General features: G+C 36.8%; 1 protein-coding gene across 1 annotated transcript; it reads left to right on the top strand.

Moving 5' to 3' along the window:
• The first annotated feature begins 64,869 nt into the window (after window positions 1-64,869).
• Window positions 64,870-105,841, top strand: tars1 (threonyl-tRNA synthetase 1). Its single transcript, XM_039758601.1, has 19 exons — window positions 64,870-65,059; window positions 74,282-74,359; window positions 77,333-77,523; window positions 78,578-78,701; window positions 79,952-80,073; window positions 80,728-80,845; window positions 80,933-80,997; window positions 84,415-84,493; window positions 86,359-86,505; window positions 90,694-90,792; window positions 92,259-92,425; window positions 92,836-92,998; window positions 93,594-93,731; window positions 93,989-94,066; window positions 94,726-94,826; window positions 97,876-97,980; window positions 100,242-100,314; window positions 101,713-101,827; window positions 104,834-105,841. The coding sequence occupies exons 1-19, from the start codon at window positions 65,006-65,008 to the stop codon at window positions 104,980-104,982; spliced, it is 2,166 nt and encodes a 721-aa protein (XP_039614535.1). The 5' UTR covers window positions 64,870-65,005; the 3' UTR covers window positions 104,983-105,841.
• Window positions 105,842-144,179: the final 38,338 nt, after the last annotated feature.

The raw sequence follows: 144,179 nt of genomic DNA, 5'->3' as shown, positions 1-144,179 counted from the left end.
GTGCACGATTGAGGCATTGCGCCCTGGAGCCATATAAGAACGAGCCGGCACAAAGAGGAGGGGGACAGAAAGGAAAGAGGAAAAAGAAACTGAAAGAAAGGCTTGGAGAGCGAGATGGCAGCATTGGGGGTGAAAGAAAGTGGGTGAGCCAGCCAGCCAGCTGTAAAAGAGAGGTCTGCAAGGTCAAGGGTCCTGAATGGAGCAAAGGATTAGTACTCAATGGATGCATCGTGCTTACTGAATTGAAGAGCGGGTATGATCGTGGAGGATTCCGCCCTAGGGATCTGAGGGACAACTATGAGTGTGAGAAAGAAGACGGGAGGACAACTGACTCAGAGCGGTCTGGGAGACGCCGTCGGAGGCAGCCAATATGTGGGCCAGTAGTGTGAGGACCGCAGCAGTTGACGTCTCTCCTGCTGAGCATGCCTTGGGTGAGCTGGAGAGACTTGTAAGGAGCTGTGCTTGGAGGTGTGATCCCAATGACTGCGGCAGGATTTTAGTCACGTTTTAGCCTTATTTCAAACATCTGGATTTCACCTTTTTTGTATGCATTATTTGACATTTTGATGCACTGCACTTTGATTTGGACACTGTTTTCATTTTGTTTTGTTTGTTTTTGTAATGAAAGCACTTCTGCACTTTTGAACCTTTCCCCTTGCTTAGTTTTGATGTCCTCATTGTCCAGCTCATCCAGCTACATTACCAATGATGTCAGGTTCAAGAACTCCCAAAAAGGAAGAGGGAGTATGAAGAAAGAACCTGCATTGTCACACCCAACCACTAACAATTGTGATAATTTCACCAAGGGGGAACCAAAGCCCCCAACAATGTTGTGATAATTGTGGTTGATTCACAAAGACACATACTGGGGGAAAAGTGGGTCATGACACCAAAGTGTTGAGAAACACTGCACATGTGGATCACTGCCTACTTTTTCTTCTCTTTCTTTGCATATGTGAAACAATGACATTTATATTTATCCAACTAATTCAATTCGCATAGTAATAAAGTATTTTATACTGTTTTGGAACCTGAGGCAGATCTTCAGAATTATTAAAAACATCAGTAAAATGTTGATTGAGACAGCTTATTTCAATTAAATAGTAAATCATGTAATGAAAGACATTGATGGAAATTATGGGGAAGTAATTTTAAGATGGAATCCACTTCAACCAAAGGACAGCTGGGCTCTGGAAAAATCTTGTAATTTAACAATGTTAAAAACTTATCTGGATGAGATATTGGGACAACTTAGCTATTAGCTAACCAAGCAAGCCTGATGGACTAAAGCTCCCCTTCTTTGATTCCTCAATTTGGTGACTGGTTCATAATTCTTAAAGAAAACATTTGCATTTGGAATATCTATATATATAATTCACTAAGGCAAGACAACCATGGAAAGCACGCCGGAAGGGGCGTGGATTCACTAAGCCGCCGACAAGTGAGACACCTATGGCGCACGCAGGAAGGAGCCACGCCCACCAACACCAAGACCTTTGGATACGATGACAACTCGCTGGGCCACGGCCACCAACTCGGACGCGACGACACAGAAAAAATGGCGTCATTTATATTCGTCTGTTGTAGAGGCCACATGCAGTGCAGGTCAGGTTAATGTCATGTGTATGTCATACACCTCCGAGCTACATTGACTGTTCATAGAGGCATGTTTCTCGCGGAGGTGAATCGCCATATGCAGCGTGTGAAATGGTTTGTGAGGGGTATCCCATGGGATCCTTAAAACAATCCTTTACAACTGAGGTTAAAGCACAATGAAGTAAGCAGTCTTTAAAAACTGACTTTTCGGTTAAGACGCACGACCACGTGCACCATAGCAAACTGTTTTGCATGCTACATACAGCTATTCGCATCCGCGACAAACATGTGTCTTCTTAGATGCTCCTGCAGGAACACGGAAGACGTTTTCCTGCCCACCAACACTCCTTTTTCACTGGCCGGCATCTACCCTCGCTCTCTAGGCATTCACACTGCCTGCCCATTTGCCCGGACGCAAAAACTCACCGACCACCCAGTTAGTCCCTTTCGTCTGTGGTAAGAGTCCACATGCACGTCTGAGCCACGCGGCATTTGTTATGCCACGGGTTCACTATTGTGTTGTATTTTGCTTTCTCCAGAGTTCCATCTTTTCATTCACTTACTGTTGTATTCTCACACCAACCCGTTTTAGACATCCATGTCTTTCCAGAAGTGTTTACAATTCAATAAATAATTATGCATGAGATTGGCCGTGTGTCTACCCAGCGCAGAGAGGCGTGGGTAAGCCGTTGAACCCCATTTGGGCTGCAAGCCGTGGAATTTCCTCTAAGTGTGACTCATATGCTCCCACTCATTACGTCCCTACCCTTTGTACACACCCCCCTCCCACCTCGCTACTACCGTGGTCGGGTATCTTAGTGGATTATATATAGAAAAGCAGCCAAAACCAAGGAGTATCCCATGGGGTCCTTAAAATATTCCTTTACAACTGAGGTTGAAACACAATGAAGTGAGCAGTCTTTAAAAACCGAGTTTTCGGTTACAACGCACGACCGCATGCACCATAGCAAACTGTTTTACACGCTACATACAGCAATTCGCATCCGCGACAAACATGCGTCTGTCTTCTTAGATACTCCTGTGCTTTGTTCACACCCCCCTCCCACCTCGCTACTACCGTGGTTGGGTGTCTTGGTGGATTATATATAGAAAGGCAGACAAAACCGCACAGAGCAATGAAAAGTCTAGAGTTCCAACTTTTCATTCACTTCTGTTGTATCCTCAAACCCTCCCTTTTTAGACAACTGTGTCTTTCCAGAAGTGTTCAACCATCAATAAATAATTATGCGGCGTTTGTTATGCCGCAGGTTCACTATTGTGTTGTATTTTGCTCTCTCCAGAGTTCCATCTTTTAATTCGCTTGTATTCTCACACTAACCCATTTAGACAACCGTGTCTTTCCAGAAGTGTTTAGCATTCAATAAATAATTATGCATGACATTGAGCGTGTGTCTACCCGGTGCAGAGAGGCGTGGGTAAGCCGTTGAACCCCATTTGGGCTGCAAGCCGTGGAATTCCCTCTAAGCGTGACTCATACGCTCCCACTCATTACGTCCCTACCCTTTGTACACACCCCCCTCCCACCTCGCTACTACCGTGGTCGGGTATCTTAGTGGATTATATATAGAAAAGCAGCCAAAACCAAGGAGTATCCCATGGGGTCCTTAAAATATTCCTTTACAACTGAGGTTGAAACACAATTAAGTGAACAGTCTTTAAAAAACGAGTTTTCGGTTACGACGCATGACCGCGTGCTCCATAGCAAACTGTTTTACACGCTACATACAGCAATTTGCATCCGCGACAAACATGCGTCTGTCATCTTAGATGCTCCTGTGCTTTGTTCACACCCCCCTCCCACCTCGCTACTACCGTGGTTGGGTGTCTTGGTGGATTATATATAGAAAGGCAGACAAAACCGCACAGAGCAATGAAAAGTCTAGAGTTCCAACTTTTCATTCACTTTCTGTTGTATCCTCAAACCCTCCCTTTTTAGACAACTGTGTCTTTCCAGAAGTGTTCAACCATCAATAAATAATTATGCAGCGTTTGTTATGCCACGGGTTCACTATTGTGTTGTATTTTGCTCTCTCCAGAGTTCCATCTTTTCATTCGCTTGTATTCTCACACCTACCCATTTAGACAACCGTGTCTTTCCAGAAGTGTTTAGCATTCAATAAATAATTATGCATGACATTGAGCGTGTGTCTACCTGGCGCAGAGAGGCGTGGGTAAGCCGTTGAACCCCATTCGGACTGCAAACCGTGGAATTCCCACTAAGTGCGACTCCTACACTCCCACTGGTTGCGTCCCAACCCTTTGTGCACACCCCCCTCCCACCTCGCTACTACCTTGGTCGGGTGTCTTGGTCGATTATATATAGGAAAGCAGCCAAAAACCACACAGAGCAATGAAACGTCTACGTCAGTCACAGGCACATCTGGACTTTGTAAAGACGACGACTTAAGTGACGAGTTGGAAGTGGGCACATGAGCGGGCAGTGCATACTGAACGAGAAATCAGCAGACTAGCATGACGGACGGAGCTGAATGGACGTCCTTCTCCTCTCCTTCCGTTCCACACTCCGCGCCGTGCACCCCCATCCCTCCGTCTGGCAGGAGAAGGTGCGAGGACGGTCCGCCAGTTTTTAGTCACGGATGATTGTGTGTTGGTTCGTTCCGTGCATTGTTACAATGTTGCTTTTCTTGCTGATTTATTACATTACCGATTTTTCAAATGTTAATTTTCTCCCTGTGCTTAAAAATCATTAAAAAACCGGCCCGATTATGCGGCGTATGGTACGCCACAGGTTGGCTAGTGTATGATAATAGGTAGTTTTTTATGAGCTCTTCAGATTCTTTGCTTTATAGAATAGGGATGAAATTAATTTGTTTCATTATTTGCACTCTCTTTCAGCATAACACAAAAATACAAACCTGTAGATTAAAACACATGTTAAATGTGAATAATGCAGACTAAAAAAAAAAATAGCATTCGCTTCAGAAAAGTTAAATTACCAATGAGTAGGGGAAGCTGAATTCTGTTAAGCAGTGTAAGATTGCAAATAAGTTTCCAAATGCAAGTCATTGAAGCATTCTAAATGAAGCAAAAGTATCGTGAAAATGCTAATGCACTGTGAAATTTATGTAATAACCTTAATATTTTCCACAAGTTGATGACGGCCGTCACACATGGCAATGGACTCTTTAAAGGAAATTCTAGCACCAAAGATAGAAGAACTTAAAAAACTGTTAAAGAATGATGGCATGGGAATTTTGCTCTGATCTGGTCAGCAAAAAAAGGCAATTTGGGAAACTCCTTCACTGTAAAGAATGTGTGTATTGTGAGCATTTCAGAAGAGCAGGGTACAATATTGAGACAGCCTTCATGTGCACATTTTTTACAAAAAATATATGAAGATAATTTGAAGAAAAGCACCAATGGGGAATACCCTAATACCAGGTGAAAAACAGATTTTGTTGTAGGATGTAATCAGCCTCAAATGATTTTGCTTCACTTTGCAGGAAGAATACAATCCACTGGTTGGTTACCTGCCCATAGTATTTTTTTAATGCATTCTTTTTCATGATTTTTACAATTGTAAATCAATTGTCTTTTCTCTGAACAAGCATAGATTTGTTTTAAGGCCTGTAAGGCCACTATTTTCTGAACACAAACCCAAAATAAAGTCAAGGAGGCCAAAGTACATTAGGAAGGAAAGGAAATTGACCCAAAATGTAGAATAACACATATTACAGATTATTAGAGATATAGTGGAAAAATATGGGAAAGGTCTGTTATTATTATTATTATCATTTATTGAATAAATTAAATAACAAACCTAAAGCCTACCTGAGCTGTTAGGTTTGTACTGTGTATATCACAATCGACACCTAAACACATGCCCATTATCTCCTTCACACTTGTTGAAACTTGCCTACAATAAACCTCCCAACAATGGCAATTGGGAAATCGGGCGAAAATTGGCTAAAACTCCAGGATCTAACTCTGCCTTTTTTAGACAGGGATGCACCGCAGCAAGTTTAAAAAATGAGGGCACAACCCCCACACTAATAGAATCATTGATAATGGCTAGTAAAGATGGGCCCAAAACATCAAAGGCTTCCACTATGAGGTGGTGGTACAATATCAAGATATATACAATATATCAAGGGGATTGGGAGCTGGTTTAAGGGTGTCAATAGTTCTTTTTAGCTGTGAAAGTGAGACAGGATCAAAAGATTCAAATACAATACCATGATTAACAGTAGGAAGTTCATAGTCAGTTGGAACAATGCCACCACGAATTTTATCAATTTTACTGACAAAGAATGAAAGAAGTTGCTCACAGGAAAGAACAGTGCTATTTAATCCCATCACAGAATGAGGGTGAATCGAAGCATTAATTGAAGTAAATAAGACCCTAGGATTCTTAGAATGACAGGAAACTAAATCAGCGAAGAAATCATGTTTAGCTTTCTTAACTGCAACCTGGATGTTGAAAAGAGAAGTTCTAAAAATCTGTTTGGAAACGCCGTACCGCAGTTCGACAGGCGCAGTGCAGCGATCACGTAGTTTCATTTAGCCAGGGAGCAGGTCTTCCATTATTACAGCGTATCTTGAGCGGAGCAATTGAGTCTAATACCGTTTAACAAGAAGAATTAAATTCTAAGACAGAGTCATCGATACAGTCATATTGGACATGCACATCAAGACTAGAGAATATGGTTTTAAAATCGGATATAATAGAAGAATTTAAAAAGCAAGAGCATCATGAAGCACAATTAGTAGTAGGGGCATCTACAGTAATATTCACATCCATCATTATAGAAAAGTGATCAGTAAAAGAAACATTGCATAAATCAATATTATTAGCTGAAATATCACATGTAAGAACGAGATCAAGGGTGTGACCAAGAGAGTAAGTTGGCATATTAATATGCTGGATAAAATCAAATGATTCCAATAATGATAAAAAGTCATTAACCAAAGGTTTCGATTGACAACAAACTTGAATGTTAAAATCACCAACAATAAATACTTTGTCATGGGAGAGGGTGATATCAGCCAGGAGATCAGAGAATTCAGAAATGATTATATCATTAATTACAGGAGGTCTATAAACCACAGCAAACAATAAAGAAGGGGAGCTGCACATTTTGAAAAGTTGCAGTTCGAAGCTACTAAACAGACCCTTTGTAAAGCTCAGACACAAGAACATACTTTTAAAAACAGTGGCAATGCCCCCACCACGATGAGTCAGACGAGGAGAGTTTAAAAATTAATAACCTGATGGTACCAAGTCAGTAAAACATTAAGAGTCATCATTTACAATCCAGCTCTTAGTGATGAAAAAGAAATCCAGATTATTTGAGAAAATCTTGGAGAATAAAAGTTTTATTAGACATTGGTCTCACATTCAAGAGAGCAGCCTTGATAGAAATAGAAGATCTCGCTGCGGGATGAGCACGGGTGAGCGCACGAAGATTAGTGGCGTTTACTCCTCGAGAGCACACCGAGGAAGAGTAATGCCGCCTTGAAATGGAGAAATTAAATCCGGTGTCCAGCGCCCATGATCCAGGGATGGAGTGATGTGCAGGAGAAGATGGGTCGTAGGCAACTTGCAGGCATCGGGAAACCAAGCTCTGGGACTTAAGTCGGAGTTGTTTAACAGTAATGCCGGCTTTTTTTCCACATCGGCGGTGGGTGCGTTTGAAGTCAGAAGACGAATAAAACAAAGGTGGAGGATCACTTAATATCCCAACAGGAGATGAAAACTGAGAGGAAAGCAAGCAAGAAAATATGTTAAGTAAAGAATCACGATCGTAGGACAGTGCTCGTTGAGATAAACTAATACAAAAAAACAAAGATAAAACATAGATTAGTCGGCGCCATTTTACTACCATGTGGGGGATGTGTTGCCATTCCTAAGCCAATAGAATCATTCGAATAGCTGAAGGAGGAGCATACACCCTTCCCCTCTGTGGCAAATGTGGGGAGGTGAGCCATTTCACTTCGACTTTTGTGCGCTTCTGTAAGTCAATCGACTGAAGCTGGGTGAAAAATGAGAGGTATTGTTTTACTGCCAGGGCATCTCGAAAGATTACACAGCCCACCATATCCTGTGATACTGGGGAGGGACTGGACATAAAGTAAATGCTGAGAAGCCCAAACCACTCTGTCTAAAACAATGGACCTTTTAATAGATGGTGAGAACCAATCTCAAGCTATCTCCACACCATGCTGTCAGTTGAACGAAGTGCGGGGTCATGTGGCTACCCAGTATGACGTGAGTGATGTAACTCCGACTCAAACGGACATCTCTATAGAGATGGACATCGAGCCAACACTGATCATTGCTCCACCCACAGCGGTCACCCTGGACACACTGTTAGATTTACATTTTCAATTTCTGTAAACACCACCCTCTTTTAAAAGAGAACACTGAAAGAATAATTCCTTAAAATTTGCCAAGAATAAGGAATGACGGACAACAAACATTTTATTCAATACCAACAGGTCCGTACTATATGGGTAATAATGATTTATTATATTGTGTAGCAAAGCATGAGGGTGAGGTGAGGTTCTCGCTGTTAGTCCCGCAAATTTACCAACGGCAGGTTTGTGACCAAAGGAACGAGTAAGGAAGGAACCATGGAAGGACAGGGACCATAATCCCTACTCCAGATAGCCTCTTTCTTTCTTTGCTCATAAAATGACCCTTAATTTCAGCATGGATTTAACACCCAAATGACGCCAAGAGCTTGAAGCAGCGATCTTGTCTGTCCCAGGAAGTGGCTAATGAACAACCCGGAAGGACCTCTCTCATTCTGCATGACATCATCACAGAGCCAGGAGTTGTCATCTGATAATGCCTGTGCTGCCAAAGCGAGCAGAAATGGAGCTTGACATCAGGAGAATGCTAAATATTGGTGTAGCAACGTTTTAGTATCTGGTCCCAAAATTGGATGACAGTAGGCACTTCTGCAATGACCTTTGCCAACTTAATCAAGTCTCCCAATTTGATGCTTACCTGATGCTGCAAATGGATGAGCTCCTTGAGCAACTCGGGAAAGCTCAATATCTGACCACTCTTGACATGACAAAAGCGTATAGGCATATTTCTTTAACAGAATCCGCAAAGGAGAAGACCGTGTTTAGCACACCTAGTGTCCGATGGCATTATCATGTTCTCCTATTTAGATTGCACAAGGCACCAGCAACTTTCCAGCGTCTTTTGGATAGAGTATTACGCCTCCACAATACCTGTTTTGCCACCTACCTGGATGGCGTTGTCATTTACTATGACAACTTGGAGGAACACATACAGTGGGTGCACATGGTGCTTCTGGAACCAAAGCCATTCTCCAGAAGAAGAAATGTCAAAGAAATATTTCTTTGGGTTGACGGAGGCCAAATATTTAGGCTATTTTTTTGGGCTGAGGTACACTGTGACCACAATGCACCAAAGTTGATGCCATCATGAAATGACTCCACCCAAAGACCAAGAGACAAGTCCTGGGTTTGGCAGGGTAGTTCTGCTGGTTTGTTTCCCATTTTGGCGTCTTTGATAGATCTTACAAAGAAGCAAGCCCCTAATACGGTGGTATGTGGTGCTAAAAGTGGCACCGCATTCACTGTGTCCTAGTGCCTTTCTCTCATCCACTCTCTGCAGACAGGTTGATTGACAACTACAACACCTCTGATGTCACTCCAGTATTTGTCCACCTGGACCAACCTCTTCGTGTCAGAAAGGCCCAAAACCAGAACATCTGCCATCTTGGGAATTCTGTTTTGAACTTGTGTCTGCAGAGACGACCCCTCAATAATTGTGTTTTTTTTTCTTTTTTCTTTATCGTTGTCCTCTCTTTCTGTTACAGGCTACATACAGACTGTTTTATCCTCAGATTTTAAGTTATTTTTTGGATTACTTTATTGATATTAACCTTCACATGGATGCTGTTTTTAATCTGGGATTATTTTTTATGTATCTAGGAAGAAACCTTTACTGCACTTTGAATTTGTTGAATATTGTTTCGATAATAAAAGCACTGAGCACTTCTGATGCACTTACTTTTGCTGTTATGTGTCCTCATTTTCCAGTGCATTCTTGGTCTATGACTATCGATGTCCTGGATTTAAGAGGGTTATTTAAAACTGCTGGCAACCCAGGCATTACATGCCATCCTTTAGTGATTTCAAGTAATTGTTAAAAAAATTTACTCCTTAGTACCTCTAATTTAGGGAAAGACAAATCAGAGGATACATTTAATGACAGATACAAGTCACTTTTACATACATTTCCTAAAATTATGAAATTATGCAAATGTAAGATCAGAGAAGGTTACCTAGTTGCAAAAAGATCCTTATGTGTCTATCCATTCATACATTCATTCACAAACTGACTGGGTGCTTCCTACTATGGTTGGATAATGTCTGATAGCTAATGTGACATTTAAAATTAATTGGCAATTATATATCTCATGATTGTTTTCATAGTTCTGTGTTTATCTATCATGTCTTACTTGCAATTACAAGACTCATTATTTTTGTAAAGGTCGTTAGTAATATTTTACTGGGAAGTAAATAAATTTTGTCATATTACAGAGCAAATTGGTTGTCAGTGGGATAATTCATCTGTTATCTTTCTTTTTATACAAACAAGCACAGGTCAAACAAAATGGGTGGGAGACTAAGGAGGCACTTTGCTGTGAAAGGATTCACTTACCCACACACAATCACACAGGAGCCAGTTTAGAATTCCTAGTTAACCTACCTGCAAGTTTTGGGGAATGTGGGAGAAAAACTCGACTACCCAAAGAAAAACCCTTACAGACGGAGGAAAAACTGGCAAGCTCCATATTGACAATGTCTGAGCATGGAATTTAAACCTAGGATGCTGAATCTGTGAAGTGACAGTTCTACTGTCTATGTCAACATGCTGCTTAAAATAAATGCTAATACTTAAAAAATACTTATTTCTGATTATTGTTGCATTGATTTCTAAGCTCAACTGTTTTAGATTGCAGTCTTCTTGCTGTTGCTCTCTCAGTAAGTGTGTTTCTGATCTTCAGTCAATCGTGGCAGAGCATTTCATCCACCTGTAATGGTCCCTACTTTTATGACAGATCACTTCTATCCTTATCATGATCAAAACATAGACAGAACATTATTGTTTTATAAATATACAACAATGTCTGTTGTTGTACCAGTGGAATAAAGGTCTTTGTAAAAATCTTTATTTACCAGGACAGTTCACACATCTTGGATAACATGTCAAAGACCACAAAGTAAATAGCACTCAAATAATACTTTATCCTATCTTATCCTGTCTTATCTTCAACTGCAATTGAAACTACTAGGTGTCCTGCTAGGAGTTGTTGATTTTATGCATCTAAATATCCTCTTATTGCTGAAAACTAACAAGTTTTCATGATTGGCTATCATACTACTAGAAAAGAGAAATTTGACTAAAATCTTTAGATTAATCTTAAGAGTAGCAAGTGAAAAGATGAAAACAGATTAAGTGAAAAACAGTAATGAGGGTAAGTAAAAGTATATTTTTTGTTTTCAAAAAGTAACAACAAAGTATCATGGCCAAAAACTACTCTGAAAAATAATATTTTTCTGCATATTTATAAATAACAGAAGTATTTACCAGTTGTTTCCAAGACATTTAGTTAAAATATATTAGACATTGTGAAGATATGGGCATTACTACCATACTTCTCTCCTGGTTTTAGTCGTTCCAATCCAATAGGCAGTAGTTGATGTTCCAGAGATTTCTGGATTGATAATTGATTATTGGATCATATTTATTTTCTTCTTTTATCTCTTATGATTTTATTCTCATCCAAAATTATCCATTAAGAGGATATTATTGCACAGTTAATACTAAAAATTAAATCTACACAAAACTTTCTACTACCTCATGTCACTGTCATTGTCTAAATTAAGTCAATACTTGGAAAACAAAAAAAAAAATCACAAAGCCAAGTGGTGCCTCTCATTGCCACTTCAGCTGCCCTCAGGAAAGATGAACCTCTCACTTTCTGCTTGTCTGTTTTCTCCACATTTATACCACTGAAGTGAGAAATTATGGTTGCATTCAGGGCTGGCTATACCATTTAAGTGAGCTATGGGTTTGCAGGGGACAGCAATCAGTGGTTTGGGTGCAACGTTTTCACTTTTGCCTAGGGCAGCAAAAAAGCAAGAGCCAGCACCAATGCCATAATACATCTCACCCTTTCCTTTAAATCTTGTATTATGCACATTTTTGAAACAGCACCTTTTACTTGAAAATATTTGGTCACAGAATGTCACTGCCAGTCAGAAAGACAGAGTTGACAAGATGATGAAACATAATTAAAATACAGAGGGAGTTGTTATCAAAAACACAATCAAATAGGCATCTGAGCCAAAATTAGATACAAGGAAAAGATACTGTTTAAAGAGCTTGTAACTGGAAAACAAAATGTCAAAGGGGGTTTCAGGATGTATCCACAAACTTGAACAAGAAAGGATATGCAGGGCCAGTTTAGCTATTGTTCTGGTGATAATGTCATGTAGCATGACTTCCTGGAACACGCCACCTAACAGCAGTGAGTAGCGTTATAACAACTATTATCCCATTTCAATAAAAACATAACAAGAAAAAAAAATAATAAGTCTTTAACCAATATATACATATACTAGCTGTGTAAGCCCATCCTGTAAAAAGCCCAGGCTCCTAGAAACCATGGATTCTGGCACTTCAATCAATCATTTGCATCCGTTGTACATTAGCGGCTAAGCGAGGTTCTCTTTCCTTGGCAGTTTCGTGTTGCCCACGTGCTCGCCTCTGTTGTCTATCAGCGGCTAAGCAAATTTCTCTCTCCTCAGAGGTTTCGTTTTGCCAATGTTCTTGCCTTGCTTGTCTGTTAATGGCTAAGCGAGTTTATCTTTTCTTGGCACTTTCACTTTGATGACAGGGTTGCTTTCTTTGAACTTCATGCTGTAGCCTCTAACTTCTGGGCCGGACAGACAGAAACATACACTTCCACATGTAGACGTTTATATATAAGATATATGTTTATAGAAAATTCAAGTAAAATTAATTCTATATACTTCCAAACTATAATAAAAAATATCATGTAATAGAGAGAAATGAAAAAAATCAGAAAACAAAATAAATAAGTTAAAATAGCAGATACAGCATATACTGGTATTTCTGATGCACACAGTGCTTCTGATACTCTTATCCATGCCTTTTTATAACTGAACTATTGCAACACTGTTCTTGTAAGTTTTTCAGCCTGGTGAATGAATAAGTTACAGTAAGTACATAAATTTGCTTCTGCAAGACCACTTCTCTTTATCTGCAGCAAAGTCAGCTGATACATTGTTCCTGTGATTCACCACCAGAAAACTTGTTTATTACAAGGTCCCCATATTTTTTTTTAGAATCCCTCAGTGTTTTGGCTCATCTTGTAAAATTAAGCCCTGTAATAAGTGAATTTCAGGGTACATTCGCTTACATTGGTCCATTGTTAACAGGCAACCTAACCTGCACAGCTCGGGAAAAGCAAAAAAACAAAAAACAGAGTGCTCCAAAAACCCCCATGGGGACATGAGAATATGCACACTCCACACAAACACTGGCTGGGCTTGGACTGAAAACCACTCTGCCGGAAAGCAAAATAAAACTCATGCAGTTTCACAGAAATTGTCAAAAATTCTCACAGGCAAATTTCATCAGAAATATGTAATTTAAATTAGTTGTAATGTGCATAAAATTCATGCAGATTTGAAATATCCAACATTATAAATACTTCTTTTTAGCTTCAAAAATGTTGAGAAACCTGGTGGAAATTCATGTAAACACAGGGATTTGTGCAAATGTCACAGAGACAATGACTAGGACATCACTTGAATCCAGTACCTCATAACTGCCACCACCCTTCAGTCAGTCATGCAATTTTTATTCTCTACAGCCATATTAACAACATGTGTTATTATAAAGTGCTTTACAAATTAAATTACACTATGGGCTGAGCATCACTTGCTTTGCATCTATACACATGGACATCTAAATATTCAAGAGAAAAATGATCCAATGGGGGCAAATACACTTATACTTTGTACAGCTATAGTAATTAAATTGCTAATGACTTTGATTGGTATATTTGATTAATATTCTCAGTTGCTGTTTTAAACCCATACTACTGTATACCTTATTTGTAGAAGCCTGTACACATTATGGTTGTTAAATTTAAATATTTAGGATAGCATACAATTGCCCTGTTTTTAAATAAATACTACTATAGCACACATTTTTCTTAAAATTATTCTTGGATTTCTTTGTTTGTTTCTGCTTCGGTGGGCTCCATTTTAATGTAACATTTCACCATGAAAAATAAAAAAAAGTAAAATTTCAGCATAAGGCATATTTTTAATGGTCTTGGTCATGGTAGCTGAAGAATCCTGTCTGCCAAAAGCAGTTTGTGATACGCATTACATTAGTATGCTTTGTGAGTTGCATTTCTATCTTGTAAGCTGCAGATTAATCAAATGCCCTTTGCTTTGTGCAGTGCTCTTCTTGGTGCTCACAATTTGTGGAATAATATCGCCCAGAGGAATGACATTGGCACGGTCTTTTGCATTGTACACATGCCTGTGATAGAGAAGATAATTTCCTTGTTCTGCTCAAGCTGTTACTTGCCTTTAAAATTACTTTTTTGAAAGATTTCAGAAACTTTGCATGAATGAAAGCTTTAACCAAAGCTACCTTCCTGCTGATGTCATTTCAAAACATATATCTGTTTTAGATTCTTCTTAAATGTTAGCAGATGTATTTTGCATTTTATTAATAAACAAACAGTGTAACTATTCTTTCTGTTTAATTATGCCACCTTTAATTTTATCCAGTATAATAAGCAATATTAAATAAAAAATAAATCACTTGGTCAAGTAATATAGTTTTTTTTTATCAGTTATGGATGGAATCAAGAAAAATATTGTGTTCCTGTAATGTTTTATTTAATTTTTTGTGAAACATTCTGTTGAAACTACAATAATACATTTTATTTATGTAGCACCTTTTCCTTGCTCAAGATGCTTAAAACAAAAATGATGCAGTTTCTGCATAGAACAACAAATAAATAGGGAATACACAAAAGCATTAAATATAATAAAAGAAAGAATAAACAAGAATATGATACTAAATTCAATACTAAAAGAAAAGAAAAGAAAATCACATAATTTATGATATAACACAAACACAAATTACCCTGAGCATCTGGATAGAGGGGTAAATTGAAGTTAGGGTAAGATAAAAGCCTTCCTATAGAGAAGTTGTTTCTAAAAGAATGGATGGAGTCAGATGATCTAATTAATTTCGGGATGTCATTCCAAAGTCTGGGTGCTATGGAGCTGAAGGCCCAGTCACCCATAGAGTGCAGGTTAGTGTGAGGCACAACAAGCTTGTCAGAATCAGAGGACCTTAGTAGGCGAAAAAGAGCCTAGCGATGACAAAGGTCACTGATGTAGCCTGGTGCAAGGCCATTTAAAACTTTGTAGGTTATTAACAGTAGTTTACTCAATCCTGAAAGACACAGGGAGACAGTGAAGGCGAAACAGGATCGATGTGATGTGCTCTCTGTTGCTGGTTCGTATTAAGGACTGTTTCAGCAATGTTTTGAATGAACTGGAGATGTGATATAAGATCTGAAGGGGCACCTGCTAGTAGGGAGTTATAATAATTGATGCAGGATGCAATAAAAACATGGACATGTTTCTCAGCATTAGAAGAGGAGAGGAAAGAGCGAACATGGGATAAGTTACTGAGATGGAAATAAGAAAGTTTCTTAATGTGGTTTATGTGGGTGGAGGCGTAAGAAAGGGAGGAATCAAAAATGACACCAAGATTCCTTGCATTAGAAAAAGGTCTGATGACAAGAGTGACTGAAAAGGAGCTCATTTTCTTAAATTGCACCTTAGTGCCAATCTGCACTAGTTTACTGTTGTTGCAATTTAATTTTAACGTGTTATGCTCCATCAAGGTATTAATTTCACTGAGGAAAGTTAGTAGCTGAGAAAGCTTTGATGAAGCTTTGATTTTAAAGGAAACAGAGTTAAGTATCATCTGCATAAGATGCTAACCCAGGCCAAAGCTACGAATAATATGGCCAAGGGCACTGACCTGGGTCTGCTGTTAACAAGACAAACTCTTGCCTATCAGTCAGAAAGGACTTAAACCACTGGAGGGCAATGCCAGAGATACCCAGAATGTTCTGCATTCTGGATAGTAGAATATAATGTTCTGGATAGTAGAATGTAATGTCTGACAGTGTGAAAAGCTGTATTATGATCTAACAGAATTAATATACTGGTTTGTCCAGAGTCTGCTGCCATAAGCAAATCATTGGTTACTCGAAGAAGGGGAGTTTCACAGCAGTGTGGCACTCTGAAACCAGACTGGTAGGGTTCTATCAAATTATCAGAAGTTAAATAATTGGTGAGTTGGGAGGCTACAACACACTCAAAAACTTTTGACAGAAAAGGTAAGCGAGAAATATGCTGAAAACTGTTAAAATTTTCGGCATCAAGACCAGACTTTGGGTTACAGAAGTGATTTTAAAAGTGGCTGGCACAAAGCTAGTGTCAAAGGATGTATTTATTATTGTTGTAACAGTCAGAATTATAGCATGAATGCAAGATTTAAGAAGTGTGGTAGGAATGAGGTCCAGTACACAGGTAGTTGGCCTCATCTTACAAAGCAGGCCATTAACAAATGCAGATATGACTGGTAAACATTTAGTAAACAAGCTGGATGGAGTGGGAAGACACAGAAAGATATAAATGGATGATGTTTTATGTTAGTTGAATTATTTAGATCTTTAATTTTATTCAGAAAAAGTGGAGGAATTTTAACTGGCTTCATTAGAGGAGGTAATTGAGCTAGATGCAGGTTGAAGAAGTTTATTAACTACACAGAACAAAACCCTCGGGTTATGATGGACACTTTCTATTATTCTGCCATAATGCGTGTTCTTGGCTGCAGTTAGTGCATTCCTGTAAGATCTTTGAAGGTAAGAGAAAACCTGAATGTGCAGGGTGAGGTCAGTCTTACAACGAACAGTGAAACCAATCTATTTTTAATGAATGATAGAAAGAGTGTTATCAACTATTATTAGACATTGCAACGTAAAGATACAAGACAGGCTGAGATTCCAGAGGAGATTCTGAAGGTGTCACATAAAATGGCATGCTGTTGACCGTGACTCTTACACCATGTAATATGGTCATTCATCAAATTGGTCTTCAGACTACACAAGGGAATGTCCACTTTGACACCAGTGTTACTGTAGATTTTGATGAAAGTTTAGACAAGGTGTAAGTGCCTGAGAAAAAGAACGGGCATCCTGGCAGGGACAGACGATAATGTCTTACCTGGATGGGGGGCCAGAATGGAAAAACAGATGATTTTGGTGGCTAGAAGAAGAAACGACTTCTTGCCTGGCCAGACTCATATAAATGGTGGTCCAGTAAAAGTCAGAAGCTGGAGCAGTTATTTCCTCCATACGACAAATGGCAGTGGTCTTTCCATAGCATCCCAGGGAATTGGAATCCAGAAGTGCAACCCTGTCGGGGTCTCTGGGTGCCATTAGATGGCATTGTTGTGGGAGGACTTCCCTGGTTTCCATATGACCTGGAAGTATTTTCAAGAGGACAGACTGTGGCACTGGAAGCATTCCCGGGTCCAGCTTCAAAGGATCTCACCTCCTCACATCATGAAGTCTGAGTTGGGAGGCAGCAGGCAACACTCTTAGCAGAAGGAAGGGGTAAGAATTTAATTGTATAGTGTATTGTGACTGATCTTTGCACAGGTGATTATTGGAAGGGTGATTTGGATAAATATCTCTTATTTAAACCCAGAAACATGTTCGGTATGCTTGTTTCTGAGGTTTGGGGCTCAGTGGTGCCCCCTTTTTATTACAAAGGGTGGAGTAAAACCAGAATTAGTGATCATCTTGTGAGTCAGCAAAATCTGAGCTAAGGACAAAGTGGACAGGTACAGGACTCTCCTGGACTCTGCTGGCATCTCCTATTATATAACCTTTCCCATAGCCCATTTAGACACAGTCAAAAGAACATTCTCGACAAATTGTAAGGAATTAGTCAGTTGATACCCACAGAAGGTACCAGTGGATTTGGTGGTTCATTAACATCATATTTGGCCCTGAGAAGGACAGGTTCTTCATTCAGGGTTCTTGTAGGATTTCCCTGCATTGGAAAAATATGTTTTGGAAACATAGAAGTTATATATCTTTTAAGCACATTCCCAAAATGACATCAATTCACATTTCTGTCTTTAAGAAACATTACTTAAATATATAATGTATATTTTCCAACACATTTTTAACTAAATGAGCATTAGCATTTTTAGCAGTTATTAAATAACATATTAAAACAAACTATAAACTTTCCAGTAGGCTTGCAAATGAAAAGAAGGAGAAAATAAAGTAGTGGGGACCTGCTGGTTACCTGTTTAATCCAAACAAAAGATCAGAGAAAATAAAATAAAAGTACCAAATCAGTTATTGCAAACCTTGTGTGTCCTTTAGTGTCTCTTCTTCTTTGTATGGAAACGATGTGCCCTTGGGAATCAAAATTCACTTGGAGATAATGAATTTGCATTAATAACATTTTCATCATTTTGAGAAACTGTCCACTTTACTAGCGGAAAGAAGGCCAGGTAGGAGAGAAGAGGGGAGGAGAAGAGCAGCTGCCTTTTATTAGCACTTTTTCAGAAAGAGTTCTCAGTTCAGTCTAGTTGGTGCTTTGTTGCACTAATGAAGCATTTAGTTCAGTTGCCTTCTGATACTTCTGTAAAGTGAAAGTTGTGAAAATTAATACTTTTAGAGGAGACATTGACACATACATGGAGCTTGCTGTCTGTTTAGCTGTTGAGCACTTTCAAAGGAGCTCTGTCCCCTGCAAGAAAACATTCTTTTCATTTTATATAATCTGTTACTAAGAACTGGACCATTTAGAGAGTCTTGCTGATACAAAGTCTGCTAAAGCCACCCAGATTATGTAATTTATTTGTATTGCTTAATTTGCTGCTATTGGTTTTGATGCAGATAAATATAATTTAACTTAAAGCTTATACTCATTGTATCTGTCTGAATTGCTACTAGCAAGCCAAGATGTTAAGATTTGTCATTCCTGGTCTAACTTAAGGGCTCAAAAAGAAGCCTTTGAGAACTCCTCTATTAGTGTTAAACTGAGTTGTAAAGTAGTTAAAGTAAAATATACAGTAGATCAGGTCAGTGAAGCAGCCTGCTGATATAAATCCTTAGGGTTGAATATATGGGGTACAATACAGAAAGACAGGTTAGAGCTTACAGTAAGAAAGATCACAGACAAGACATGAAGTGTTGGCCACCCGGAGGCAAACCCGGTATAACTGAAAAGAACACGCCATTTTTAAAAACTGTTAAAAACCCATAATTTAATGTGCCTTTTTCTACAGCTACATTTCAGTTGTATTCCTAATAGACTATATGGGTATAAAATTACCATATTCACCAGGGATCCACAATATGTACTAAGCTCCACTATTTTCTATTGTCTTTTCTGGTTCTTTTGTGGTGGCGATTTGCACCACCACCACCACCTGATCAAACCAGTATGCCTCCCCCTGAGATGATGGAATGAAGGCAGGTGTCTCTGCTGTCCACGAGACCAGCATGAAGACAAAGAGGACTGATTTTGGAACATTTATGTCAGGTAGAATTTATGCTATATAGGCGGGGCTGACGGTCTTTTGGCCTTGGATCCCCTGCAGATTTTGGTTTTTTTTTTTTACTCCAGTCTAACTGGGGTTTCTTTATTTTTATTTTTTTCTGTCCCCCCAGCCAGCTGACTTTGTCTTGTTTTGTTGTTACTTATTCTTTTAATATCACTGCCTAATCTTAATTGTTTTTCTTTTCTTGTAACTTTCTCTTTATCTTCTTATAAAGCACTTTGAGCTACATTGTTGTATAAAAATGTGCTATATAAATAAATGTTGTTGTTGTTGGTTTCACAAACATGTTGCGTCCTGACAGACATGAGTCTAACTGTTGACTTCTTCAATATGACAAATGTTACAGTAATGTGCACTTCCGGCAGGAAGAGGTGTGTTCAGGTGAATGCACAATGGAAGTGACATCAAAGTTGGTAAAGCTGTCGATCTTCCATCTGCAGAGGGAGGACGAGAATAAATATTACAAATCAGTGAATCCTGTGTCCCAGTGGGGGATTATCATCACTTGAGGCCTTAAGCTGTCCCCAATGTGCAAACGCATGGCATTGGTTTTGATGTTTCTTCCTATTCCTCAATAGGGAAAGAGCATATGAGGTTAGCTGGTGCCTTAAGTGTTAGGTGCATCTGATACTGTACTCAAACACCAATCCAGGGTTGGTTCCAGCTCTGAGCCTTATCCTGTTGAAATAGCTCTCTGTTACCTTGTACTGGAAAAAGTAATTGGAATGATGGATGAACTTTGAGTCATTAATTTTTCTTACATGAGGCTTTCATTACATACTGTCTAAGCTGAAATGAATTAGTGTTGTTGTTCAAGGTCTGTAAGTCTGCCAACACAAGATTAAATGAATCTAAATACAGAACACAATATTTTATAAATTTTTCCAAATCCAATTATGTGTCCCATGCAAACACTAATGTCCTCAGACATTCCAAACTGGTTCATGTTAGGTTAGCTGCTGTCTGATAAAGTGGAGTCCCATCCAGAGTTAGCTACTGCATTACACCCAGTCTTGCCTATAAATGTGCTCCCTCTGAGAGTGCAAATATTGCAATTAACAGAGAAGATTTACAGAACAGATAGATACATATCAAAAATTTTAATGCTGTACAAAAGTTCAAAGCCCCATCTTCAGACATATTACCGTTTACTCAAAACCATCACGATTTTGAATTTCAACAGAGACTGTCCAAACATGGTGAACATTAACTTCAGCTAAAACTTAGCAACTTATTCCTTGGTATAATTCATAAAGCAGCATAGGGTTTCATAACCACAAGGCAGGCATGCAGGGCACAATAAGATGACATGAAAATGATATAATGCTTGGAGATTAAAGCATTTTTTCAGTAGACTGAAGTAGGCAAGTATACTTAGAGTGAGAATTTTAAAAAAGAGCATTACATATAATGGACACTAGAGGTGAGATTAATTTTATATGCCCTTCAGGGATCAAAAACTACAGCGGATGATGTCAGAAATACAGATACTGTAAAAGTCAGTTGCAGCAGCTGATTTCAGGCAGCTCCATCACATCTCTGTCACAAGATAAATTAAAATTAAATTAAATAAATTATTTGAAAAATACTGATAAATTACTTATCTTATTAGCACTACTGCCAGACTTAAGAAAATGTAAATGTGCTTTAGATCCTGAGAAGCATGTAATATATATCTGTTAGGTAAAGCAATGTCCGTTCACCCACCTATCCATTATCAAACCTGCTTATCCCATCACCCAGAACTGGCAGGAACCATCACTGTATAGGGCACCAAGGAAACAACATTTTGGCAAAAAATATTGAGCAGTGGTATCTAATGTATAAAGCTTAATGTTTTTGTACAATGTGCAAAAGAGCACCGTTGACCCACTCTCTAACAATTTTTACAAAGATTCCCCATTTCTACTGGGGAAAACTGTAGGTTGTTTTTTTTCCAAAGTTTAGTTGGTGTCCCCACCTAAGGCCACGCTGGGTATCTCTGCTTGTGTTTATCTGGTATGCAGATCAAACACCAATGAATATCATTTAATCGGATTTTGCACAGATCCTGCATTAGTACAGGGGAACACCACAGGACCTGACTGTTTAATCCTGAAATGTAATTGGAGTCCCCACCCCAGGTTACCCTGCTAGTTTATCATAAAGCAAAGATGTAACAACCACAATTTTTTTTTTCTCTGAAAACTTAATGCTTCTTATCAATCATATTCGTGTTACTTAGACCTGCATGTGTTGAGCCTGCATGTTAACTAGGATGTCTTCCTTGTATTCATTATTTGGTAGGCAGAACAGGATTGTGGGCCTAAAATTGGACTCTACTGAAGATCTGTATACATCAAGGGTTAGAAAACGAATCATCTCTTTGTTATTATTATCATGTTACCAGTCACTAAAAGCAAGGACTACTAAACACATAAATATTGTCTTTTTTACTGTAGTCACTTTTGTTAAATCCAGTCTTTGATTCATGTTTGTTTCTTTCTGACCTGAAAATTATTTTTCCTACATTAAAACTTAGAAGTGTTATTATTTACACTCTTGTCTTACTGATCCAGCATCCTGTGCTTGAATTCTGTAGCCAGTTGTTGTCTGTATGAAGTTTGCCATACTAACAATGTTAGCAAGGGCTTTCCTCCCATATTCCCAAACAGGATCAAATTAGGTGATTCCACCTTGGCCTTGTATGTGTGTGTGTGTGTGTGTGTGTGTGTTGTGTGTATGTGTGTGTGAGTAGGTCCTGCAATGGACAGATGACTCCATCCAAAAATGTTGCCTGATTTGTGCTCAGTGCCTCTGGAATTTGATCCACCCTCACCATGACCCTGAATTGGATTGAGCTGATGTGAGAATATATGTGGTGTTTCATTAATCTGCTGTACTTTGTCCTGTCATGTCGGTGTGGAGTTTGCATTTCTTTTTGTGTTACTATGGGTTTTCTCCTGAAACTCTTTTTTACTTTATATTACTGATTTTATTTATTTAGGTTATTTGGTAGTTTTGCGTTTGGCCTTTAAAAGTGAGTGTACAATGCATTGGACTTAATTTTTGTGTGTGTGTAGTTCTTGTCTTGAGCTCAGTGCTGTAGGGGTTATCCATGATCCTAGATAGATAAAATGGATTAAAAATTTGTGAATGGTCAAATTAATTTTATTTTTTATTTAAAACAGAAAATGACAGTATCTAAAAGTCATTTATAGATAAGACAAATGCAGGTTTTGTGTGTCTGTTATAATAGTTAATTCATTCAATCTGAATAGAAATTTTGAGGCATTTTCTTCTGAAAATGTTTTGATCTTCTCACCAAGTTATTTCATGATGTTAAAAGTGCTGAGAATCTTGTATTTAGTTTTGGCTTTTTGATAGTCCAATGAAAAAAAATATGGCACTGATTGCCTTTGACAGGCCTGTGGGTTAAAAGTCAGGATATAGGTATCTGTTTTAAAACAGGCTAATGTGGAAAGAAGAGAACTAATGTATGTAAATCTTTGTTTCAAATGCTTAGATTTTATTTAAAGAAGGTTGTCACAGGCTGAAGACCAGCTGGAGCCTGCAGGAGGAATAAAAACATCTTCAAGACAGCTTGTTAGAATGGTGAATTTTTGTGCATTAATTTGCAAGTGATGTGATTATGTTAAATATTAAACCTTACATGTCAGATTATAAATTGATTATTAAAGTCCTGAGGTTTAGGCATGAAATTGCTATGTCTTCCTTGCAAACTGAACTAATAAGTCTACATATAAATCAAAATAAGTGTTTGCCTGCAAACTGTTTTAGATTTTTTTTAAACATTTTTATAAGGTTTGTAACACTGTACAATGGCCGAGTAAGAAAGTGAGCAGATTACTTAAACAATGAGGCAAAAGTGTTAACATGATACTTGAATCTTCATCCATCCATTTGCACATTCTCCTTATCTTTTAGGGTCAAGGGTAGATGGAAAATATCCTTGCAGCATCAGAAAATAAGGCAGGGACCAATCTATACTTCATGTACCTTATGCATACATTTAAGTTTTAGTACTTTATTGCATTTATAATTGTAACCTGAATGTAGTGATGAGTGCTATAGAAGAATACATTCAACTCATCCTGGACCCAGTCTATTGCAGGCCACACATTAATTTACAAACACACTGATATTCACTCACAAAGGGCCAATTGATATAACCCATCCAAAGTACCACGTAGGAAAATGACACAGAGACACAGGAGAGAAAGTACACATTCTACAAAGACAGGCTTAGGATTGCAACCCAGCTTCCTGAAGCCATTATGTCAATCTCAGACCTTCCTAATATTTGATAATTGAGATGCGGTACATCTAGACATAAAGCGTCTGTAATATCAATGAGAGGTGAAAGGGCTATACAGTTTTATACCTTTTGTTTTGTCATTGTAATGCTCTGCTTTTCCAGCAAATTTGGTTTCTAGTTGACACCCATATGTTTGGTAATTATGCCAATAAAAATTTAATTTGGCTATCCTGACAGTACAATAAACCTTACTGCATGACAAAGCTTTTTTATAAAAAAACCAGCCCAGTACTCCTAAGTACCATAGAGACTGCCTGTGGCAGCAGTTAGTTTCACCATAAGAGTGATTTTATGTTTAATATACTGTACCTCATTGTTCAATTATCTGTCATTTTTATTTCTTCTCCTATTTTGCATTGAGGAAAATTCATAAGGTTTACTTTTAGAGGTATTAGCACTGTGCACTAACAGCTCTTAATTTATATCCCTGCCCATTTATGAGTTTTCATGTTACTATGCAGTCTTACTGCAACTGTCAGGTCCATTCTGTAGGAATTCTGTTTTTCTTTGATTATCTGAAAGCTGTATCAGTTGAGTGAACTGCTGAATCGAAACTGACCCTCTTTGAATGAGTATCCTTTAATGTACAGACACTCCTTTATCAATAGTTTGTTCCCAATTTGTGTCAGACACTGATGAGACCAAACTGATTAATGATACAGCTCATACTCTGTGATGGAGGATTAATCCAAAATACAAATTATTGTTATTGTCCTAAGAACACACACTTAGAAGTACTTTGGAAGCACCACATCTCTAACAGTACAACAGGCACATGTTGAATGAATTTCCTACATCCTGAAGACTACCTGGAATTTCTGATTATGTGTGAAGAATATTTTATACTAGGAAATGTTTAGCCTCAAAAATAGTAATTGCTTTATCAAGACTGACATAATAAGGTAGTACAGGAACTTGCAAACAAATGGTACTACATGTGTGGCAGTTGAGTATTTCTGTTTAACATTACACATTTCTAGGACTTGAAGTACAATGTCTGTTAAGGTGAAAATTCACAGAGGTCAATAAAATCTGCCTCAAAGAAAGGAATAAACTTGAAGGGAACTGAATATTTACAAGCTCTTATTTAGAATCACATCATACATTTGAAGAATAATTTAGCTTTCATTTCTAATGTGTGCCTAGCCTCTTAAGTTCAGTCCTGTGGTAACTGTATAATCCGCCCCTTCTTTCATTTATATTTACTGTTGACTTCCTTCTGCTCCCAAGATGAATAAAGCTTGAGGCACACTATTAATAAAATGTGTTGCTTGGGCTCCTCTTTTATGTTTAATATTGTAATTATATCTTTCCAACCTCATTATGAAGGACATGCATGCTGAACTTACATAAATTACATTTGTTGTTTTGTGCAGCATAACTTTATTAAGTCCTGCTTTTTGTTGCAATTTTAGTTGCTTTTTACCTGGATTATATTTTTTTCTCATTTTTATTTTTGGAATAAACTAGGCCTTCTTGTATGACTGTTACCATGGTCTGGTGAAGGGGTTGTATACATTAATTATAATTAGAGTCCTGTAGTTTAGAACTTTTGACATCCTAGTAGAAGGAACCTCTACCAATACAGTCAACGTGAAGAGTTCTTAGTAAAACTTGACAGTTCTTAATATATCTAATCAATTTTGCCTGGATGTAGGATATCAGAACTCACACTTGCAGTCCAGCATGGGGAAAGTATCCAGCTGTCAGTCTCTTCTAGATGCATAGAGGAAAATTTGGACAGTTGATTTTGTGTGTATAAACATAATAATTCTTTCAGAAACTTTGGGTCTGATGTTTGAAACTGCCACTACCTATTAGGCCTGTTCCCTTCGCTGACAGTGCTCTATCCAGATATTAATGTCTTTCAACATATACTTTGGCACAATTGAGCAGGTCTGACCTTGTCCCACCTACAAGCCTGTTTTGACAATAGCTGTCCATTGTTATCCAAGCCCGAAGTTTTATGTGTTTTTTGGTGGTTGTAGTTCATTTTTATCATTTTTGGAGATTCTGTACATTTTTAATTTTCCCTTGGGGGCAAATAAAGTATCTATCTATCTATCTATCTATCTATCTATCTATCTATCTATCTATCTATCTATCTATCTATCTATCTATCTACAACAACAACAACATTTATTTATATAGCACATTTTCTTACAAATAATGTAGCTCAAAGTGCTTTACATGATGAAGAAAGAGAAAAAAGATAAAATAAGTAAGAATCAAAATTAGGGAACAGTAATTAACATAGAATAAAAGTAAAGTCTGATGGCCAGGGAGGACAGAAAAAACAAAAAAAAAAAACTCCAGATGGCTGTAGAAAAAAATAAAATCTGCATAAATGACCTCACAATCAGCCTTAATTGTATTCAGGGTTCTCATGGAAGAACTCGATGATGACGGTCATGGGGACTTCTGGCCTTTAATCCGTCAATGTAGGGACATCACGGCACTTTGATTAGGTGATGGTGGCGTAGATCGCCACCACAGAAAAGTGGAAAAAGAACAGAAGAGAAAATAAGGATTAGTATGGATTTTAGAGCCACCATGAATAATAATGATAATTAATTGAATATACAGAGCATCAGGATTAAACTAAAATGAAGCTATGAGAAGGCCATGTTAAAGTAATGTGTTTTCAGCAGTGTTTTAAAATGCTCCACTGCATTAGCCTGGTGAATTCCTATTGGCAGGCTATTCCAAATTTTAGGTGCATAACAGTAGAAGGCAGCCTCACCACTTCTTTTAAGTTTAGCTCTTGGAATTCTAAGCAGGCACTCATTTGAAGATCTAAGGTTACGATTTGGAGTGTAAGACATTCCAAAATATAAGAGTGAGATTATTTAAGGTTTTGTAAACCATAAGGAGTATTTTAAAGTCAATTCTAAATGACACAGTTAACCAATGTAGTGACGTCAAAACTGGGGAAATGTTTTGGATTTTCTTTTCCTAGTTAAGATTGTAGCAGCTGCATTGTGCAGTAGTTGCAGTCAATTGATTTCTTTTTTGGGTAGTCCTGAGAGGAGTGCGTTACAGTAATCTAGTCAACTGAAAACAAAAGCGTGGACTAATTTCTCAGTATTTTGCAATGTTATATGAGGTGTAACTTTGCTGTATTTCTTAAGTGAAAAAATGCTGTCCTAGTGATCTGATTAATATGTGATTTAAAATCTATCTATCTATCTATCTATCTATCTATCTATCTATCTATCTATCTATCTATCTATCTATCTATCTATCTATCTAAAGACATCTTTCAAAAGAAAATAACTCAAAGTAAAACTAATGTCTAGCTCACCACCTTTATCCACATTCTTCTCATTACTCTTTGTTATAAATAAAAGAAGTTATAAATAAGAGAAGTGCATCCCCTCCTATCCATACTCTGACTGCTTAAGAGTTCTGAGATGGACCCTCCACTGCCAATATTGAAGACAACCTCTGCTGTCTAACTTCTCCTTCTCATCACTCCCCTGAGATAACTTCACCCAATCCAAAGAATGCTTCACTCAACTTCTTCCAATTCCTACTTAGTCTGTTATATGCACTATAACCCTGAAAGGAAGCCTAAAAAATTTGTACCCACACTTGCATGTATGTAAAAAATGAAGGATGCTACAAATACCAATTGCTCTCTGGCAAGTAATAATTTTTTTGTCATCTCACTTGGGCCCTTTTCTTAAAAAGAAATGGTTTCACTAACTTTTCGTCTGGTATTTGCAGCATGGGTCCTTGCACTTGGATGCCTCCACATGACCTGACTGAGGTCGAGTGGAGCAGCAGTCCTCCACTCACACCCATTGCTGTACTCTGATCATACTCATTTGCACAGCTGCCTCACTGTTTCTCACTCTTCTGGAGTCCTCCTAGCACCACCTTTCAACTACTCAAGGTAAGCACCCTTGTGTAACTATTTACACCAACCTCTTAAATCGATAAATACACACCCGATACACAGATTGTACACACATACAGGTAAACACTGTCACCATAGCACAACTTACTTCAAGTGTATTATTCACTTTAAATTCTAATAAAAATCAATTCTTCACAATGAGTCAAAGATAAATTTACAGCATGGTGCAGTCAATACTTAAAAGTTTATTCAAAGGAATCAATGATATACTTTAAAAAAATCTTGTGTCTCTAATAATTATCCTCAAGTAAATTAATTCAGTTACAGCAAATGTGGCTGGATGAATACTGTGGCATCAGTTACTCCCTTGTTTCCAGCCCTCACTCCTTTTTCAAGATTTCAGACATCCCGTTGAGGCCTGCCTACAATCTCTAACTTCAAGCCATGCTTCTTTACAGACAGTAGTATCATCATTATTGACAATCGTGTTATCTTTGTTTATTTTTTTGAGTTCCTAATTTTTTGTTTAAGACCTTATATTTATTTTCTTAGGTTTTGTTTCATGCCATTTGTAGTTTTACTTTCATTTTGTGTTTTAGTTTTGTTATATTTATGGCTATATTTCTTGCTCCCATAATGTAATTTTCTTTTTTAGTGGGTTCTGCCATTGTGTGTCTCCGTTATTAAGATATGGATGGCTGCTGCTAGGGACATGCCTATAGAAGTTGCATCAAGTTGCATTAGTGCGGTACTATTTATGTCAGCATAGCGAGTCAAAACCTTATCCAGTTTTGTGGATTCAATTTAGAAATATTGTTGTGTACTTTAATTAATGCTATTCTGATTCTGGACTTTTTCAGGCTTGTTTTGATTTTGAGTTTAATTTGAGCACTGGGTTCAGAGGCACAATCATTGACTTCCTGATTTAGAATTATGATTTGCTTTGACTTTACTTTCATTTCCTGGTCCCGTTTCCCATACCTGTGTTCCCTACAAATTTCCCGACAGCACAATCTTATATATTCTGGCAGTACAATCACAAATACTGCATGATTTGACTTAAGCATATTTACAACCAATCTTTTATGTTGTTCCCATTAGTAATCTACTTTTGGACTTTTGACATTTTGTCAGATTTTTCGACTATAATTTTGTACCCTCCTTTTGCATTGGTGTTTGCTTTTATTCAGTTTTGTCTATCTCAACATTCTAATTCTACAATTATTCTTTGTTTTTATTCACATCTCAGGTGCAAGATGGGGTATTCCTCTTTCTGAGCTCTATACTAAAGTCCAGAAGATAGTACAAGAAGAGATTCTCAAATCGACTAAGGAATTGCAGTACTCAAAGAGCAGTACCTGAATGAGTAGGTTTCCAGCTCCCCACAAAGTCTGAAAGTTGACAAGGACGAATCTAGAAAGGCTTGCAGTAAAATAATCATTAAAAACGCCTGCTACATTTATTTGGCTGACACATTTATCCAAAGTGACTTACAACATTTGAGATACAATTGGTTACATTTCTTTTGTTTTTCCAATTACAACACAGGCATGTGAAGTGACTTGCTCAGGGTCACAAAGTGTCAATGGTGGGATTTGAACCCAAAACCTGTGTTTAAAGTCCAAAGCCTTAACACTACACCATACCTATTTGATTCAATGAGGTAAGTATATATAGTAGTTACCATGTCATAATTTTTGACTGAATGGATTTCTTCTAAGGACTCCAAATTGCCATGCATAAATGTGCTGTTTTGATTATGTTGATCAAATTAATATCCAATCCAGACTTTACCACCCTAGATAAATGCTACTTGTCTGCATTTTTAAGCCTTTCACCCTGACATGGTGTTATTAGCAAATTGAGGATCTGACAGATTTTTTTTCTGCTTTTTCCAAATACTTAACTACTTTCACCTGTACAATTGTTTTGATTCCAGATTCAGTGAAAAATGTTTCCTTTAAGGAAGAGCAATAGTAATTGATGAAATGTCATATGATCAGACGAACAGGAGAGGTTAGCTCTGCTGCTTCACATCTCTAGGGTTTAACGCCTATTTCTGTTAAGTATCACCGACATCTTGTGTGTATATTCATTTCTCCTTAAATCCCTCTTTCTTTGATATTTTCAAGATGTTTCTATCTTTAAATAGTGAAGAGTACTGTTTCATGTGGGCACATTGAAAACTGTTGTGTTGATTCTTGGGATTTTAAATTCTTCCACCAACTCATTATTAGACTAGTTATGTCACATTTGTGACAATTTATAGACAATCAGCTGCATCATTTTATGCTGTGGTACCTTTCCAATTAAAAGATGGAAAATTTAACAGACATGTTTGAGCCAGGGTGTGTTCCCTGGCTTATGTTTATTTTCCTTTTCAGTGTCTATTTTGTTCATTGTAAAGATTTTTTTTTCTGTTTATTGTATTCATGTGTTTTTTGTTACTATTATTCTGCTTCTTTGTTTATTTACTTACTATGTACGTATCATGTGTTCATTTTGTGACTGGTGTTCTTTAGACTGGCTTTTAAGCAAATAATTTTTAACCTTTGTATGCTTCTTTTTGTAATTTAAAATAAAGTTTATTTATGACAAATTTGCTTGTCCTTCCCAGATATAAGTTGTTATAGTTACTCTCCTTAGAAGGGCATTTTTTTGGTATATTCTTGGAACAGTAGAGTATTTGGGTCAGGCTGCCTATTTAGATTAGGTTTTTCTGGGCAGGCTAGAGAGGGATCTGGCATGTTTTATGGGTCTTTTACAGTCCTCACGCCATGTTTGCTATAAGAGTGCATTCGATTCATGGCAGACTGTCCCTTTTTAATTTGGTGGCAGCTCCTTAAACTGGCTGTTTATGTTTGAGTTGCATGCCAAAATAGCCTAACATCTACTGCTGTTAGTTTCTGACTTGGACCTTAAGTTGCCAGGATAACATTTAGCTCTCCATGAGTCTGAAATTAAAAAAGTGAATTTAAAAAATGAATGGATGGAGAGACAATGAAAATTGCCAATAATTCTGCAACACATTATTCAGGAGGGACACAAATGAAACAGTGTTGTCCTATTAATCAATAGAGATCACAATGCTTCCTCTCTCAGAGTCATTTCTATTGATTAATAGGATGACATGTTACAGCCAGACTGCTCAAATGGTTTTAAACTTTAATGCTATATTTGCTTAACTTGGTCTGTTACGTTATATTTTTACATTTCATACAATGTTACATCTGCCTTATTTAGCTTTATATTTCTATCAAATCTTAGTCATAGCCCTGTTGCAACCCAAAACCAAAATATAATTATTTTTGTGAAATTAAGGTTCAATGATACTTAAATGGCTAATTAGTTAGTACTGGTACCCATCAAAGTTGAAACAGCATGACAGATCCTACATAATAAATGCTACAATATTACAGGTATTTTTCTTTCAACATCTTCTTCTTTGAATTACTTTTTAATGAAGTCAGGAAAAAATTATTATGAATATAATGATTTTTCAAAATGAGTTTTCACACAATTATACCTTATCTCCATTCCTTATCAAACTGTAGACTATGAGCACAGGAAAGAAAAGCGTAACATTTCAATTTGCACAGAAACATCCTTAAGATGTCTTTTGTGTGATACTGCATGGAGGTCCACAGTGAGACAAATCCAATAAAAACAATACAGTGCTTCTTTATTTTCCACATTTTTCATGCAGATTAGAAATTTAAATCTCCAGCCATCTTCGAAGAACAGAATAATATTCTCTCTCGCCCATAGGCAGTTTCTCCCACTCAAGGTGATTTGCATTCTTTATACTGAGGGTGACTGACAGTGTCTTTTCGCTCATATTTTGACCAGTGTTACCAATGAATTTTTACAAAATGTGAGCCTCTGCAGACAGAGCATTGGGTCAAAAGTAATAATACTTTATGTATTCAGGGCAATGGATGCAAAAAAGCCAACAATATAATTTAAATTTCAGTCTGTATTTCATGCATTTTTAGATTTCATAGCTTCCTATCAGGATGCAACAGAATAGGACATGATATTAGAATTGAGAATAAAAATTTGTTCATCATCTTTGGTAGAGTCATGCTGTGTGGTTTAATAGTCAAATGGAAGCCATGAAAAGCTGCACATCCTGGCTCAGTCATGGGAGCTTGTGACTTTAATCCAAACAGAAAGCTCACATCCTCTCTATTTCATTTGAGTAATGCTTTTCCTGTCCTTAATTGTACCACATTTTTCTCATTTTGTCAGTTCTGCTTTTTGAAACTTTTGATTTACTCTTATGCATCACTTTAGTTTAATGTCGGTTTTTGCTATTTACTACTGTAAATTGTTAAATAAAAAAAACTCAAATTATCTAACCATTGCCTAAACTTACTTTGTCCATTGCAAGGTTGTGTAATGACTTGGCAGGAAAACAGAAGAGCTGAATTTGAGAGCAAACCAGGAGAAGTGGCAAAAGACAAAAACAAAAGAAAATAAAAATAAACCGTAGCAACTGTAACCCAGACGAGAGACAAAATCAAAGTCAAAAAAACAGGAAATAAGCCATAATCAGGCAATACAAGAAAAGAAAGCACATAATATCTAAATGAATATAAGGAATTTTATCCACAGATCAGTTTAGATGCCTAGCTGAAGGCTGAACTTTTATGCCGGTTGTTGATTAAGTCAAGGTCACGAACTCAGAGACCCCACCCCCTAGAGATGTGGGACATGACCCTGACAATGGTATGTAAATGGCTTCTGTTAAAGAAACATGTTTACGAAGCATCTATTTACAGCCTAAATCATGACAGGTTGCAGGGAATTAGAGCCTATCCAGATGCTTTGATCGTACAGCAGGAACCAAATTTGAATGGAATTCATCATGCACAATTTAGAAGGATTTAAAAATCATTAACACACACATGTTTGGGAACAAAGTGGGGCACTCAGAAAAAAAATGTGTTTGCAGATTCTACCACTATAAGGTCAAGTGGGGAATCTGAACCCTATACCCTAGAGTGGTATGGTAAGTGTTTTAGACCTGTGCCAACACGTTACCAATGAAAAAAATATACACTCATCCATCCATTACTCAACCTTGTTACTCCAGTCCAGTGTGCCATGGCCTAGAGCTTATGGTGGTAATAGAAATGAGCAAACCATGTGGAGTTCACCTCACTGTGAGTATGGCAAAATCACAGACGTGGTTGAAAACATTGCAGAACATCACAAAACAAATTGAAGTCAGTTGAGAAGGAGGCCTATAATGGTCCAATGGTGTTTTAAATGTCCCTGAAGGCTAGGGAAGTGTCTGCCAAATTTGTTGGAGCAATTATTGTGGAAATAAATGTGATCTGAACCAAGAGGCAGCACTGCTAATAACTGTACTACCATACTTCAGACAACAAAAATCACAAACTGAATGATAACTACAAACAAAATATAACAAATGTCAACAAACAAGCAATGAGTAAAAAAAAATATGTATATGTACAGTATATGTTTACATACATATCATTGCACTCACAGAGTTCCAGTCTTGGGTAAAACATCAGCCATGAAAGGAAGTGAAGGTTTATTTTATTGTTTGAAGTCCTGGTACTGGGTGGTGCTCGAATTTTTTTTTTGTTTCTAATCTCAATGCAGTTTGCTGTACTCTGCATATGTGACAATATTATGACTAATAGTGATGAGCAAACTCCACAGTATTTGCTTCACCACGAGATGGTAGAATTCATGGAAGTGTTTGTGAATATTGCCAAATGCATTGAAGTCAATTGAGAAGGACTAACTCTTATACTGACATAGAACTCGAAGATCGACCTGAACATTTGGCAACAAACAAAGATAACTCGTTATTTATGCTTTATATGTTTTATAAAAATAAAAAATTGAGAATATGCATTATTTACTTATCTATTTTACCACTAAGTTCCACACAGTCTGTATGGCAAATAATCAGCATTATATACCTGCTGGGCGGTCCCATCTAATGTTGGCTGTTACAGGCTTGGGGGATGTCACGCTGGGGTGCTGGGGAAAAAAATTCTCTTAAACTGGTCAAATATCAGCAAATAATTCAATGAACAAGGGCAAATGCAGCATATTCACTTTGAATAACACTTTGGTAAAATTCGCTGATCAACTCTAACTACTAATACTACTACTGCTGCTCTTAATACAGTACATATTCTCAGCATACATTTCATCAATTATCTAAGAATTTACTATAATGATGATGTTTTAACAGCAAACAAAATGCTTAACTATGCTTTCCGTAATCCCTATCAACTTCATAGTAATTGTTAGATTTTTCTTTTTATTGCCAACAAAGAAATTTAAGAGGGCACACTTGTATAGATCATCTTTTGGACCAAATAACAAATATTCACTACAGAATTAAGATTTTTCCTTGTGCAATGTTATTTTTGCCCAATAAGAAGGCAGCTAGGTTTATTAATTTGTGAGTGTTATTGTTACTTACGCATTTAAAATACAAATCAAACCAAACTGCTATGTTTATCATTCTTTTTTAGTATTGTATCATTGGTTAACTGAGCATTTCAAACTGCTTAGAAACCACATATACTGTAAACACTCAACTTAATTCCTGTCCACAAAGCCATCCCTTTTTTTGGTGTTCTGTAGTTTAATAATTTCACCTTCTTCTGTTGACCAAAATTCAAGGTTGACAGGTCAGAACTCTGAGAAGAGAACCTGGGTAGGCAAGCGGGAATGTTGTAGGTAAATGGTTTCTGAGGGCTGTACCCCAGCAAGAACACATAATCTATGGCACATTTAGCCTGTGCTAGTCACGCCTGGTGGAGTAGCTGCATTTATTTAATTGATGCTTTGCTTCCTTTACATTCGGTTCACATTAAGGTGATACAATTACAAACCTTCTGATGTTACTAAAGAGTTAATGATTTTTACATATCATTTTAGACATTTTCTATCGTTGAAGTAAAGCTGATTTTATATTTATTTTTATTTAAGTGAACATTTTACTGTAGTGGATATTTCAGCCATCTCATGGATTCCACCTCCAGGTTCCACAACTGTTTACTGTCTGCCTGGAATTTTTAACATTATGTTAATATTTTACAAATCACATCATTATGTATGGAAAGTCATGTTTTCTTTTATTTTTGTTTTTATCTTTGTACTTCATTACTCTCTATTATTTCAAAATTACTTGCTGTGTTCTCAATTTTCCTTGAAACTATTTGCATTTACCTAATGTTTTCATTGGTGAAAACCTCAAAAAAAAAAAAAGATTTAAGTGTATTTGCCTGTGAACATGCACACATTCACATACACTCAAAGAGGACAATATCAGTGTCTTTCAACCGCAGGAAGAAACTGGTGTGCTAATGGAACCCCCAAAATCAAGAAAATCCATTTCCCCAAATACTGCACAAAATGCGAAATAAGATTGTAAGGGGAGTCCTTAAATCTTTTCCAAAGTTTGCCTTGTTGGACATCCTAAGACTTTGCGGGATCCCCCCGAAGTTGCTGGATGTCAAGGCTGGTTTATACACTAGTACTGTCAGTTGTGACACTATGGCCACGTGGCGCTATTCCCTGAAGGTGATCTGCTTGAAGGATCCTCATTGTTGAAGACCCTAGCAGCTGGACCAGGCCAAGGGGATGCCCATATGACACATGGCTGCAGCAGATAGATGGTCATTTCTGGAGGGTGGGACTGAAGCGTGTATCTGGCTGGGGGCTCCAAGATCCCGAGTTCTTTCATCGTGTGGTGGATGCGGCAACGTGCTGTACTAGTGCATGCTCCCCAACCTTACCTGAATTAACACATTTAAATTTTTTCATAATATTATTGTTTATTAATAATTTGGTATTAATCCATATGATAAAAATGCTTATTCTGATTACTTGGTTGAATATCAAAGGATCTGAAAATACAGTCAAGTATTTGGACAGTGACACAATTTTCATAATTTTGGCTCTGTATTCCACCACAATGGATTTGAAATAAGCAATCATTATGTGACTGAAGTGTAGACTTTCAGCTTTAATTTAAGGGGTTTAACAAAAATATTTTATGAGTTGTTTAGAAAAGACAAACATTTTTATAAATGGTCCCATTATTTTCAGGAGCTCATAAGTATTTGGATAAATTGTATGAGGAAGTCGGGAGTGGCAGAGAAGTACGTAAGAGTTGTACAGGATATGTATGAGGGAAGTGTGACAGTGGTGAGGTCTGTGGTAGGAGTGACGGATGCATTCAAGTTGGAGGTGGGATAACATCAGGGATCGGCTCTGAGCACTTTCTTATTTGCAATGGTGATTGACAGGTTGACAGATGAGATTAGACAGGAGTCCCCATGGACTATGATGTTTTGCTGATGACATTGTGATCTGTAGCGATAGTAGGGAGCAGGTTGAGGAGACCCTGCAGAGTTGGAGATATGCTCTAGAGAGGAGAGGAATGAAGGTCAGTAGGAACAAGTTAGAATACATGTGTGTAAATGAGAGGGAGGTCAGTGGAATGGTGAGGATGCAGGGAGTAGAGTTGGCGAAGTTGGATGAGTTTAAATACTAGGGATCAACAGTACAGAGTAAAAGGGATTGTGGAAGAGAGGTGAAAAAGAGAGGGCAGGCAGGGTGGAATGGGTGGAGAAGAGTGTCAGCAGTAATTTGTGACAGATGGGTATCAGCATGAGTGAAAGGGAAGGTCTACAGGACCGTAGTAAAACCAGCTATGTTACAGTATATGGGTTGGAGTTGGTGGCACTGACCAGAAAGCAGGAGACAGAGCTGGAGGTGGCAGAGTTAAAGATGCTAAGATTTGCATTGGGTTTGACGAGGATGGATAGGATTAGAAATGAGTACGATAGAGGGTCAGCTCAAGTCAGAGAGGCGAGATTGCGTTAGTTTTGACATGTGCAGAGGAGAGATGCTGGATATATTGGGAGAAGGATGCTAAGGACAGAGCTTTTTTCAATGATTTAGCATTTAGGTCTGGTCAATGAACGTGCTTGTCTTTGGGATTGAGGAAGAAAATGGAAGTACATGCAAGGAACCCATATGGAAACAGGGGAAAAATACAAACTCTATGCAGGTAGTAACAAAGTTGAGATGCCAGGACTCCAGAAATAGCAGGGCTAATCACTGTACCAACTAAACCTATTCAAAATTTACAAATTATTATTTTTAATAAAAAGAAAAGTCTAAAACAAACTGAACTTACACTTCTGCTTCAACACAAAGTCACCTACAGCTCATATAAATCTGTTCGATGCTGCAAAATAAAATTTCTGTTGATCTCACTGTTTTTTCAGTTTCAACACTACTTTGCTAGTTGGAATAAATTTTTATCTATCCAGTCCAAGGGTGACTAAGCTGAAAGGTGTGTTGTCGTACATATTCCTAACAACAACTTCTTATTACGTATCATGAGATAAAGGAGCATATCTCAGCTACATTGGCTTGGATATCAGTCAAAAAAGAGAAAACTCAAACATGAACGTATATTGAACCAACGTAAGGTTGTAAGTTAACCTCTAACCAAATGGTCTTATGAAAGACTATGTTGTGCCCAGAAAAAAAAACCTAAATATGGAAAGAACATGCAAGTATGTGCTCCAGACATATAGACTTATCTTGCTCAATTGGAAGAACCCCAGCCCACCTCCTTTATGTCACTGGGCAGCAGATGTTCGATACTATTTGAAACTGGAAAAAAATCTAATTCTTACTTAGGGAATCTTTTCAAAGCTTTTTTAATATATGGTAGGATCTAGTCAATAACATTTTAGAATAAGCTTCTATATCAGGAAAAAGAATACTCTTTCTTCCTTGCTGCTTTTAAAGAATTGCTCTTTTTCTTGGGTGGGGGTTGAATTTTGGCTTGTTAAGTCTGACATGATTGTATGGAATGTTATTTGACTCAAATTAAAACCAATAAAAATCTAATAATAAAAAAGATAAGTCTAAAACAAATTGAACTTCTGCTTTAGCACAAATTAAATTTCATACTCCTCTTATATAAAATGTAAACTGTGGTAGTTTAACATTCTGCTTTTTTTTTCTAGCGAAAGTCATGTTTGGACTATTTTTCCAAATTTACAAAAAAGTAAAATATTTGGGTCACTTTGAGGACTTTTATGCAACTTTTTAATTATTCTTCAGTATGGCATTATTCTGCATTCATTTATTGTAGATGAAAGATGTAATTGACAATTTTGTAAAATTTCTGCAATATTTTTTTCTTTTCTTCATGAGCAAATATCAAGTGCTTTCATCGTGTCACTTTGAGCATTCACTTTTGTTAAGTCAAATAATTGAGCTTAAAGAACTGTAACAGTTAATATGAGTTACTGCATAAAAGACCATTAAGTAGGCTTAGCTGGTGATTATAAACTGGCCCAGTGTGACATAGGTACACAAATGTGCACTCTGGCAGACCTCGTGTCCTGTGCAGGATTTGTCCCTGCCTTACAACTGATGTTGCTGGGGGAATCTTTGGCTTCCAATGACACTAAGTAAGAAAATATAGGTTCATAAAATGAATGAATACATACTGTAACTTAATAGTTGGATAGGCAGCATAGGTAACACAGTGTTATCAGCTGAAACCAATTTTATTCTGACTCAACACACAATAAATTAAAAAAAAAAAAAAAACTGGTTAATGTGATGCGTAATGTGGACAGTCTCCATGTTCTAGTTTGGTTCCTGAATTACATTCAATAGTGTCAGGATAGGCTCAGAGGCCCTGTGTTACTGAACTGGATTATAAATGATGAAAATGGAAGAATGTATAAATGAATGAACAAAATAATCCTCTAATTGTGACTAGATTTCTGAGAATAATGTATATAATATGTTTTTACAATGCAGTTTAATGCATTTTAAGCCAAAGCAAAACTGATTTGAAAATTAGGCAATACACACAAAAATAAGGTCCTGGAGTAGAAATTGCTTGCAGACTTCATCTTATTTATTTGTATGATTATTTATTTGCTGTTTATTCTTTGGGCAAAACACAATAAAAGCAGCCCATTTCTTTTAAAATGAAGTGTGTAATTGCAATATGTCCGGGCCCACTACTACCAGCAGTAGGTGGTGTAATTACATTTCAAATCTAAATGAGATTATAATTTGTCAGTGAAATAAACATCAGTTTTTAAAGATTTCAAATGTGCAAAGAGCAAAATGCCTTTGGCAATATATTTCAGAATCATATTACTGTGGTACAGAGCCTCTGCATGACAAATAAAGGATTAAATAAATGCAGAAAACTATCACAATCCAGGTAGCTTCAGTCACCTATAGCTCATATAAATCTGTGTGATGCTGCAAAGTAAAATTTCTGTTGATCTCACTGTTTTTTCTGTGTAAACACTACTTGACTAGTTGGAATCAATTTTTATCTATGCAGTCCATGGGTGACTCCATTGAAAGGAGTGCGATAATGCATTTTCCAACCCTCTCTTCCTATTACAGTATTATGAGATGTAGAAGCATATCTCAGCTGCATTGTGCTCATTGCATGAGTATGAAACAACATTGGCTTGGATACCAGACCATAACAGAGTACATTCAAACATGAACCCATATTGAGCCAATGTGAGGTTGTCAGTTAACCTCTAACCAAATTGTCTTATGAAAGAATATGTTGTACCCAGACAAAAACTACCAAAATATCGAGAAAACATGTAAGTATGTCCTCCAGACAGATAGTTCAGGTCATTGGAGCAACTCCACAGGACAAACAATCAATCAGTCAAGAAATGGATCAATCAATCATCATTTTGTCCTGAGGTCCTTTCAAAGGAAACAAGAATATAAAAATTCTGAGGCAATGGGATATATTTAAGAATCAATTCAGCAGACAGTACGGAAAAGTCTGCATCAGTGCAAGAGATTACAAAGAAATTGTTTAAAGGGTAACTATTAAAAATGCTTGAAATACAACGTTTCATGGCAAAAATGTAAAATTATCAATTAATATTTATTACAGGGTACTATACAGACAATGCAGATTAACAATGTAATATTAACCTAATGAAAGATATCAGAGTTTATTCTATAAACACAGACACAAGGTAGGAGGAAACACTGGAAGGGAGGCCAATCCATCACAGGGCCACTCACACACATACTCAAATAACAAGACCAATTTTTAGAATTATAAGTTAACCTAGCATTAACATATTTGGAAAATAAAGGGAAAACTGTAGCACCTACAAAATAATTCATACACATATGAGAAGAATGTTCAAACTCCACATAGACATCTACTGGGTGCGTGATTTAAAAATTGACCTCTAGATCTGTAAGGCAGTAGTGCTAAACACTGGACCACACACAAAATTAAATACCACATCAAACCTGTAAATTGATGAATATATTAAAAAAATGCACTACTGGCAGATACTCTGAACATCTTAGGAGTATACTTGATAAATGTTTAAAAAGTAAATATAATTCAGATTAGAGCACCCATTACTGCTTTGTGTTCTCTTGAGCAACCTCAAGCATCGAGTTCTAAATAAAACAACATATGTAAACAATTGTACAATAATCTTGTAAGTCACTTGTGAAACAAACAAAAATAACAATAATAACAATAGTGATCATCACACTTCATTTTTTAAACAGGCAGTTTAAAATTACCTGATTGTAGTGCTTAATTTTAAATATGATAGCAAAACTGAATCATGTTAGCCCTATAAAGTCAGTTGTGATTGTGCACTATATAAAATAAAGATTAACTGACATATTGATTTTTAAAAAAGTAGCTTAAACAATGGTTTTAAATCACAAGATTGCCAGTTTAGTCCCCATCCTCCACTACGTGACCCTGAGAATGTCACTCAATCCAACTGCGCTCTAATTGCAAAAAAAAAAAAAAACAGAAGTGAACAGTTGGATAAAGATGACAGCCAAGTACAAAATAACCTAATTTTGTCTGAGCTTCAACTGATGGCCTGACATTTTCCTATAGAGTGCAGAATTCATGACACTCTTAAAAATAAAGGTGCTAGAGTGATGTTTTAGAGCAATGCCATATTTATTTATTTAGATCAGGCTCCTTACAGTAAATAACTAAGAACAGATAGTAACCATCCATCCATTATCCAACCCGCTATTTCCTAACTACAGGGTCATGGGGGTCTGCTGGAGCCAATCCCAGCCAACACAGGGCGCAAGGCAGGAAACAAACCCCAGGCAGGGTGCCAACCCACCACAGAAAGATAGTAACCAATTTGTAAAATATCAATTGTTCATGATTTTAAGAAGACCTTTGCTGCATACAGTAACACAGGCTAAGTTTAAGTTTTTTTAATCTGTTAGTGTCCTGCTAGGTAGCATTAAAAATTTCTGAGTTTTTTTTTACATATTAGGAAGAGTTTGAAAGCACAAAGAATCCTTTCCAGAATGAAATTGTGCTTGATCAAGCAAAAGTTATAGGAGGAACCACACAACCTAATAAAGAACCATTTTTTAAAGAGTGTGATGGGAAGTCATCCAAATCATGAGTCAGTGAAGCAGACTCCTAAACTATAGTCACACAGAAAAAAGATTTTTGTAGCTCACACAGTAGGCAAATCCTGATGTTATAATAACAAATTAAACATGATCGATTTTATACTATGCTATTTGTGTTATAAGTCAGTCACTTCACTGAGGTTACAAAAAATGTACTAAAATACTAATTTAGAAGAAGGTAATTGATAGAGCATTTCCTTCTATTTTAGCCCACTTAATCCTTGAAATGGTGTGCTTCTGCCTTATGTGCTCTTAACTTACAAGAGCTACAGTGCTGGTCTATGGCATAGTAACATTCTAGTAAATTGATTCACAGCATATCAGTACATTAATCTGCATGATGAAATAGCTATCCTAGCCAGTGGCCATACCATACCATTTTCAAAACTTGTTTAATCCTGAGCAGGATCACAAGGGTGCTACAGCCTATCCCAGCAACATTTTGTTTAATCTGGGTGCCTTCACTCTGAAAAAAAGAAAACATAGCAAAGTTTTCTGATTGTAAATTTCAGATTTACTTCTAAAATAATCAAACAGAATAATGAAAATGCAAATTACAAAAGAAATTTCAAATAAAAGATTTGCTTCAGTTAAAAGTTGGCAATTTCTGTAATCTGGCAAAGAACTTAAGTGTCATGAAACGTAGCAGTTCCATGTTATACTGTTCAGAAGTACAAGGTGGTGTTGCTTTTGTTTGCAGAATGTGTATCTGTGAATGATGCAGTTTGCTTATATGAATATCTTGGGGCTGGAGTATGAACAGGACTTTGAAATTATGATTAAGTAAGGTGCACTGTAAAACAAAATCTAGTAAAAATGTATTACATTAACCATATATTTTTGTAGTGAAAAATGTTCATTTTAACATAAGAAACAGTTTGAATAATGACATTAAATAGTAAATACAAATAAATATACTTTTAAGCAGTGTTTTAGCTGAAAATATCAATTAATTTCTTTAATGTGCAAGACAATTTTATGAATAATTTTTGAATCGCCATAAACTTATAATGGTACAGAATTCAAAATCTGCATAAAGTTTGATATACAGTACAGCCGAAACTGTAACACACCCTATACCAGGAAATGAATACTTCTTTCTCAACTGGGCAACATAAATTGCATTCTGTAAGCGTTATTTTAGTGCTGTTAAGTGATGTTTGTTAATCAAATACAGGTAGATGAACTACATATTTTGGGTTTATTGTTAGTTAAAAGTTACATCACTGGGCTATTTAGCTTAAATTGGCTTGATTTAATATAATTGTAAGATTTAAATTAAAAACAGAATGAATCAACTCAATTTAATGTTAATGCTGATAGAATTATAATTGTTCTAATTAATTGGACATTAATTGGTCTATGCTCCTGACTGTTTTTAGATGGCTAAATAACTGCCAGTTTTTTAACCATTAAACTACAGCCATATTTTGTACAGTGAATAAAATGTGTTTGATTACCACATCTTAATATTGTATTTTCATTTTGCTTATTGTTTGCATAAATGGAAAGCTTTAGTATGCACATAATGATTTATCTACTGTGTTTATTTAGAGCATAGTTAAAAAAATGGATGAACAGCAAAATTGCTGTTTTATTTCTTATGACACCAAAAATGGCAAAGAATAGATGCTTGTTCTGAATATGGATTTCAGGAACTGACATGTAATTGTTTAAAAAATAGGAAAAAAGAAAAGTTGCCTTTTGAATTTGTGTACAACTGACATCCATGTGTTGTCCTGTGTCATTCTGTTCTGAATTAAATGCCATGCTTTAAAGCTTTAAAATAGCATACACAGTTCCAACTATCAGACAGTAATTGCTAATGAATATTTATGCTGGCAAAACAATTTTCTTTAAACTTCTTATAAAAAAATGGAAACAATGACAAAATAAAGCTGGCCATCAGAATACAGCATACTGAAAGAATTAAATAGTAAAAGAACATTGTGGCAATATCAGGCTCCGAAAATGGTGAAAGTCATAAAATCACATACTGTACTTTTGTGTATTTGGGTATATAATTGTGACCCTCTGTCATGTCAAAAATTGCAAGATGAGCCCATTTATATTATATTTCTGATAAGAAAACACATCAAAAGCATAAGCCAAAATTAACTGACATTTTGTACTGTATATACAGTATTACCCAGAATGTTTGCAAATTTATAAAAACAACACATGGAAAGAGCAGTACTGCAAGATATAATGTTTTAGAAGGACTGTCAGCTATGGTCAATATGAGAAAAATTGTTCTGTTGCCATGTGACACCCCAAGATGGCAGCAGACTACACACTGGGCATCTTGTAGTTTGGGACTGATTGGGATTAGAAATGAGAGATTTTAGACAGAGAAACACAGACCCAAAAAGATTGAATTGAAACACAAAAGTGAGTTTTTATTTACAGGTGCATGTACTGTATAATAGTATAAGGCCAGCTTTTTGGCACAGTTTTCATAGAAAATGACACAGAAAACACATAGAAGCAATGTCAGAAAAAGAAATAAGTGAAATTGTACAATACTTACAGTGCATATGGCAAGTCTCCAAATGAAAAACAAACAAAAACAATAAATGTCTAAATTGCAGTCTTCCTAAATAAAAATGCAGTCAGGAAAATAACTATATGAAAACACTTTCCTTCCAGTAATATAATTCACAAAAAATATTTCATAACTGAAAAATCAGTGTATATACATAAAGAGAAAAAGTACACCACAAAACAAATTCATATAAATGCATTACATTAGCGAGACAGAAGAACCCTTGTGGAGTGGTGTGAAAGAATAAATGTGTTCTTCTCATCTGTGAAGGATTATAGTTAATTGTTTTCTCTGCTTTGTGGAATTGTCAGCAATATACATTTATCTATGTGAGTCACCTTTGTGGGAACATTTGAACTTTAGATGATTTCTGTATTGGAGTAAGTTTAATAAGGTTTTTTAGTGATGGGAGCTTATTTCTGATTGGGTCAAAAGAATAAGATTCCTGTTTTTGGTTCTATGCAAATTAACCTGCTTAGACCTGCATCATCAGGAGACTATAGCATAATCAGCTTATGCTTCTCACCTTGAAAGGATAAGTAAATATCTCTGCTTCCCGGCTCAGTCTCAATGAAGTTCTTCTTTAAGGTTCAAGAAAATCCACAACAGTAGGAGCACATACTGAACTGATTAGTTATGCTTGACAACCAGCAGGAAGGGAAGCTCCTGGCTTATTCCTGTTAATGCATCTTCTGAACGAGCAATGTGCTGGGTTTTCTCTATTATTACTTTTCCTTTTCTTGGTATGTAAAAAAGACTTCTTAATTTATAACCAGAATAATCTTATTAGCATATTGTACATATTTTGAATAGAATTTTGCAAGTTATAATGTACCTGTTCGACTTTTGAATTAGTAATGAAACAACAGGAAAATGGCTAGACGTGTTCTCGTCCTATCGATAACATAAAATTCATGATATTCCAGAGTGGTGAATGCTTGATCGCTTATATTTCTGATGTTACTTATTAAATGTAAAGGTACTTCTTTAGTACTACTAATTATTATTCTGGTTCAGTATAATATGTCTTGAATTAATGAAAATGTAAACACTGCATTTTTTTAATGTAACTGAATCTAATTAAGGCAACAGACATTGTAATACTTACTGTAGTGAAATGATAAAAGAGTGCAGTTGAAACTATCCTAGTTTATTGTTATTGAGTATGCACTAATTGTAATTGTAATTATGGGTTTAGATAATTAGTCTGTTAATCTGTGGAACTGAAACAAGAGTGATTTATTGATCAACTATAAAAAAGTAATCACAATACTACTGCTAATACATACTAAATGTAATTTGGAAGATATATGGATTTAAAATGTAAATTTATTTTTATATTAATGTAAAAATAATCACATTAACACTTTGTGTATTACATATGGCAATGTATATTTGCATTAACTGATTCCTAATAAAGCATATGTAACAGGATTTCTCTATTCTTACTCTTGCTTTTCTAGACTAGGAAAGATACAACAACTCACATCTGCAATAACTGAGAAGACCTACAGAAGATTAGTCCAGCCTACCAGGCATTATCACTAAAGTCACAATATCAGATTTTAGTACCTGTAAGGTTATTAACGGGGGTAGGCTGTGCAGACAGCTTTGTTTAGAGAAAGTCTCAAAATCAGAATTTATGATCATTGCTGTAACCATGCTCTTAATTTTCGTATCTCTCTTTTTGGGAATCATTTGACTGGTCTAAAATGAATGGGTCAGTCCCTGAAAAATTACACTTCTCGTTCTTTTGTTTTAAAGGGTAGCTCTGATTCAATTAATGAAGATGACAGTAGCGAAAGCTGGTGTTATGATTAGCTGGTGTGAGATATGTCATCCCGGCCAATACCCCCAGACTGCCAGGTGGAGCCATCCCTGCATCATTGAGGGGCCCCAAATTCCAGCAGGGACTCATGGGAATTGGAGTCTTCCAGTGTAACCCTGCTGGATAACGTGGGGGCCACCAGGAGACGCTGCTGGGAGGCCTAGAGACATTGGGGTTTACTACAGTCCGGAAGTACGTCATAGTTATGGGGACGGGAGGATCGATCTGGGAGTGGGAGGATTGATTTGTTAATTGATTATTGGTATTGTTTATTGTAGGAATATAGTGGAGTGTAGGGTGCTTTGTGCACTGGATTATTATAATAATTCCAAACTTTGGACTTTTACCTGGTGTCTGGAGTCAACTCTGAGGGTTCAAGAGGACGACAGCGCCCTCTATCTACCACACTGGTAAAACGTAATGTAAAGTTTTCAAACTAATTTGTTGTACTTGCTGCTACTAACATATACAGTAGGTACATACTGTATGTACATTACTTAGGCAATGAGACTGGAAATTGTTCTAGCAACCATAAACAATAATGCTACAATTGCAGCAATGCAAAAGATCCACACAAGACAGAGAGAAGGATTCTAAAATAAAAAAACAGTGAGAATAACATCATCACACAAGAACTAAACTATCATACAAGCATCAAGTGATGATATCTTATGTAGAAGAAAACATAGTTTTTCCATTAGAATTCAAAGGTAATCCACCCATGCTAGCCAAATGTGCTGTATGTATGTACAATATGTTTAAAAATCAAATAGAACATAATTAGAGTTAACTTAGACAAGTTAAAGCGAGAAATGCATTACAAGACAGACATACATTAGCAAGACAAGAGAACCGTCATGGAGTGTACCCATACAGTACTTGTTTCCTAACTGGTAAGTTTTATACAGTTTTCCAAAGATTAGGTACTCTCATTGTTATTATTAGATAGATAGATAGATAGATAGATAGATAGATAGATAGATAGATAGATAGATAGATAGATAGATAGATAGATAGATAGATAGATAGATAGATAGATAGATAGATAGATAGATACTTTATTAATTCCCAAGGGGAAGTTCACATACTCCAGCAGCAGCCTACTGATAAAAAACAATATTAATTAAATAAAAATGCAGTGCAAGTTAAAAAATGCAAGGTGGAGAGTGCAAGGCAGGTATAACAGTCAATAACATTGTATAATAATGTTAACGTTTACTCCCCTGGGTGGAACTGAAGAGTCGCATAGTGTGGGGTTGGAACGATCTCCTCAGTCTGTCAGTGGAGCAGGACAGTGACAGCAGTCTGTCGCTGAAGCTGCTCCTCAGTCTGGAGATGATACTGTTCAGTGGATGTAGTGGATTCTCCATGATTGACAGGAGCCTGCTCAGCGCCCTTTGCTCTGCCACAGATGTGAAACTATTCAGCTCAGTGCCTACAATAGAGCCTGCCTTCCTCACCAGTTTGTCCAGGCATGAGGCATCCCTCTTTTTTATGCTGCCTCCCCAGCACACCATCCCGTAGAAGAGGGCGCCCGCCAACTTTGTAATAAACAGACATTTCATTTGATGACATAACTAAAAGTTAAACAAGTTATTTACTCCTGTAACAGACCTTAGCAAAAGTAAATAATCTCTAAAATATAAAGATTAATATAAATGTGTCTGCTCTCACTGTTGAAGACTGAAATATACTAACTATTTTAGTCTCTGCACAGTAGTGTTGCAACTTATGGTAGGAGAGTGTTTAGTTTGATTGTTGCATTTCAGCCACATCCCTTCACATAAAACACATTTTACATTACTTACTTATGTGTGTTGCAAACAACAAAGTACACATAATCTTTATATATAGTTTTGTAAAAGGGTGCCTAACCCAGGCCAAGGTTTCAGGGTAAAGGGCCTGCTACTAGACTGGAGTAGGATCATACAAGATTAAGACAGAAATGAGAATTCTTTGGCAGTAGGGACACAAATCATTATGCCACGGCAAATGGCAAAAATTTTTTACTGCCCTAGGAGTGCTAGGGGTACTTACTTCAAGGGGAAATGAAAAAGCTGAGAGAGCTGAGTGACAGTAGGGCAGGAAAGTGGCAGCACAGTAGCTGCTGCGCTCTCTGCTGCACATCATGTTGGAAAGGATTTCTGGGGGTTACCTAGCTTTTTAACGTATGAACCAAGGCTGAGAACTGCAGGAGCAGTATGGTACTGAAGCAGGAACAGGACTTCTAGTTAGTGATGCTGAACAAAGACGTGACTAGGAGAAACATTTCTTTACTGAGTTTAAAACTGGGTGGTGGTTTGGGACAATAACTCGACTCGCAAGAAAAAGAGAGAGACAAGTGTCTGTGAGAAGGAATGACAAGGTAGAAGGTAAAAGAGAGAGAAGAGTATAGAGTTGGTAATGCTAACAGTTGGGCCAACTGCTCCACCAGGTAGACAGGAGCACTGGAGGGCATCAATAGGCTTCAGGATTTGTTATTTTGTGTTTATTTTTTTCATTTATGTTAATAGAGCATGCTTATTTTATAGTTTTGACCTCCTTATTTGGATGAAAAAGTCCTGGGAGAATCCCTATCATCTAGAGCAGGGGTGCCCAATGCGTCTATTGCAATCGACCGGTAGATTGCAAAGGTAGTGCAGGTAGGTCGCGTTGCATTCCAAAAAAATTTTTTTTAACGTTAGTCTATCATATATCCTCCCTATGGCATTTGCCACTAGATTGACATACAGGGCAGCCATGCCTGATTTTGACACTACAAGATGACATTCAGCTGAAGTCTGGGGCTCTTGGACAGTTTTGGAATTTACTCACAGAGGAAAAGTACCCAAACATGAGGAAATGTGCCACCTCCTTGACTGCATTATTCGGCTCTACTTATTTATGTGAGTCAACCTTTTCCCACATGAAGATTATTAAATCCAAATACTGTAGTGACCAGAAATTTATTGAATTGTTATTGTGCCATAAAGGTTATTCAGTTATGCAAGGTACGACAGCATATATTTTATGTATAAAGTATACTCAGTATATATATTATATTCATGGCATTCGTAGTTTGAATCACAATCTGATTGTATGGGTGGTTACCTACCAGGTAACGTTTGTGGTTGGTCTGCATCGAATGGTTGAATAGTTTTACTGTCAAATAATGCAAAGAGTACACGACACGTGTTTCACCCTGGGGGTGCAGTGAGTGTGTACGCCTGATGAGCCCAGAATTAGGGCGAAACACGTGTCACCTACTCTTTGCATTATTTGACAGTAAAACTATTCAACCATATATATAATTTTTAATGTAGGTAGATCATTTCGACCTGGTCATTTTAAAAGTAGCTCGCAAACTGAAAAAGTGTGGGCACCCCGATCTAGAGTTTATAAAATCTGTATGTATTACTGTGTTAAGACTGACCAAATAATGTCCATTTTACAAGTTATGAAACAATTTTGTTTGTATGGAAAAGGGAATTAGATTATTTTTCATATCATGTAATCAATAATTAATGAAAAATCATGGTTTGGTGTTAAGATTGGCAATCTATGATTCATTGCTTTTATTCCCTGTTTCATACAGTTTGTACAACAAAACAGAAAGCATGTTAAATATCCACAGTTTGGACAGAAATTTTATATCTATGTTTTTCAATCTGAAATAAATTATGCATGTATGTAGTGTATTTTTTCTGTCATCACAGAGATGTATGTCACAGTAAAATTTTACAAACCCACTGCCACCTTTGTGATGCAGGCACTGCAATTTATTGATGGCAATGCAAACATTTATGTAAAAATGCCATCTCTCTGTCCAATGAAAGGTTTACACTTTAAATCTGCGCAAAACAATATTTTGTTTACTTATTCCTGCATTGTATCAATGAACAATGAAAGATATTTTACCAGTTGTATAGAACATTCAAAATTAAAATGCTTTACCTAAGCAGAGTATGCAGAAAATACAAATGTGCAAATGGTTGTGTAATATATAATTTAGAAAATGGTTGAAATATTTGCTGCAGTTCTTACTAAGCATAAGTTTTAGAAATAGTAATGTGTAAAAGCACAGTATTAGTGTTATAAAATATACAGTATGCAATAGTTCATAAAATGCATCTTACACCATGATATTTGAATTTAATTTGCCTGTATGTACATTATTAAAATTATAATTCACTGTTATGTTATAAATATCTCAAACACCAATATACTCTTACTTGACAACAGTTTTCATATTGTCAAAGCAAGATCCCATCAATGTTAGCTTCACTGTCAGGCACTAGGCATTAATATGCTGAAGTCAGTAGATTAACTCGAGAGATTGCACAGAAACAGTGAAAAAGCATAACCATAGTTCATCCTGTAGAGGTTTTACCGATTTCATTTCACAGTCATTAAATATAATGGGGCCTACTGGGAGTTCCAGTGAGAGAAATTAGACATTTTGACACAGTTTAGGACCTTTAATAAGGGCATTTTTAGCATCTTTGAAATTCATTCACTGTGCTTATTCCTTAATGTGCCAAAGATAAAGAATCATTCATGATAGCAGACGTTGACAAGAACATCCTTGGACTATTTATTATGCCTCAAACACAAGGGACTCATTGAACCAGACATCAGTATTTCAACAAGTATAAAGCACAGTTAATGAATGATATCCTCTGTTGCACACTACAGTCATCTGGAAATCTTTCAACATTGCTTAATATCTAAAGAGACAAACTAGCAACAATTGAAGATTAAAATTCCACCTTTTCCCATCATGTCAGATTATCTGTTGGCACTTAGATTAGCTGTGGATAGTTATGTTATATATAAGTTCATCTGGACTAATTATTAGCATTAAGTCTGATATAACGCTAATTCCTGGAAAATTACCCCACATCAGTAATATGTTTGTCCTGTAAAACTTTTACCAATGGTTGTCTTATCTAAAGAGAAATTATGTCCAAAATTCAAAATTGAGTCTAAGACCATTGGATACTACATGACTGAAAATTAATTTATGATTTACTAAATCACCTAGTAGTCCTATTCAGGTGTTTTTAATCATGTACTAAAAACTCTGTATTGACTCTTAACAACTTAACAAGTGAGAGGTTAAGCAAAATGACATCTTTTATTGATTAACTGGAAAGATTACAGTACGGAAGCTTTCATGTCAACTCAGGCCCCTTCTTTAGGCAAGATGTAACGTGTCTTGTCTGAAGAAGGGGCCTGAGTTGCATCGAACAATAAAAGGTGTCATTTTGCTTAACTTCTCTCTACACCCATAATGGCTAACATAGTACAACACCCTAGTACAACCTAACAAGACAAATGTGAAAAATTACTATCCTTTTCCATTTCTCTCTTCATTATTAAATCAAATCCCTGGCTTACACACAACCTACAAAAATACAAAATGAAGCATAACAAAAACCCACCTTCAATAATTGGCATTATGTATACCTTGTGTTTTGAGTTTTGTAGGGGTCAATCTGTTATCAGCAAATATGAACAATTGCCTGTAAACATAAGTCTGGCGCAGTGTTTAATGCAGGGTGGAAGATGTGGTTCACTACGTGAGATGTATGCCTGAAGACTGCATCCCACATACATACTCCAAAATATTTTGATCCCTACACCATACAGTACTCAGATGTCCAGGTCCTCTAATTTAAAAATTGACCTTGCTGTTGATTTTTAAAATTTGCCCTACATTTCATGTATCTTGTTTAAATCCTGTTTATTCTAGTTTTTATATTGTTAAATCTTCGTCATCAGCCCCGGTTTTAGGGGAGGCTGAGCAGGAGCAAATCCCTTGAAACTGCAGGACTCATGTTGGTGTGGTCCTACGATTAAAAGAGATGTCTGTTTTAGATCCTATTTTTGCACCCAAGCCTGTTCCTTGCCATTTGAGTTATATGTTGACCCCTCTAGCATTGGGATATAGTTCCTTGACACCAATAAACTCCATCCTTTTGCCTTCTTTTCTAGGAAATTGACTCCTGTGACCAAAATTATGACTTAGGAAACAGGGAATTGCTCCCCATAAAACTAGCTTTATAAGAATGGTATTTTCGGCTAGGAGAAGTAAAGCATTCTTTTATAAACTTTACTGACCAAAAAAATGTTATGCATCTCTAGACAGCTAAATGATGAATTTGAAACAGGCACACTGGTCTCAAATATTCAGACTATTTAAATTTGTGAATTCTATTCAAGCTGGAGACAATTTGATGAAGTGAAAACAAGTAAAGAACAAAACAAATATTATACACACCAATCACTTTATAGCTGCTACTTCCTCTTCAACAGAAGAAATATCTCAGCTTAATAAAAAGCAAAATGTACCTGAAAAATTACCCAGTGGTTTACAGTTTGTCCCAGAGAAATCTAGACAAATGTTTCTCATCTCAAATCATGACACCTTAATAGTTTACAAGAGTTCTGAAGACCTATAAATCAATTAATTGATATTTCTAGTGGCCTTCTATGAAGAAGGATGTTAAAAGGTACATAATGACGTGTGAAATTTGCAGGTGGGCAAATTCCTTCCTCCTGAGAGACTTTGGGAAAAGATCACTGTTGATTACTCTATTTTGTTATTATTTTAGAAGGCAAATTTTCTAAGACAGTTCATTTTGTACCTTTCAAGAAAGCGGGGCTATTTCCAACTGCTAAGGAAATAGTAAAAATATTCCTGTGGAAATTTTACAGATCATGTAGGATACCAAATCCATAATTTCAAACTGAGGACCTTTTTGGGAGTATTTTTCTTCTAAAATAGTGATTCAAGTTAATGTGACTTCTGTTATCATCCCGAAATTGTGAGCAGACCGAAAGAATAAACCAGAATTTAGAAAAGTTTCCAGTCTAACAGGAAAGAAAATTTAACTCTGTCAGAGTTCTTTGGAAATTCTATTTTGTCCTATTGAAAGTCCAAGAATGTCACTTTTAAATGCCTTTATGGTTTTGAGTTCACTTATTGTCCAACAGCTCATCTAGGTCTTCACTGTCTACTTGATCAGTACATCTGAGTATTCTATAAATTCAAGACAACTTGATAAAGTCAGAAACCCCTGCAAAATGATACTTGGACAGAAAAAGAAAAGTAGCTCCAGATTTTAAAGTATGGCAAACAGTCTGGCTTGCTATCGTCTCAGAAGTTTGCACTAGAATTTACAAGGCTTTACACTATCATCATTGCAGAGTTGCACTCCCAGGTCGTTTTCAAATCCACCTAACCTTTTATGTATAGGAGCATGAAATTCTGCATATTATCTATACTAATAAAAGGCAAAGCCCTCACTGACTCACTGACTCACTCACTCACTCACTGACTCATCACTAATTATCCAACTTCCCATGTAGGTGGAACGCTGAAATTTGGCAGGCTCATTCCTTACAGCTTACTTGCAAAAGTTACGCAGGTTTCATTTCGAAATTCTACGCGTAACGGTCATAACTGGAACCTACTTTTGTCCATATATATACGGCCATAGCCAGCAGCTTGGTCACTGTGTGAGGTGGAGTTGCGTCACGCATCATCACGGCTCCCACGTAATTGAGTGCCTGCCCATATAAGGTAAATATTCACAGGTAAAGGACTGTGCTTAGCATATTCATAAGTGCAGCTACTGCGGAAACCCTCTGACACTGAATAAGCCTTTGTACACATATCAATAGGAAAGCAAGGTGTAAAGCTTAAGTTTAAATTACGTTCATAGACACGCTGCCGCTAAATATTCGCAGACAAATCCACATCTTAATACCGGGAATGCCTGTTAAACATCTTAGATTCACGAGTACCGATTTGGGTAGTGATCATTTCGATGAATGAAACCCGTTCAAAAAACGCATTACCGAGCGGCTCACATGAACTACTGCGGAAACCCGCTGACGCTGAACAAGCCTTTGTACACATATCAATAGGAAAGCAAGGTGTAAAGCTTAAGTTTAAATTACGTTCATAGACACGCTGCCACTAAATATTTGCAGGCAAATCCACAACTTAATACTGGGAATGCCTGTTAAACATCTTAGATTCACGAGTACCAATTTGGGTAGTGATCACTTTGATGAATGAAACCTGTTCAAAAAACGCATCACACAAATGAGAAGGCAGCAAAAGAATATGAAGCGAGTGACGCATACAAGCATATTCATGATTGCAGCTACTTCGGAAACAAAGCACGGTGTAAACCAAAAGTTTAAATTAAGTTCATAGACAGGCTGCCGCTGGCGTTTGTCATGCCCACGATGAATACGATATTCGCGAGATAAAAGTTTAATGAGAAGACGCAGGGTGTAAACGAGACTTTTGATCACTTTGTAACAGAGTTAAAACTGCTGTAACGGAGTTGAAATTGCTGGTAAAGGACTGTGCTTATGCAAACGAATAGGAAAGCAGGGTGTAAAGCTTAACTTTAAATTAGGTTCATAGACATGCTGCCGCTGGCGTTTGTCATGCCTAAGAAGAATACGATATTTGCGAGATACAACTTTTAAGTGCCAGGTCTGAGCTAACATTAAATAAAGCCGTGGACATCGCGAGATCACACGAGATAGCACAAGCACAGCTGAGAAGCTTCGATGCATGTACTCCGAGCGGCTCACATGAACTGACTTTGCAGGACTAGGAAAGGTTAAATTAAGTTCATAGACACGCTACCGCTAAATATTCGCAGGCAAATCCACATCTTAATACCGGGAATGCCTGTTAAACATCTTAGATTCACGAGTACCGATTTGGGTAGTGAACACTTCGATGAATGAAACCTGTTATCTTTACAACGGTTGGCAAACACGGAATATAACTTGAACACAACACATCCTCCAAATACGATGAAAGAAATAATGATAATCAAATCCTTGATGACAGCAACACTCATAACAGTGACAAAACTATTACATTGACAATCATGTTACATTATTTTTAAAATGTTTCCTTTTCTTTTTCATAACTTCTTTAACACACTACTTCTCCGCTGCGAAGCACTGGTATTTTGCTAGTCTATATATATAATTCACTAAGGGCACGCAAGACAGTGAGCGCAAGCAAGACAGAGAGCACACGCAAGACAGAGAGCCACGCCCGCCAACTCACACAGCCCTGCCCACCAACTCTAAGACCATGAGATACGCTCGACAGAGCCCCGCCCACCAACTCTAACTAAGTGCAAGCAAGACAGAGAGCACATGCAAGACAGAGAGCCACGCCCGCCCGCCAACTCTAAGAGCAAGCAAGACAGAGAGCACACGCAAGACAGAGAGCCAAGACCCTCAACTCACAGAGCTCCGCCCACCAACTCTAAGACCATGGGATAAGCACGACAGAGCCCCGCCTGCCATCTGTAATCCTACTTCCGCGTCCACAGTCTCTCTCGATCAAACAGCAATAATTAGCAAACAAACAAAGATAACTGGCAGTAACAGGGCAAAATTCACAATTGGTATGCCAGTTTGAAAAGATAAGTTTTGAGGGTAGTTTTAAAATGTGTTATTGAATCGAGCTGATGTATATGAGAGAGAAGAGAATTTCCGAGTTAAGGAGCACTATGAGAGACACTCGAGCTCCCATAGCACAGAGTTTGATGTGTGGTACAGAAAGTACAGCTGCAGATGAGAACCAGAGTGAGCGAGACAAGTGCCAGTCTGTAGGAGATCAGTGAGGTTGTGGAGAGCTTTAAATGTTAAGAGCAGTATTTAGTATTGTATTCTGTAGTTAACAGGGAGCCAGTGAAGTTGAGATAGAACAGGTGTAGTATGTTCAGTGGATTTAGAACAGCAGGTTATTATCCTGGCAGCAGAATTTTGAATAAATTGTAAGCAATGGATATGTTTTTGTGGGATGACAGATAGAATACCATTACAGTAATCTATACGTGAGGTGATTCGGGCATTAACCAATACTTTAGTATTGTGTTGCGTAAGAACAGGACGAAGCAGTCTGAGAAATGTTACTTATACAGGAGGAATTATTTAATAATAATAATAATTATTATTATTATCATTATTATTATTACTATTATTATTATTATTATTTAATAATTGCCATTATCTATACTAATAAAAGGCAAAGCCCTCACTCACTCACTCACTGACTCATCACTAATTCTCCAACTTCCCGTGTGGGTGGAAGGCTGAAATTTGGCAGGTTGATTCCTTACAGCTTCCTTACAAAAGTTGGGCAGGTTTTATATCGAAATTCTACGTAATGGTCATAACTGGAAGCAGTTTTCTCCATTTACTGTAATGGAGATGAGCTTCAACGCCGTGGGGGCGGAGTTTCGTGTGACATCATCACGCCTCCCATGTAATCACGCAGTACATAGAAAACCAGGAAGACCTTAAAAAAGCGCTCAAGAAAACATGCATTATATAATTGAGAAGGCAGCGAAACAATAAGAAGCGAGCGAGTGGCATATACTACCATATTCATGAGTTCTGCTACTTCGGAAACAAAGCACGATGTAAACCTACACTTTAAATTAAGTTCATAGGCTGCCGCTGGCGTTTGTAATTTAGTGCCTGCCCATATAAGGCCGTCCGTCAGCGGCAATCCAATAGCAAACTGCCACGGGTAAATATTCACGGGTGAAGGACTGTGCTTATGGAGAGGAAGATGAGATGGTCAGGGTAGTGTTTGACACAAACTCAGCGAAACTGCGAGAGAAAGTTTTAAGTGCCAGGACTAAGGTAATATTAAATACAGCCATGGACATAGCAGGAGATGGCACCAGCACAGCTGGGAACCTTCGATGCATGTACACCGAGCGGCTCACGTGAACTGGCGCAGTGCACAGATAAAAGGCAACAGTTCCAAAGAGCGCTGAACAAAACCCGAATTACACAATTGAAAAGGCAGCAAAAATATGAAGCGTCTCATACATACAAGCATATTCATAAATCCAACTACTGCGGAAACAAAGCACACGTTGGAAAAGTCAATGTCCCGCTAAAGGAAGACAGTGTAAAAACCCGTGCATGCAGTGTGTCAGGTCTCAGATAAAGAAGAAGACGAGCTGTTTATTGATGCAGTAAGAAACGAATCGATGAATGAAACCTGTCATCTTTACAACGATTGACAAACACGGAATGTAACTTGAACACAACACATCCTACAAATACGAACCTGATTGAAAGAAATAATGATAATCAAATCCTTGATGACCGCAACACTCAGTAACACTCACAAAACAAATACTGTATATTGACAGTCATGTTACGTTATTTTTAAAATGTTCCCTTTTCTTTTTCTACCTTTTTAACACACTACTTCTCCGCTGCGATACGGGTATATATATATGTATATATATATAACCCGATCTACATACTCGAATAATGGATACTTTATTCGCCATCAATGATTGTTTTGGTAAAGCCATACTCAGTGTATTCATTAGATGAACGGTAAAAAAGTAAGGGCGAGGGGAGGATGAATAATTGAGGCATTCAGGCTGTAGTGCGCGTCAACTCTATCTGAATTGCGCGATCACATTTGAAAAAATATATCTTTTCAAGTTCTATTTAGTCCATATGTGTCAAACTCAAGGGCGGGCCACATCCGCCCGGCGTGTAATTATATCCGCCCGTGAGATCATTTTATATACTGTATTATTGTTATTAAAGCCGGGTATATGAAGCGCTGGTAACACAATAAACTACAGATCCCATAATGCAGCGCTTCAGCTGCCTTGCCGAACTCTAACCGCGTTAATCAAGTCTACCTTATGATGCGGCAAGTTATTTGGCTAGAGTTATTGCGCACTGAGTTTGCACGGCGCTTTGGTGACTTTGAAGAACAAAAAAAGTCCGTCTACATGCGGCTCGAACGTTGTGCATGTTTGGTAGCACATATCTGTGTGAGAAGCTCTTCTCAGTGATAAAGACTAACAAAACAGCACACAGGAGTCGCCTCACTGATGAGCACCTGCAATCCATCCTGAGAATCTCCACAACACAGAACCTCACACCAAACAGAAACGAACTTGTGGCCAAAAAAAGATGCCAGGCGTCCAGCTCTAAAATGACATATGAGCAAAGACAACTGAATGATTTGATTTGTTATTGCACGTAAGAGCGGGAGTCAACCGTTTTAACAAACAGCGTATTGCACTGATACAAAATAGCTGTGTGTGTATATATGTAGATATGTATGTATATGTATATATATATGTTTATATATGTGTGTGTATATATGTAGATATATATGTATGTATATATGTGTATATGTATAGATATGTATATATATATATATGTTTATGTGTGTGTGTATATATATATATATATATATATATATATATGACAACAACACTCATCACTCACAACAGTGACAAAACAATTACATTGACAATCAGGTTACGTTATTTTCAAAATGTTTCCTTTTCTTTTCATTGCTTCTTTAACACACTACTTCTCCGCTGCGAAGCGCGGGTATTTTGCTAGTTAGTGTATAAATGGATATAAATAATTGCATGTAAACGATTCACCAAAATCTGTTGTATGTAAATGATACTGTTTAAAACGTTATTGTTTTTTCATCAGAAAACCCGGTTTCCACGTCTACCTGTATTAGTTTAAATGGCACTTTTACCACTCGCAATAGGGGGGACGCGCTGACTTATCGTGTCGACTGGGAAACACAGTGAATGCGGTGTCTATCTATATATGTCTATGTTTTCCATAGCCTGCTACAGGAAGGTACTCTCTCGACCATTGGCTTTGGTTTTGCTCCTTGCTATTTTCGTTATACTGCGACAGTGGTTTCCTAAGCCTTTGTTATACTGAACTCCTTTCTCACCATTTTCCGTTCCTATCCTTACACCGCTGTATGCTACGGCGGGCTTCGGCTAGTTTCTAAATATTACGGGTCTCTGTGACCATTCTTGGTTTTTGACCATCGATGCACATGTTTCAAGTCTGTTAAGACAGTTTCTTGGGTTATATCCTAGAAAGACCTGATAATGATATCTGGATTTCTCAACTAAAAAGAGGGAGGTAGTGTTCATGATTTAGTTTTTTGACATGTATTTACTGTTTGTGCTACTTTTGCATTTCTTCCTGTTTGTCTGGACACCAGAATTATGTGGTGCTCTCTCATCTTCTGTAAGGTAATGAGGCCCACTGAAAGTTATGTGGTTACAGCATGTGACATTGTGACGTCAGTTTCACAATTGCCTCAGTGCCCTAGTTTTTAGGACTCCTTTTTTCTTAATAGAAGTTAATAGAAGCTAATAGGCACTTCCATGAATATTTTAATGTTAGACCCTTGTCTGCACTGTTTTTGACTTTGACTTGTTTTTGTGTTTTATAGGTATTTTCGTCTTCTCTCTGGTATTTTTATTTTACTTTTTTGACACTTTCTGACCACCTCTGTATCTCATCTACTTTGATTATCCCATCCCCTAGTCATTTACTTCCTTTCTTAGATCTGGAACGTTTGTGCCCCCTAGTGTTTTCCTAACAAGTGACAGGTTACCCATCTGGCAAAAATATGACAGTAACTTGGATTTGCCTGATCACTCTTTTTATATATAATAGGCTAATATTTGCAAGTTTCCAGTTGTAAAGAATTTGCCCAGTGCACATTTATTTTCTAAAAATACATATCATGGGTGTATATATTGTAATAAGACGAAAGAAACAGTGAGAAAGTTGGGGTATCCATAGACAAACCCCATATAATTGAAATAGCTCTGATCAAAAATAAAGCGTCAAAATACAAAAATAAATTCTTCTTAGAGCAGAGTCCTATTCAGACTGTCCAAAATGGTGGTTTTTCCAATCATATGGCTGCCGGACAGAAAAAGGTGGGTCCAGGTGGGCAGACACCAGAATTGACACCATTGGAAGAGATCTGTCAGTCTTCCAGTCTGCAAAAGGAGGAAAGAAGAAAATGTTATCACATAGCTCCACCCCCGGATTGGTGGGGAATTACCATCACCTGAGACCTTAAACTGTCTTCCATGGACACGTGTGACAATATGTACCCACTACATGACCCCATTTTATGTACCCAATACTAGATATAATAGCCAGTATGGACACTCCTATCAATATTAAACTACTTAGGAGTGGTGCTGAAGGAGATCAAAGAGACAACAAAGGCACCACTCAAAGTGGTCAACCAGTATTTATGAAATCCAGGAATAGGACTGCCACCCAGAGTGGATTTGGCCACACAGGTAAGACATTCCAGTATGGTACAGAAGCAGGGAATGGAAGGCCTCTGACAAAACTGAAGGGAACCAAAGGGGTTTGTTTATCTGAAATTATGGTATGGTCCAAAAACTTTCAGATTTAAGGTGGCTGTGAAAAAAGAACTCATGTCTTAGCTTAGATCAAAAATTATTTATATGTCATCAAAACTTCTAACCTCAAAATTATAAATGACAGATGTAATAAGAAATTTATAAGCATTAATCCGGTGTTCTGTTGTGTGCTGGCGCCCTGCCCAGGGTTTGTTCCTGCCTTGCACCCTGTGTTGGCTAGGATTGGCTCCAGCAGACCCCCGTGACCCTGTGTTAGGATATAGCAGGTTGGATAATGACTGACTGACTGACAAATTAGGTGTTGATGTAACAGCAAAATAAACGTCAATGTAACAGCAAAATATGTTGTACTACATAAGACATGAAATTTTATTCCACAGCTGCCCTAAATCTGAAATGTTTTGGATCATATGTTAGAAATGTCATTAGGTGACAGTTGGTTAAGACAGATTTAATTGTTGTCCGAATTAATTCCAGACATGCAATATTTTCTATCTTTCTCTTCCATGGACATATTTGAGGTATTTTTTTTAATCACTTGATAAGCGAGTACACTCATGATCAAATTAAATGCTCTAAAGTAAAATAAAAAAAAAAATAACACAAGATTTTGCCAAACTAAAATCCCGAAAGAGAAACATACATTAAAATTACTTGTTTCTGTTATTTTTTTAATAGTGAAACCCACCTTTAGTATGCAGTACAGTTCCTTATGAATCATTTCTCTCTTTTGTATCGTATACAAATTACTCTTGGTTTTTTATCCAGAGTCTGGGCTTGCGAGTGTCCTGGATAAAAACCAAGATCCAGGCCTTTAATAAACTCTTGGGCACAGCCATCAGCATTGTGTCTGTCTACGGAGAGAGTGTTGACCTTGTTGAGAGGTTTACTTACCTTGTCAGTGACATTCATGTCTCTGGTGACTCTTCCTATGAAATCAGTAGATGGATTGGGAGAGCATGGGGGGGTCATGAGGTTGCTGGAAAGGGGTGTGTGGCGCTCCCGATATCTATGCAAAAGGACAAAGGTCCAAGTCTTTAGAGTCCTGGTGCTTCCTGTCTTGCTATATGGTTGCGAGACATGGACACTATCCAGTGACCTGAGACGAAGATTGGACTCCTTTGGTACTGTGTCTCTCCTTGGGTACCGTTGGTTTGACTTTGTGTCGAATGAGCAGTTCCTCATGGAGTCCCAAATGAAGCACATTACCTGCATTGTGAGGGAGTGCAGCAACACACTGTACCAGTGCATGCTCCCTGACTTGACTTGACTTAATACAAATTGCATAATTATAATGATATTTCTTTCTAAAGTTACATCATTGCAGTATTATGTATTTTTAATTAGTGTCAGTTCATTTTCAGGTTTACAAAACATTTGACAGTGGTTCCTGTAACATAAGCGTACTGGTACTGCATACTAAAGGTGGATTTCCTATAACTTCAACGTGTGATAAAAATAATTTTTTTGTTATGATTACTATCAGTATTCGCAATATATAATTTTACAATAAATGTTAAAAAGCATTGTAATAACAGTATATTAATAAGAATTATGTGGGCCATTTCATAAATGTTGCACACATTGTTAAGCAATGTGAAGTGGGTAAGGCAATCCTAGTGCAAATTACATCACTTGTAGTTAAAGACTTCAGAAATCAAATCGCGTGTTACTTACATTATATAGTTATATTTTTCCTGTTTGAATAAAAATGTACAAAATGTTTGATATACAGTTTATCCCGGCCAAGACCCCCAAGCCGCCAGGTGGAGCCCTTCCTGCAACATGGAGATGCCCCGAATTTCAGCAGGGCATCATGGACATTGGAGTTTTAATGCACAGCCCTGCTGGATACCATGGGGGCTGCCAGGGGACTGCTACTTGCCCTACAGCCCGGAAGTACGTCTTAGTCACAGCAACAGAGGAAATGACGTACTTCCGGGATGAAGAAAAGGAGTTTTCACCTGACCTGGAAGTGTTAGGAATCACATGGACTGAGGAATCAGAAACACTTCCGGGTCAAAGACTATAAAAGACTGTGGGAGATCCCAGATGGGCGAGCTGAGTCGAGTGGCAGGGTGACAACGCGTCTGGGAGAGTGGAGGATTGATTATTGTTATTGTTTATGAATATAGTGGAGTGGAGGGTGCTTTGTGCACTGTATTGTCTAAATAAATTCATAACTGGTACTTTTATCTGGTGTCTGATCTGAGGGTTCAAGGGGATGACAGCGCCCCCTATCTGTCACAGTATATTGATGTACCTAATCCTAGAGGCCCGATTCTGTCTAGTTATGCCCCTGTGACAGATGTAAATCTGAAACATCCTTGTACTGTAGTTAAGGCCACACAGATGGTGAAGGGACCTTCTTTACCTAACAGAGGGTCCCAAGGCACCCAAAGGCCAAAATGAATAATGGGGAGTCTGCACAAAACAAAAACACTTACCCAACAGGGAGAATGTATCTAATAGGATAAGCCCATTGAGGTCATATGTCTATATGTCTCCACTTGCTCTGGCCGTGTCTATCTGAGACAAGCATAAGCAAGAAGAAGCCATTCAAAAAAATTTTGAAGCACCAGAAGGGGAGAGTGGGCACATCAGTGGAGACACTGTCGTTTACAACAACCCATTAAGACTGAGGAATTGAGATTGGAGGAACATTTGCCACGACCCCAGTAGGGAGAAAATTATCGGTAACATGTCTCACATGCTAATTATGTTACTTTTTCTTCCACCAGAGGTTGGGCATTATAGCTGGACAGCATACAACCTTCTCTGCAGTACTCTTACCCCCTTGTGGAGCAGAACACTGGCGCCTACAGAGCTCAGCTGATGGAAGGGCTATATAAGTGCCATGGAAGAAGGACCGACACCCTGGCTGGGATGGAGAATGATTTCTTGCCCAGACAGGAGGCCATAATGGACGGACTGAGAGGGCATTGGTACTGGATGCAGTTTGTTCTCCCACATGGCAGAAGGCAGTGTTCCTCATTTAGGACAACCACAAGGCATGCTGGGAATTGGAGTTCAGAAATGCAGCCCCCTCCTTGGGTGCCACCAGAGGGTGCTGTCAGGGGGGACTGTCCCATTTTCCACACAACCCATAAGTGCTTCAGATAACTTGTATGTGACATCAGAAGTAGTTCCTGGGTCTAATTCAAAAGAAACCTGCTGGCTCACCACGAGGAGTCAGGGTTGGGAGTAAGCAGGCGACAATCTGTATTCTGGTATTGATTTTTTATCTGGTGATTACTGGAAACATATTTTGACAAATAAATACCCTTTTGAACCATTTGAACCCGGCATTGTATTGGGTGATATTGTGTCTGAGGTTTGGGGCTCAGTGGCACTGCCTTGTGGTTACACCAATTAAATCAGATAGCAAGGCAGGCACCAAGTTTGGACTAGTCACCAGTAGTACTGAAATTCACCATAACATTTTTGCAGTGAATATACTGTGTTCACTGTTTACCTTGTACAATGAATATTTTCCTAGAAATTTGTGTGCATGGCTTAGATAAGCATTTTTTTCCAGTGCTCCATAATGTTCTGCAAGGTCAGTGTGACATTTTAGAGCTATAGCAGCCATATACAGCACTGTCATGCATGTGTACTATACGGTTGCTTTGCCCATGTCATTACCCGATTGGTACTTCAGTCAAATTTGCTTACTGCTTAAAAAAAAAATTACAGTATTTCCATTTGAGGGGTATGTTAGCTGAAGATAATGAGAATATTATAAGTACTGCCACTGGATACATAACACTGATCTCTGTGCATTTGCTCACTCACTTGCTGCCACACTGTGCTACATGGCTAATTTTGTAAGCCAGCCAGAGTGAGAGAGAGAGAGGTTAAGAGCACACACTGATACAGCGCATTGCCACACCCACCACACGACAAACCAACTCAAATAAGAAAAACAAGACCTAAAGCAGCCTCACTCTCTGTGTCAAAAATACAATATCCAGCAAAATAATAATAATAAGTAAAGATTTATAACTATTTATAAGGACTATATAGCTTCTCGACATAGAAAAAAATGTGAAGCATCTACACAGACAGAAAACAAAAAAGACATTCCAGTTGCACCCAGAGCTGAGACTTCAAACAATGGAATAAGGAAAAAGGGCGCCTAAAGACTTGAACTCTTATCAGCACAGTGACATACAGTATGTATTTCTTTAACTTATTGCTATTTTGTGGTAATTTGTTGTATTTTGTTTGTGGTTATTGTTCCATTTGTGGTTAGCACAACTGCCTCACAGCTCAGGACATATTTTTGGCCACAATAGTCAGTCCAACATAGTTGGCAGATGCTTCCCTAGCCCTCAGAGACACTTAAACGACCACTGCACCATTCCAGTCCAGTCAAAAACTAGTTCAGTTCCTCCTTCACCATTGGCATCCATGCATTTTGTTGAGTTAATGAAGCTCCCAAACCTTTTTGTAATTTTGATGAACTCAAGACAAAGCAAACTCTGCTGGATTCGCTAATCACCAGTCATCAGTCTACAGCTGTGCCCATATCCCCCCATTCACAAACTGCCAGTGTTTAACCACCAGTTAACCTTGCATGCATGCCTTTTGGGTCTGTACCACAGAAAGTGCAAATTCAATACAGGCAACAATCTAGCGTGGGAAGAAAACCTAGGACAGACATTTCATGAAGCAATTGCAAAAACAGTTTTTTCATCCTACTCCTACAAACATATGAACTTTATTGAAAAATCCAGACTTTTAAAACGAGCCCTTTGCGTTGTACGCTAAAAGAAATTGTTAGTCAGAAAGTGAAAGTTTTCTAACAGTTTCTACAGCACACCAAGAAGTGTGGCTTTACCCACTTAAAATAAATGTATGCTCCTTTTTTTCTTTTGTAAAGTATACAATGTTTACACGAATGGAGTCCTACATGAAAACATGAAATAAATAAATAAAAAAACTCGGGTAATTACTTAGTCAATCTCTGCTTTAAATTGCATCATTAAAATATTGTTTCTGAATAACCAAGCTACATCACATGTTTGCAGCCCTTCAAAATGCATTGAGGGCGTCAGCTTCTTGATCTCAATACACAAACGCGCCACGTGCTCTGCTGCAAACTATTATTCTGGTGACCCGTCAGGATTGTGCGGCTTGTGATTGGCTGAAAGCTAAGACGCCTCTTTTTTGTAGCAGCACGTGATTTACTAGCAGCGCTTTCGTGTTGTTGCATCAGCTCCCGGAGCAGGAAGAAGAAAATAATTCCTTCCGCCGGCAAACATCATTTCTAGAGCGTGTTAGCTGTGTGTCATTTTACTGAGGCACTTCAAGTAAAGTAAGTAAATTCTCGTCACAATGGAAGACGTTGCAGATGGTATTAAACAAATGAAAGTGGAAGCTGAGCACAAGGTAAATACTTTTTTTTATAAGAATTAACACGTGGCGTGTTCTGCGTGCGTTATTAATATATTAAAATATGGATACATTTACAACGTTATCCATCGTACGTGTTAGTTTAAATCGTACTATATTGCTAGTGAAGTGATCTGCAGGCAGTCAAATGGATGTTACATTGCTCATAAATGCTTTTGATGGTTCATTTTTACTGTATTGTATTTATTGAGTTGTTGATGCTATATGAGTTCTTAGATCGTATGCTTTTCTACAAGATGGGATGGTCGTATCTTAGAACTATAACTTCTATTCGTTTCTCCCCTTAACAGAGTAGGATGGTGTCTACTCATGATACATATACTTCTCCTAGTGTCTTTACAACGTCTTGTTTCATGTATTTTATACTCCTTAGTTTATCATTTGTATACTTTTTATGAATTGATTTCGATTTATAATACATCTTATTCGTCTTGTTTTGCATTTCGATATATTCAGTAAAGATTTACAGATCTTCTAAAGTCTATGTAATATATTTAACAGTGTTCACCATTCTACACTATATTAGATATGCCATTAAAGCTAAGATAAATAGTGAAACCATGCTAAAGTTTAACATCTGCAGTTCTTATTTCCTCGTCTAAAGTACTGTCTTTAAATTTAGCTTGAAATACTATCAAAAGCAGTATTAACTTGCAGGAGTTAGTCCCAGGTTCAATTACTAAGCTGAATACAGTGTGAATTCTGCCAGTTCTTTCATTTATACTGAGTGTCCTCTTCTTCTACTCTCGTTTTGGGTTGCCACTGCTGATCATCATATCTTCCTGTCCTCTGCATCTTGCTCTGTTACACCCATCACCTGCATGTCGCCACATCCATAAACCTTTGCTTAGGCCTTCCTTCCTCATTTCCTCTTGCCTGGCAGCTCTGTTCTTAGCATCCTTTTCTCAATTTACCCAGCATCTCTCTGAGGCTAAGGATTTGCACTGGTATCCTGAAGGTTGCCAGTTTGAATCCCTGTCACTGCCAAAAGAGATCCTACTCTAATGGGCCCTTGAGCAAAGCCCTTAACCTTCAATTGCTCCAGTGGCGCTGTAAAATGGCTGACCCTACGCTCTGACCCCAAGGGGAATGTGAAAACTAACAAATTCCTAATACAAGAAATTGTATAAGGCGAAATAAAGAACAAAAACAAAAACCAAAAAATCTCTCCTCTGCACATTCTCCCCTCTCTGACTTCATCTCCAAGCCGTCCCACATCAAAAGGACATGTTTGTTAAAGATGTTTGTTTCTCCAAATTGGTGTAGTATGATTTGAGTGTTGGTATGAATGTGAATGTGTCCATGATTGTCTTGCATCTAGGGCCTATATAGGAGTCCTAAATTGCAGAAGCATGTTAGAATATGGATGGATAAATGGATTAAAATGACTTCAGCGCTTTAGCAAATGTTACCCTATACGGTTGTATGTTATTGACACTGAGCTTTTATGGACTTGATCATAATTTTATCTAATGGCAGTACACATTTCAAACCTGGCTAAATAAATGTTTAGGATACCAGTAAGTAGATATGGTTTTAAATGTGGCACTAGATGTGTAATTTTTACTTTTGTAATTTTCTTATGTGAAATGATAGATTTTCAGATGCTTTTGGCATAGAGTAGTGGAGAAGTCATTGTTAAGTTTGACGGTTTGTCTCTAAAGTTGGGAACGCACTGATACAGAGCATTGCTGCACATGAATAACCACCTCAGGAAACTAAATTAGGAACCAACTGCATCCATGCATTGGGTGACACCTCGGCCCCACACGAGTTTGAATGGAATGGAATGGAACAGTGTGAGTGGGTTTTTTTTTACAGAGGCTGGAGTGCCAAACCTCAAGTTCTCCCTGCAAGTTGTAGGACCCGTAGCAGGGCAGTATTAAGGTTAACATCATAACCAGGATGGAGCAATTGCAGGTTAAGTGGAATCACTTTTGGCATTTACATTATTCGAAGTGACAGCCTTTCTGATTGCCAGTGGCAATTAAGTGCCACTATTGTCCAACAATACATGAGTGTGCTCATGTCCATGACTGGTTTCCTGTCCTTTTTTTTATGTTGACAATCCTTTCAATTCTGTGGGTTTGAATGGATAAAACTGATATTAATGTAGCTTGCACAAGTTCTTTATAGTGCTGCATTTTATTTAATGTTTTTGAATGCAGATAATCTAGTGTTTAGCTTTTGTTAAAATTTATGCATGCTTAACTTTGTTTTCTGATTTATATGTTTATGTCTGTTTAAAATGTAAATAAGGATTAAAGAAAAAAAAGGGACATTGACAGAAAATGTAAGCTGACAAGTCTACACCCATAAACACAATGGCACCGAAGCTATTTGGGCTTTGACTATCTCACCAGCCCAAGTAAGGAATGAGAGGAGTATGCTTTCAGCCAGAATTTTCAGTGAAGAGAAACTTTCTCAGAAGCCTTGAGGAACAACAGACTTGTTATTAATGTTTATGATCTTATGAATATTTATCCAGTGTAATGAGTCACAATCATCCAGCATGAAAATAATATATACAAATATATATATTATACAAATGCAATGTTTGTTCTTTGCCTGCCATATGCATTTTTTTTTTATTTAAAATTGAATTTTTATTGATATTTGCTCTTGCCATTGTTTTCTGCTACACTGTGTTGTTGTACCACATACAGTATGCGGAAAGTATTCAGACCCCCTTCAGTTTTTCACTCTTTGTTACATTGCAGCCATTTGCTAAAATCATTTAAATTAATTTTTTTCCTCATTAATTACACACAGCACCCCATATTGACAGACAAAAAATAATTTTTGAAATTGTTGCAGATTTGTTAAAAGAAAAACTGAAATATCACATGGTCCTACGTATTCAGACTCTTTGCTCAGTATTTAGTAGAAGCACCCTTTTGAGCTAATACAGCCATGAGTCTTCTTGGGGAAAGATGCAACAAGTTTTTCACACCTGGATTTGGGGATCCTCTGCTATTCCTCCTTGCAGATCCTCTCCAGTTCTGTCAGGTTGGATGGTAAACGTTGGTGGACAGCCATTTTTTTAGGTCTCTCCAGAGATGCTCAATTGGATTTAAGTCAGGGCTCTGTACTATATGTACTATGTACTGTACTATATTGTAGCTGCACGTTTGACTTTTCTACATAGTTAGAACTTTATTTGTCCCCAAGTAAAGCTCAATAAATAAATATATTGATAAATAAATATGTATACACAAACCAGAATGACTACAAAGGAAGAAAATTTTAAAACGAAAGAAAACTTATTACTTGGTAGTCACAGAGAGGCATTATGCAGTGTATTGTCATCTGGTACACTTCTTCTGAATGATTCATTCGCCGAAAGTACTCCATGTTCATAAAGGCACTCATTTTTGTCTTAATTCTCACCTTTGCTACGAACTCCAGGGGTCCTGAGTGCATGCCATAACTGAACCTGCCCTTTTAGTTTGTTGATTTAGTAAGCCTCTCTTGAAGTGATGTTACTGATCCAGCACACCACACCAGAGCATAGAAATTCATTCACACTGGCCATCACAGAGTTGTAGAAGATGTGAAGGATGTCACTACCCATGATAAAGGAATGCAGTCAGCTTAAAAAAAAAAAGCCAGCTCTGGTCTTTATATAGCTCCATTGTGTTACAAGACCAGTCTGACCTGTCATTGCTGTGAACCCCCATGTACTTGTAGGAGTGCCCCACCTCTGCAACCACTCCCTGAGTAGTAATTAAACATGGAGGCCCTTTGGTGTGGTGAAAGTCAATAATTAGTTCATTGGTTTTGCTGATGTCAAGTTGCAGACCTCATTCTGCACCAAGAAAATGAGTTCTTCCCGCGACTCCTGTATTCTGTCTCTCCACCCCCTTATCATTGTACCCCATATGTGCAGAATTAGCTGAGAGCTTTTGCAAGTTACATGACTTGGTGTTATATTTATAGTCTGAACTGTACGGAGTAAAGAAGAAATGTGACAGGACTGCTCAGTGTGGTGCTCCAGTGTAAAAGTTCTTGAGAATGACAACCTGCAGTCTGCCGGACAGATAGTATATTATCCAGGACACCCAAGCGTCATCCATCTTTATTTCTTTGAGCATAACCCTTAACAAGGATGACTTGATGGTATTAAAGGCACTGGGGAAATAAAAAAAAAAATACTCCTGACAGTGCTGTTACTTTTGTCCAGGTGAGAGTAAGCCTTGTAGAACAGATAAATAATTGCATCCTTCATTCTAATCCATGTCCAATAGCCAGACTGCAATGGGACCAGGTGGTCTACCTCAAGAGAACTCTTAGTGTCCAGGACCAGCCTGTCAAATGTCTTCATGATTTGAGATGCCAGTGCCACTAGCCTGTAGTCATTAAATGAAGAGGTGCCTGCCTTCTTTAGAACAGGAATAACACTGGATGTGTTCCACAGCAGCAGCATTTTCTGGAGGCCCAGGGAATCAACTGACTAGGTGACAGAGGACACCAAACATTTGGTCAGCATAGGCCTTAAGAACGTGAGGACTGACTCCATCTGGTCCTGTGTCTTTTTCTGTGTATAGTTTCCTTCGTTGTCTCCTCACTTAGTCTTCAGTTATGGACGGCAATTATTGATGGTCAGAAGTGGATTTTTCACTGGCCATTCCTGGTTTAGTTATAGAGGAGTTATTGAAGCAGTAGGGAGTGTTGGGAGTCAGGTCATTAGAAGAAGATTACCAGTAACACTATCAATAAATAATATTGAACTGTAAGACATAATGACAATACATTTTATGTATGTATATAGTGTCCTTGAGGTCAAGCTCTAGTGGTGAAACATGCTTGCTGTGGACTGCATCTTGTCTGTGCTCACAAACATTACCTGCACTTAGCTATTGCACAAGACCACTAATATAACACATAAGCATTGCCATTCTTTTTCATCTTCCCAGTGTTTAATCTTAAAGTCATATTCTTGCAGAAAATTCAACTACTTATCTATTTGCCCCTCTTGCTCACGGAAATTAAATAATTATGTCCATTAGATGTGGATTATGCACAAACTGAAAGAGGAACCATATAGGTGGTGAAAGAAGTGGTGGATGGTGTGCACTACTGCTAGAAGGACTTGTATGCACATTCAGTAGTTACTCTTTGCTAATATAGTACACAACTACCTGCCCATTCAGCTATTCTCTCTGTGGGGGAACATAGTCTTTAGTCCTGTACCATTTGCATCATCATCCATAATTAACACCTTTTTTGAATGGACATCTCTTTTTCAATGGTGAAGGTAGTGTTCAAGGCTGGCAAAGTTCCTGACAGATCAGTGATAAAATGAAGGCAAAACCCCAACAAATCAAGTTGGCCATTGAATGTTATTACTATGTTGCCAGTCTCTCATAACAGCCACTCTAGCAAGGTTTGTTGGTGACACCAGTTGGCCCATCCATATGCCCCCAAAATGCCAGTTCTCCACATAGTGGCTCACATTTTTGGAGTTAAGCTATTATAAGACCTGCTTGTCTTGTACACTCCAATACTCTGCGGAGGTTCCAGTGAGCTGCCTCTAAGCCAGAAGCATACACCACCAAATACGTCACATTCCCTCTAGTGACCAAAAATGGTGGTACTACATTAAACAGATGTCATGGGTTCAAACATACAATCTCCATGCCCAAATGAGTTTTGAGGCATGCCTGTTGAAAGAACTCTTAATTTCAAATTAAAGTTCCAGAGGTCTAAAACAGAGCCACCCAGAGAAACCATAGGTCTAAACCAGGGCCACTCAGAGATGCTCTCTGTGCATTGTCAATTCTGAGGAGAGGATACAGATCTTTCTGAGTTATGCTGTTCTGCTGATGTTAGGCTATGCAAAGCCCATAAGACCCATACTTCTTCACAGCGGGATCTTTACAAAGCACTGCTAGATTATTCAATGACTGCCGCAGAAAATCTAGGCCCAAGATGCAGTCATCAGTAATATCTACAAACGAGTACAGATACTGAGCTTTGCTATTGGTAATGCCAATAGTCAAAGTCTGTGGGCCATACATTGAAGTTTGCTAACTGGTGACAGTCCAGATGCTCTGCAGTTCACCAACCAGTGGACTGTTTAGCTTTCCTTCCTTGCTAAGACCTTCTGTTGAATTATTGAAGTAATATATCAATAACATAAAGGCCACTGTCCTGATGAAAACATCCCACTGTCCCACCTAACCTTCTCACGTATTTGTGCTGTGGCAGTGTTCTATTGTGGTGTCTTTCCCTGCTTTCTCTAATGTTTTCTATAAACATCTCTATTTTTTGGGGCTGGTTTTAAGCACACTGGGGAAAATGTCTGTTTTTCCCATGTCAGTAGCAAGCATTTTCTATCTGGGATGAGTCGTATTGGGGCAGACAAGAGGCATTGCAGTCATCCATCAGTCTTCAGATTTTGGCATGTTTGTGGTCTGACTGCCATGCTGAGCACCTCATGTGCATGTGAGGATTTAAAGCCACAGCCCCATGATCATTACTTGATGGCACCAAGATGGAGATGAATGTACCTTCAGAAAGACTTGAACAGCCAAATATTTTTGTACATGAACTTAGTGCAGAAGGTACGGTGCTTTGCGCTGCATTACCTCACAGGTCCCAAATTACCCCAGGGGCTTGCTGTGTACATCAGCTAAGTGGAGTTTGTGCTTTGTGGAATTTATCACCAAAACGTGTCTGCAGAGCTCCCACCAGGTTATGGAAAAGGTTATCCCTACTATATTCAGCATTGAGAACCTGCTTTGCCAGCCCTTGTAGTGCAACAATAAGAGAGCCCTGTTTCTCTTCTGCTGACCATTTATTCAAGTTCATATATACTGCAGACTGTTCCAGATAAGGCTCAAAAGCAAATCTTCCGTCCAAGGTATTTACATCCTTTCACTAGGTGACAGAGCCGCAGTCATATGTGCTGGCTGTGACTGTAGCGTCATGCATTTTTCTCCACCCTATCCAGTTTTTTCATTTTTGCAAGTGGCGGTACTTGTGATTGCTGCTGCTTTCCTCTTAACTCCACTGCAGCCTGTCCTAGAGCTTTGATGTCCTTATTCAGCCGCAAAAGTAGAACCTCCATTTTTTCCCCCCACTCGGCCAACTCCTGTGCTTTCTTTCTTTACCGAGTTGGATTTAGACCACGACTCCCTCCCATTGGCAGTATAACTGAAGAATGAGTTTAGAAACCCCAATCTGAAAATGGTAAGGCACCTAAAGGAGGTGTAAAAATTAAGCGATCCACTTGTTCCCTTCCACATTCTCTGTTTATAGAAAGAGCTGCAGCCTGCTTGTCTGCTATTATACTCCCCTTAATTGCTCCCTTTCTTTAATTTGATTGAACTTAAAGCTGAAATCCTGTCACTCTAGGTCATAATGTATCAAAGACACCTAATAAGGAAAAAAACATTACTCAGTCTAAATTCTGGCATGGCATGTTTACATTTTCAGTTAAGACAGTAATGTTAACTTCTTTTAGTTGTTCGTTTAGCAGTCAGAAGGTGGATGTTGTGCAGCCTGCTGCTTTTACTGTCACTTTTACGCAGATTTGTTGATTTGGGTGTTTTGAGTACTGAAATCTGCATCTCCTGCAGCTCTTCGTTATCAGCTCGCCTATTGTAGTTTTGATGGGGCGTGATGCATTGTTTAATTTGAATGAATATTTTGCAGTTCACGTCTTCACAAACATAGCTGGCAGTTCTTTCAACCCTGCATTGACTCCTACATGATCATCATAACTGTGAACAACAGAGAGCACACACTGCAACTGTTAACAATCTATCATTCACTTTTACCACTAGCTCATTGATTCCTTAGAATGCCAATGTATTATCTGATTTTTAGAATGATTTTTTTTTCTTGCAACAGGTTATGTTTATTTTTAACACATGAAATTTGCTGTCTGCACATGCAGCATGCATTTATGTGTCTAATAGGGAACTTTTTAGGAGACCTTTCGACACTTTATAGTAATCAGAAGCTTGGCCTCCGTTGGATCAGGTTAACAAAGGCACCTTTGCACTCCAGTTTAAAATCACCATCCCTTATTTAAATATGACTTGCACCACTTATAATTCTCTACCAGTTATACTTTACATATGCCACCATGTCTTAATGGTACTTTAATTCAAACATGCCTCAAATGCAAACAAAATTGTTACTGTTATGTCCTCTGTTTGGAAATTCTCTCTAGATAATAAAAGATGCAGACTGACTGGTCATAGAGTTAAACTACTGTCTTTTGATAACAAATGTCCCATATTTCAAAATCCTAGTTAAGCTAGATTTTATTTGAGTAGTCTAAAATTACAATTAGGTTTTTTTTTATTTCTGTGAGTTGAATATATATGCATCATTTACATTTTTCATATTCTTGAAAACTGCATAATTCAACTTAGTTGCAGGTGGCCAGAGGCCATCCTGGCACAAGTGCATTGCAGGGCCAACTCATACATGCTTTCACACTCAAATCAATTTAGATTCTACAGTTAATCTGTCATACATGTCTTTGGAGATTTAGAAGCAAAATCTGTGCAGACATAGAACATGCATACTCCACATGGATTGAAACTGGGTGTGAGATTTAAACCCAGGTGGATGGATCCATTCCGCTGTAGCACTAACCATTATGCTGTTACTGTTCTAAATGCAGTTCAGTGTAGTGTAGACTAAATGTTAATGACTTTTTTTTGTGTTGGTGCTTCAAAACATATTATTAAAAGAAACAGAAAAATCATAATTACAACTTAAATGCTTTAGTATTTATCTGAAAAAAGACAGTAAAATCTTTCTGTTGTTGAAAGTCTACAGTCATTGCTTTCTTTTTAATGGAAGCACATGTATCATTCACAATCAGCTTGTGCTGTTAATTAAATACTCCCTGTAGCTATCAGCTGTTAAAAGATAGTGGTAGTGTTTCCTTAACATTTTTTATAGACAGTGCATTTTGTTTTCTTGAAGACAAGCTAAAAAATGTTATCTTTGCATTATGCATATTTTTACTTTTTTTATTGTAAAAGAATGGATTTTGATATTATAGAGCAGTGTACAGGAAAGTATACAGTATGTGTCTTAGCTTTGAAGTCAGTTATCCAAAATTCCACCAGGTTTAAATGGTATTCAATTGACGTGTTCTTGGCTAAAAAATAACTGCTTCCTAAAAGAATTTTGACCTTTGACATATTTTGTTTACTACTACATGTTTTTCAGGGATGTAAAGAGGGGAAATGCACTGATGGTGGGAAGAAGAAAGGTAAACCAACCTCTGACCAGGATGGCCGTTCAGAGGTGAGAGTTGGTCTTTTTTTATAAACTTGTGTCTATCAAAATATACATTGTATAAGTACAGATGTTAGATGATTGAAGATTTTTATTATTACTACACAATTTTATTCAACTTGCCCTCTCTGTCTGGGTCAAAGTTTGTAATCAATTTTTTACCCACTTTTTTTACTGAACCAATTTCCTTTCAGTTTTTTGCATGCTTGTTGATCTCAAGTGACAATGCAATATTTTATCAGTTTGACCTAGGATTTGTATGTTCCTTGTACTTTTAACGGATACACATTTATATAGAGCTTTTAGTTTAGTTATGTTTGCCCTCTCTGTTTGTCAAAATTTGCAATTTTTTACCTTACTTTTACATCCCTTAAATGATTCTAAAAAATAACTCTTACAATTTAAAAATTTCTCCAATTGATTGATCAATTTTTATATGATGTGTCATTTTCTTTCCATAGTTAAGCTGGTAAGAAATTTCACTTTAACAAATGTATGCATTTTAATTGAATTAATTCATTCTTTTATTATTTATTTTATCTATTCTTATTTATTTTTAGTCACATGTGACCAAGTGTCAGTAGGGTTTTCCCTGTGAGCAAATATCATCTTTTTTTCATATTTCTTTAAACTAAGGACTCCTAAAATGTGCCAGCCATATTTGCTTCTTGATTTATACAGCTTATCTGTGACCTGCCGTCAGAAGTTTGATTGTAGATGCCCTGTTTAAGTGCATTAAAGGTGTATCAAAGGTGAATTTACATCTTTTTAAAATAGTCAAACATTTATTAAAATTAGTAAAAATACTTACATTGGGTGGCAAAACAGGCATAACTAAGACCTTTTGGAGTCACTGACTGTTGCAGAACAGTTGTGGTCATTTTTATGTATATATCAGGGGTGTTATTATTTACAAAATTCATGATTTAGTTTGATAAAGTACAGTGTTGTCACGATTTCAATACATTTTTGATATAGTAAAGCTGAGCTAACTTTCTAATTTGAAGATATGTGGTTTGTATTTTTTCACCATTCAAGTGGAACAAAATACAACTGTGTACGACATCTGCTGATTCACAGCAGCTCTGGCAAATGACTTGTTTCCTGGGCCACTAACAGCTCCCTAAACAACTCCTCAAACAGTTCAGACTTAACAGATTTCTTCTGTTGTGGTAATGATTCTAATGTCTCTGCTGTTAATGCCTCTGTTGAGGTGACAGGCCTTTTTCTTTGTTAGAACTCTGCGCAAATATAACTAATCAAAATATTAACATTATAAAATGTATATACCTATGAAATGCAATATTAAAAAAGATCAAGGTAAGTAATCATACTAACATTAAAATGATCATGTAATTGAAATATTAAATTGGTACAGTACCTCTTGTTCAGGTCAACATATTATTTTTCTGATACTTCTGAAACGCAAGGTGGTGCATAAAACATCCTATTTGTGACTCCAGAACAGAAATCACTATTGCATTCACAATATTTTTGCTATTGTCATTGTTCACAGAATAGTCACATTTCCTCTCTCTAGGTTCAGCGCAGTTACTGCCTTTTTTTATCTCTCTGGCCAAGTTTTCGCCAGCGTTACTCAACTGATTGTGTTGGAAGCATGTGTCTTTTCATTTTCTTTTCCCCTTTCTGCTGTAAGTTAGTCTTCTGGTATGATCAAGTAGTTGACCTGCAGTCTTAAACATCAAAAAGTATTGTTAGAGTAGAAGTGTGCGCTTTTGACAATTAATTTTCAAGTTCAGTTCAAGTTGAGCTTGTGCCCTTTCATACAATGCAGGGAACATCCCAGTCATTGTGGTTCAAGGACATATAATATGTTGTATAATCCTGCATTCGGCACTATCAAACAATGTCTTGTTTCTACCACTATAAGCATGTCAGCTGCTCCAGTGATTTCTTTATGACTGATTGAATCAGCCAGGAAAGTCTGCCAAAATACTGTAGTGAAACTTAGCTGTGTTGCTTCATGTTTTCTTCTGGTTCCACCAATTAACAGAGAAGGATGATTTCTATGTATTGTAATAAGAATGACCCAGAGACATTGGGAAGGTTTGGGGCAGCCACCCATATAATATTTCCCGGATGCAAAATTAATTAAAGAGATTGTACATGTTCACACAACTGAGTCCAAAACAGAACTGATCATTGTCTTAAGATGGCGGCATTTAAATGCTCGCAGAGGATGTGATGTCATCAGGGGCAGAACCGGAAGTGATTTCCCGAGAATGGTCTGCAAGGAATTGAGAGAGAGAATTGGTACCCTTCGCCACCCCCTGGTCCGGCATGGAATTACATTTATTCAGGCCCTTTAGTTGTCCCCTAAACACGTGTGTGTGTGACAGTATATTTAGTCAACATGTTTGTGATATTAACATAGGTGTATGTTACTGTTGTTTGACATATTTCTCACACTGTAACTTTACGTCCTGCCTGTTGATGGGCAGTACCACTTGGAACTTTAAAGGGAAGCTAAAGTGTTACCAAGTGCAGTGTTGTCTTCAGCGAAGTATGGTAGAAAGTCATATTTTTTTTCCTTGTGTATCTTTTTCTTTTGGGGAAAAGGACTGTGGGAGGTTTTTCAGTGGAAAGAGGGGCTGCCCACGCAATGGACGTGCTTGTTTAAATTTTTAGCACGCCTCACATAATTCAAGTAGCACTTATAATCACTTGTATTTTTTCTACTCTGTACAATATATTGTTTTATTCTCCTCAAATTTTTAAATGAGATCCTCTTATCAAACTAAACAGTAATAGCAATATTTTTAAACCCCTGCATGCATATATATCCGTTTGTCTTTACACATCATATTTCCTCATGAACAGCTTTGTACTTTGTGGCAAGAAGTAGCCAGTGAAGTAAAGGTAACAATTTGTATTAAAAGAATGTTCCACTTATTAAATGTACTATAGACAAGTTACTCATCTGAAGATTGTTTTGGTAATGTTTCTATTTATTTATTTTAGCTGAATCCTTGGCCCAAGTATATTGAAGACCGTTTAGCTCTGTACAACAAACTGAAAGAAGAGAATGATTTACTGCTTGCTGAAAAGTCTGCAAAAGAAAGTAAGCCTATCAAAGTCACTCTTCTAGATGGGAAGCAGATTGATGCAGAGTCTTGGAAAACAACACCTTACAAGATTGCTTGTGGTATTAGGTACAGTAGTGTTTCTTCTTTTAAATATTGTTTTATTAATTCGGAAATATTGTTTTAATATCTAGGAAATAGCGGGTTGGATAATGGATGGATGGATAAATCTAAAAACATGCAACTTAAAGACACAGCCCGAATCATCAGTGTGAAACTATAGACATCTTTTTAAATCGGAAAGTGACTGGACAACCTGGCTTTTTAAAATGGCATTCAAAATTCAGAAATAATAATCCAAGTTGATGCACCTGTACTTGTTAGTTTATTTTATAGGATTTGTATTGTTATAGTAGATCTTTTCCCTTAAGGTTTTACTTCTTGGTATGAACGTGGTCAACCGTATAATCAAGTACACATTTGTACAACACTCTAGGTGCGTGGGCCTTTTCAAAAAGGCAGCCCTAAAACATCACATGCCATTTTTTTTTTGTTCCAGCAAGCCCAAGAGTGCAGTAGGACTAGCTTTTTATTTTTAGATAGCTGTGGTGAACCTGCTGTGGGAAAGAAGTTAATGACATGCACTATGTATAAGGCAAAAATTATATTCTGTCACTTCTGTAGGTGCTGTTGGTTTAAATTAAAAAAAAAAAAAAAAAAAGTATGTTCTTTGGGCAAGATATTGTAATTGATTATAGTTCATTTTAGTAGTTGCAATAATTTTGAATGTTACATCTAATTTGTGATTATAACAATGAGTCAGGCCATTGACAAGCAGGCCAAACTCTATTGTGTTTAACAGATGAGTAAAACATTTGTCAAAAGTGTCAATTTTCACATCTATATGGATATTAATTCCCCAATATAGGTAAATCTGATTAAAGGGTGCCATACTCAGTCTGGAACAAGGTACAGTATATGGCCCTTGTGATTTGTACACTAGTTTTCAGTGTTTTTTTTTTTTTATAGTTTCACTGCAGTGAATTTTATGGTTACTGGTTATGATCCGATTTAAACATGTCCTGCTTTTTCTGTTTAATTTGTAGAGTTATTGTTTTTGTTTTATCTTAATGATTATGATTATTGTTTTATTTGACACATTAATGTTTCTTTCTTAATATAGCCAGGGCTTGGCTGACAACATAGTCATTTCTAAAGTAAACAATGAAGTCTGGGATCTAGATCGTCCACTTGAAGGTGATTGTAATTTGGAATTTCTCAAATTTGATGATGAGGAGGCCCAGGCTGTAAGTATTGGCTGGTTGCGACTTGCATTCATTTTCAGTTAACAGCACCTTTTATTAGTAGATTTGGAATCAAAGATCCTAATCTATTTATTTTTAATGTGTTGGAAAGTATCTTAATGTGTTTTAATGCAACCTGTTTTTGGTGATTTGCAGTTGTGTTGCAATTACTAATAACTTTAGATACTTAGTGCTCTAAGCAGTTCACTCTAAATGATAAACCTTTTTTCTCTTAAACTACTAAGAATGTGATTAACAGTTAATTAGCATGCATTGTATTTATTTAGCATTCTCAAATAATTTTAGGGAGCAGTGATAGCAGTAGCAATTGTTATATGTCTTGCAAATTACAAAAATGAACATAAATTATACATTATAGGTTTTACTTAAATATAACACTACAAAATCATTAGTTTTCTTTTACAGTTCTTTATCACAGACATGTTTATCCTTTCAGCATTAATGTGTGTTTTACTTACATTTCTGGATGTGGAAAACTTAAATATTTGGTAGTTAGTTGCCTCTGGTGTTAAGGTTTGGAATTACCAAGGACACCATGATAAAATAACATTAGAATAGACTGTGATGAAATAATTTACTGTTCTAATTGTTATACCAAATAAGAAAGGTAAATAACACTTTGTCCCTCAGCACACACGTGAAGTCCTACCCATAGCAGCTAAGCAAGCAAGTCATTTTAAAAAAAAAAAAAAAAAGAAATTGTGTAAGCAATTGAAATATTTTCTGATTCATACGTTGCCTTGGATAGTGATGTCTGAGAAACCTATTCTAATTATAACCAATGTTTAACAAGAGACATAAAAAGAATATTTCAGGGGTTTGAAGGTATATGAAAGACTAATCAGATGAAGGTAAATGTATATTGTTGGTAGGGAAAAACACTGAAACAGGTTTGGAATATGTGTCTCTTGATCAGCTTTTGCCCCACAATTTTATCCCTGACAATTTTTGATTTATTCAGAGCCATAGTCTTTGTTCAGTTGTTGCCTATATCAGTGATGAAAGACATGAATGCTTAATTCAGATTTAATTATTGAGCTTATGCTTTCAGGTTTTGCTGTCTGGTAAATCTTGACAGTAGTGTTAATTCTATAGTGATAATGCTGCAGTTTCAACTCGCCACCCTCTATTGTGTTTTATACAAAGATATTGCTGCGGTTCTCTTGCTTTCTGTTTGTTTTAAATGTGTAATTTTTTAAGGGACTGATGTACCTACATTTATGCTTTCTTAGGTGTACTGGCATTCAAGTGCCCATATAATGGGTGAAGCAATGGAAAGAATCTATGGAGGTTGTTTATGCTATGGTCCACCTATTGAGAATGGATTTTATTATGATATGTTCCTTGATAATGAGTATGTGCTTTATTTTGTTCTTCTTTTTACATCACATGAAGACTGCACAACAATCTACTGTACAATTGCTTTAAAATTAAAAAATGAAAAAATGTATTTAACATCTAACACTTTGTAAAATGGCATGCAAATGGTGGCTTTAAATTGGCCCAGTATGATTGTGTGCAGCTGTACAGTACATTGGATTAGCAAGCCATAAGGATGTAGTTCCTATTGTGTGCCCGATATTTTTTGATTAGGTCTTGCTTTACATTACTCATTAATGTGGAAAAATGGGTTCAGCAGATAAATAACAAAAGTAAAATTATCATTAAAAAGTTCAAATGTTATCTTTTGACATATTTTCTTAAAACATTCAAAAGTGATTTACTGCTTAAGTATGTATTTGTTCCTAAGCATTATGCAATCTAATGTGTTTATTAATATATTTCTGTAATTTAAGCATTAGAGTGAACTATAGCTCTTTTTTAATTGTGTAAAAGAAAAAAAAACCCTAAAAATATCAATAATTTCAATCAGAATTAAATAATAGAAAATGCTTTCTGAGAGTTTTTTAAATTTTTTTAATTTTTTAAATATGAGTTGAGAAATTACTTCTTTTGTTACCTATTTTGTTATATTCACTTCAAACACTAATCCTGAAATATTTTACAGCTGTGTGTCTAGTAATGATTTTCCTGCCATTGAAACACTCTGCAAAAAAATAATAAAAGAAAAACAATTATTTGAAAGACTTGAAATTAAGAAGGAAACTCTGCTTGAAATGTTTAAGGTGAGGTAAAACTATTTAATGATTTTGTGAATTTCTGTATATATTAAAGCACACATCTCAAAAGCATTTTTTTTTTAACATTTACAGTACAATGCATTTAAATGTCGAATTTTGAATGAAAAGGTCACCACCCCAACAACTACTGTGTACAGGTAAGATTTTTCTTTTCTTCATCCAGTGAAACGAATCATCCCCTTGAAACACAAGATAGTTTGAGTATTACAGCAAGTATGCTGCAATGTTGCTTTATACTAAAGATAAGTCTTAACCTTTCTAGTACATAGATGTCAGATTCAAGTCACATTTGCTGTCACTGTTGTGTTTGGATAAATTATTAACTCATTTATTAGGGCAAACAAAAGATGGTTTTAGTCACTCTGCATTCTGTACAGTACTTGAGTCATGGGAAAACAAGAATAAGAAGGATGGTAGAATCTTTCATACATAACTGGTGAAGTTAATGAATCCAGTTGATTAGTCGTAGTTTAATTAATTTTGCATTTAAAGTTTCCTGGTTTAGTTATCTGATGTTTAATATCATTTTTGTAGCCTTCCTATTTTCATCTTTTTCATAATCTCTTGGGTTTAGAGCTGGGGTAGGCAATATTGGTTCTGGAGGGCTGCAGTGGCTGCAAGTTTTTGTTCCAGTGCAGTTTCTGAAAGAGAAGTCAATTATTGTCAATGAAGCACTTATTGCTTAAGTAACATTTTTCTGCTTCATTTTAGTGGTCTCGCTTGTTATAGTTACCCACTCTTAATTGCTTATCTCAGTCTTAAACAGCTGTATTCAATGTGTTTAATGGCTTCTTATCTCTCTATTATAAAAACAAATCCTGGAAAGGAAAAACAGGGAGATGAAATGTGATCTTCTCGGAAGACACTTTAAAGACAAATAAGAGCACGGCCAGTAAAACACTCAGTCGTGTAAAGGCACGTAGCACACGCAGATCCTGTGCTCTTCACACATATAAAGCGTATAAGGACAATACGTTCTAGATAAAACGTCAACGACTAAGCAAAGAAGAAAGAGCAGCGCTGAGAAAAAAAGGCAGATAAGACATTCTGAAAGCAGTGAAATTCGAAAGGCTCAAACAAACGATGGCACAATACACATACAGAGAAAGGTAAAGAATATGAAAGCAGTAAAATTCGAAAGTATTGTAGCATCCCAGCCAGGTTGAAGCCTTTTTTGTTTTAAGTGACTGTTAGGTCCGATTGAAGGAGGGAGGAGTACAGCACAGAAGATTGATATCGGGGTGTTGATTGATGCGGTAAGTGGGGGAGGGGGCGAGACCCGGATGATGAGGGGTTGGAGAGGGTGCTAGAAAGTTGTGTTTGGGGTTACGAAGTAGGCGATTGTTTAAGTAAAACTTTTGTGACACTTTATTATGTCAGTCGCTAAAGTATCAAAAAAAAGATAGTAAAGGTCGCATTAGCGAAAACAAAAGGAAATTAATCATCAGGACCAGGTGTAATTGAAAAAAATAGCAGGACAAAGTGAAGTCAGAAATAAAAGGCAAAGAGCGGAAAACAAAGTCTTTTGGCCTTTGCATCATTCAATGCACAAAATGTAGATTTTAGATTTACACAATAATGGACCATACGCTATGAGAATCTGTGGTCCTGCAACAGTTAAAGCAACGACAAGATTAATTTAAAAAAAAACACAATTCGGTCAGGTGTATATTTATGATCATGGAGAAGCGATGCAAATTTTAACAGGCGACAAGAAAGGTAATGCATATATTCCACGAATAACATTGGACACCAAAGGAGATCTTGATATGCCATTCGTATTAGAATGTTTACAGTTTCCCATGAGAATAACTTTTGCTATGACAATTAACAAATCATAGGAACAAACATTAGAAAATGTCGGACTATTTATTAGAGAAACAGAAACAATATTCACTCACAGGCAGTTATACATTGTGTTGTCACAACGTGTCTCCAAAAACTGAGTCAAAATTCAATGCGATCTTGAAGAAAAGGTAATTCCAAATATTGTTTTTAATGAAGCTCTAAAGTAAAAGTGCAAATAATGAAATTGAAACAATTTCAATGAAAAAAAAAAGCTTTTAAAATTGTATATCCGATTAACCAAACACAGGGGTTGGCGAATGAAGCGAGCAGGGGGCAGAGCCCCCTAGTTAGCAATAAGATGCAAATGATAAAGCCAGTGGACCTCTGTCTAGCTTGTTTGCATTTACACATATGTGGATTCATCATGCACAATTTGATTTAATAAAACACTCAAGAGAAAAATGTGACAGACTGAAAATTATTCGTTTTAGGCTTCAAATCATTTGGATGATTTCCTTTGGAAAGGAGAAAAAACTACGCGATACAAACATTACATTTCAGATTAACAAGCCATAAAAGTAAAGATGGTCTGAGATTGGCAAGGATTGGTTTCTAAATAAACAATTGGGTTGGAACAAAAATCTGCAGTCACCGTGGCCTTCCAGGACTGATATTGCCTACCCCTGGCAGAGAAAGGAATAATTGAAATCTTTAACATTATGTACAGTTCTTATTTTATAAGTGGCTTGTGCCCTGCCATTATGATGGACAGATATGTGAATAAGAGTCAGATTTCTTAGTTTTCCTTTAACAACAGTATAGTTTCTTTGACAGTAATATGAATAATTGTTAACATTTGCAGTGTTGGACATTGCAGAAAAGTTCTGAGGTGTGGTTACCATAAGCTTTTTGCATAGTTATACATAATTTAATGAAATGCTCATTTTACTTTTGTTGCCCATTTATTTGCTGCCACCATATTTGCCTGGAAATTTTTTTTAAATGACATAAGGCCCTTTTTCATTGCACTTGTATGCTGTGGTAGTGATTCAAAGTAATCATTAAGAGCATTGGAGGCAGTGTTTAATGCATGACATAAACTGCCTTTGCCTTGCTTGCACAAGGAGTATGTTCAATGGGTGTGTTTCAAATTGAAGTTAAGTACTCCAATCCCGCCCTGCCCTGGAACTTTGTCCAAGATCTCTTCATGGTCCCACCCATGTTTGAGCACAGGGTTCCTCATCACTGCTTCCAGAACTGCAGGGGAGTGGATGGTTTCAGAACTTAGAGTGTAGTAAAAACTTGTATTATCCAATAGTATATATCCAGAAGCATGACTATTAATGCCAAATGGCATTGTGATATTTATATTGTATATACTTTATATATTTTTATCATTAAATGAACTTTTCAGTGAGGATGGATATTTTTCTGCACTACAGAGCCATGAGATCTATTTGTGAAAACTATTTTTCTGTAGGTTGGCTCCAGATGGCCAAGAATTTGTCAATGAGTCAATCTGGGACATGTGACTTAGAAAGATAGGTATTTATGCCTTTTTTGGCAGTTACCTGTACTTTTGTCTTTTTCTAACAGTCACAAATGACCAATTCAGCTGTGATTTGAATTCTCTTTTTAATTTTGCCTTTCTGATCAAGGTTGTTGTTTTAGGTTTATTTAAGCAACAATTTTTAAGCTTCTGGTTACATTGGACAACATTCTGATCACTAGGAAGAAATGTGTACACTTAAAATATCATTTTGCAGGTGTGGCCCATTAATTGATCTGTGCAGAGGGCCCCATGTGAGACATACTGGGAAAATAAAAGCAATGAAAATACATAAGGTGAGGCAAAACCAAGCTTTTAATTATATCCCAGTTCTGTCTAAATAGCATTTAACCTCCTTAGCGTTACATATTTTCTCAAAAAACACGTAAAAAGTGTTGCATTTTTTGGCTTGAAAAAGTATTTTTATTAAATCCCATCTTTCTACTGTAAAACGTGCCAAACACTAAAAGTACAAAGTCAGAAGCTTAGAAAGTATAGTAGTGATACAAATAATAATATGCAAGTGACGCAATTTCAGATTCACCAGAATCTCTTTCGATTTCACTGACCGTTTCAATCGCACTGCCTGAAGACAGATTCACCTTGATATCATTGCAAATAAGATGCTTTTCTTACGAGTAACACTTGGCACTAAAGCTGTTGGTACATTTAAAACCCGAGTGCCAAGTGACACTAAGATCTAACACTAAGGAGGTTAAAAAAACATAAATATGATGGTGGCTATTGTGAATGTTTGCTATAAGCAGGTTGAACTAATATATTTACCATATTATTACATGAAATATAAATTGCAGTTAGGGCAGTTAATAGTTTTTTGTTCATCATTGGAGCTATATTATTTTGCATAAGTACACCCCATGACAATAGGAATAGGTGATATAATTTGGGGGAGAAAAATGAATATTTGACTTTTAAATAACTGATTTAATGAATATTTAAAATATATTTCCATGTAGGAAAGTATCACCCCCTTTGTCAGAAACAACCCAAAGCCGGAATGACCTATAACTGTCTACCCGCCTTTACCATTGACTGAGAGAAAGTTTTTCCAATTCCTCCATCTAGAATTCTTTTAGTTGTATGATGATTTTTTTTTATTTTTTTATTTTTTTTTGCTGTATCTTGTATAGTAAATTTCAAATCCTCTGTAATCCTAATTGTAAGTATTTGAGGTAGTGATAAATGTAGGAGTGCACCTAGTTTTCTCATATGTGAAACATTAATATTTATATTTCATTTACGGTTACATTTATTTGCTTAGCAGATGCTTTTATCCAAAGCGACTTACAAAAGTGGTAAACAATCGAAAAAACATTAGGCTACGGCCTGTTTGTTCAGCAATTGTAATAGGACAGGAAACAAAATTTGATTGCTACAAGTGAAAAGATGTAATAACTCCGACATTTACAATCAATAAAGCAATTGCACTTAAATAGCCAAGACTATAAAGTATTGCAGTGCAGTGTTTTTTTATTATTATTCACAAAACAAATGGTTTTTCAGTTACTTCTTGAATACATTGAGGGAATCGGTAGTGCGGATCGAGGTGGCCAGCCCAACTAAACCACAAGCAAAATGAGTCTGGATTGAATTCAGTTTTGTGTTTTCCTGGTTATGAAGGTTGTAAATACTTAAACCAAAACTTTTTTTTTTATTTTTATTTTTGGCATTCTATGAATTTACCTTTTTAATTACACTGTAATATAGAGATGGCTTTCAAGATACTACAACACAAAAACACAGGTTTAATTTGAAATTGTGAAGATACGAAATAAGAAGTCAGTGTTAAGCAGTATGATTTTCTCTAAATCACAAAATTGTTTCTTACAAATGCTTTCCACAGGAAAGATTTAGGCTAATATTGTCAATAACGTTGTAAAGTTTACTCCCGAGTAGTTTCAAAGCAAAAATTTCATTTGAATTTTTGAGTTGGTTAAAAAAAATTTTAATCTTTTTTTATTACTGCAAATTAATTGTTTAATCTTGAATATGCATCTGAATGATCTTGTTCTACTTTATTAAATCACCATCTTTGTAACTTCTTTTTGTTGATTATTCACAATTTCTGCATTTCTCTTTTTGCTATACTTTGCTTGAATCCATACCCCATCTAACTGGTCATGAAATATTAAAATTAAAGAACTCTTCTACTTACTGGGAAGGAAAAGCTGACATGGAGACTCTTCAGAGAATTTATGGAATTTCCTTCCCAGATTCTAAAATGTTGAAGGAATGGGAGAAGCTCCAAGAGGAGGCAAAAAACAGAGACCACCGGAAACTGGGAAAAGTAGGTACAACATACAGATCTGTAAAAAGTGTGAATTATAATAATCGTATTAAAGGTGTTACACAATCTGTTTTTTGCTGATTTCTTCTTGGAATTAAAAATATGATATTCAAAGTCTTAAATTACAACTGCCTTGATTGTCAACAGCTTTTATTATTCTAGAAATGGAAAAAAAATAGGCAGTCGAGTTAAGCAGCCTTTACAATGTTAAGCTCTATGACTTGACTCTGTAGCCACTCTGGGCAAGAGCACACAACTTTGGGCGGTGAATTGTTTGTGAAGCTATACTAATCACAAAAGGTATACATAACTCAGTATTTATTTTAAGTCAGTTAGTTTAACTTAGACTAATGTCACCTCCAGAGGTGGGTGGTAACGACTTACATTTACTCTGTTACATTTACTTGAGTAACTTAACTTGAGTAGTTTTACTGCACCATACTTTTTACTTTTACTTGAGTACATTTGTAAAGAAGAAACACTACTGTTACTCCGCTGCATTGGGCAACACTCAACTCATTACTTTTTTCCATTTACACATTACAGTACACCATATTTTTCCCAGAGAGAAGTCGCCAGTGGATCTACTGCATGACTGTTTCACCAATCAGACGTAGCAACAATAATCACATGACTCCGTTTCACCAATCAGACGTAGCCATGCAGTCACATGACCACACACAAACTTCCTCTCTGCAGCCTGTGTGAGACTTTTTATTAATGCTGGGCTCCTGTTCACTGCTAAATGGTCACAGCTTCACTGCAAGAACCTTGAGAGCCAACTTCTGCTGAAGCTTAACCATCACTTCACTGAGTGAAGAACAAGCATGTTTTAACCAGACATGCACAGACAATCATGGTAAAGTGAGACTTTGTGTACACGCAAAAGCTGCCTTATTCTAATGTTATTTTCTATCAGCTGTGCTATTTGGAGGGCAAGTGTATGACAACGCCAGTCCCCTACAGACTCCCTCTTCCCACATAGTTATGACTGAGATGAGCTGACATATGAGGATAATTCACTGATGAGGCCAGAGGATGGTGGAAAAAGTGCTCAAGTGCTTTTATTAAAAACCATTCAAAACAAAAGTAAAATCAACAAAAATGTTAATGGTGTAGTGTTCTAAAAAACAGTACGTATATAAATCCATAAAAACATTGTTAAAAGTAAGGATAAATAATAAATCTGTTAAAATGCAGATCTCAGCCCACCTCTTTCTCATTCTCCTGGCTCACCCATTGCTTGCAGCCCTGAGGTCGGCTCTCCTCCCTTCTTCCTTTGCGCTCATGTTGTTGCACCTTGGAAGCCTAGGGAGGGCACCTGCCTTGCTCGCCACACTCCACCTGAATGTTCAGTGGGGCGAACTAGCCCTTAGAGCACCACAGCTAACGCTCTTTCATGAGGCCACAGCTAACGCTCTTTCATGGGACCACAGCTCGCACTGCTTCCTTCCTTCCTCCAGGTGGCCAGATCGTCATTCCCAAGCCTGCCATTCATGTCTCTTAACCTGTTTTCTTTTCCTTAATTCCTCCTCCTTTTTTTTTGTGCTGACCCCTATATATACACTCCCGTCTCCGTGTGCCTTAATTACAAGCCGCAGGAAGGCAATGAAGCAATTGAGAATGATCACACCCACACGTGCAGGTGCGACTCGCTCCAACTACCTCATTAACTCCCTGCAGTCATGCAGTCGCACTGGACGGATTTGAAACTGGCTTTTTTTAAAATTTTTTTTGGAAGCCACTGACCTGCTACACCACAGAGTGAATATGCAGAATTATACTGTCAGTATACAGTATATCTTGTCACTGTAAGTAGTTTGCACTGTTCAAACATACATGTTACCTACTGTAGGTATTGGCTTCAAAAGCTTTGTTGTGAAAAACTGAGATTTGGAACTTTGTTATTTGTGCATCTTTATTTTGTAAAGATGTTACTTATTTTTACTCTTTTTTTTTTTTTTATTATTTGGAAATAGCAGAATTTGCACATTATTTTATATTTTTGTCTGTCTTATTACAACATTTCTAAAAAAATAAATCATTTATTATGATCAAACAGTTACTTAGTACTTGAGTAGTCTTTTCACCAAATACCTTTTTACTCTTACTTGAGTAATTTTGTGGATGACTACTTGAGTAATATTATTTTGAAGTAATGCTACTCTTACTTGAGTACAATTTTTGGCTACTCTACCCACCTCTGGTCACCTCTTTTTTTCCCTTTTTTTTTTCCATTCTTTTCTTTACCCAAGTTGTGTGCTCGTGAAAACTTTAATATACTTTCATGATAGTGGATTGGTGTCGGTGTCTGTTCTGGCAGATAAATCTACATAAATAGTAGTCTAACAATAAAGCCTAGTTATTAATAACTAGACATTATTTCTTATCATGCGCGGCCGTGGCTAGGCCATTCACTGTGTGCCCAGCTTCCAGTGTGTGTGCGCGTCCACGGTGCCGTGCGCATGGGCGGGGTACGGCGCGCTGCACGACGTGGCCACGCATGCGCACTTCACCAGAAGACGCACACAGGGGCTTTATTAAAGAGGATTTGTGTGGGTTAACAGAGACACTAGGCACAATTATGTCACACACTAATTTATGTATGTGTACACCTATCACTTTCTAGCATTCAGTAAAACAAAATTTAAATGAAATATGGTAACAAAAAGCAATTTCTCAGCAATTACTAAAAATATACAGTATATGTATTTATATTAAAAATGATGCAGAGATGTTTCAGAACCTAAAACATCCTATCTTGATAGATGCTTTAGAATGAAACATGCAATTTGGGTTGGTGAAAATAGGAAATATTTATTTTACCTGCCCAAACTGTAAGTTAGATATTTTGCATTTGATTCCGACTCCTTCATATAGTTAAATCTACAAAAATGGTTTATTTTCTGTTTACATATTAAGAACATAGTAAGTTTTTTTTAAAAGTTCATGCACAGTATAAAAATAACTTTACACAAAAATTAGTGTGTGATAAACATGACTATCTACAGTAATTAGGATTAAATTTAGCAACATTCTTTTTATGTTAAATTTATCAAGATAAAGTGCAAAGGATGAAGAAACACTGTTCAATTTTCTTTGTAAATGCCTCTAAGCCTTTCCTTGAGCTTTCAATAATACATTCAGTACTCACATGCTGAATGTACTAGTTTACAGTTTCATGATCTATTCCTAAATTTTGATAACAATCTTGTCACATGTTTTTGGAGTACAGTTTGTCAACTTTAAGTTCAAAAAATTTTGTAGATGTAGTTATGGTGTAGTCTGATTGCTAGGCACTTTCTTAGAAATTTTTTATATATACTCATTTTTTGGTTTTTGGCCCAAGAAAATTTAGAGAAGCCAAAATTAAGTGTTTTTATTTGCCTCTTAAATTAGGAATTTTTGTCTTGTATGGTTTATGAACTGATTTGTTCTTGGTCTGGAACCCTTAGATAGATAGGTAGATAAAGTAAATCTATTTGTCCCAAAGGGGAAATTAGAACTGTAAGATGCACATACAGAACTGTGTTGCCAGGTCTGTTCCTAGGGTAGATTCTCTTGCTACTAAACAGCAAGGCCTGGGAGAGTTCATCCTGGAGTCGATGGGTGCTCTGATTAGCTCTTCATTTGGTGCTGTCCCTCAATCGCTAGTATGTGAAGCATTAGCAATTTTAAACATAAAATGTTAACATCACTACACACCCTCAGTGTAGTAAATTCTGTTATATTCTAGTTTGCTAGAATATCCTTGATACACTTCTACATTCAATTAACAATGTCCAAATGTCTGTCTTGTTCTATTTCTTCCAGTGGTGAGAGTTTTAGATTTAGTCTTGTCACATTACTTATCCAGCATTTTGTGATTTGTAAATATATCATCATAAATATGAACTCCCCATTAGCATGTTGTCTATTATGTGATTAATTTACTTGATTTTAATCCTGGGCCTTTTTTTTTTTTTTTTGGATGAACTTCTTGATCCTAGCTGTGGTTTCTAGCTTGTACGTATAAGTGTTTTTGCATTCTGTAATGCAAGTTACATCTTATTGAAAATGTACAAAAAAGTATAGCAAATATTTCACAGTAAATATTTTAATATCTTTACGTACAGTTAAGTGAAAGGGTATGTTTTTAATAATTAATACTTGCCTATTGTATAACTTTGTTGATTTATTTTCTTTCAGGAACAAGAACTATATTTCTTCCATGAGCTGAGCCCAGGAAGCTGCTTCTTTTTGCCAAAAGGAGCCTATATTTACAACACCTTAATTGAATTCATCAGAGTAGGTTAAATTTTACTTTTTTGTTGTTTATTGACTATGAAATACTGTGCATTAGTAGAGTTTTAGTGTTTTCACAGAAGACATTTTTTCCCTGCAGTAGTTATTTTGATTGTGAACATTGCAACTTTTATGATTTTTACATTAAACTTGAGGCAAGCAGCATAGTTACTTTTTTTCAGTTAGGTTGTGCATGTTATGTACGGTTAAGTTTTGTTTAGACACCGTTAGCAGCTCTTCCACCTATAGGTTGTATGTGTGTGTTTGTGTGTTTGTTGTGTGTGTGTGTGTGTGTGTGTGTGTGTGTGTGTGTGTGTGTGAGTGGTTGCTGCAGTGGACTAGTGTTCAGTCCAGGATTGTTTTTGAGGTTTTGCATTTAGTGCTCCTAGGATAGACTCCAGCTTAAAAGGATTCTTATGTGGGTTAAGTGGCTTTGAGAATATTATATTTTTGTTTTTCAGTAGTGTTCCCAACAGTTCCTATTATTAAAGTGTTTTCTAGTCTGAATGTATACTTTCTGTCAGTTAGTAAAAAATTTTTAGGTACTTAATATATATTGCAGAAGAGAAGTAATTTTGCCAAATGTTTCTACTTTTTCCTAGTTTTAAAAATCAAACTGAAGCATCACTATTCTATATGATATTGAGAAGCATGTCATTTTATTACAATCTAATTGTTCTGCAACCTCATTAAACTTGAATTTGCATTACTTAAAAGTATATTAAATAATTTATGAAAACCAGCAAATGTGAAGCAGTGTCTAGTATACTGTACAATATAAAACAGACAGAATTCCTCTGAAAGGCATATAGAACAATAGCCGAATAACTAGGGCCCAACCAATAATAAATATCTGGCTCGGGTATATATTGGCTGATATTTGGTTTCTGCCAGAGTATCCGTATCGACATAATCTCCTCCAATATTATAATGCAGAAACTCTTCACAGCAAAACACATTTTATTAAATTATTTTGCAAGTATTCGCATTCTTGGTTTTTAAATCATCTCCTCTTAACTGACAAGCACAATGACAATAATAAATTGACAGTAAGGGTAATTTTCACAGATGATGCCAAAAATCATTAGTTTGCTTATTTGTTGCCTTAAGTTCACAGGTTTCATGTTAAAATGTCATATTCCATGGTTTTCAACTTTTTCCAGTGTCTTCAGTCTGCCAAAATATGGCCACTGTACATTCTGTTCCAAGTGAGAAAGTGATAATTAAGATTGTAAATGTTTCAAAGGTCAGACTTTTATCCATTTAACAAAACCTTCCCAAGCTGCCTTGCTCACTGTGAATTTAGTAATTGTCAAACAAAAGGAGATTTTCTTCATATATATCAGACTGTATTTACATATGCTTACAAAACAGAGATGACCTGTTTTAGTATTCGTAATCCTTTTTGGTAATTGTTAGTTCTTGTTGATTTTTCACAAAAAAAATCTGTCTTTGCTTTGCTTTTATAGAGTGAATATAGGAAAAGAGGTTTTCAAGAAGTGGTGACCCCAAATGTGTATAATAGCAAATTATGGCAGACGTCTGGGCATTGGGAACATTACAGTGAAAATATGTTTTCTTTTGAAGTGGAAAAAGAAATTTTTGCTCTGAAGCCAATGAACTGCCCTGGCCACTGGTATGTTGTTTTATGGATGTTATTCTATAATAAGCATACTTTGGGGAGATGAAAACTAAAGAACCAGTTCAGGGTGTAAAGCATCCAAAAAATATTTTATATTCTGTATGGGGTTTTCTCAGTTTTAAAATGTGTATGCAACCAGGTCAAATTTGTGCCAAAGTTTCCCATTTGTTGCTTATCCCATGTCCATAGTGATAATTTATTTAGAGGTGGTTCAGCTCATTTATAATTTAAGTCACAAATTTTTAAAATGTGTGTAATATTTATTATGTTTTAATTAAATAAAATATAAGTATATGTTACTTCACTCAGTTTTCTTACATAGACAGATCTAAATTAATCAAATTCTTGGTATTTATTAACTTCAGGTTAAATATTTTGGTTATTTTGTTTTATTTTTCATTCAGTTTGATGTTTGACCATCGACCTCGTTCATGGAGAGAGCTCCCTTTGCGCATGGCAGACTTTGGGGTGCTTCACCGCAATGAGCTCTCGGGGGCTTTAACTGGACTTACCCGTGTCCGCCGCTTTCAGCAGGATGATGCACACATCTTTTGTGCTATGGATCAGGTATAGAAAGTAATAATTGGCTCTATTGAAAATTCATGTAGAATTAATCTTTGTAAATAGATTAGTTTAAAATCTAACCATTGAGTACAACATCATTTGTATCCCATTGAATACAACATCATTTGTATCTGCATATTCTGGTGGTCTGGAGTAGCATTGCTAACTGCTATGATAATTGGCTATACTTCCCGGGTGCAGCAGTGTGTTTTTTCCTCAATACAGCATTTAAGCCCCTGGGACACTTCACCTAAGAGAAATGTTCATCTCCAACACCAGACTTTCTTCTCATTTCCAAATAGTGCCCTTTGTAACTATGTCCACAAAGAAAAAAGTTTCTTGAAGAATGTGAGAGACAGATATCACCATGTAACACCAATGAATATTGGTTACTTAACATTGTGGTTATCTTTGGTGTACTAACATTTGTAATAAACATTACCACGTTTAAAATGTAATGTATAATGTTTAAATGGTTAACGTAACTGGATTAGAGTCCCATCTAGTGGTTGAAAACAGTAATTAAGTCTGTTTTATTTTATAAAGTTGTTTGTATAATGAAAATTCATTTGTTCATGATTTTTATTTTTTATACAAGATTGAAGATGAAATTAAGGGTTGCCTGGATTTTCTGCGCACTGTCTATGATATATTTGGTTTCTCTTTCAAACTTAACCTGTCTACTCGCCCTGAAAAATTCCTTGGTGATATAGAAGTATGGAACCAGGCTGAGAAGGTATGATTGCAAATATTTTCTAAAAAAATTGGAAACAAACATTTAAATACTATTATATGCTTTCAATGTTCAATTTGAAGAGCAAAAAATAATTGTCTGAGTACATTGTATAATGTCAAGTGTGAAGCTGTAGTTGCCAACTGATAGAGTAAGATGTCTTTGGTCAGGAGTGTGTAATAGTAAGTTTTGTTTATTGAAACAGAAAAATGTTTTTACATTGCTAGTACTATTTTTTCATATTAATATTGCCTTTATAGCAACTGGAGAACAGCTTGAATGAGTTTGGAGAAAAGTGGGTGCTTAACCCAGGAGATGGAGCATTTTATGGACCAAAGGTTAGCATCATGTTTTGTGGAGATAATTTTAATAGAAACATTTAGAAATGTATTTATTTAAGTTTGATAAGTTATTCGTTCTGGAATGGACTGTCATCCGTTCTCGGGTTGACCCCGGGTTGTACCTTTACCCTAGTGCTTCTAAGATTGGCTTATGTATTCGTTTCATTTTTCTTTTGGTTTATTAAAAGAAACAATAGTACAGAACCTATAATTTTATTTAAAAGGCAGCATTTAATGATACGTGCAAACAACAAACTTCTTGTAAATTTTGGCAGAATGCAATGAAAAATTTGTCGTGTTGGAATCATTCATATGAATAAAGTGCTTATTACCCTGTTAATGCACTGGAGTTTGGAGCAGAAAATGTGTGTTTATATTTTAATGAGTGTTAGCTCCTTGGTTATTTTGATTATTTGTGGAAATAAAACATCCTCCTTTGGTCTGTGTGAATATTGTCTGGGTATTCTGCTGTCCCCCAGCATCCTAAAGACATAAGAGTGGACTGGTTCCCTGTCTAAAGTTGGTTTCTACTTTCTGCCCAACGCTGCCAGGTTAGCCTTTCTTAGATTAAGCATGTTTGGAAATGTAGTAATATTTTCTGTTTGTAAATTGCCAAGTTTTGTATTTTAGAAATTAAGACATACCTTTTTGCACAGATTGATATTCAAATAAAGGATGCCATAGGAAGATACCACCAGTGTGCAACAATTCAGTTGGATTTCCAGCTTCCAATCAGATTTAATCTTGCCTATGTAAGGTAGGATTGTGCTTTTGAGAGCTTTTAACTGTTACAGTGGTGTGAAAAACTATTTGCCCCCTTCCTGATTTCTTATTCTTTTGCATGTTTGTCACACAAAATGTTTCTGATCATCAAACACATTTAACCATTAGTCAAATATAACACAAGTAAACACAAAATGCAGTTTTTAAATGATGGTTTTTATTATTTAGGGAGAACAAAAATCCAAACCTACATGGCCCTGTGTGAAAAAGTAATTGTCCCCTTGTTAAAAAATAACCTAACTGTGGTGTATCACACCTGAGTTCAATTTCCATAGCCACCCCCAGGCCTGATTACTGCCACACCTGTTTCAATCAAGAAATCACTTAAATAGGAGCTGCCTGACACAGAGAAGTAGACCAAAAGCACCTCAAAAGCTAGACATCATGCCAAGATCCAAAGAAATTCAGGAACAAATGAGAACAGAAGTAATTGAGATCTATCCGTCTGTTAAAGGTTATAAAGCCATTTCAAAAGCTTTGGGACTCCAGCGAACCACAGTGAGAGCCATTATCCACAAATGGCAAAAACATTGAACAGTGGTGAACCTTCCCAGGAGTGGCCGGCCGACCAAAATTACCCCAAGAGCACAGAGACGACTCATCCGAGAGGTCACAAAAGACCCCAGGACAACGTCTAAAGAACTGCAGGCCTCACTTGCCTCAATTAAGGTCAGTGTTCACGACTCCACCACAAGAAAGAGACTGGGCAAAAATGGCCTGCATGGCAGATTTCCAAGACGCAAACCACTGTTAAGTCTCAATTTTGCTAAGAAACATCTCAATGATTGCCAAGACTTTTGGGAAAATACCTTGTGGACTGATGAGACAAAAGTTGAACTTTTTGGAAGGCAAATGTCCCGTTACATCTGGCGTAAAAGGAACACAGCATTTCAGAAAAAGAACATCATACCAACAGTAAAATATGGTGGTGGTAGTGTGATGGTCTGGGGTTGTTTTGCTGCTTCAGGACCTGGAAGGCTTGCTGTGATAGATGGAACCATGAATTCTACTGTCTACCAAAAATCCTGAAGGAGAATGTCCGCCATCTGTTCGTCAACTCAAGCTGAAGCGATCTTGGGTGCTGCAACAGGACAATGACCCAAAACACACTAGCAAATCCACCTCTGAATGGCCGAAGAAAAACAAAATGAAGACTTTGGAGTGGCCTAGTCAAAGTCCTAACCTGAATCCAATTGAGATGCTATGGCATGACCTTAAAAAGGCGGTTCATGCTAGAAAACCCTCAAATAAAGCTGAATTACAACAATTCTGCAAAGATGAGTGGGCCAAAATTCCTCCAGAGCGCTGTAAAAGACTCTTTGCAAGTTATCGCAAACGCTTGATTGCAGTTATTGCTGCTAAGGCTGGCCCAACCAGTTATTAGGTTCAGGGGGCAATTACTTTTTCACACAGGGCCATGTGGGTTTGGATTTTTTTTTCTCCCTAAATAATACAAACCATCATTTTAAAAACTGCATTTTGTGTTTACTTGTGTTATATTTGACTAATGGTTAAATTATGGTTATGTTCCTGTTTCTTGGGGGTAGAGGCTGCATTGACAGGGATCTTCTGAGCTGCCTTCCTTTCCATTTTTCTTCAGTCCACCTTAGAATTTGCTCATATTCTTCCTGTGGTCATGGCTTAAGTAATAATAGCTTCTTGGAATATTAAGGGGCTCAGAGTAAATAAACATTTAAGTATTCTCAATTAAATGTGGCATAGGAGAACCCAGATTGTGTTTCTACAGAAATCCAGGTTATTGGCCAGATGTGTGGCCTTATACAATGGCTAATTCTAGAAAGCATGTAGTTGTTCTGATCCAGTGAAAACTGCACAGTGAAAACTGCAGTCCAAAATACTTGGCACCAACGTAGATGAAACCAGTAGATTATGTTAACACACTGACGGAATAAGATGGTGGATAATTGGCTCTCTGTAGTATTTATTTAACAATTAATCATCCAATCATCCTTTCCTTTATTCAAACCTAGCCAAATCTTAAAGTTAGAATACAATATTACTGTGATTTATTGATGCAAATGTCTTTATGGTACCAATGTTGGCTAAAATGGCTGCACCCCTTTTCCATATTTCCCTTGCTCTGCTCACTATGCACATTTGCCCCAGTTGGGTCATTTAAAGATCCTACATACATGTGGTTGGCTGCAAATGGTTCTACCCATTTGACTATAATAGTAACTCGGATCACGTGTGCAGGCAGAGAATTCACAAATTTGAGTAAGACGCATCTTTGGAATTTATTTAAATCCTCACATAAACCTGTTCTGATTTCTTACTGAATTTAATATGATTTCCTTGCTGAAAATAACGTGTGTGTGTAATTTAGGTCTACTTTTTGGTCTGTCAGTCTATAGTAGTTTATCTTCTACAGTATTCTCTCATTTTTACATTCCTTTCTACCTTGTGTTTTCCTCTTCCTCGACTCTGTTCTGTGGAGGCTATCCTCTTTGGGAACAATTGCTGCAAAATTAATCCTATCCTCTCAAGGGATTCTCTTTCTTTACTTTTTTAGAAATCTTTTCTTTACCCTAATGTCATTTGAACTGTCCTCGGTTCATCTGGCCCCAATATAGACGTGCGACAGGATGTGGTACAATGTGGACAGCATTGCATTTCTAATCTAGATTCCTAACTTACTACTCTTATTATACTATTTCTTTGCTCTGGGGCTTCATGTGTCTACCACACGTCTTTCTGTTTTGAATGAACACTAAGACTTTTGATCCAACAGGGGACCATCTTCTACTAGATAGTCTGAGTGAAATGGCACTGTTTTTTTTATATTTGTAATCGTTGATATATAGTAGTGTCTCCTCTCTTAAAATTCAATAAAAATGAATTTACCAAAAATGATTGTGTACATCTGCTTTTCTTGGAGTGGTAGGTAGCACTGCCAAAAATCACAACAAAATTTTCATTTTTACATTTTTTATTTGTATTGCTTTTGATGTTGATCAAGTCAATTTGCTTACTGATTTATTTTATTGCTTTTTTCCCATAAGCCCTGATGGAAATGACAAAACAAGACCCGTCATAATTCACCGTGCGATCCTTGGCTCTGTTGAGAGAATGATTGCCATTCTTACAGAAAATTATGGAGGCAAATGGTAAGAACAGTCATAAATAAAATATAAAGCTTTGAAAAAACTTGCATGTCTGTATGTACTATTCCCTCCACAATCATTGGCACTCCTGGTAAAGATTAGTAAATACAGTTATTTAAAAAAAAAAAAAAAGTTTACCTTTTGGTGAATTACTGTAATCTCAATTTAAAAAATGAGAGAAAACCAACCTTTAACTGAAGTAAATTTATTCTGAGAAGAAATAATTCCTCATCAACAAATAACTATTTTTTAGCAAAAACCACTTGGGCCACGGTTATTGGTACCCCTACATTTAACACTTTGTACAACGTACCTTTGCCAGTAAAACTGCATTGAGACTTCCAATGTATTTTCTCAGGTTGGAGAATATAGAGCAGTGAATCTGAGACCATTCCTTTTTAAAGAATCTCTCCAGATCATCCAGGGTCTGTGGTCCTTTCTTGTGCACTCTCCTTTTCAGCTCGCACCACAGATTTTCAGTGGGGTTCAGTTCTGGGGGCTGAATAGGCCATGGCAGAAGGTTGATTTTGTGTTCCTTTAATGATTTTTGTGTTAATTCGGACATGTTTTGGATCATTGTCCTCCTGCAAGATTCAACTTCAAACTGGTTTTAGTTACTTGACAGAGGCAGCCTGATTTAAATTTAAAATCTCCCAGTATTTCATGAAATTAATGATGCCATGTACCCTAACAAACATGCTACACAGTGGGGATCAGATTCTTTTATTGGTATAGTCATCCTTTTTATGCTAAACCAATCTTGAGTTTTTGTTGGCAAAAAACTCAATTTTCATTTTGTCTGACCATAGAACAGGTCTCCAATCAAAGTTTCAGTAACCTTACCTAAAGTCCAGTCACTGGCTTCTGTGGTCTTTTTTTTTTTTTTTCTTTTCTTACCTTACCTGACATGCCTTCCAAATTTGTTGCCATGGAGGTGGCATTTGATGATATTTTTGGACAGTTGGTGACCTTGAGATACTACTATATTTTATTTCTCCAACAGTTCTTTGGATTTTCTAACCTCTTTTATAATCATGAGAACTGCGTGTGGGGGCAGAATAAACTTGGGTTATTTTCCAGGCTTGTTGGTAACAGTTCTAGTTGATTTGAACTTTTTAATTATTGTTGTCTATAGATATGAGCCTTTTCTGGTGAGTAGTATTTTTATAGCCTTTCCCTGACTTTTGAAGGTCAACCTTTAACTTGTCTTTTCCCATTTTTATGAATGAATAAGACACTTTGGCCTTGCTTTTTATACCCAAAATTATGTATCACTGCTTGAAAGTTTCCACACACTCTGATTCATTTTTTAAACAACCCTATTTACTTGTCTTTGGGATAGGACTATATTTATGTATATTTATATATTGGTATTGGTATTGTTAATGATATGGGATAAATTTGAAATTATGCCTGTCATTCCACATGTAATGGTTCTTTGGAATTGGGGACCATTTACTTTTCAAACATCCCTCGTTCCTATTCAATCCACTTCTTGCAAACAGAAACCTTTTCAAAGATGTGCAGCATTGAATTTTTCAATATTATTTTCTAGGTCATTTTTATTCAAGTGTTTGTGTGTATATACTCCCAATTTCTGTCCATTTCTTGATAACTGATGCATTTAGCAGAAATAAAAAAGTGACGAAGAAGTAGTTCATGATATCTGAGACTAGATTAAAAGCTGTTTTGCTAAATGTAAATGATTGTCATGGAAGGACAACTTTGTTGTTTCAGAAGTAACAAATTTAAGTAATTCGAGTTGAGCAGCACTACAGACTGACACAAAGAATAGCTTAAAAATGACAGTATATCACGAAAACATAATTTTATTACTTTGTTTCAAAAGCATAGTACTAACTTTGTAAAGTTGTAAAGAAAATTTCCAGTAGTTTGTTAAAGAAGCACTTCCAGAAAGCTGTAGCGAAGAAGTTAACTTATAACCTTTATTTAAATGTTGCAAATGGCTTTAGAACAATCATATCTAGCTTGAACCTAAATGAATTTGTTTCAGATCTTATAGTATGAAGAATAGCATCAGAAGATGTTAGTGGTACCATGTTTGTTTGGTTTTTGTTTTTTGTTTTTTTTTTTTTTTATATAAGGCAAATGGTGTGGGTGGGAATTTTATGGTGTTTGTTTTTTAAGTTAATAGAAGAGTTCTATATCTGATCCTGTACCTGAAAAGAGGTTGGTATACCTGAATCAGGTTAATGGAAATAAGATATATAAAAATGTTAAATCTAGGACTTGCTTTTCCTTAGGCCCCTTTGGCTTTCACCACGTCAGGTGATGGTGATTCCTGTTGGTCCCACATGTGAAGAGTATGCACAAAAGGTACAGTACCTTTTAAATGCCTGCAAAGACAAGGTTCTGAAATGTATTTATTGTATTCCTTTGTTATTCTAGTCGCTTTTTGATATTTTTGTAAATTGTTTATCTAAATACAAGCTGCACAAAATAAACCAAACCATAAAATACACCAGTGTTTCTTATGCTCATCCACACTGTTTTTGCTAGCTCTGTCAAACAATAAGCCACTTCTTCAGAGGAAGACTGGTAAACTTACATAAAGAAATGCAATATTAAGAGTATTAAAAGTACCTATATTTTATTATAAAAGCACATCATATATATATTTTTTCAAAGCAAGATTGATTTAAATATACAAGGAAATAAATGTAATTTGGTAAAATGTATACATTTTTTTCTGTTACTTACCCCATATAGTTTGTAGTTTCCATCCATCATCCAACGTGCTACATCCTAACTACAGGGTCACGGGGGTCTGCTGGAGCATAGAAAACAGGAACAATAGTGTTACTTGAATTTTATGAACTACACATCAAGTCATCCAATCGTATGCTCCCTTCTTGTAAAATGTATATAGTTTTTGCAAATAAATTGTTAAATAAATAACTCCGGAAAATGAAAGTCCACAGACAGGAAGCTCATTCACATGGCATTAAGACAGGACTCTTGACCAATGAATGAAGGGTAGAGGCGAGTCTACAATTCAAAAGTGAGATCCTGTGTATAGGTGATTCCTGTTTGTGAACAACTTTCATTTTCTGAAGTTAATTTATTTAATATCTTAGCAAAAAATACATATTTTGCTCATTGTGAGCATATAAATGAGTAACTTGAATTATGCAACATGAGTAATGTGACATTTTTTTTTTTTTTTTTTCCTCCATGGATGTTTTTGTGTTGTCTGTTGTTGTGTATAATCTGTTCTGTCATGAATGTTATGACTGTTTCACATAAAAGCATGGTATTGCATTATTTTTTTCGATCATCACTACATACCATATAGGGGTAAATTTTATGGAAAAAAACATTTTTGGATAGAGTATTCCTTTAATGAATTCTAGAATGTAAAATTAAATCTTTTGACATTTTATTTAATTTTTTTCATTTGTTAAGAATGATGTTCTAAAGCAATTCCTCTAAACCAGTTTTACCAGCAGAAACTGGCAAAATAACAATTATCAATAACAGTTTAGAGGAATTTTCAAGGATTTTTGGATTCTATCAGTGTGGAGAATGAAGTCATATAACCTGTTGTTTATTACATTGGTTAACAATAAGTGTAAATGTTATATTCAAGTAAATGCAAAACATTAAGGAAAAACCACAATGAATGCATTTTATTATACATAAAAAAGCAAAAAGCTTAAGAGAGTATCATCTAATGTGTGATTTAAAACCATTTGATCTGGTTTTTGTTATTAGGTGCGTCAAGAATTCCATAGTGGTGGTCTTATGTGTGATGTTGATCTGGATCCTAGTAGCACTCTAAACAAGAAAATTCGAAATGCCCAGTTAGCACAATATAATTTCATTTTAGGTAAGCAAATATATTCTTTTCTACAAAGTATCAGTGTTTTTTTTTTTTTTTAATAAGCCAACTACCTTCAAAGAGTATTTCTTGTTCAGATGCACATGGCTATAGAATCTAAAGCACAGGTCTTTAATTTACAGTGCATATTATTTTTATAAGTAGCATTTTTTATAAACGCAGTTTTTATTGCTATGTAATATTAAGCAAATAACCACAAACATAACTGTATTTTCTGCTGTTTCAATTAGATCAAATTTTTAAATGGAACACTTATTGTGTAGTGTATGTTACAGTAATGCTCTTCAGTTAGGCAAAACAAGTGTGAATATCAGAATGAGTATTTTCTCTATTTCTTTTATAGTTATTTTAATAGCACTGTTGCAAAGCTTAACTCATTAACAGCTCAATCAATTCATTTTTTTTGGGTGGAATTTAACTTCATTTATCTTGGCAGTCTCCAAAGTAAATTCCGGAATACTTGATTGTGGTACTTAACTCACTTGCTTTTACATGTAAATTTAGTACTGGGTGAGTGGGAGTGTCCTTATAAGAGGAATGCACACCTATCTATGTTTAAAATTCTGCTATGAGGTATGTGTAGTCCCTTTAACTTGCTGTTTTCTCAATAAATTATAACATTTTATACACAAGCAAAATGTGTTGAACACACTATTCAGTTCGCCTGATAAAAGTTTCATCGTAATTAATCATGAAAAGGGGCATCTTCTGATATTTCAGATTATCTTTCTTAAAACCACATAACAGTGGAACCCCGGTTTATGAGTAACTTGGTTTACGAGTGTTTTGCAAGACGAGCAAAAATTTTTAATAAATTTTGACTCGATAAAGGAGCGATGTCTTGCAATACGAGTAGTATGTATACACTTTGTCTGCTGAGCGTCATGTGATCACAACTGAGCTGATGGTTCTTCTCTCTCTCTCTTTCTCTTTATCTCGCCCGCCCAGCGCGTCTCTCTCTCTCTCTCTCTGGCAATCGTCTCCTATTCTCCGTCTGAGTCTGTGTGCCTCACTCATATAGTCAACATCCTTACGAGCGTATACTGTTTACTACAGCATTGTGACTGTGTGTGTGTGCGCTGTGAAATGCGAGTCCCCATCTTGCTCCCCAAAACACGAAGCTGAGTCTCAGTACTTTAACACCAGCTTTATTCAGCTTGAAACAGCAACAGCGCTGTTATTTATTGTAGCGGGATCTTTATAATGTTCCTTGTATGACCCATTGACGACAGGCGCTTATAGCATGTCTGCGATCTTTTTGGATGCGCTTATACGGCGAACTGCTACAGCGCTAGGAGACTGCGATTGCTTTGGGACGCTCTTCCACGTGTCATCCCGTTGGGTGGAATCCCACATGTGTTTAGAAACTCACACCAGCCATGATTCTTTTTAAAGGTAAAGTGCAGGTTAATTTATATTATGTATTTTACTTTATATTTTGTATTAATCATTTTTATATGAATAGTTTTGGGTTGTGGAACGAATCATCTGAGTTTCCATTATTTCTTATGGGGAAATTCGCATTGATATACGAGTGCTTTGGATTGCGAGCACGTTTCCGGAAAGAATTATGCTCGCAAACTGAGGTTTCACTGTATTCCTCTTTTCATATGCACATGGACTAGAAAAAATGCATCTGCAGCAGCTGAGCAGTTTCCGCTGAGGTTTCATACTCCTCCACATTCTCTTTGATTTACATTAGTTTACAAATTTTAGATCAGCCTTCAAGTATTCCTGTCCACTACAGTTGGAGAATCGGTTCTAGTTTGTAGAGTTCCAGAGTCTTTAATATGCCAATGCCCAAGGTCATTGCTTGTTGTAACGTTATGACAACAGAATTAATTTTGATATAGAAATCTCTATAGCACCACTAACATTTGTGGTATGGTACCTCTTGAATTGTTGAAAGAATGCATTTCCTTATGCAGGTGACAATTAAATTACATGCACATTTCTACAGATGGAAAAGCAGAAATGTCACATACTACAATTCCTATTCCTATACAGTGCAGCTGGACAGTATTCACAGCGCATCACTTTTTCCACATTTTGTTATGTTACAGCCTTATTCCAAAATGGATTAAATTCATTTTTTTCCCTCAGAATTTTACACACAACACCCCATAATGACAACGTGAAAAAAGTTTACTTTAGGTTTTTGCAAATTTATTAAAAATAAAAAAAAAACCTGATATATCACATGTACATAAGTATTCACGGCCTACTTATTAATATTTGCAGCTGTTGTCTCATGAACATCAAGCTACATGGAGAAGGTCTTGAAGCCTTTACCTTTTACATGGTTGTCTATAAAGGTTTCTTTCTGATCTCCTTAGATGAGAATTTCCTTTCTCTGGTCCATGTTTAGTGTGGGACACATGATGATACTAAACAGCAGAGCAACTACTTTTCTCCATTTAAATAGGCTGAATGATTGATTGTGCAACTGGAGATATGCGATACTACTTAAAGAAAACAGTTAGTTTGAAAAATCTCTCTAATCCAGTTATTTATGATCTTTTCTAGGGGTACCAACGAATGCATTCAGGCCTTTTTAGAAAGATTGTAGATTAAGCAATACTTTGTGTCTTTTCACGCTTGCCTTGCTTTACTCAATTGATGTATCAGTGGAATGCAAATATGCATGCAGCAATGGCTTTTCATTTAATCACTTTTCAGGAGGCATGCAGCAATTTTTCAATGAGCTGTGAGGGTACCATCAAATTTGTCCACGTTTGCATATTAAATGGTATTTTTTAGTAACTTATTAAAGCAAATGGCTATTAAAAATAAGGATAACTTGTAGACAATTTGAAAATTACAGGAATTCAGAAAGGCAGTATTGGTGTACATATTTTTAATTTTTGCTTTTTAGGGTAATAGTCGTATCAGACTGCTGAGATGTTAGTTACATGTATTTAGCATTAATGTTCAAGGTGTAAATGTGTTTGTGGGGTAGGTATGTGTATATATAAATAACTGTCTTTTTTGCAGTGGTCGGTGAGAAAGAAAAGAGCAGTGATACTGTAAATGTACGTACAAGGGACAACAAAGTCCATGGTGAACGTTCAGTGAAGGAGTGCATAGAAAGGCTGAAGCAGCTAAAGACAACCCGTTGCAGAAATGCAGAAGAGGAGTTTTAAAAATACTACTGTATTTAGAGGTCAAAAGAATTTTTGTCCTTTTTTTTTTTTTAAATTTATTTGGTCTCCAAAGGTTTGTCATTACAAAAAGTGTCATACAATAATAATAATAATAATAAAAAAAAAATCATTATCAAATATATAATTTTCATGTGCTGCATTTTTTTCCTTCAATTTTTTGATGTTTTTCTTGATGTTACGTCATAGTTTACCATTTGGTGTATAATTATAAAATGTTCAAAACTCCTAATATAACAGTTTAAAAACCATGTAAAATTCTGTAATTTTCTATAAGAACAGGAGTTTATTTTAAGACTGCAAGACTGCATTTTTACTGCAAACAGTTTGTGTCAATCATGAGAGGTGATGGTATATAAATCTGTATAAAAAGTTTGCTTTATAAAAATACAACTTTTCCTTTGTTTAATGAAGTGTCAGTTTACTTGTGAAGGTTTTAAATTGAGCCAAGGGATTTAGTAATTAGTTGGGAAACTTGCAAAAAAAAATGCATCAGATTTCTTTACAACATATGAGCACTGAACATTTTTTTAATATTGGGGCATTTAATAAAACAAATAAAGTAAGCGAGACAAAATAATAACATATATGTTCTTCTCTAATTTATCTGCATATTTTGAATTTTACTTCCATTCTTTATATTGGTTATTTGATTTAATGGTTAGGACATCTAAAAAATTGTAACTTGTTTTATCCTCCAGGAATACATTTTCAGTGATTTTTGCATATCTGAATGTTTTTTTAGTTTCATGTTCAAAATATGTGCTCACTGTTTCTGAGGAAAAAAGTAAATTGTAAACATGTCACTGGTATTTTGCAATAAATTATCTGTCAGTCTTTACATTTGCTGTTTGAATTCCTAGGTTTCAATATACACTTTTGCACACTTTCACACTCGTTGATACATATTCAGTTTATCCTAATTGAGGTAAAAACCCACTGCATACACAGGGAATAGTCAGCAAATCTTACAAAGATAATTAATTTAAACTGCATCTCCTGGAGCTATGTGGCATCAGCACTAGCCACAATGCCAACCTTATTTATTCATATTAGGAAAAGTGTTGGCTTTTGGTTGCTACTTCATTTATACTGTTTGAAGGTTTTACCTTTAGATATACTAGTTTAGCCAGAGCAAAAAAGGAAACAAAATGTCTCTTTAATCAGTTTAATGTTGGTGACTTACATAAACTGCATCATATGTGAATCCATAAATATGGACAAATCCTTGACTAAGAAATGAGCATTAAAGACTTTTATAAACTAAATATGTAGACGTTTTCAGTTTTCCTCTGTAACTCCTTGGTTCTTACCTGCTGCATAAAACCTTCACTTTTCAGGGCACGGTCGTACCTGTATACACTATACTCTTTCTTGCACATCCCTCCAAGAGAGTGACGTGTCTTGTGTTAGTAGAACCAATGACACAAGTTCCACTTAGTCACTTTTGTTTAAAGTGTTCTCTTCATGAGAAACTTTCTTTAGGAGTTCATGTTTTGAATATTGCAGTCCCGTCCGTCAAAAGCACTTATACTATCTCTCTTTGTCTCTGACACTTCTCTTAATGACTTTTAATGAATTTAAATGCTGCATTTCTGAGTTGCGAAGCACCTTTAACAAAGGGTATTTACTGCCCACCCCATGCTACTTCGTCTCTCTCCCTCTGCTAGTTTATACATGTCCCTAGATCATAAGGCACCTTTTTTTGTTCTGCACCAATTTTGTTATATAGCATTCCTCAGTCTTGGTAACGATATGGTTTTGGAAGGGCAAATGTCTAGCTGCATATATCTTAATGTGAGGACTCCTTATGGACATCAGATGGTGATAAGTTCTGGAATCCTCTGCACACAGAAACAGTCAAATGGCTCCTTTAAATGTGTGGCTATTTGCTGGATTGCATTCAATATCAAAGCTTTCAGCTTTTAGTTAGAATCTAAAACTCTGCACAGACATGCTCTGCGTTAACATGGTCTCTGACCTTTTTAAAAAGGAAAAACAAAATATATCTGTGTATTCATTTTAACTTGCAAGAGATGCAGTATTTTAATGACAAAAATGTTCTTTTAATAAGAATCTTTTTTTACTGTAACATTATATATACAGTATGTTTTAATATAATTTGGTATATACTAGTATTTTGAAATAGGATTTAGTATAATGCAAATGTTTGTTTAATGATTTAAGCCATGATTGTCAATTACATTTAATGTATTTTCTTCTGCAATAATGCATTTTTTTAAAATATTTTAAGTAAAAACAGTAATGATAAATTACTGTAATAACTTTGTTCAAATTGGATGTAGTTAACCTCTGGAAATCCATTTTTTGAAAAATCACACTAATTCATAGTATATTTTTACTTTATCCTAGGGTAATAATAATAAAACAAATTTACTATGCCTAGGGCACAGTTGGGGACAAAATTGCCATGTTTAACAACAACACCATTTATTTGTATAGCACATTTTCATACAAAGAATGTAGGTTAAAGTGCTTTACAAACATGTCAAAGAAAAATTTAGAAGAAAAGAAAAAACAAGATAAGGTAAGAATAATTCGTAGAAGAGCATTGTCTTTGTATACAATATCATATTGTTAATCTGTAAAAATGAATCTGGTGATAAGGCCAGATGGCTCGGTGGACAGAGGGGAAAAAAAACTCAAAACTGGAGAGAAAAACAAAATCTGCAGGGGTTCCAAGGCCAAAAGATTACCTGTCGCCTACTGGGCATTCTACCTAACAAATGTGCTTAAGTCATTCCTCTTTGTTTCTAGTCTTCATGGACAGCTGGAGCACTTGCCTTAATTTCAACATCACAGATGGCTGCACAGTGGCTCAGTCAGATGGTGGTGGCAGCACATAGAAGAACAGGAGAGGAAAACGGAGAAAAGCAGAGATTAGTAAAGATTGCAAATCCCTGAAGTATTAATTCCTGTAATTATCTGCCCATATAGTCTCTTTTTAAAGTACAACTAACATGTAGCTATGAAAAAGCCAAATGGGGCTTTAGCATTTTTTTTAAGATGATGTTTCTGGGATACATTACATTATTGTTCTGAAAGGAATAAATATCTAATTAATGTTGCTGCTATCTGTGAGTAGGGAGCTGCGGACACAGTTTGGGAAAACCATCATTTTAGATTTATCATTGGAGCACATGGTACATGTTAACCTGTCATGGAAACCACCAGTTGTTGTTTGCAGTAGGCTTAAATAATTTCATGACAATAGGACATTTGTGTCCAGAGTGGTAAATTTTGAAAAATGCTTAATAGTGTTTTTCTTTTAGCATATTCAACAGGAACAGATGTCTATAAATTATGCCAGCATCACTGACATAACCATCAGACTGCTGCATGTTGTGAAGCACAAAGTGATCCACCCTCGAATTTTGCACAGCATAGCACATTTACAATAGCAACAGAAATATTTTAGAATTTTGTATAAAGGAGTCTGTAATCCAGTCAATAAACTTGGCTAACATCCCAATGTAAAAATGAGTATCACAATAAAAATAAAATAAAAAAACACAAAAGGCAATACATCTGTATAAGGCAGCTTTAGCCTAGAATAATGTCAAAGGTTGCTTTGGTATTTTGTTGGTTTTTTTTTTTTCCTTCTGAAAAGGACAGTGACACACAGAAAGACTACAGAGGGGTAACAGGTCTTGTCTGTGGATGGGAGGGATTATGCCCTGTTGAGTACGACAGAGCAAGAGTAAGGAAAGCCTGACTGACTCTGTTACTTTCTTTCTTGACAATGCACGCCACAGTGAATAGGAGAGAGTATCATTTTTTTTTTCCTGCATGTTTGCATTTTAACTTTAATTATATTAGTCAAGTAAATTGCAACTAGTAAATGAAACCAATTAAGAGAGTTTATAACATGAAAGTGTAATAGTGTTAAAGGGGAGAAAAATTCTTCAACTCTAAATTTATTTTTGTGGAAATAGTGTAATTTAGTATATAAAATTCCAGAGTGGTCTCCCCTAGACTTTCTTGTATACTCACATATGGGGATGGATATTTGAGGAGTAAACCACAAGACTGATTATAATTTTATATTATGTACATTAAAGAACCATCAACAATAAATCAAATTAATATAGTGAACAATTATTTTAAAAGTAAAATTGAATAAATTGGACTCTGCAGCTGCAGGAATAAAACAATTTGCCATGATAATCTTATTTTGGTGAACAATTCAGGTAAATTACCATTTTCATTTAGCAGAATAGGTTCAAAAGTTGCAAGAGACTTTTGTATTGTGTGTAATGTAATTTCATTTACGTAAAGCAAAATGTTCTCAAATATGCATGTATTACCATTTGAACGTCAAACAGAAAATTGCTATTATCTTGAAAAGTTGGCATTTTTCAGCAAAATGCAAAGAGACAAAAATTGCTTAGAATGTGGTTCTTTATCATAATATGATGTGAAATGATCAAATTTTTTGTATTTCTGGGGAAACATTTTAGGTAAAGTAGCATGCCCGGTTAGTGAAAATAGCTCAAAAGTTGGTAGAAATCTACGTTTTGTACCTAATACTTGTATACAAAATTTGGTTGATCCAAGTGAACGCGTACTCAAGTTATTGTGTTTACATACACACAGACATAATTCCAAAAATTGTATTTTCAGACTCTGGGAGGTCTAAAACATTGAGATTCATCAAATTATCGAAATCAAATTTTTGGAGGATTCCAATACTTTTCCTATACATCGTATACGAGAAAGTAAAAAAGAGCAGTGAAGCTGTGTCCTCTGCCTTGTGACTTAAACATGGTCAGGCCAACTTTAGAAGGCTTATTATTAATCTTTGAATGTTTTGTCTGACATGCTGAGAATATGAAAATATTGAGGTTTGCTATTAAACAGGGCCTGACATAATTAGAGATGTCAGGCATGCTATTTCTACTTATCTGTCTATTGCAACCCCCCCAGCATTTTGTCTCCCCAAGTGAGGCTAGACCACAATTCACGAAGTCCAGTTTCTCTTACATGTCAAGAGAAAGCATGACCAGAACAAAACAAGCTCCCCAGCAGTGGTACAGAAAAAGTTAAAATTGAAATATCTTATGATGGTACAGTCCAAACACAATAAACCTAGGATATGATCTTAAACATTACCAATACAATAAATTTAATGTAACCAATTACCAATACAATAAATACTATGTAAACATGATGTTAAACAGTTTCCATTGAAACTGAGATAACATATGATAGCACATTCCCGATACAATAAACCAAGGGGATGATGTTAAAAAAAACAGACACACACACACTGTAAATAACTAGTTACTTTGTGAATACCAAAATGTACCTATGTGCAATAGAACAGATTTCAACATAATAACTGAAGTTTAAAAACAAACAAAAAAAGTGGCCAAATAGGAAATAGAATATACAGTTGCGGCAATTGTCGCATTACAAATGAACCAACCAAGTTGCAAGGAGAATCTTCTTTGCCAGGACATGACTTATGATCAGGTTTGAAAAAGATATCGGGATTAGTCTTCTTGGCTCTTTTTCTACTTCATCTGGAGAGTTAAAAATGTAAAATTGACTTTCAAATAACTACTTTCAATTTGGCAGGAAACAAGAGGCTGTATCTGATTTCGGCTTTGTGTAAGCACTGTTTAATGCTGTAGAATGCCATGCATTTAGCAGCTGTTGAAGGGGAGAAATCTGGGAAAATATAAATGCGGTTATTTTTTAAATATAATCTCTTCTTTCAGCATGAGAAGTGACATCAAGTTTTCTTTAACCTGTTGTTTGTTGAAATACAATAAGGCTTCTCATTTCTGAGGCATTTGATCCACATATACAGTAAGTTGCTGAGTGCCCAGTTTGAAGACCTCTACAGTTATTTTAGAGAACAGTTCATCTATAAGTTTCACTGGGTTTGGACTTTCACCGTTTTCAGGTATACTTTCTCTTCTGATGTTGTTCCTTCTATATCTGTCTTCCAGCGCAGCCAGTTTATCACTAAGCTGTTTGCATTCTGATTTTGCAGCCTTTGCTTTTTTGTCAGCAGCGGATATCAATTGTTCAACTATTTGAGTACGAGTCATAAACTTATGCTTTACATCTTTAAGCTGAGCAGCAAGTACTCACATTTTACCATCTAACTTAGTCATATTTTCCTCTATTTGTTGATCAATTCTTTTTAGAATTTCCATAAAGGTTGTAGTAAATTTGTACTTAAACATTTCTCCAGGGGCCTCATGGATGATGCCATGCATAGAATTCACACTAAAACATGGCGTTAGGACAAAAGCGGAAATGTGCATACGCACACACACAAAAATCCAGATGCATAAATCTGTGCGTCCGCCAACTTCCATGTTCTTCTGCTCCATAAATCCCGGTCAGCGTGAAAAGTAACGCACATACATGCGCCTGCTGCCCCACCCAAACTCCTCCCAGAATTGCGCCTCTTTGAATATGCAGATCAATATAAATAGCCCATAAGCTCACTGTTCTGTGAATAGGCGATGGCAAAAGCACAGGGGAAAATAGAAGAATTTCAGCGAATACCAAGTGGAGGCAAGAAAAAACTTACTATTTGTTGGTTTAAGCAGTGGTATAAACAACAAAAGGAAGTTGATCGAGTGACATAGAGGGTCAGAGAAACTCAAAAGCTCAAGTTCACAAAATCGCACAGTGCCCAAAATAAAAAAGTTGTCAGATATCTAAGTCGCCGTGAAAAGGCGAGTCATAGCCTACTGTCTGAGTGTCATATGAAAGCTTATTAGGGTACAGAGAAAAGAAAAAAAATAGGGACACAGTGAGAAAAAAGGTTAAAATGTCAACTTTAATCTTGAAATTTCCACTTTAATCGTGTAGTTTATTTTGTCACTAAAGTAGAACACCATAAACTTCATCTTTAAATCGTTTTAATTTACCAGTTTCTCAAATCCCATCATAACTAAAGGAGCACATTAAATGCTTTGTTTTGTATGCGTTTTCTATGTGTGTGAAATCACTACGTGCTTCTTCAACGGGCTTTCTCTTCATCCGACTGGACGCAGAATCCATTACATCCATGATATTACAGCTCTCTAATAAATTAAAATACTGAGATGTATACTTGATTTCATTTTAATAATGATAAGAGTTAAAGCATGTTATTAAACATGGGAACACGGTGGCACAGTGATAGTGACGAGCTGGTGCCCTGTCCAGAAATTTTTCCTGCCTGCTGCAAGATGCTTGCTAGCACCGTGCACGACCTTCGATGAAAGAATTTATTGCAGCAGTACTGTCTCTTTCAAACATACTAACGTCCAATTCCTGTTCTTCCTTTTCTTTATCCAAGTAACCAATCGCCACACAATCAGTTGTGTAATAGATGTTAAGCCATCAGTAAACTTAGAATGCCGATTCTTCAAAACTTTTAAGGAATATTGAAATATCTTCGTAGTACATGTTTAATTATCCCATCCATCTGTCCTTCCAGTATCTCTTCAGCCCCAGCAAGAATACAGCACGAGGCAGGAACAATCCCTGAACTAGCTAGTGCTGCGCCACCATGTCCACACATGTTTAATTAATACTATAGATAATTTAAAAGATGTTAACATTTTATCTGTATAATGTAATAAACATATTTTACTGCATTTCATCCTACAAATGATATTGTCATCATATGTAAATACGCACTTTATAAAGTGGCTCAGGTTGTGCAATATTATAACTATCGCAATTTTACAAACAGTTCTACAAGGAGCACTTGATGGACTGATTGAGTGCGTTTATAGTTCTTGGGATGAAACTGTTTCTGAACCGCAAGGTCCATTTAGGAAAGGCTCTGAAGTGTTTGCCGTATGAGAGCAGTTCAATAGACAGCATGGCTAAGGCAGCGTGTGGTTGATGCTGTATACCGATAATTCTCTTTCAAATCAGCTGCTGTAGTGCTGTGATTCCACACTCAGATACAGTGATATAAATACTCTTGAGTTGTGCAGTGAGAGTAATATGGAAAAGGATGATCTACTGTGGGAACCCCTAACGGGAGCAGCTGAAAGAAGAAGAAGGTGCTGTGAGAGTAACAATGCTAAAGCAGCTATGGTATTTGGAATAGTTTGGCCATTCAGTGGACAATTATATTGTTACAGGTTAATTAGAATCAGATGCCTTAAACTAATAACAATATGCGGTTAATTTCAGCGTATTTATAAAGCTGCGTCAAGGATGTGCATATAAAAAAGAAAGGGAAACTACACAGGAACAAAAACACTGCTTTAACTCTGGGTGCCACCAGTTTGCAAAACCGAGCTGAGAACATGCATACGCCAGGGTTTAAGCTAGCATGAAAATGTGTGTGGCTTTACACCAAGTTTAGGTTTTATACATCGCAATTTGAGCGTGGAAACGGGCACAATTTTGTGCGTATGCACCGTTTATACATTATTATTATTACATCCTGAAGCTGTTTCTCATTTTTCTTGTTTTGGTCCTTTTATTTCTTTCCTTATATCCTTTTTTAAAATCACTCATTATATTATTTAGGTCATCCCCAAGTGCAGAAATCCTTACCTTTAGCTGGGACAGTTTGTTTCAGTTATCTTCGAGCTCTCAGTTGCGAGTACAGTTGGGGTTGATGCTGCTGATTCTCCTTGCCAACCTCTCTTGCAGAGCGTTCCTTCACCATCTGTTCCAGGTCAATCTCTGGCAGGCCATACTGTGAACTTCAGGTCGATTTAGACTTTGATGATACTTTAGATACCTTATGCCTTTCATTTTCTTTCTGAGCCCTTTGTTTGCTGCTCATGCTTATATATACTTGCATATAATGTAGTTAAGGCCACTCAGGTTGAGTAAATTCAGGATACCTCAGGATGATACTTAAAAAAAAGATAAACTAATACTCCTGCTAATGGAGCTCTGTCTAGACATCCATTTCTTACAACGAACGGGACAAAAGAAACCACCTAGTGACTGACTTCCATTCACAGCCTTGCATTATCATGCCATAAAACTGCCTCTGTTATGTTTCACAGATGATATGGTATTAATCGGACCATGAGCCATTTCTTCTCTTCTCCATATTCTTCTCTTTCCAACATTCTGGTAATATTGATTTTGGTTTCCTTTGTCCAAATAAAATTGTACCAGAACTGGAAAGGGTTTTAAAAAATCTAATCTGTCCTTCCAATGCTTGAGGTTTACCAGTGGTTTGCACCTTGTGGTAAACCCTCTGTCTTTACTTTCATGGAGTCTTCTCTTGATTGTGGACTTTGGAATTAATAGGTCTACATCCCAGAGTGTGTTGTTGGTTTGGCTGTTAGAACCTCATATTGAGAGTTCACAGCGACAGCTTCCAAATGTAAATCCCAATTCCAGACCTTTTACCTGCTTAATGAAATAATGACAAAACTGCTCCAAGCTGGCTATGAACAGGTTGTCAGTCAAATGTCCAAATACTTTTGAGCCCATGGAAATTGGGCAGCTATGCAGAAAAATTGCTGTCATTCCTAAACAGCTCATGCAATATTTCTGCTATATTTCTTTATATTTATATTATATTTATATTTCTTTTTCCGGTTTATTTGTGGTGGCGGCCTGCGCCACCACCACCTACTCAAACCATCATGATGCACCAACATTGATGGACTGAAAGCCAGAAGTCTATGTGACCATCATCATCAGGTCCTTCCATGAAAACCCTAAATACAAAGAGGACAGTTTGACTTATGTTAGGTAGATTGCCCAGAGGGGACTGGGAGGTCTCGTGGTCTGGAACCCCTACAGATTTTATTTTTTTTCTCCAGCTTTTGGAGTGTTTTTTTTTGTTTGTTTTTTCTGTCCACCCTGGCCATCGGACCTTACTTATTCTATGTTAATTAATGTTGACTTATGTTTATTTTTTATTGTGTCTTCTATTTTTCTATTCATTTTGTAAAGCACTTTGAGCTACATTTTTTTGTATGAATATGTGCTATATAAATAAATGTTGATTGATTGATTGATTGATTGCTAAACCCCTTAAATTAAAGCTTAAAGTCTATACTCCAATCACATAAGGATTGCTTTATTTCAAATCCATTGAGGTGGTGTACAGAGCACCGTCCAAATACTTATGGACCTGACTGCACTTCTCAGGCTTGTTATCTTGACTTTTGGATTTGAAGTCTTACTATAAAGCATAAAAGGATGAACTGCTTACACTTAAACTGGATAACGTAAGAGTCCTCTAAAACATTTTGAGTACATTACATGCTATAAATAAAATAGACAGTGTAAAAAGATTTATATCAATCTGATTTACTAATTAAATAACTAGTTTACGTCATATTATTGTAAATTTAATATTAGATCTTTAGGATTATAATTAAAAAGCCTTAAGACACATTCAATCTGCTGACTTATCCTCACAAATTGCTTTGTTTTTCCAAATCCTCTCTGCGTCTTGTTTTATGAGGTTTATTTTAGCGACATTTCTAGCAATAAAACTAATTGGAAGAGATCCTAATTCATGTCAGTAAAGGTTTAATAGTTTTGCCTGCTGGCACTTCTTTTAAGGATTTCTTTTTTTTTTTTTTGGCATACTTTTCTTATTATGTCACTCAAACAAAGCACAACTGGCCTGAGCACCACTTACTCATATATTAACATGCGTGAAATTTTTTAATTCATTTGTGGCATAATTTGTATAGATAGGAATTTGTAGTTTGCAGTGATCAGTGATGAGGTGAAAAGTGGAACAACTACAGTGACAGCATATTCCACATCCTTTAAGTAATTATAATAATAGTCATTATCATCATCATCATCATCCATCTATTTTATGAACCAACAAAATTCAGGATTCTATGCTGGCATCTACGTCCATAAGGAAGGGACTAACATGGTATGTCTTGGGATGTGAGAGAAAATGTTACATTTAAATACACAATAGGAGGTCTGAAACTTGAAAGTAACACTCATGAGAAGAATCACAGTGGGCTCCTCACCATCAACATCCAGACTGTTTACAGCAGCAGTTAAGAAGGTTAATAAGATGTTGGCTTATATATCACCATGAGTGCAGTACAAGTCAAGGAAGGTTATGATTAAGTTATATAATGTGCTAGTGAGGTCTCACCTGGAATACTGTGTACAGTTTTGATCTCCATATTACAAAAAAGACATAGCAGCACTTGAGAAAGTCCAGAAGAGAACAGCAGGGCAAATTCTGGGACTGAGAGGTATGAACAATAGGGAGAAATTGATGGATTTGAAACTTTTCAATTTAAAAATGTGGAGATTAAGAGGTGACAAAATTGAATAGGTTAAAATTATGAAAGAAATTAGTACAGTGGATGCCAGCTGTTACTTTAAAACAAGTTTGCAAACAAGAACACAGGCACACGGTTGATAACTTGTTAAAGCAGAGTTCTCAAAAATGTTAGGTTTTTCTTCACATGAAAAACCATAGACACATAGAAAACATTAATAAGTAGTGTGGTGGAAAGCAGGACTTTAGTGACCATTAAATCTTTGTACATAAGATGGTACAAAACCTTGTGTCTTTAATAGACCAAATAAATATAGGGAGGAAGAACAAAAAGTACAAATAAACAAAGGGAAAACAACAATCTTCTCCCAAGACTAAGTAATCAGAAGTTGATCCTGTGTCTCTATTTTGGAGAGACTAATCCACATACCCACCATAGTATTACAGCAAAGCATTCCATTTCTTACTTTTTATCTCTCTTCTTCAGATTAGTTAAGTTAAGCCTCATTCTCGTCCCAGTTATGTCCTCAGATTTCCCCTAGCTATGAAGTGGTTTTAACCCTATGCCAGGGTCACTTCCATGGTTTGGAGTCATCCATACATTTTCTCCAATGGCACCAAGCTAGAACTCCCAGTAGCAGCTCCAGGTTCCTGAATCCTTGAACCTTTAGTTGTATTTAAAGGATGGCTTCTCCAAAGTAAGTTCCCTTACTACCTAAACTTTTCCATGATCACATATCTTCTCTTCTGGAATTTCCTTCCTGGACTCATTGTTCCCGTCCAGAAGAAGGTCTAGTAGCTCCAACAACTACTGTACCAGGACATCTGCCCCCTTCTGTCAAATGGGAAAATTACATGTTTCCTTGCCATCCTACTTCTCTCACTCTTTGTCTCATTCTGAGGTCTTGCTTTCTGCTGTCTGTGGCTCCTATGACTCCACATAGTGTCACCTCTATGACCTGTTCTGCTGCCCCCATGGATCTCTCTCTCAACTTAAGGGACTCTCTTGCTTTTCTGAGCACCTCCTAATATGTACAAAACACTCTATAACATAGCCACTGAAGTATTACCACATATGAAGTAGCCATGATATTCCAAATAAAACAGGTTTAAGCTGTTTATTGCCATACAGTATGTCAATAGTACAGGTCCTGCCACAGCGGATTTCCTTCTCAAAGGCACTCTGTCCTACAGACACTATATAGAGACAAGAGTAAGCTCTCCGAATGAGGAGTTTCCCCATCAATATTTTGGACAGGGCTTTAAATTGAGCCAGGAGCAGACCTGTTAACAGAGTCTAAGAGGAATCCCAGTAATGAATGTCGCATTTCACTGGTCCCCCCTTTTCATTCTAACACTGTATCTCTCAAAGTTTCCTCTGGTAAATTCAGTAGTAAACAATAAGCAATATGGTAATCTAAAAATGTCATTTACTGTACTTCTTGTGGGAAGTGTTTTTGTGAAACAGGGAGATGGCTAGCAGATTATTTCGGGAACTTGTTCATGCCAGTAAAATCAAAGACCTTCCAAAGCCTATTGTAGAACACTACACATCCCTTGATCATAGACACTCTGATCTTTCTGGGGTTTTTTTTGAGTTTCAAAGGCACTTTTCGAAGAAAAGTAGAAGAAGCAAAGCTAATCCTCAGTCTGGGTTCACATACTGTATTTGCCCAGGGTTTTATCACGGACTAGCATTTTAATCTGTTCCTTCATTTTTTCTAATGACAGCTTTTTGCACCTTCTCCCACCTTTCACTCCTTTCCTCTTCCTTTGCTCCCGCCTTCCTGTCCTTTAAATGTTACCTGTTCTGTCACACCTTTATAAGGCCTTACAGCTTAAAGTCTGTATCTCTTACCTCCTTACTTTTTAGTATGGAAATGAACTGTAGCTTTTATATTTTTTAAAAAATGAAATATACGCAATTTTTAGTGCCATACACAGTAGTGTATTCATAAAGTGGACAAGTCAAATCGCACAAGTGAAAATAAGTAAGCAAATATTGTAAATCTGACAATAACAGTGAAATCAAATGGGAAGAATGTATTGACTAAGTAGTACTAAAGCATACATTGCAAAAATACGTACTGTGGGCTATGACTTTGCACAGGCACTTACTTGTTCAGAGAAAAATGAGCATACAAATATGAGTCAGTCGTACGATAGTCCAGGCGTGGTCAGACGTCGGAGAGCTAGTCAGTCTGCCATTCATGCTTGTTGTAGGGAGGGCGTGTTGTTGAATGTGGTGCCGAGTGTCCTGATGCTCTTGTACTTCCTAGGGGTGTAAAGCGCCCATGAGAGCATTGGTAAGTGTCCTCAGTAATAGCCAGAATCCGTTCCTGCGCAAAATCAAATACATGTAAAATAAATATATTACTTGTAAATATATTACTGTTTATTGATGTACAGTATTTTAAAATAGGTTTCAAAATACCTTTACAATAAATATTTTACATTATCTCACAGTATACAGAAATTATAAAATATGTAAACAATTGCCCTTATTGTGTATTGCAATATATTTTACAAAACATAAAATATATTTTTAATACTAGGAATAATGTATGAATAATAAGATACCTTCTGGTTATCCTTGGTCCAAAAATCAGCAAAACAATATTTCAGAAAACAATGGATAGATGGACTAACTGCTATAAATCTAAAATTTCACCAGTGCCATTCACATTTAGGTGTTGAGTCTGGATTCTTTGTGCTGATATGACAGACATCTGTAATGTTAAAAAGTAGAGTGAAAATTTTGATTAATGCAGGGATATTTGCAAAGTCATGAAATATAAGCCAATTTTAAAGTAATGCAACAATCACACTTTAAAAGTGGATCAATAAAATATGAGATGTCAATGCTGTTATTTAAATTTGACATGTCCCTTAATTAAAAAACATATTTTACAGTAACTGAATGCAGGAAATATGCCAGGCTAATGCAAATGGATTAAACAAGAGGCAGAAGCTCAGCACAAATGTACCTAGAAAAATCCTAATGAGCCAATTAAAATTTTAATAAATAAAGATACATGTAAATAAGTGTTAAAACGTTATTGGCTGATCTTGGAAGTATTGCTGAGCTAAATAATTATTTACATTAGTGGCTATCAGGCTTTATAATCAGTTGGATCACATACAGTAAATTGCTGGCATCAGGTTATATTCTGATGTTGATGACAAGCCATTTGAAATCCCTGCTAAGTGGTATTCCTGATTAAGCACTCGACCCCCAGGTCACGAAGAGTCTACTGCCTACTTTAAAATCTGTTGCTTTAAAATGTTTTCTTGGTACTTGCTAGAATAGCTTGATAATGGAAAAGGAAAATTCATCCTGAAAAAATAAGTGTTTTGGTTGTATGATAAACCCGATGAAGGCTATTCACCAGAAGCATTTTGTCTGTAAGCTTCTTTTCTATTGTTTTCTTCAGCATGAAATAATCTTTACCTGTTATTGCTGATCACAAACGCATTGTAAGAGCCATTTTCCTAGTTCTATAAGATTCATGATTATTTTACTAGATGACAATGCATAATCTAAGGGAGATTCCTATAACCCCTATAAGTAGAATTGTATTGGTGTATTCTTGCCATTTCTAACAGCTTTGAGTAAACATTATTCTTCAGTTAGTGACAGCCTTGCAATGTATAAGGCATAGAAGGCATATGGTTTTAAACCGTGCTCGTGCCTGCGCAAGTGCATATGTGCCAATGGGCCTTTTGAGTGTGTGAAGTAACTCGTAAAACAGCACTTATTTAAGTGTTCAACCATACACATAAAGTATATAGAAGAAGAAGCTAAGAATCTTTAAATTTATAAGAAGTTAAGAACCTTTAAGTAAAGAAGAAGATGTAAAGAATTTTTAAGTTAAAAATTAAGTTAAAAGTTTAAAAAATTAAAGTTTCTCAAGAAAAGCTAAGTTTATAGAAGACTAGCAAAATACCCGCGCTTCGCAGCGGAGAAGTAGTGTGTTAAAGAAGTAATGAAAAAGAAAAGGAACCATTTTGAAAATAACGTAACATGATTATCATTGTAATTGTTTTGTCACTGTTGTGAGTGATGAGTGTTGCTGTCATATATATATATACACACACACACACATATATACATACTTATGTATATATACTGTCAGGGATGCCATGGGCAACGACCCGGCCGGGACGCCGTGAGGGACCAGAATAGGGTCAAAGCCCACCCTGGATCATGTGGGGGTCGCCTTCCTGGTTGCTCTGGGGGCCATGGGTACAGGGCATGGAAGCTCCACCCTGTAGGGGCCCCAATGCCTTGGGGACCTGTTACCCGAGCACTTCCGCCACACCAGGAAGTGCTGGGGGGAAGATTTAGGATGGCACCCGGAGAGCTGCCGGGAGGACAGCCGGCACTGCTGGCACTTGGAGGAATGCCGGGAACACCTGGGGCTCATCCGGGGACTGCATAAAAGGGGCCGTCTCCATTCATTCAGCGCTAGAGTCGGGTGCAAGGAGGACGAGGCAAGAGAGGAGAGTTGAGGCGGCCCGAAGAAAGGCATTTGAGTGGCCAGGACTGTGCACTTGTGGACAGTGGGTCTGAGTGACCATTACTTGTAAATATTATTGTACATAATAAACGTGTGGTGGTGAGTAACAACATGTCCGCCTGTCTGTGTCCGAGTCGGCTCCACAATATATATACTTATATACACATACATCCACATATATATACATATATACATATACATATCTACATATACACACATACATATACATACACATACACACATGTATATACACACAAATACATATATATATATATATATATATATACATACACACACATATATAAACATATATATATACATATACACACACACACTCTTTGGGGTGCGAGAAACTGTTGCTGGGGGTGCCAGAATCCATCAAGGAAGAAAAATGAAAAACATTACTTGTACAAACTCGAAATTTATTTATCCATTCCTAAACAATTAAATGGGCAGGCTATTTCGTATCAGTGCAATACGCTGCTTGTTAAAACGGATGACTCCCGCTCTTACGTGCAAGTCTGCGTGGATATTATGAACTATCGTATCTGTTCAAGTTTTATTTAAATTTTAAATAGAAGGAATTTTTATTTAGTCGACAGAAATATCTTTGTTAGGAATGTAAGTTAAATATAGGCATCATTGCATAAATTTTTCTTCACCATAGAAATATAAAGAGTAAATTCGCCTTACATTTCAGCCAAAGATATTTGTGTCGACTAAATAGAACTTGAAAAGATATATTTTTTCGAATGTGATCGCCCAATTTAGATCGAGTTGACACGCACTACATCAAGCCCGCGTGCTATTGTGCTTTCGCCTGCGTGCCTCAATAAGTCACCCTCCCCTCGCTGTTACTTTTTTACTGTTCATCTAATGATTACACTGAGTATGGCTTTACCAAAACAATCATTGATGGCGAATAAAGTATCTATTATTCATAAAGCTTCAATTGGTCTTTCTGCGTTAAACGCATATTTTTTCATACGTCACAAACCAAGGAGAGTAAAATGAATCAGGAAGCGCTTATATATTTGTAGGTGTGTGTGTATATATACTGTATATACATGTATGTATATATATATAGAAATAGTTTTACTGTGAAATAATGCAAAGAGTACGCAACACGTGTTTCGCACTAATTTTGGGGTCATTAGGTGTACATACTCAGTGCACCCCCTCTCGGGAATCGAACCTCGGACGTCGGCGCTAGAGGCGAAGCCTCTTCCATTGCGCCACCGCATGTGGTTTGTCTGTTTGAGAGTATGTAGATTGGGTATACCCGCGCTTCGCAGCGGAGAAGTAGTGTGTTAAAGAAGTTATGAAAAAGAAAAGGGAACATTTTAAAAATAACGTAACATGAGTGTCAATATACAGTAATTGTTTTGTGAGTGTTAGGAGTGTTGCTGTCATCGAGGATTTGATTATCATTATTTCTTTCAATCAGGTTTGTATTTGTAGGACGTGTTGTGTTCAAGTTACATTCCGTGTTTGTCAATCGTTGTAAAGATGACAGGTTTCATTCATCGATTCGTTTCTTACTGCATCAATTAACAGCTCGTCTTCTTCTTTATCTGAGACGTGACACACTGCATGCACGGGTTTTTTTTACGCTGTCTTCCTTTAGCGGGACATTGACTTTTTCCACCGTGTGCTTTGTTTCCGCAGTAGCTGCAGTTATGAATATGCTTGTATGTGTCACACGCTTCATATTTTTTTGCTGCCTTCTCAATTGTGTAATTCGGTTTTTGTTCAGCACTCTTTGGAACTGTTGTTTTTTGCCTGTGTACTGCGTCAGTTCACGTGAGCCGCTCAGTGTACATGCATTGAAGGTTCCCAGCTCTGCTTGTGCCATCTCGTGCGATGTCCATGGTTTTATTTAATGTTAGCTAAGACCCGGCACTTAAAAGTTTCTCTCGCAGTTTCGCTGAGTTTTTGACAAACACCATCCTGACCATCTCATCTTTGTCTGCATAAGCACAGTCCTTCACCCGTGAATATTTAGCGGCAGTGTTTCTATTGGATTTCCGCTGACGGACGGCCTTATATTGGCAGGCACTAAATTACGTGGGAGGCGTAACTCCGCCTCCCACGGCCATCGAACAGAAGTCTATTATACTGTAGTATATGGACGAAAAAATAGGTTCCAGTTATGACCATTACGCTAGAATTTCGAAATGAAACCTGCCCAACTTTTGTAAGTAAGCTGTAAGGAATGAGCCTGCCAAATTTCAGCCTTCTACCTACACGGGAAGTTGGAGAATTAGTGATGAGTCAGTCAGTCAGTCAGTCAGTCAGTCAGTGAGGGCTTTATCTTTTATTAGTATAGATATAATTTTCCTTTTTTTTTTGCCTTTTATTTTGCGTGTAACTACTTTTTGCTTTTATTCTTTTGTGGATTATTTGCTTTTAACTTTCATTAAATATTTTTAAAACAAACTTTTGGACTGAGAGACTTCTTTCGACAGTATGTTTTACCCGTGCTTGACTTCGCCTTACACTTCGGCGGCTACACGTAGGCTGATTTATAGAGGAGATTTCACACAAATGTTAAGTACTAACTACTCGTTCCAACCTGGGTACCATCAAGATTCTAATCAAGACTATTAGGGAAAATTTTGATGGAAGGGACCTGACTTTGACAAACTGGAGTATAGAATTCTAGGGGCGTCTAACAATTTATGTGCATGAAACTGTAAGTGGGTTATTTTTTAAAAACTTGGAACTCCAATCCATTTTTGTGCCAACACTCTTTCTACAGGGTTGTGTGTTTTAATGCATTCTTTTTAGTCATAAGGCTGGAGAAGTGGTGACATGCTGCATGCTGCTTGGACATTAATGCAAGAATTTCACTGCGCTCTGTACATATACTACAACTATTTATATTTCCATTGCTATGAGAAAAGAAAAGTAGGTAATCTTGCGATGGTCCTAATCTTCTTATCCCAGCTCAGGGTCGTGGGGATCTGGGGGCTTTTCCAACAGGCCAGACAGGATCTATTACTTAAAAGGTGCCAGCCAATTGCAGGGCCTGATAACTGAAAGACACAGAGAAACCTAAGTAAGTGTCACCAGCCTGCTAAATGTGTATCACATGACTAAACAGGAATATCTGAAAAAAATATAGTGTGAGGAGAACATTCAAATTCCACACAGAATGCAACTGGATAAGGATTTGAAACCAGTCTTTTAGTTGTGTGTTTTTGTTAAATAAGGTGAGACTCATAGTCCTAGTCAGTGCTGACTACTCATGGGAGTAGAGGGAGGACTTGGATAAACAAATGGTTTTTCCATTAGAAATCACTCAAACATCATTAAGACCAGAAGCTGTAATGTGGTCTACAGCTGCCAGGAAGGTCCTCATCGCTAAATTTACCATCCCCTCGGAGGTGTTGAGACCCAGTAGCACATGAGTACAACCGCCTCAAGTTCTCCGAGTTGGCAGAAGAGTGCAAAGGGGCAGGCTGGGTGACTTCCATCTACCCAGCAAAGGTTGTATGCTGGGGCTTTGTTGGAAAATCAGTAATGTGGCTCCTGTGGGATGCGGGTATGACTGGTACCAATTTACAGAAGGCCATTAAAGAGCTGGCAGAGGAGGCGGAGAAGGCTAGCTACTGGTTGTGGCTGCAGAGGAGAGATAATTTTTAGGGCTTAAACCCACAGCAAGGCCAGCTGTAGTGGCGGAGAGAGACGTCAACCATTTTGGCCACTGACCCCCACTAAGAAATGTACTGGGTAATGGGCAAAACATCAGTGAATGGTGGCACCAGCTGACGACCCTGCAGCTAACCTAATTTACACTAGTGGAGGTGCATCAGGCAGGAATAATGCCATCTGTACAACAAATTCTGATGCCTTAACATCAAAGCTTGTTGCTACCATGCAGCCTTCCTGTCCTAGACTGCTGTATTAACAATTAAAAATACATAAATCAAACCTATTTAGAAAATAAAATCCATATAAGAGTATTAATTATGTGGCACTTTTATAGAAGTGTCTTTAATTCAGAATTAGAAAGAGAAAGACAGAGGGTTGAATAGTATGCCTTTTGCTGAAATGTAAAGCTTTTTTCTTATATTTTGCATGAAATGTTGTTTCATTAAACCTGTAATAAAATATATGTGTAGTAAATTGTCTTAATTAAAATTCAAACAACATGCTTTTGAAAGCAGTTGATATCTTTTTGTGGACTTATTAGGCTGATAGTACATTTTATGGCCAAGAGGGGGCAGCAACAGTCTACTAAAAACCTTTCTTTCTTTCTTTCTTTCTTTCTCATATGATACAAGACTTGCAGAATAACATAAAGTGTAGAAGTTGCTAGAGCACAATAGCACATAAATATTTTTTTAATTTACAGAACTTTAAACAAACTATATGTATAAGTGAATTGTGGTTGTGGGATTAACAGTTTAACTTGTTATCTCCATACGTTTTGATAAATGAGAAAGCAGGTCTTCTGATTGAGCAAATGCTCATGGAAATATAATAAAGCACAGAGAACACTGAACTCTCTATAGACTTTAAAGTGAATCTTTTCAGTAACAGAGATAAAACACTAAATTCAGAGGGAAGGTGAAAATATACAATTAACAGAAAAAAGAATGCTGCTTTTGTGTGTCATCTGTTTAAAAATGTATATTGTTTTATAATAAAGCTCCCCTGTTAGCCTTTAACAGAATATGTCCATCCATTGTCAAACCCACTTAATCTAATCCAAATCGTCATGGGTGGGGTTGAATTGAATTTAGTTTTGTTACGTTTGACTTGATTGCATGGAACATTAATTGCTTTTAATAAATTAAATTTAAAAAATTGTATGGGAATATCTGAGTTTGAAAAATGACCAGCAATGATGTATGGAGCTGAGACATGGCCAGTAAAGGGAATGCAGGAGTTGTGACAGAAATGAAAATGTTGAGATGGCTGCGTGGAGTTACAAAAAAGGACCGAATAAGAAATGAGACCATTGGAGGTACAACAAAAGTGGGAGAGATATCTGAGAGAATGCAGGAAAGTAAATTGAAGTGGTATGGACATGGAGGAGGAGAGACAATGAATATGAGGGCATATGTGGTCAGTGAGGGAGGCCAAAGTGTAGGTGGATGGATGAAGTAAAAGAAGAGCTGAAGGGAAAGGGCTTGACCAGCAAGGAGGTGCAGGACTGAACTGTTTGGAGCAGGTTAATCAGGCACATTGACCTCACTAATAAGTAGGAAAAGATGAAGAAGAAGAAGACATGTTTTGAAAAATTAATGATGTTTGAATTCAGATTTGTCAGATTGGTTTGTCAGATAAAGTTTAGCTGAACACAGAGGTATAGCTCAGAAACAGTCCCAGAATTTCAAATAACGCTGTAAGTTGGAAATTATTGTGCAGTGGATGGCTGGGATGGATTGGCGTCCTGCCTGGGATGAAGCCTCTTCCCTTGTCTGGTCAGGAGGCCAGCATAATGGGTAATCAGAGGCAGAATATGCCTTGTCCCGGGTATTGCATAAAAGGAGCCACCTCACCTTTGGAGTCGGGAGGTAGGGGACAATGCGTGTAGAGGAGATTAATAAATTCATGGATTGAAAAAATCTGTGTTTATGAAGAAAAACCTGAAAAAAATATAACTGTAATAAAATAAACATTATTTGAATCCTTGTCTGTGTTTGTGCACTTGTGTCTGGATCCGGGGGTCTGGGTGCCCCCAGCTGGTCACAAATGATCTAATGAAAACAGTTTTTAATAGGCTGGGGGAATTTATCAAATCCTCAACCTGAGGAAGTACAATGGAGGTTTTAATTACAAATATAAAGTAGGGTATGTATGACAACACAGTTTGTCTTTGAATTAATCCAAAATACCCTCTTAAATTTCTACTAGAAATCTGGAGTTGTTTATTTACAGCTTCATGTCACCAATTTGCACACACATGCTGCTGGGATAAACATGAGATGTCCCTGCAATAATTATTACTGAACACAAGCAGGCTCAAACCTAAAATGCTTTGGTCAAACCACACTGAAAAATAAATATTTGTTATAACAAAGCAGCTTACATTACAAAAGAATATATGATCAGTGACACCCCACCACCACCACCACCACCACCACCACCCTGTTATGTCACATTGGGCCATTGAGGTAATGGCAGTTTTCCTCATATACTAAAGGCCTTAGCTACTTCCTGCAGTGACACACAAAAGCCCAGCAGAGCGGGTCTTAGCTGGTGAGACATAACACAAGAAAATGAGACGGCTTACAGTCGGCCGATCTTACAATCAGTTGAGCCGCATGAGTTTACACCTTCCCTTGGTTTTTCCTTTACTTTCATCTGCACACAGCTCACACCATCTGTCTGCCTTTCTCACTTTCTGCTGAACGTAACTCAAAACTCCAAGTGCAATTAACAAGTACGGCAGGAGCAGTGCTGTGTTGTGACTCCAGCAGTGCAGGGCTGAGCAGAGGAGGCGGAGGCCGGGCTACAGGAGAAAACAGGGACACCATTGTAGCAGACTGACCCCAATCTCTGTGTTTCATCTCCAGTGTTACGAATTTCAGGAAAAAGAAAACATCACATTTAACACTAGACCTTTGTTAGAAGTCGCACTGTATCTTTGAAACATGTTGAATTGTCAGAAGCTTCACAACTGTATTATATTATTTGGAAAACATGATTGGAAGAATGTGCATACACAAATTCTAATTTAGTTCTGTTATCACAACTTTATATTTCACAAAGAATGAAACTGGTTTCTCAGGTAGTCAATACATATCAATAAAATCACTAGTATGAAACACTATAGAATTGTTTTTCCTTTTTATACATTCTTTCTCTCCCATTCTTCCCATATAATAATGTGTGTATACATTATATAAATAAATACAAATTTAAATAGATACAAATAAACAATATAAATAGATACAAATTTACATATACTATATACCAAATTTCCCCCTGGGGACAAGTAGAGTTTTATCTATCTATCTATCTATCTATCTATCTATCTATCTATCTATTTGTACATATACATAAATGTTGGAAGGCAGATACCAACTCCAGACAGGACCAGTTAATTTACTATACATATATATTGCAATTGGGAGAAAATCCACAGAGATATAAAGAGAAATCCACAATGGCAGTAGCCCGGAAGAGGTTTTTAAATCTTACATACTGAATTAGTGTTGCAACAGCACTAAATCACTGCACCACCATATTTGTACATAGAAGCAAATATTTAAATTAAATAAAATAAGGCCCAAACTAAAATCCATTTTTGTGGAGGTTAAAATAGCCAAGTAGGTCTGCTACAGTGTATCTTGTAAAAGAGCTGGACAGATCATTGAATAAAATTAAAATTTTCCTGTTTTAGATAATGAAACTTTTCTTTAAGCCATTGTGAAGGGGAGAGTGGATTTCTTTCATTTAAGTAGATTTTTCTGGTGAGCAAGCAAACATACAAAAGCTGGTATTTTAGAGTATGTTTCAAGGATGTGTGTTCCATCTGAAGAATTCCAAAAATTGCAATTAGTGGATGAGGATCTATTAAAACTCAATGGGTCATAAACAGATGTCCAGTAAGTATTAGCTTAGTACAAAACCAAAACATATGCGTAAAGTTGGCTGGAATTATTGTGGGTAGACTTTGTAAAGCCTGAGTATAGTGTGCCATTTCAGATTTCAGTAATTAATTCAGTAAGTAATTTTAAATGAATTTTAAATGAATGTATTCTTCAAAGAGTGACTAACCATTTATCGATCTTGATTATGAATTTAAAATATCCTTCCCAATGTTGTTTAGGGCTGTGCAGTTTTGCAGTCACTCCTTTGCCTATAGGGTTTATTACAACAGTCACCCTATAGTAGTTCAGGTTGGGGGGTAGTTTATAAAAACAAGGTACATGGACTGCCAATACTGATGCTCTATGTAAGAAAGGTCAGAGCAGACTATACATAAGATGCTGCAGATGTTCTACCAGACGGTTGTGGCGAGTGCCCTCTTCTACGCGGTGGTGTGCTGGGGTGGCAGCATAAAGATGAAAGACGCCTCACGCCTGGACAAACTTGTTAAGAAGGCAGGCTGTATTGTAGGAGTAAAGTTGGACAGTTTAACATCTGTGGCAGAGTGACGGGCATTAAGCAAACTCCTGTCAATCATTAAGAATCCACTGCATCCACTTAACAGTGTCATTTCCAGGCAGAGGAGTAGCTTCAGTGACAGACTTTTGTCACTGTCCTGCTCCACTGACAGACTGAGGAGATCGTTCCTCCCCCACACTATGCGACTCTTCAATTCCACCCGGGGGAGTAAATGCTAACATTAATTTTATTTTAATTCTTTTCATTTTTATTACTATTTAATTTAATATTGTTTCTTTGTATCAGTATACTGCTGCTGGATTATGTGAATTTCCCCTTGGGATTAATAAAGTATCTATCTATCTATCTATCTATCTATCTATCTATCTATCTATCTATCTATCTATCTATCTATCTATCTATCTATCTATCTATCTATCTATCTATCTATCTATTAGAATGAACAGAATCTCTAATTTGCAGGCAATGAAAGAGATGTTTCCTTGGTAAGCTGCATTTGTAGCAATATTGTTCAAATAATGGAAAGTGTCTTCTGTTAATAGATATCTAATTGCCCAATGCCTCACTAGTACTGCACAATAAACATTTGGTGTTTCCAAGAGATTGGGAACAATGTAATTTGGAGGTTGCAGTTAATAGTAATGGTAAAGATTTAAAATGATATCTCTGTTGTAGGATTCTGAGAATTACTGCAACTGTTTATACGTTATGCCATGCTACTAGTATAAGCATAAGAGAGCTCATAAATTGGGAGAACAGATGCAGGTTTAGCATGTAAGGTAATGACACCTTGCAGCTGATGATGGCCATTATTTCTTTTCTTCATACACTGTCATTCTTGAATCCTCTGTAGACTACTCGATATAACTTCTATGGGGAGAAAATGTTTAATTGAGACAGACAGCTAATAACAAAATATTTAAAAATAACGACATTTTAAAAAAAACATTTACAAAATGCATAACAAAAGTTTTATAATGCTTAAATGTTCATGTTTTAAACTAAACTAGGATCTTGTTTAACACAAAGAAATTGGAGGCCATAAATCCATGACCCACTATTACCACTGCACATAATATTTACAATATACGGTATATGTTTTTAATAAAATAATATGACAAAAAATGAAATCAAAGTATTTTTCAAACAGGTATCAGTAAAATGTAATAGTCATTAGCTTTGTTGCAGTATAGAACAGCAAAGATCGAGGGTTTAATAAATCACAAAAAGACGACAGTAAAACAGTCAGAGCAGTGTTCTAATGTTGGTGTATTCTGAAATGATTTATGTAACCTTTCGCACGTTAAAGATATTCAGTGTGACCTTAGCTATCCAGAGCACTCAATTATGAAAACAATCTAAAGAAAAATGTGTCGCCAGAGGAATTTGGATAATTGCATGTCGTCTATTCAAGCTTCGCTCCCAATTAGTGATGGCACTCTTAGATGCTGTGGTAATCAGAGAAGGGTTTTGCATATGAAGGTTTGTATAACAAAGTATTTAAAGATGGAGCACATTCTTTCAGACAAGACTGCTTTACAGGGATTATAACAGATCATGTGGCATAGACATTGCATAAAACACGAAGGCCGTAATGAAAAGCTGTGTTTCACAGCTGCTCATAGCTTCCATTTTTGCAACCAGATATGTAGGATTAGGCCTCTTGAGTGGCCTGGGCAACAAGACAGAAAAAATTTACATTTAAAGACCCAACACTTAATTTGAGGGCCATGACAAAACTGTTTTTGAACTGTCAAAGTTATGTAATGTTTATTTTTGTTTTTTTGTTTTCTTTTAGAAAAATGCACATAAAATTAAACATAATACAAATGTAGTACATCTTGCTTCTTGGGCAAGATACAGAGTCAATATAGACCAGAAAAGCTAAACAAATGAGACAATGAGCTGGCAATGAGATTGTTGTTTCTTCAATCACCAGTGACTAAATTGACTGGATTTTATACCTACAAGGTTATCAATTGAGACCTCGCCTGTGACTCATTAACTTTGAGCAAGACAATTAGCTTACCTGAACGCTTAACAGTAAACTATTAAATCAGTGTATGTCTTGATCTTGTGTATTCTCTTCGTCACTGAGTCCACTATATGTAGATTAATAATCTCAATCCACTCACCTAAATGGCTTCAATACATTTTCCTTACAGGTGATTAGAATTGTTTTGAAGTGATGCACCACTATTCTTCAATAGACCATTCTAATACTGTATATACTTTTCTGGTGTTAGTGGTGAAACATGTTGTCCCAATTACTGCTTCCAGAATCTTAAGAACATAGGAAAAACTTTCACGAGAACAGACCATTCAGCCAACTATCACTCATCAGTCCCTATTCGCTTAACTTTTTCAAAATATCATGAAGTTAAGATTTGATAGTCTACATGGCACTCCCCTAGTTCATCAGTGGTTTTGATGTTATGGTACAGCTAGTTTTTGAGCACAAGCTCCAAGTGTATTTTTTGGTGTTCTTTAAATATTATTTTGTAAATAGTATGTTGGATTATTTTTTGTCAACTTTTTCACTTAATATTTCTTTATGATTCCTATTAAAAGTATTATTTTTTGTTAATATTTATTCTTTTTGTTATGTGCCTTACAAACTTAAAACAGATTCTGAAGGGTGCAGCTGAAGGACCATTTCTTTATATTGGCAAAGTGGGATGAGTTTGTCACAGGGACTTATATCTTTGTTCATTTGTAGTGATGAGAAAGTCCAGCTGAATTCGCTTCTCCTCGAGTTTGGTGAAATCATGGAAATGTTTGTGAACTTTGCCAAACTCAGTGAAATGCATTGAATCAATGCAGAAGGAGAAACTAAACTAGTTTTGTGTGGATCATAATGGTGCAATGGTCTTTCGAGTGTACCTAATAGCTAGTGTCTAATAATTGTGGCCAAAAAAGTGACCTGAACAAGCAGGCAAACAGGAAGCTTGATTTCGCTAAGACTTCCCCCTTCAGATCCGACAGCAGATATTCACTTCTCTTACACTGAAAAGTATAGTTTCTGGTTTTTCCCTCATTTCCGTCATTTTTCTCATTTATTGCCGCTGTTACTAAATGCACAAAATATCACCTGCAAAGGTCATGTAAAAAGACAGTTTCCCCTCAGGGATTAAGACACTGTACCAAATACACTAAATTAGGCACAATTACTCCGACACATTTCCAGTCTCCCTTCCACTAATTTTTAGCTTACTGCTAGGATCAGTGTTATATACTCAGAAGACTGTGCCATCCATCATTGGCTGCTACTGCTCTGTGACGTCACACTGGCCTCGTAAAGCATCATGGGTCATCCGAAAAAAAAGTCTGTGTAAGCCATCCGCTCAGTGGGTTTCCAGGAAATTATTTGGCAAACAAGGACACCGCCAAATGTTGCAAATTCCCCAAAAATGCTTTAGTGAATTTCTTACACTATTCATCACCTTCCTTTATGGAATTATGGATTTTGGATATTGGTCTTGTTTGAAAATTGTATTCTTTAAATTTTCAAAAAACACTGTTTTAATGTTATGGGCCAGGGGTTTTTCAGTTCCTGTCTTTCTTTCTGAACTTTGTGAATATGTTGGGGAAGTTTCTTTTAAATATTGGTCCATACGGACATCCTATATTCAACATATCTGAGGGAGCATAGACATATTAATGGCTTTGGGTCACTTTGGCAAATGTTAACAAGGTGCATGGGTTGATAAAGAAGGAGTTAATTTGCATAGCACAGTTTTACTACCAAAATAAAGAAGAGAGTAGTTGGAAACCTATGCTGATTATAGCACATTGCCACACCCACATCACAACAAACCACCTGGATTGGAACCCAAGTGCAGCAGGTGACACCTAGGCACCACAGTGGAACAGTGTGAGTTTTTTTATGGTAGCTGGAGTGCCAACCCTGCCTACATTCCCCAAGATTTTCCTGCAAGTTGGAGGACCTGCTTCCAGGGCTGGATGCAGACTAACATCATACCCAGGACAAACCATTTACAGGTTAAGGGCCTGACAGAGTAGAATCACTTCTAGCATTTACAGGATTCGAATTGGCAACCTTTTAATTGCCAGCACAGATCTGTAGCCTCATAGCCATCACTCTGCCCTAATCAAAATAAAGGGAATAGTAAAATCCATCACACTCCCTATACCTTGTATGAATAGGAAGGTACAGATAAGAATGTATGGATAATACCATTAATGTAAAAGCTGATCATATGATACCATTGTCTTCGCCTTAGATATGGCAAGGAATTCTCAGTTACATAGAAACATATGTATAAAAAATCATGCATAAAGATGAAACAGAAAATTTCCGTTACAAATATTAAAGCCTCTTCCCCCTGTATGTTGGATTTACACTGCAGTTAGGCATCATAAGAACACTGAGACCTACTTCTGGAGGCAACGCCTTGTTCTAAGCTTAGAGAGCCAGACAGATCATAACTCTTGAGAGCTATTTATAAATAAGACCATGACAAAAATATATTGTTTTCACAATCCTAGAATTTCATTATAGGAAGATCAGAAACACTCAGAATAGCTTTGGTCTTTAACAGCTGAGGTATCTCCCGCTGCACTCGGGTACCAATCCAACTGATTCATCATATGGTAGGTGCAGCAATGCACCATCAGCGAATGCTTCCAACCTTTAACAACATTTGCTTTGCCATCTAAGAGAACTGGTTGGTTAATTCCTTTGCTGCACTCGCATCACCCAACTGAGTGTTGCAAGGAGGAGGAGCAAATCCAAGAAGTTAGCGAAGAAGCCAAACCTTTCCAAGGAAAATGGGAAGAAAGCCTGTGCCCCTACAACAAAAACTCTCACAGACCCATACACAGGGTGAAAGTACAAACTCCTAATAGGCAGTTAATATTCCCCAGATAATAAGAGAGTCTGCAGAATCCTTTATGGTTTAAAACAAGCACTGGGGCCTTTAGAATTTTGTTGTTGTGAGCCTCACATGTACTTTCCTACTTTTTCAAAAAATGTAAAGAACTTTTCTGGCTATAAGGTTTTTATGCAACAAATAGCTGACCTTTACTTTTATCCACACAAATTTTCCCACAAGAGCATATTTTTTATTTAGAATAACTTATTTATGCACCACTGGATGGAATAGACTATATGATCCAAAGTTAAAATCTGGATATTTGTAGCTATCTGCTTGGATGATCTGCATATTTTCTGCTAGGGTCACAAGAAAATACTGATTCCCTGAGGGTTAGAACTGGTTATGAGCTCCTTTACAAGGGCCAGGGACTCTGAAAGGTTATGTTTTGGTTGGCCTCATTCCAAAGAAAAAAATGGGATGTCAGTATAAGGCTTGTAAATCCAGAACTCAGCTATGGATGTCCGCCAGCAGCAAAAGGCACAGCCACAGATGAGGGGGACCCCAACAAAATATTGCAGTGTTGCAGCTACACAACACTAATCAAATATATTCCATTTGTGCATTTGATTGACTCGTGTATATTAGTATATCTTATTAATGAAGACTTGCAAGAAAAGTATATTCCTCTCCCTAAGAGTAGTCCTTTTTACGAGAATGTGGAGCCTACAGGTAACACTCTCTAAGACAGACTTCAGATGTTTTGAAGTGTACACAAAACAATCACTGCCTCATAACAAGACAGATAGTTAAAAAAACTGGGCAAACCCTCAGATAAGTCTTTCTCTGATAAGGTCATCTATTAATTATGAAAACACAAAGTTCAAAAAGGTAAATTAATTTGTTTATGGTTTTCTGTTCTGTAAACTTGACTGTGTCTGTGTATGTGCAAAGATGTCAAGCACCATAGTTCACAAACATTCACCTTAAACAGACAAATGATTGCCATCTTGTTTTGTTAGGCAGAAATAGATATGCCAGTAGTGAATCCTTAAAAGTAAATTACGGTTCTTTTCTCAAAAATATATCTACCTTTACAATATAATGTATTAATGCAGATTGCTGTGCAGTATATATTACACTGCTTCAGACTCATCTGAGGGTATTCAGACTTCACAAAATTAAACATATCTATGAGAGAGCAGTGTTTAAGTTGGAATCTAACTGGAAATGAGGTGTATCCAGTTATACTTGGTGAAAAGTCAAATTCAATACCTTGGTATTTACTCCCACAAAATGGTGGAGGTTAAAGATGCTGTCAGTAGAATTTCATCCTGCTTAGTATTCAAAATTATTACTTTTCATAGTTAACTATATTATTGCAGTGAGCTTAGGGTTCAACTGTAGACCTCTCGCTTTGTGGGTGGTGACAGGCTATCTGAGGGGGAATGCCTGGAGAAGCCAGCTATAAAACAGCTCATTAGCAGCAGGTAAAGGGGCACGAGCACAGCACTTCCAAGAGCACTTCAATCGTATGCGTCTCCTGGTTGCTGAAGCCCATTGGCTAGTAGGTATCTCCAGCAGTGAGCCTTGGATTGGACACTGGACTAGGATTGGCTTATAGAGAGCTTGGGGGATAGTATGACATATGGGTTGCCATTGATCCCAGAAAAGGAGGAGCTGGGCTTTGTGTATGAAGGGACAAAGTGACAAGCATCTTTATTAGAAATAAGATGCAAATAAAGAAGGAACCAGCAGTTACCCTTTAAACTTGTCTCTGTTTATACCTGCATGTATTCATTCTGCACTATCTTGTTTAATAAAATATCTGGAAGAAAACTGAAGAGAAGAAAGTGAAGAACTGAGAATTTCTAACCATTTGGATGACATCCAAAACTCTTTGTTCCCTTTGTATGTCTTATAGCCAACACTAGAATTACAAGTTATTCTAAATCACACACAGGGAATATACATGGGGGAGTGAGACCACTGGGAAACACACAGAGGGAAAGGCACGGTCATAGGATACACCAACACAGTAGCCATTCTGCAACAAACAAACATGCCGAGCTATATTACAAATCTTGGACAGAGGAACACTGTCCCTCTCTTATAATGTGATTAGTTCATATTTATGTTTACCATTTCTATTTTATGCCTTTCATTAGAGTTAAATGATTTAGAATTTATAAAGTCCTTGCACGGGCAAATGACACTCACCATGCAGCTATGACTGACACTAGAGATTGCTCTAGTATGCACAATTACTTGCAAGCGTGCCCTATAATTAGCTAACAGTACATCCACAACAGAATTGTTTATGTCACAGGGTGCTACAGCAAGATTTCCAGATTAATTATATAATGTTTTATTGTTTTAAACACAGTTTTATTGACGTTTGAAGTGTAACACCCCAACAAGATTCAGTACAGAGACTTCAGAGGCTTGCTGAAGCACATCTGTTTGTCAACTAGTGCCATGACATAAATTAGTCGTTTGGTAAGGTATTGTTACATTGCTGTAACTTGGTAATACAATACCTATGGGTGAGTTCTATGCTGTTGTGTTGTCATTTGTAATTTATATTGATATAAAAGTATTTGTTAAGGTCTTGAAACGCAGTAGAAACTGAATAATAAACACATATAAGATGTTCAACCATCCATTTTCACAGAGAAATTGAAGCCTATCCCAGCAAGTATAGTACTATTTTAAAATCATCTTTAGACAATGGAATGAACAACATAAGGCATACTGCAGAAACAGATGTGTCACTTTCTGTCATGGTATTATGTTTGCAGCTTTAAATCATTGCAAAAGTTTTGTTCCAAATAGTTGTCAAATATGCAATGCAATGCCTATAAAAATTATTCACATATTACTGTTATCCACCCATCCATTGTCTAACCCGCTGAATCTGAACACAGGGTCACGGGGGTCTGCTGAAGCCAATCCCAGCCAACACAGGGCACAAGGCAGGAACCAATCCTGGGCAGGGTGCCAACCCACCGCAGGATATTACTGTTATACAACATTGAATTAGAGTTGTTTTTTTTTTTGCCATTAATCGATAGTAAAAGACTTCATTTCCAAGTAAAAATGATCTCCGCAATGTGGTCAATATTAACTACAAATAAAAAATCTCAAAATAATAGATTGCATAAGTCTCGCCCCCTTCAAGTCAGTATTCAGTAACTGCACCTTTGGCCTTGAGTCTGTGTGCACAGGTCTCTAAAAGCTTTGCACATTAGAACACTGCAGTTTTCCCCATTCTCTACAAAACCACTCAAGCAATGTCAGGTGGCATGGGGATCGTGGGTGACTACATTTTTCATGTCCAACCACAAATTCTCAATTGAATTAAGACATGGACTCTGACTTGGCCATTCCTGGACGTTAACATTGTTGTGTATCTTTGGATTTATAGTTGGGGTTGTTTTCTTGCTGAAAAAAAACCTCCAAAAGCACAAGGTTGTTGCAGACTGCATCAGATTTTCCACCAGGATTTTGCTGCATTCATTTTACCCTTCATCCTCACAAGCCTTACAGTGACTGCTGCAGAGAAGCATTTCCCTCAGCATGATGGTGCCACCACCATGCTTCATGGTGGGAATGGTCTGTTTTTGATAATGTGTAGTACTGAAACATGATATTTAGTTTGAAAAGCTCAAAAATGAATTTTGGTCAGACCATGGAAAATTCTTCCAGCTGAATTCAGAATCTCCCACATGCCTTTTGGGCAAATTGCAGCTGAAATGTCATGTGGATTTTTTAACACTCTCTACTAAAGCTGCAACTGGTGAAGCACTAGATCAAGAGTTATTGTAAGCAGTCTCTCCAATCTCATCCTTTGGTGCTTGTAACTCCTTTAGCTTTCGCATAGGGCTCTTGATGGCCTCCCGCACTAGTTTTCTTCTTGAATGATCAATCAGTTTTTGTGGATAGACTGCTCTAAGTAGATTTACAACTGTGATCTACTCTATGTATTTCTTTCTGACTGATTTTACTTTCCTCCATAAGATATTCAGTGGCTTGGATATTTTCTTCTAAGTCAGCTTTTCACAGAGTTTCTTGGACTGTCGTGCCATGTTTTGTTTTGTTGTTGTTGTTGTTGTATGTGTGTTGTCATCATTGTGTAGATTAGGGTATCATGCTGACCTACCAGATAAAAAGCATTTATAATGCAGTCAGTTGAAACCCTTTGATTACCGACAGGTGCTCTCCATTAACTAATTTAGTTACTTCTAAAGCCAATTGGCTGCACCCGAGATGATTTAGGAGTGTCAGATTCATTATGTGATCAGTTATTTGTGTTTGTATTTGTAATTAATTTTGACGACTTTGCAATAATCTGTTTTCATTTTGACATTTGAGTGTTTTTCTAAAATATTTGATGATCAATGTCAAATAGGACAACTTAAATCCATTGTGATTCAATGTTGAACAAAAATAAAATGTAAAAACTTCAGTCCGTCATTTCCTAACCTGTTTAGTCCTGAATAGAGTCATGGAGAGATGCTGGAGTCTATCCCAGGTAGCATGGAGCACAAGGCAGGAAAAACCCCAGACAGGGCGCCAGTTCATCACAGGCCAAACACAAACCCTCTCTCTCACACACACACACGCAAACACACACATTTCAACCACACACTAGAGCCAATTTTGTATCGCCAGTCCAACTAATATGCATGTCTTTGAAATGTGGGAGGAAACTGAAGAACCCGGAGGTAACCCACACAGACATGAAGAGTACATGCAAACTCCACTCAGGGAGGACCCGGGACTTCCAAGGGGGTGAATACATTTTATAATCAATGTAAGTCAAATACTGCCTTACAAAGCAATATTAAGTGAGATAGTATTCAGATAGACCCTTCTGCAGCTGTGTAGTATGCTTATTAAAAAGTAACCAACCTCTCCCTAAAGCAAGAACATAAAATTATTGTCCACAAGAACATAAAAGGGCACTGGTTATTTAATATTAAAAGATATTTTCTTTTCCATTGATACTTTGTGGCAGTTTATACATTTTGAAATAACCACCATCATTGACACTATTAATTTGTTGGCAATTAAAGCTTTTTATAAACAGTCTTCATATTCATAGGGATATCACATTTATGGTCTCAAACTTTCTCTTTTTTGCTCTCATTCAAGCACGTAGTTAGGTCCATAAGTACAGTATTTGGAATTGATATCATTTTCATAGTTTTTACTATGTGTGCAACACCACAATGAATCTGAATTGAAGCAATCAAGATGTGATTGAAATGTACTAACAGTTTTAATTTAAGGTGTTAAACAAAAACATTATATGAGCCATTTAGAAAAGACAGCCATTTTTATACATAGTCCCCCATTATTCAGGGGCTCAAAAGTATTTGTACAAACTAGGCTAAGCATGAATATAATGATCATTTTTAATACTTGGTTGAAAATCCTCTGCAGCCAATGATTGCCTGAGATCTGGAGGACTTGGCCATCTCCAAGTGCTGGGCTTCCATTCTAATGTTGCTTTGCCAGAGCCTTTACTGCAGCTATCTTCCAATGTTGCTTGCTCATTGAACTTTCTACCAACAGTTTTGACTTCAGCAAGTGAAATGCATGTCCAGTTTGGTTGAGGTCAGTTGAATGAATTGGTCATTGAAGAATATTCCACTTCTTTGCATTAAAAAGCACTTGGTTTGCTGTCACAGTATGTTTTGGCTCATTGTCCATCTTTACTATGAAGTGTTGTCCTATCCGTTTTGCAGCACTTGTCTAAATCTGAGCAGACAGAATAGCCCTGTACACTTCAGAAATCATTCTGCTGCTTTTGTCAACAGTCATATCATCAATAAACACCAATGACCCACTTCCATTGGCAGTCACTCATGCTCATTATTCTCATACAGATTGATCTTAATTTCATTTGTCCAAAGAAAATCTGTTCCAGAACTGGATAGTTTTTTTTTCTGGCAAAGTCTAATCTGTCCTTCATGTGCTTGAAGATTGCCAGTGGTTTGCACATTTTGATAAACTCAAATTATTTACTTTTCTGAGGTCTTCTCTTGATTGTAGACTTTGCCAATAATAGGCATACTTCCCAGAGATTGTACTTGGTTTGGCAAAATGTTGTGAATTGTTTTTTCTTCACCAAGAAAAGAATTCTGCAATCATCCACCACAGCTGTCTTCCATGGTTGTCCAGGCCTTCTGGTGCTATGTAGCTCACCAGGGTGTTCCTTCTCTTTAAAAATGTACCAGGTGGTTAATTTGACCACTCCTGATGTTTCAGTTGTCTCTCAGATGGGTTTGTTTTGCTTTCTCAGCCTAATGATGGCCTGTTTTTACTTGCATGGACAACTCTTTGGATCTCAGATTGAGAGTTCAGAGTGACCGCTTCCAAATGCAAATTCCACACTTAAAATCAATTCCAGACCTTTTTCCTGATCAAAATTCAATGAAATAATTACGGATCTGCTCACACCTGGCTATGGAACAGCTTGTCAGTCAATTGTCCTAATAATTTTGAGGCCCTGAAAATGGGGGGACCATGTATAAAAATGGCTGTCATTTCTAAATGGCTCATATGATATTTCTGTTAAACCCTTTGAATTAACGCTGAAAACCTACACTTCAGTCATGTAATTATTTCTTCATTTCAAATTCATTGTGGTGGTGTATAGAGACAAAATTATGAAAATTGTGTCAATGTCCAAATACTTAAGGATGTAACTGCAGATGCGATCTAATAGACCTACGTTAGGGAATTCCTCAATTGCATGGCCCCTAATAATAATCACATATAATGGTAATGATTACGTGAGCTAGTAAGCTGCATCTAATGAATGTTAATTTACACAACACTGCCAGTAATGCATATTAAATGTGATCATTCACCCTCACCCCCCAGCTCCTAAGTTAGTAATGAATACAACATCTTATGAACAAACTTTCCAATGTGTTTCCTTTACTCTTTCACAGATGCAGTAATACTTTAAATTATGGTCAGCCACTCATGAAGTTAGTTTTGCTAGTGAAACCAAGCTGCCATCTTTAATATCATAATGCTTCAAAATTGTATGGTTCTAATTATGAACTGTTTGATCGTGTGCTTTTACATCTGGCACTTAGCACACAACCACAAGGAAGCTTTTTCAGAGCTAAAATGTATGACCTTTGTATTTGACCCAGCATAAATTAGACAAACCACATTTACATCCGAAAACAGATTCCACACCCCAAAACAATATCTGATTTTGGCAAAAGTCTGAAACAACTATTTCACTATTCCATTTGAGATTGTTTTAGAATTTAAAAAATTAAATAAATAAATAACATTTTCAAATTATTTGTACTCTTTCCTTTATTTTGAGTTAGCATTTTCAGGACATATTCAGGTCAACTCAGATTAAGTGACATGACTGGGAAAAAAAGTGTGTACAAAACACACTGCGTGCATTTATGTGCTTTACAAATATAACATACATAAGGTGATCCCCAGCTGTTCACTAATTGCTCCCAGTTTTCGAAATAAGGTCATAATGAGGATCTGAAAGCCAATTATTTTAACCCCTGGGCAAAACACTTTCTTCTAATGAGTAGTTACTGGTGTCTCATATTTTCCAAGGAGTGCACCTTTTAGCATACTGCATAGATTTGCACTAATAGCCACAATGACACAGATAAGGTTCTTTCGAAGCTGGAGGCTGGGCCACATTCTTGCTATCTTACTGCCTGTTAATGGGTTCCAGGCTTCTTCTCAAAGAAAACACCCAAATGGATTCAATTTAGTTCAAAATAAGTAGGTAAAGCTGTCTTAAACAACTTTTCTGAATAGTATTCCAACATTCTATAAGGTGAATGACTCTACTTGATTATTAAGTACACTGGAAATCTTACAGAATTCAAGTTCAAGGCCAGTGATTACATTTGATTACTCTATAAGGTCAGAAATAGTTTCTTATTTCTTAGTGGAAGTGTAGTATTTTTTAGATTACCATTTTTATAGTCCATTACTTTGAAATTAGGAAGTATACATTAAATAGCTTGTGTTCATTTTGAAAGGGTCCAGGGGAACATTTAGTATATATAATGGACTGATATCTAAAAGTTTCCACTGAAAACAAAGAAATAACATGTACTCCATGTTTATGGAAAGATACTGCACATGCTACAATAGTTACTGTAATATTTTTATCTTTCTCATGATAACTTCAGACAGCCTTCAACATTTATATACATCTTAGTTTATGCTTAGAGTGGTTAGTGCAAAAATGTTGGCATTTGCCCATATGACTCATATCATATGATACAGTATAATGGTGACAGTATTACTGTGAGTCACTGCTAAACATCTGTTTAACTGAGCTCTTAAATATCAATACATCTGGCATAAAATAAAAACAAAAGACAATAAAATCAATCAAAGACATTGTAGTCCATATCTGAGAATTATATCCAAAAGCTGAAGTGATCCAACATTTGGTAGTTTTTATCACTTCAGAATTATTATAATATTTCTCAAATTTGGCTTTCCAGCTCAAGCCATAAATGCAACATACATTCTTGTAAAATACACATTGAGTTTATTATCCATCCATCTATCCATCCACCCATTTTCCAAGCCTTTTTATCCAGAGCAGTGTTGAATGGTTGCTTATTATTATATACATTTTTCCATGCCTACTTCTATTTTCTGAGCCCAAGTATTCCAGTTCAGGATCACAAGCCTATTGCTTGTCCTTAACAACCCCTGGCGCCTTGCACCTTTGCTGACACAGCCATGTTCACTTGATTTAGAGTCACCAGTCAAAACTAACTGTACACTTGTAGGATGAAGGAGGAAACTGGGGTACTCTGAGGTGACCCACATGGAGAGAATGTGTAAACGAATGATCGTGGAATTGTGAGGAAAGCCATGACACCCTATATACCCAATATACAATACATGATTTACTTTCATTGAAGTATACCTTGTGGAGCCGACCCGGACAAAGACAGGTGGACATGTTGTTCATCAAACCACCACATGTTTTATTTACAAACTATTTACAAATATGGTCACTCAGACCCAGTCAATTGTGCACAAAACACCCCAAACACAGTCTTGGCCACAAATGCCTTCTCTTGGGGCCGCCTCCACACTCTCCTCGTGCCTCGTCCTACTTCCACTCGACTCTAGCCTCGAATGAAGGGAGACGGCCCCTTTTATACATGACCCGGATGAGCTCCGGGTGCTTCCGACACTCCCCCGTTGGCCACGCCCCAGCGTGGCGGAAGTGCCGGCTGTTATCCTGGCAGCTCTCCGGGTATTGTCCTTATTCTTCCCCCCAGCACTTCCTGGTGTGGCGGAAGTGCTGAGGTAACAGGTCCCCAAGGCATTGGGCACCTCCTGGCAGTGACCACGAGCCCCTACAGGGTGGAGCTTCCATGCCCTCAACCCGTGGCCCCCAGAGCAACCAGGAAGGCAGCCCCCACGTGATCCAGGGTGGGCCTTGACCCTCTTCCGGTCCCTCACGGCGTCCCGGCCGAGTCGTTGCCCCTGGCATCCCTGACAACCTATAATTGTTCATTTTTGTTATGATAAAATAAAGTGTTATCAATATATATTGTATACTTGGTTACTTCACCTTGATCTCTTGTGTGGTGTGTGTGTGTTAATTTACCAGGTGACTCTTATTTTTTCCCTTCTATATCGTGTTTCTGTTTAAATATTCATCTCAGGAGGGATGGGATGGGCGCCGATTTTTGGGGGGTGGGGGTGGTGTTTTGTTTTTGTCCTTATACAGTATAGCCTAAAAATCAGTTATTATTGTTGGTTTTCTTTTACTGTATTCCTTTTTTTATTTTGTCTATACAAATTTGATAGAAAAAAATAAAATAGTATACCTGTGGTTTACCACTTCTCCAAATTTAGTTTGCTAAGCAAAGTGAATGGATGACATGTTACCTTTTCTAATATGTTATAGCATTTATGGTGCATTGTGTTACAAACACCTTTTTACAGAGAGGGAGCACTGGCAGGTTAATAGGTTTGTGAACGGTCATACAGTCAGCTGGTTATCCATATTAGGCTCTAAAGTTGTTCGTTTAACTGAAAAAATCTCACATACTGCTTAATGCAGCAAAAGTATTTTAGATTTTCTTTTACTATTGAAAACATTCTTGTTTGCTGTTTGTTGTAATTAGAAGCTGCCACAAAACGTAAAATAAACATGCCATTACTGATGTCAGGAAATGAGTGAATGGGTAGGGGAGAGGAATTCTTATTTTTTCATGCCAAGAGCAGTTTACTTAATCCACCATGTAGGAGGCAAACACCTTGTCCAGTGTGCCCACAACTTACTTGCACTGATGGAACTGATGAAGGCAAACTGACAGCTTCATAAATCACTGGCTGTTGTTAATAGGTAGTGGTATAAAAATCCAACACAGGACCACCCAGGCAGCAGGCAGCAGTAAGCCGGACAGCCGTATCTTATGTGCAGTATGATATAGTAATGTGAGGCATTTAGCCCCCTGCTTC

This window comes from Polypterus senegalus, chromosome 7 (assembly GCF_016835505.1).
Source record: "Polypterus senegalus isolate Bchr_013 chromosome 7, ASM1683550v1, whole genome shotgun sequence".
NCBI lineage: Eukaryota > Metazoa > Chordata > Cladistia > Polypteriformes > Polypteridae > Polypterus > Polypterus senegalus.
Note: the sequence above shows the minus strand (reverse complement) of the source record. Positions and strands in the feature narration are given on the sequence as shown.

What these genes read in the sequence shown, in the direction of transcription:
- tars1 (XM_039758601.1), top strand. Translation starts at nt 65,006, where the DNA reads ATGGAAGACGTTGCAGATGGTATTAAACAAATGAAAGTGGAAGCTGAG. An exon ending in GATATGTTCCTTGATAATGA is followed by an intron (nt 80,074 to 80,727) that starts GTATGTGCTTTA and finishes AATATTTTACAG; the next exon opens with CTGTGTGTCTAGTAATGATT. An exon ending in CCAACAACTACTGTGTACAG is followed by an intron (nt 80,998 to 84,414) that starts GTAAGATTTTTC and finishes ATCATTTTGCAG; the next exon opens with GTGTGGCCCATTAATTGATC.